A 126775-nucleotide genomic window follows, 5' to 3' on the forward strand; every position below is an offset into this window, starting at 1 on the left:
AAAGATGTATTAAAAGAGAAGAAAGAGCTTCTGCGTTAAGGACTACTAAATCTAAGAAAGATTACATTAAAGTAGTTGGCATAACCAGTAGTGAAATAAATCAAATGTGTTCAAAATATCTAAGCTTCATATTCTTCTGTATTTACAATTTTGAACTTAATAATGCAGCCAATCCTGGAATGTCTTTGCAGGACTGGCCAATGGCAATTTGTTTAGTCTGGGGAAGAATCTGGAAATTCAATCAAGCATAGTTTTCACACTAATAAAAAGCACCTGACCTCTTCCCTAGACTACAACTTATTATTTACAGTATATTCCCAGCATGCTAGGATGCATTTCTTGGACCTTGAATGCTTCATACATGACAATTTACAGCATTTAGAAGACCCAGATTGCTTCCCTTGAACACATTGGGTTATTATGAATTGATTAAATAAAAAGAATTGTCCTGATATAAAGAAAGCCAGCCCTCCATTAGAGTCAACTGAGTAACACAGTTTTGCATGAAATAAACAAACAAATAAATAAACAAACAAATATTAAAAAGTAAATATAAAAGCCCTTTGCAAACTTAACCTAGTGACCAGGTAACTGAAATGCTGTATGAAATTCATTCAAAAAAAATTACATGAAAAAATATATTTTATACAGTAGTGGAGTCTGAACCAGCTATTATGACTCAGAAAAAAGATTCTAATGTTAGAACAGATACCTCCATGAAAATAAAACTCTGCTCAGCTGTCAGAAGCAGTTCAGGAAAAAAATACATCAAACCACCACCACCACCAACAAAACCAACCAAACAAAACCAAAAACACCAAACCAAATAACGTAGAAAATAGTAGTACATGTTTTACTTTAACTCCTTCTTAGAACATAAAAAAGCCAACCTTATAATATTGCATATCTGTGATATACTTTTATCTTGAATTTAGCAGATAATTCCATCATCAGTGGAAAAAAGAACAAGAAAATAGAAACTAGAATTAAGAATGTTCAAAAGTATCCATATGAGCTGTGAGTCAGAGAGAAGGAGAGAACAAAGGACAGAGAGACACATTTGCTCACTGGATGTACCTTGTGGAACTCTTTGATAGAGACAGTTTTAGGTGCTGAAAGTTTACATGAAGTCACAGATGTTTAGACAAATTTGTGAAAGACCATGTAAACACACACTTTTAAATACAAAGGCATTGATTCTGGTTCAGGGAATACCTGAGCTGCAAGGAGCTATGTGCTGGGCAAGTATCACTTTGATGCTTGTCTTGGTCCTATCTACTGCTCTTTACATCTGGCATTGGCCATTAGATGGAACATTGAGACTGACAGACACTCTCGTCTGACCTTACCACTGTTCATAGGGAAAACAATAATAACAATTATTCATACTATGTAAATGTTTCTCTTCATAACTCAGATTGTTCTCAAGTACCACATGCTCCAGATGATGTCGTGGTGTTAGGTTTTTTCTGGGAATGAATTCTTCTACTGCAATATACAGACTCAGTTTCCACCTACATAGTGTTTTCAGCATTTTGACTCATTCCTTCCATGCAGATCTATACTTTTGTGCTTGTTGTAAATTGATTTGGTTTCAGCACTGCTGGAAGAAAATGATATTAAAGAACTACTCTAGCTCTTCTTCAGTATTTCTTTATCATCTGCTGTTCTGACAGCAGAACTCTTTCTGGGAAAAAAAAAAATTCCCAGTTAAAATAATTGGACTTTACACTTCCCCTTCTTTACAGCATACATGCTGCCAACAAGGTTACTGAGGTACTGCTTGTTTTGATTCTTCTTTTCAAGGTTGCAGAACTCATACTGCAGGTGCCTGGTAAGAGGCAGCACCCTCCTCAATGCACTGTCCTTCAGTTCACGCAAGTCTCAGGCAGTGTGCTAAAGTGGAACGCTTTTGTTTCACACTATTCCTTGAGGGATTTATATTTTTCAAATACTGTCTGGTGTGACAAGCATTTCAAGAATCTCTGGTTCCTTAAAATTCCACCTATTCTTCTGGAAAGGCATGCTATCCAAATGCCATGTCCTTTTACTGGCATTTACCCTGAAGGCTAGGAAAGCATTTCTGTGAAAGGTGGAGTTCTGAAAATACAGAATTACAGTGGATATGCTGCAAAGCCCTACTTATGCTAGTTGTTATTTTTGCACCCTATCAGAGCTGACTGGATTTGCCCATCCATGTGAAACCAGCATGTTTTCCCTCTTTTGAATTCGCAGCATTGTCAAGCATTTCGCAGATTTGGCCACTAAGTTTGTGTCTCTAATAGCAGTGCCTCTTTGTTGCTCTGTCTTGGGTTTTGTTGTATTTTAAATAGCATGCTTATTTGTCCCCTGCTTTTCTTTTCAAACTTTGATAACTGTATTAAATTATCTTCATTTAATTTTTCTCTTCAATTTATCAGCAAGTTATTCAGTTCCAGGAAACTGGAAAGCAGCAAGGTGGGTTCTTGAGAGCAGGAGCCTACACTTAATGTGAGATTACATAAATCTATTAAAATAGAAGGAAAGAATACAGGCCAAAGAAGAAAATAGGTCTCTCAGCAAATATAATATATGGAGAAAAAAAAAAAAAGTTGTTTTCCAAATATTTCTCTCCCCCATCTACATGGCTAGGAACTAAACTTTGTTTTTCTGTGGCAGCTTTGACCTAGCAAGCAGGAACGTAACTCTTAAACTAACATCTCTAAAAGTGAAAGCCTGGGGTTTTATTATTATGATGATGATTGTAACAAAAAGAATGTTTTAAGAATTTGTTAGGAGATATTGCAGACCATGTTTTAAGATTTTGTTAAGATGCATCATAGGTGGCTAGAGTTCCCAGTGAAGCTGAAGCACTCAGTAATGGCTCTGCAGTATGTGTCCTATCATGTCTTCATGCCTTCTGGCAAAATCTGTCTTCTCACTGGATACAATCAGATATTAACTCAGATTTGAAATATAACGCTCTCACATTAATTTTTACTAATATACTAATGTTTCAAATTAAAAAAGTATTTATTGGAATGCAATTAAAACCAAACCAACCCTAAAAGAAAAAAAAAATCAATGTGCTATATATTAAAGGGATTTAGGAAATTTTAAGTGTGAACTAGAGACAAAAATCTAGAGGTGAATGTGAGCACATAACTACTGTTTTATCTGTGAGTGGATGTGTCAGTACAGGGCAGACTAGACAGAAAGTCTTTAGTTGTTTTGTGTTGTCAGCAATGGATAACAAAAAACTATGTTACTCTAAAATTATAGCTTGATCAGCATTCCCTATCAAATAAAGTCATGCTCCTCATACAGTTTGCAAAGCATGAGAACAACACCACTATTTATGCCAGTGATCAGCTTTGTTTGACTGTTTAGCTGGCTGGCAAATAAGATACAGAATGCTTAGGGATACAAAAACCTGTACCACAAGAGGCCTCAGGTGCCACAGTTCAGAGTCAGTGGGAAGTGGCGTGTAATTCCACTGAGTGTTTATTAAATAATAATAATATAAAAGCTCATCTGCCTTGTAAGGACAAACAGCCAATGAGATTTGCATCAGACCAATTGCTGATCCTGCTTCCCAGCTATATAACTGAGGGCTAGCAACTAGATAACCGAGGGCTAAATGCTGGCAAAGCAGTTTGGTCTCAAACTGCCATTGCCTCTCCTCCCCACACACACACCCTGGCTGCTAACTGAGGACCCTCAGTGCTCTGCTCATACTCAGGCACTTCCTAGCCTTGCTTCTTCACCAGTCCCAGCCATGTCTCTTTGCACAGAAACACGCCAGTGTCAGTGCTGCAGGTTAAGGTAGCCATGCTGGGTGAGCCATTTGCCATGTCTCAGGGGGCAAGGCAATGCTTTCTTCAGGAGCAGCAGGAGATGCCTCTTGGTTAAAGCTGGGGCAGCTGCTCAGAATCCAGGATTGCCCCTCATGAGAGTAAACACTAAACAACAGAAGCACCTGTGGCATAGCCTTCAGCAGGAAAGTTCATCTCTCCCCAGTGGGACATGGGATACTGGTTATCAAGGAGTTCAGGCTATAGTTTCTCAAAATGTGGGGGTAATTAGGAAGATTTGATTTCCCCAAGAACCTGAATGTGGCTTGTGAAGGGAAGATAGGAGGCTATGTGTGCAGAAGTATTGGTGACTGATAGATAACTTCGGGAAAGAATCAACTTCATGGAGAGCATAGTTTGGGCAAATACGCATGGGCAAGGTGCTGGGGATTGACCATAACATATTAACTCCATCCTGTCATTCTCGGTGCTTTGGATAACTGTCTAATTCTGCCTAAGGAGAAGGGAAACAGAAACATTAGACAGTTGTGATTCAATTAGATGAGTATTGCCATATATATATATATATCCAACAAATTTGTAAGAGATTAATTTTCTGCTAAACTGTGTATATCTACTTTTTGGTAGTATGAAAACATAAATGTTACACCTCATAAGTCAGCAGCAAAATACATTAATTTTAGTAACATTACACAGTTATGAATTTTATATAGAAAATCAGAACACCAGCCAATTTCCTACTCTTTCTTTTTTTTTTTTTAGCTATGTAAAGGAAAACCTGAACAAAAAAAAAAAAAAGAAGTTCAAATAAACTCAAGGATCAAAAATATCTATCTTTTGATTATTTTTCCTCTACTATCAGATCTCTTCTGCTGATTTGAATAGGTTACCTAGGAGAAACAATGTGTAGAAGTCTGTCTTCAGATCTCTGATAGGAAATCCCCACTGCAGCAATAAATATTGTATCTATGGCAGGCAATTGGCAAGCTATCTTGATCATGATAGTCCCTGGCTGACAATCACACAAAAGTGAGACCAGAAAGTATATCTTAAATGTTTCAGCACTTGGATTTTCCTAACTACTCCTTTCAAGTTCTTTATGAACAACTTGTATATAGATCAAAACATGCTAATTTCATCATTGCTGGCCAGCATCATAAAAGAATCATGTGAAAACATATGGACACCAACTTTTAAAGCAACCAAACCTTCCATAGAACTATTGAAGTTTCTTCATGAGATAAAACAGCTTTGCTGTTTTGAAACAATAACACCTCTTTTTTTTTTTTTTTTTCACTGTGAAAACACGTGAGTGTGCTCTGTGTTATTCATCACCTGTCTGCTTTTCATTTAAAACACTGTCATGGTGCTGCCTAAAAATGTGAAGGTAGCAAGGGCCAGTACACCGCATAGCCAATATAGGTTTGGGTTTTGACCCAGAGCACATTGCCAAATTCCCCAGAGCAATAAAAAGGAAATATCAAAAAAACATATGCAATATCTGGTTATGAGATGTACCTTATTTTCACTTTCTTGGAACAGTCTTTGAAGGAGCACTGATGAGCTGTAGGTGATCTGTTCTGGGATGTTCAAGGATAGGAAATGCATCCTAAAGAGTGACCTAAAGAAGGCAAGAGGAGGTAAGAGCATTAAGGAAATACAGACTTACCACAGGCAAAATTGTCACTAGAGCAGCTGGAATGGCTTAAAGCAAACTCTGCTAAGAACCTAGAATTAGATCAGTTGAGATTTTCAAGGTGTATATGGCACAAAGAAAATTTACAGAAACATCTACATATTCCTTATTGTACTTGTTTGCCTAGCACCATCATCAGAATAGAGAACACTTTACATAGCTAAGATTAGCAGACACATTCCTAGATAAAACAATTTACCTCCTCATTACAGTAAACTTCAGGAGTTATCTGAGGTTACAAGCCACAATACCACAACCACTACACAAATGCAAGTACCTTGGACCCAATTTGGTGTTTGCAGTGGTTCTTGATTACAGCCATGAGATATTTCTAGCTGCATGAGACGATATTATACTGCACCTTACACTGTCTAGCAATCACAAAGCACAAATCTCACCACAGGAGACTTTATGATTTTGGAATAAATACCCATGGCACCATGACCTAAAAGAGAAAGCATGAGTGACTAGGTATTATGTCACACAGAGCTTAGGTTTTAGTGCCAGGCAGTTTCTAAGTTATCCATAAATATAACAGCATAGAATTAAGTGCATTTTCTGGCATTTGGTGACTGCTAAGTACTGGATTCTAGTTCATTAATGGAAGCTTGGACAAAGCAGTCTCCTCACAGCAAAAATCTACCGTCTGTTTATTCAAAGAGGAATAACACTGTAGTAAGAGTAGGAATTCTTTTTGGTTATCTGGAAAAAAAGATCAGTGAGAAAAAAATCAGGTATCCAGATTCCTACACCAAATCACAGAGGGTAGCTAAAGTGGTTTTAATACAAAAAAGAAAAAAAAAAGAAAAAGGAAAAAAAAAAGAAAGAGAGAAACTTCTGATCTATCTGTTAAGAACTACAGTTCTGAAAGTTTAACTGGAGGGCCAGCAACAATATATAACTTTATAGAATCATGACAAAGAGTCTTCTGGACAGCAAAATCTATCATCTGATATTTTGAAAATCAAAACCTTCTCCAAATGATATCTGTAATAGAGCAGATTGCAAGCATGCATCCATAACTCCATGTTAACCCTTACCAAAGGTACAGACCATTTTAATAGGTCCATTCTACACCAGGTCAAATTTCTGGACAAATTTACAGTTATAAGGCTTTTCTGCATTTGTTTAGCTTAATGATGAATTGGAAATATATCCCCTAATAGGTGGTGAAATTGAGATATAAGGAATTTCATGGATAGGCACAGTGCTGAATACATAGAGGAAAAAGCCGAACAAAAAGCAGAATGCAGTTCTGATGTCTCATATTGTTATTGGATTATGCTGGGTTTTGGAAAGAGTAGATGGCCAAAGTGGTGCTAAATCTGAAAGATGAAGAGATAGTCTTTGTCTGGCTGAAAAGAATTTGTTTCTGGCTCGAGTGCAAAAACTCTCGATAACCCACTTGATCAGCAGGCTGCCTAGTAAGTAAGATGTACTGTGAAAATCATCCCAGAGGATGCAAAAAGTCTGGAGAATATTCCCCTTATCATTTCAACTCCATCATGTTCATGCCAAGCTCCAGCCAACTGGCTTCCATCCATACCTCTACTAGAAAAGGAAATTACATTTTCTGGCTCCAGCAAAACAGGAGACATAGCAGTATCAGGATACTGATGGCTTGGTAGCTAATGTTTCCTCATGTTCCTATCCAGGAACTTCAGCACAATAGGGGTCAACTGTTAAAAACTTTTAGGTGTAAGCATAGTTACCTATCAACACCTTTGGATATCTCAGCCACGCACAGGTGAAAACATCCTAAGGCAAATCTACCCACCTTGAGACCCCTGCTTGGCACCTTATAGCTACAGGAATTAGAGGCAGAGGGAAGATCTTGCTTGAATAATAGAGACAAACATGTACCCTGAAAACAGTCAACAGTGAGACTGTGATTGCCAGGAACAAAGGAGACACAAAGCACCTTTCATAAATATAATAAACATATGCTAGTGTAGATATCTATATTCATATGTAAAAGATGACACTTGGGAGAAAAATGTGACCTAACTTGGGCTCTGTTCATTAATCTAGTAACACTCATATCTTCCAGATAGTCATGAAAGTGATATTATCTGGTTTGTGATACTTTAAGTGTGAACAAAGCATGATTCAATTTTCCTGTACACAAAGTATCTAAATCAGGGCTTTACCACAGAAAGTTGTGCTTTTCTAGCACCCTCACTCCTTCCCCTATGAACCGTGTTTACTAGAGATGTGCTATAACAAAAGAACAATGCTAACAGCATTTTGGATATGTCTGAAATACAGAGAGCTACTGTCACCACTGCTTCAGTTCAGTGTTTTCTCTTTTTCCTGAACCTCCAGAATGGTTCTAGTGTCTGATCATGTTGCAGATGAAATAGTTATTCTGGCAAGCTGCCAACCAATTTCTGTTTGAAATTTAATCTCTCTCCAACTGGCAATAGAAGTAACTGTTTGACCTCGTCCCTGTTTGCTTTGCTGGTTTGTTTTTTTTTTTTTCTTCCTATTTGCTCACAACTTATTCATAAAGATGTCATGGGTATGTATGTTTCACCTGAGAAGCTTTTACACCTTTCTGGTTTTCTGGCTGTGAATTTCTGACTGTTACGAGCTATACAGCATTGTCAAAAATGCTGCAAAACTTTGTATCAAAAACTTAGCTAAAATTAATGCCATAAAGCAAACTTTCATGATTAACATTTTGATGGCATATAAGACCTTCAGAATGTTCTTTCCTTTCTCTAGCAATGTATTTATTGCCTTGTACTGAGACAAGTATGTGTACATCCAGATGTACACTGACACGAAGTAGACTAACAGCAATGAATTCAGCGCAGCAGCTGAATCTACTACTGCAAAGGAAATTGTTGTAAGAGAAATGTCTACTAAAGTGCATGTTGATGTAGACACACAGGAAGTGTGAAATTTCACCATCATGTTCTTCAACATTGTGAAACGTTTACTTCATTTTTACATTTTACAATAAAGGAAATTAGATAGAAGAGAAATTACTTCAGGTCCTAATTCTAGTCAACATTCTACAATGAATGCCCAGAATGAATATGGGAACAGGTTGCCCAGGCATGTGGCCATCAGACTTGATGTGGCCATCAGACTTGATGTGGCCCTGAGCAGCGTGATGTAGTTGTAGGTGTCCCTGTCCGCTGCAAGGGGTTGGACAAGATGGCCTTGAGGATCCCTTCCAACCCAGTGCAACCTGTGAATCTGTAAATCTGTGATTATACACCTCTCTTCTTACTTTCTTTTCCATGAGTGGAGATGCAGTACTGTCTGATCTTATGCAGCTGGTGTTATATAACTTGTGTCTTCAAATGATTCCAATACTTAAAAACCCTACCAAATAATTGCAGAGAATGTAACAAAAATTAAGCCAATAGTTTTTTCTCACATAAAAAGCAAAAGAAGCAAATGCAAAGGAGATTTCCAAAAGGTCTCACTACCAATAGCATCCCCCTGTAGTATGGAGCAAAGATGAGCAAAGCCTAAGCATCTTATCAGAGTGTTCTCAGTATTTATGACACAGGCTTGGTTGAGTACATTAAGGCAATAATCAATATGCATTTATGGTGTATAAAACTGCCTTACCTCTGTTTAATTCTTTGCTGTCCAGAAAAAGGAGTAAAGTGTAAGGAGTAAGGTGTAACTAGGGCCATGGCACAGTGGTAGTAGTATGATCACAAAAACTGAAAATAAATAAATAAAACACACCCTGTCATGGTTTAACCATAGCCAACAACTAAGCACCACACAGCTGCTGGTTCACTCCTCCCTCCCTCCTCCCAGTGGGATGAGAAGAATTGGAAAAAGAAAAGTAAAACTCATGGGTTGAGATAAGAAGAGTTTAATGAATAAAACACTATAATAGTAGCAGTGAAAAAGAATGTCACCAAAAGTGAGCAAAATAAAACCCAAGAAAAGTGATCCACACATGCAATTGCTCACCATCCACTGACCAAAGCCCCAGCAGCCATCCACTCCTCCCAGCCAACTCCCTCCCAGTTTATACACTGGGTGTGATATTCTATGCATTAACAGAGTTAACAAAGAACATCAAGAAATGAAAATAGCTGAAAATGAAAGCTCTTATGAAAATGTACTTGTTAAATGACTCTTACATGTCAGAAAGTATAAATTCTGTACAAGCCTGGAGAGCTACCAGGGTGCATGACCATACAGATTCACAGAAACATTCAGGTTGGAAAAGACCTTCAGGATCACCAAGTCCAAGCGATAACCCTACTCTACAAAGTTCACCCCCTAATACCACTGATTTGAACTTCCAGGCAGAAGCAGTGAAGCTGGCTCTCACAGCTGAGCACAAAAAACAACATCAATAAGCTCACAACAGAAATCACACAGATATTGACAGGACCAGACTGCTCCATGTAAGCACAAATGGCTCAGATCAGTTGAAGGACTCTGCCTTTTAGACTAGCTGTCCACGTTTTCCTGATTATATCAGCTCTTCTAATAAAAAATATCCATTTGCAAAGGTACTTGAGTTCTCCCAAATCCTGTAAATAGTACAGCTGGAAGATTTGAGAATTCTGCCTACCACATTATCATAGAATGGTTTAAACTGGAAGGGACCTTAGACATCACCTACTCCAACCTCCCCACCATGGGCAGGGATGCCTCTCAACCAGACTCTTCCAACCCAAAGCATTCTGTGTGAATCTGTGAGGACAGCTGGGGACCACAGCAGGATCTGGCCTGCCCCAGGATAACTGGGAGAGCAAATCTATGGATGCTCCAAGGAGATGCATCCCTGGAGAACTCAGCCATCATGTCTGTGAGGTGACCAAACACAAGTCACATGCTGAGAACATGTAAAGGGAAGAGTGAAGGGTTAGTCCTGGAGACGTTAAAAGGTTCCTCTGCTCCTGTCATGTACCTGTGCTCTGGCTTCTGTGTGTACCTGTTGGAATCAATTAATCATGATGGCTATTATTTTGTGGTGTGATAAACACTTTGGGCAGGCCTTGTTCAACCTGGCCTTGAACACCCCCAGGGAGAAGGCATCCACAGCTCCCTGGGCAGCCTATTCCAGAGTCTCACCACCCTCGTACTGAAGAACTTCTTCCTACATTCCAAAAGAACGAAAATTAATATAAGTAACAACTTCACTTCAAATATACCCAGAAGTGAAGTTTACTCCTGGATTTTAGAAAATCTCCTGTATGGCTAGTATATTATTACTAACATAACTTGGAAAAGAGAGCATCAGAAAATAAAATATGTAAAGAAATACAGAACTGGCATGGAGCACTCAGTTTCCAGCAATCTGAGACCAAAGGGTCAAATTTTACAGCTACTAGGAGAATCAGTGGGAAGCAAAAAGTGGAGCTGCCTCTGCCATACAAGCTACATAACCACCTTGAATGGTTCTCTTTCCCTGGAAAAATAAAGGCAGAAATAGGGCAGTCAGACATGTAGGGATTTACTTCAAAATGTGACATTTTCTCTTCCTTCAGGGATTTCCTTTGAACCTTGAACAGTGTCACTTCCTTCAGATTACCCTCTTTATGGTATTAATGCAACTCACAGCTTTTGGATTTAATGAGCAGTAAATGAAATGATTCGTTCTACTGGTTAAACAGAACCAACTTCTCTTTCTCTACCCAGCTGGTCTTTCCGAGTAAAAAGACCACACACAAAAAAAAGCCCCTCAACCAATGACAACTAAAGCTGTTAGTCTTCGTATAATGTCACATGAAAATAGCTACGTTGAGGGATTGCTTTTGCCTCTTTCAAACTGCATCTGAAGGTCATAAGGGACAGAATGTAACACAGAGTAAATGAATTCTGCAAGCATAAAGAAATCGGAAGACACAATGTCTCTTTCTTCAATGTCAATATACCAGAATTAAGAACAGAAGGATGCTGCAGCTTTTCAATGCTGTAGAGGTTTTGTAAAGTCATTCATTACCACCCTACCTGCTCCATTACATTTCGTTCAAGGATTCTTGGTATATAACTAAAATGGGAACAGGGCAAGAAAATGACAAGGGTATAACACTCTTCTTCATCATCTGTATGCTGGCTAGGGTCTTTGGAAGTTTCAGGTGATTTCATTTCTTAAAACTATCCTCAGTTACTGCTCTGGACTATGCTGTATCTATGAAAGAAAGATTCATACTAATAAGGATGATTACAGCTCTTGTCTTTTTCAAAGTACTTTTGAGGTAGAGAGATAACTCATTTATTGGCATGATTTAAACATGAGTGTGCTTACCAGAAACACAGGGGAAATAAGCCCTGAATAGCAGCCACCCTTTTGTTTTTTGTTTCGTTTTGGGTTTTTACCACAAAACTTATATGGAATAAAACATTTGTTAACATGCAGAGGAAGCTTTTTCTATTTAAAGCACGTACTTTTGTCTTCAGTTATTGATCTATCACTAAACAGGATACAGTGTCACCCATAGAATTATTACTTTATAGAAAGTTGAAGTCTGTTACAATACTATTTTTACAAAACTTGATTCACTGTACTGCAGATCTTCTACTGCCTGTTTTTCAACAGAATTTAACAAAACCTTTAACCATAGTAATATACATATTGCTAGCCACAAAATGCCAAAACAGCTTTTTCTGTATCTGCATTCAATTTCTATCTGGCAGAAAGCAAAATGATTTTGCCCACAGTCCATCAGTAATTTATGCACATCCACTTCTCACTATAGATTGGAAGAAGTTCAGGTACAGTGATGGTTCTAGAAAGTGTGCTAAAATATTGGGAAATGCTGTTGGACAATATTTAGACTTTGTATAAGTGCAGTACTTTAACCCTAGATGCTTCCAGAAGACTGAATTCAAATGAGTTATCTTGAGCTGCAGCCCGCTGGGAGTGTTGACACCTGAAACATGAGACCACCTCTGGTGCAGTATAAATATTGCTGCCCTCTCCTGGACTGCCTTCCTCAGTCCCTTTCATGGACCCACCCTTCACCTGGAGGTGGCAATCATCTCATAGCAAGCTTCAGCAGGTTTAGGTCTAAATCATGTGGGGACTGTCATTAACCCTTAGTGTTCCAACAGAGAACGGAGACTTCCTCATTAGTCAGTAGGCAGATGAGTTTGTGCTTTATAATCAATAGTCTTGAACTAAATTAGTGCAAATTAGTGTGAGCTATCTGTTGAATAACTGCAACCAGCACAGAGACATAGGTCATCTTTGTCCTGACAGTCTTCACACAAAAACTTATGCTGAGATTATTCCCTAAAGGAGGAATTCAGATAAGAAAACAGTCTCCTTAGGGCTCCTCCATGCTCAGTGGAGAAACAACCTTCACTTGCAGAAGCTTTTCATTCACTGATATCAGAAACTTTATACTCTGTTACTGTTCCCCATTAAACATATTGATAGGCAATATAATTAAAATATCTCACATAGTGATGAGAACACTACATGAAATTTAAAAGTAATACAGAGAATAGTAATTTTTGTGTTAGTTAACATAGTATGAACCATTTGGAAAAAAACCACCCACCCAGCCAAATAAAACCTATCAAGCACGTTGCAATTTGAATTCATATTTCAAGAGCTTACACTACTTTTTCTTTCAGGGTAACTGCAATACACTCTTCACAATTGTTGCAGGTTTGAACTATTACATGTAGCGTGCTAGGAGCCTCTCAATCTAAAAATGACAGGAAACCAAATAAAGTCAAATATTTTTTAATTCCCTTTTAAAATGTGCATTGGAATTCAATACAGATCTATAAGGCACTCTCGTAGGTAAAAAAACAACCAAACAATAATGTTCTTTCCAAATAAGGGCAGTCACAAAGAAATGGTATGTGTATAAAATATAACCTTGTCTGTAACTGATAAACAATGAAACAGGAGGGTTTGGGCTTGAATGCATTGCAGTGTAATGTCATTTCTGTATCACAGCACTACTCAGAGTAAATAATGGCACTGTAAATGATTTCTCATTGGGGTTAGGGGCTTGTATTCTCTTCATATCCCAGTAAAAAATAAACTCTTTAATAAATAAATATATAAAATAAATATATGCTATCTGGAGATGTATAAATAAGTCCATCCTGAAGGAAAGTTCCAGCTCTGGCTATGATGCATCGACATCTAATGTCCATCACTAGAGTCGAGCTGCTAAAAGTTCATAAACAGTTCTCAGGATTTACTGCCAGTTCTCAGTCCAGTTCGTTCTGTTTCTTCCAGCTGTTGCCTCATCCACATGATGTAGATAGGTCTTTGCTAATTTATGGACCATAGGTAATCCAGACAAAATTGCCAAGAGTTTGTCAGTTTTGAAAAAGTCACACTCCAACTTTCTTCTGGTTACTGGCTACCAAGCAGTTCAGCAAGTCTGAAGGAGGCTGCTCCACTCTTACCTTTAAGGCTTTGTCTCCTAAATCCGAAAGTTAGAAAACAGGTTTGCCTATCACAAAGTAGCTTCTTCCAATCCAGCATCCTAGACCTCGGCAGGTTCCTCATGCTGGTACTGCCATGAAAGCAGGGGCAATGGCTCCAGTATGGGTTTTTCCCACAGTTACCTCCTTCCTCAGCTGTATCCTAAGACATCTTTGTACAGCTCTGGAACTCTTTCAGGATCCACAGGCCGGGGCAAGAAATGTGTAAATTTCTGATGTCTTTTGGACCTTGCCCCATCTCTGGGAGTACCATCTTTGTTAAGTGCTACAAAATACCGCCGCCCCGAATCTCCGTGTTTGTAGACATTGGATGAGTAAGTGTTATACCAGTTTTCCTCAAACTGTTCCCTGAAGATGCATTCAGCAGTTAGTTTCTCCTGCAGAAGGAAACAGTGAAGAAAAATAAGTCAAACTATCACTAGATATCCAAACACACATGAAAAATACACAATAAAAATGAACAAAGTGTTTTAGGCTTTGCATAGTCCTACTGTTAACTGTCAACAAACCAAACCCAAGCAGAGTATGTGGACTGGACACTGAGTTTGGAAGTCTATTTTAATCTTTCTTCTTTTGAAAATAACTGTGACTCCTTAACTGTGACATAGGGCATTATGCTCTTTTTCCCAGAATTTGAAAGATAGCTTCATGTTAAAAAGCTAGTACCTGGAAGTACCACCTGCTGATTGGTAAAGAAGCATTAGGCTGTACATTAAGTATTTCATGGTACTATATTGATTGTTGTTTGCTTGTTCCATAACTATCCTTTTAATTTTTTTCCAGTTGCATTCAATGTTTTTGATCATAAAGTATGCACCACGCTACACTTGCAGTATTGATAAAAAGAAAATCGAATAGCAGGCAACTTAAATGTTGCTTGAACAGCTGGTTTAATTTAGTTGGTTTTGTCATAATTTGGGAGGACTATTTAATTTTTTTTTTTTTAGTTCTCCCCATCTAGGCCAGGGAAACTTTTTCATCCAAAGCTACACTGTACACAACAAATACATTAAACTGCCTGAGGGATTTGTATACTGCTAAGTAAATCAAAACCTTATGTATGAGCTGACATGAAAGTGGTACTTACAGAGCCATAGAGCTCTCCCTTCTCATTCATTCCGAGGTAAAGGCCACTGTCCACGCCTCTAATACTGACCAGTCCCACTGCCACACTGATAAATTCAAGGATACCTGAAAAAAAAAGATACTACTTTAATTCAATTTGTAAGCATACAATACATAGCATCCAAAACACAGTTGATACATGGAAAACGTGTATATTATAACAAATGTGTCTTTGTTTCTCTGAAATTTCAAATGATCTGTAGAAATGCATACAACATTTACAGGAAAGCAGTCTGAGAAGTCTCATCTGCAAGCAAAAACCCTACACCATTTCAGAAACTTTAAAAAATATTGAATATGAAAGGATTTTATTCAGTGCTGAGGCTAAAGCCTTCAGTACCATGCAGTTGGTATCTATAATGATTATGCACTATTTGCTAAGCTGCCTACTCAAACATTGGAAGATAGGTTTGAATTACCTGAAAATATACTTTACTTTCTCTATATCATTATCTTAAAAAAACACATTCATTATTAGATCATTTGAATGGAAATCAAAGTACAGATGGGAATTTTATATAACAGAATCTACCCAGAGGAAAGAAAGGATAAAAAAGCATTTAGCTAGCATATGGGTCCACACCTCTTGAAACAACTTGCTGTCTTCAGTGCAGGCTTTTTATGTGCATGAAATATGCTGCTGATTTGCTAGTGCTTGGATTATAGCATTATTTATATTAATTTAACAAAAATATGTAATGCATATTAATAATATAAAGTATTTGAGAGATGAAGCACTATTTGAAGTCTGAACCTGGCAAGGGTATGCCAACATACTTAAGCAACTGATATACACAGATTACACTACATATAAAGCATGAAAAAAAGGGAACGTGTGAACTGGCTTTTTGGAAGTTGTTAACAATGTAAACAAAGCCTCAAAAAGAAGTTGTTCAAGGATTATACCTAAGATTTTGCTGTGCAGCAGCAAAACAAGATAGTTAAATAACATCTGAATCTAAGATAAGTGATTTTTAAATTGTGCATCTGATTTTGATTACTTTTTGTCAATTTGCTGTATGTATGATTAGCCTTTGTTGTTGTTGTTGTTTGCAAGTCCATTTTTCACTTTCAGACAGATGGATTGTCTGGACTACACAATAATATAAAATGTTTTTAATTTTAATTGAGCTTTGGCAGCTTTCTTATTTATGCTACTAAGCAGCAGAGAAAATAAATCCTTTACAAAGAGTAAGCATTAAAACTCTATTGCATGTAAATCATCCTAGTTTCCCCGTTCCTAAAGCATAAAGTCCCATAAAAGAGGTGGAGGTATTTTGTCTTTCTAGTATCATTTTCAAAGCCATCCTTTTTCAAAACTATAATAAGCAGGTGATTCAACCCACAAAGCAACCACATCAGACAAACCTGCCGAGCATAGTGGAGGAATAAAGGAAGAACATTTCTAAAAAGCCCAGGAAATGTTTGATCTGGAACTAACTTTCTTTCCCCTTTAAAGTGAAGATTTATTTCATGTTTACATGCTGTAGGAAATCTTTCTTCTGAGAAGAACTATCTGTTTGACTATTGCTCTTTTACTTCTGAAAACATCCATGTGTTATAAAAGCAATTAAGAGCCATTCCAGCAGATTGTTTTGACTGTGGGGAGGATGATAGGAAGCTCTTTAATCACCTTTTTACAACTGCTAAATCAATACACACAAAAACTCCCAGGTAGTTGACAATGGCAGGTTTGTTCAGATGTCCAGTCCTTTAACTACTCTTTAGGATCTACTCTTAGATCACAGGAAACTTTTACGTTTTGAGGTTCTCTTCACCTCCTTTTAGTTTATTGACAGAAAAAGTTGACTGGGAAGCATTTTACGTATTTGAGCAAAGGGGCATTTTAGGCCCCTCTGCTTCAACTTTCTGCCATGCAAAACACAGCAGTCTAATGCATGCCGAAGTCTATGATCTAGAGTATTCCGTAAGGACTCAAGAAGTTCCAAAAGAAGTAATGAATACAAAAAGAATCAGTCTAACTTTTGACCTTTCCCACTAAACCTGCAGGCGTATGCATGTGTTTATACACACCCAGCACAGGCTCAGCCAGGCATACATACATGCCTATCTCCTGCCTTGCATAGCATGCACAGCCCTCCCTCAATAGCTTGACTTGGTGCAGCCCCTATGGGTTCACGCCGAAGGACGAAGCCAATACTGAGAGCTCATCCACCTGCCCCAGTACCACTGCCATCACATATCCCTCCCAAGAGTACTGCAGCTCACGCCCAAGTACACATGCATGCATTTACATAGACAGACACACCCGAACACACGCATTGTTGATGCACACACGTGAGAGCACACGCATCTGAAAGCACACACAGGAGAGCACACGCGTGTGCGCTGTCCGGGGCCGTGCCGCAGGCGCCTACCGAAGAGGCTGTGGTCCTGGCGAGTGCCGCGCACGCTGCCGTCGGGCAGGATCTGCAGGTGGAAGCCGGTGCGGCAGTACAGCTGCCGCCGCCGCAGGATGCCCTGCAAGTGCGCCAGGTCCGCCGCCGCCGCCGCCGCCGCTGCCGCACCGCCGCGGGCCGCCCGCTCCGCCGGAGCCCGTCGGTCCCCGAGCAGCGCCGGGCGCTCCCCGGCGGGCGGCAGCAGGAAGTGAGTGCCCACGGGCTGCCCCAGGCCGTCCAGGCCGCCCAGGAAGCCCCCCACCTCGGAGAGCGGAGCCATGGGGGCACGGGGCGAGCGGGCTAGGGCGCGGGAGAGCGGCTGCCGGCCTTTCCCGGCGGGCATGTGGGGGTGCACGGTGGGACCCCAAGCATGGGTAGCCGGCAGGGCAGAGCCGGGCAGAGCCGAGCCGTGCTGAGCCTAGCCGAGCCGTACCGATGCGAGCCAGGCGGCGGGGTGGTGTTCATACGCCCCGCATGTGTATATATATATACGGCGGTCCCCGTGACATATGCTAATGAAGCCCTCTGCGGGGAGGCTGCGTTTGAAATTGTAAACCGGTTCCCCCTCTCCGCACCCTCCTCTGATCCGCGGTGACGGCGGGGAGGGAGCTCCCGCCGCGCCTCCCGCGCCCCCCCGCCCGCGCAGCCGGTCACCCGCGGGCGCGCACAGGCGCGGAGGGGGCAGCGGCGGCGGCGGGGGGGCAGCCCCTGTGCGGAGCAGAGCGGGCAGCGGGGGGCGGGCAGCGGGGCCCAGGCGGGAGCTGCCGAAACATTACGTGGACAGGTGCAAGGAGAGGCAGGAGGGAAGAAGGAGCAAGGGCGTTACCTGAGGGTTAAACCTGCCCAGACACACATGAAAGAAAAAACCCAAAGATCTGACAGTTTTACTCCCTGTTTCTAAAGCGCTCATAAAACCTACGTGCATTACCCTTCCCTTTTATCACTTCAGCTACACGGAGGGGAATTTCTAAAGAAATTGGCATAGTCAGGGAGGTGTTTTCCCCTCTGCAAATTCTCCCTCGCATTTCATTTATCATTAATGTTACATGAAACAGATCTATAGCGTTTGGTTATTGACACAAGGTCTTAAAAACATAAATGGGCAGGCCCCTGGTTTGGGATAAATATTTGCAAAAGTTGTAGAGAAAAAGGAATGGAAAATTGATAGATTACTCATATGACTCATCTAATTGATCTTAGGGGTTTTGCAATGGACCTGTAACCAAAGTCTGAGTGTTGCAACTTAGTGTTGATATCACCTACTGAAACATCTGTGTTGTCTCTTTAATGTCTAGCATCAGTTTAGGACTTTGGTGTCCTGGTCCAGATGAGCATATGCATTTTTATTTTTTTCCTTCATCCCCAAAGTAGAATGGTTCATGTGTGAAAATGTCTTGGTGGAACACGTTCATTATTAGCAATGGTAAAACAATGGTATATTAAAACTAAAAGCCTGGGGTTTGCCTTCTTTCCTGCTTCTTCTGTAATGTCTAATGAATTTTAGTGCTCAAACTACAGCTTTGTGTTCACGGTATAAAATGCAAAGATCTTTCATAGTTAATTCTTTCAAAAGTTTGAGAGAATTGCTTGGCAGTTTAAGGTTTCATTTAAACAAAAACGTTGTAGAGAATCATGAAAGATTAGTTCTCCTGTCTTGCTTCATGGTCTTTTCAGGTAGAGTCTAAATCTGAGAGATCAAATGGATTTGCCTGCTTACCTTTATTTGCTGTGGAGAGTATAGGGCTAATTAATTGGCAGGTGCTTTAAAGCAGGTAATGCTACACCTTTTCATCACTGCAGTCCTAAGTACTGCCCCTGTGTGCACCTGAATTATAAAAAGGCTGCTTTAAAGCAAGTGATTTACTGTGGAGGGATTTAAAACTGAAAAAACTAACGCTAAATACAATGATCAGATAAATCACCTCAGAAGAGAGCACAGGCAGACCTGCTCTGAAGGCAGTTGCAGATAGATGTTATATTATTTTACCTTTCAGATAACAGCAGCCTGTCATGTGGTGGGACCCAAAAATCCACCATAATCAGGATTTCAAAGCACATCTGTGTAAACATTATCACATCAGTGTAAAACATCAACCAATGAGCTTTCTCTTTGAACCAAATCTACTTAATTGCAATGCTAAATCAAAGAAATAGATCAAAGTTGAATAATCTATGTGGCACCTATTTCTCAAGTAGCCTGCACACTGATTACTCAAATATGCTTTAAGCATTTGAAACACGAATCAAGTACTTTTATTGACATGATTGGCGGGTCAAAATCAGACTTCATCACAGCTGCTAAGTTGCAGGACATGCACTAGGATGATACAGCTAAATGAAGAGGTATATTCTTCTAAGCCTAAAGATGCTCCAGTACATATAACGTTGCTGGGTCCAAACAGTATTCTCCAAGTCATACAAACAGCAGAGAATTCTTTTGGTTGGATGGCACCACTGTCCCCAGCAGAGAAAACAAACCAACAAACCTCAGCCATCACAGACTGGAAGACCCTTATGACTAAATCTTTCCTGTTATATAATGGACACATTTAAAGTAGAGTGGAATATATAACATGGATCTTTTCCGAGTGGAGGCTTTAATGTCTGGGTGCTAAACCGGTTATGCTGTTTTATAAAGTACCAGAAATGAAACAAAAAGATAAGAGTATTTTTGGTGTTTGCACTAGTCATGTGACAGGAAAAGATAACACTAAAGATTTTTTTTTTTTTTGCACCTTCTGAGACTATACCATGGGAAGTTAAATAATTTTGAAGAGAGTACATAATTCAACTTAAAGTATACAGTACAATCTAATCAACTCAACATATACTTCCTAGAGACCGCACTTTCAGCGTCGTTGAACAAATACATATGTGGTCAAGTCTTTATTTCCAGAGCAATTAGTTAGGGCTTCTATAGACAATATAATTACTGTGTATTTCTTCAGAATAGCTTGTTGGCGTAGGCAAAACTTGCTGGCTACCAAGGCAATGGAGAAAGCAATGGACAGAAGTCTTTGAAAGATATATATATATATATATATATATATATATATACACACACACCCCCCACATATATATCTATATAAAAATATAGATATTTATCATGTTGGTTAAAATAAACCTGTTAGCTGTAAAATTTTATGTCCTGCAATTTATTGCACCTTTATTCATTTTAGAACTCTTTTAACAGTGTCATGCCAGCCATAAAGTTTTAATGATCTACTAAAATATTGGCTAGGAGAATGAAGGAGAGGCTCATGAATATATGTAGAAAGCAAACATAGGGTGAAACAAGAGCATCTGAGTAGAAAATAAAGGAGTATGTCCAGCTGGAGATACCTATGTGTCACGGTCTGTTACTGTTTTTTCCTAGATTTGGACAAAAAACCATGGTTGGCTGTTTTCAACAAGATGGGCAGAACCTGCAGAGGTTACAGTGAGAGCCCTTCAGAGCCCTCAGCAAGTCTGAGTAAAGTAAGATGTATTTTCTTGCAGGATTTACTAGGAAGAAGAGAGTAAAATAATTTTCAAGGCTCCATGTACAAATATGTTGTAAGCTGATGAACTAAAGCCTTTTAAATGGAACATCTGCAGGCTTTAAAAGCATTTGTAACTTTTTCTTCTGAATCAATACAGTTACAGGTATACATATATGCATGTATACAGATATGTATATAGAAATATACCTATTTACAAAAAAAACTCAGATGAGAGAAGAGCAATGCTGAAAAAAGTATTTTCCTATGGCAAGGAAGTTCTACATTTCTTCCACCTTTTTTTTGTTGTTTGTTTGTTTGATTTCTTTAAATGAACACAGAAATTCATAGGGTTTTTTAAGACTCATGATTTTGTTATCCATGTTTTTGCAGATACACATGAATAACTCTTACATAAGTAGAATGGGTACAGAGAAGCTAGGTAGTCAGAGCACATTTACAGCCAGTTACATCAACTGAGAATGAATCTTTTCCACATATATCGACATTCAAATGCCTCATTTGGGAGCTTTTTATTAGTTCTGTAAGTGGATCATTGGATAAAACCACTTTGATCTATTTAATTTACATGGTTTCTCAGTCTTCATACATAAGATGTGCAGACAGCTCATGGTTTTTTACTTGCTGCACAAATAAATTGCACTCTCGTTCCTAAGCAAACACCTCACCAGGGAAGTTCTGACTAACAGACCCAGGTGTAAGTAGTTACAGATGTGTATTGGACTTTTTGAAGTGAAAAGAGATTAGCCTAAAGGTGTTATTGAAAAGCCATTAAAATGTGGCTAACCAGTTTCAGTGAAACAATGTGAGCAGGGAGATAACTCATGGTTCATGTCTACAGTTTAAGTGACTGATGAGTCATCCAGCAAAACAGTTTGCTTTGGGACACTACATTGACCAGAATTGGTGTATTTTCCAATCAAATGGAAAAACTAGACTATTTTAAAAAGGCAGTTGTATTGGCAAATGATGTCTCCTAATGAAGCAGCTAGAACTGAAAAGATCCAAGAGTGACATCCAACAGAATTTTCCAGATTGGATGTAAGCTTAGCCATGTAACTGCAGGATAAATACTTGAGTTTCACTTCTGCCAAGTGTTTGTAACTATTATTGCCTTGACACCTACGTATCAGTCTTTTATTACTTTGTGTACAGAGATGTAGCTCAGATTTGGTGACAGGACTTTCAACTGGGAAACATACATACAACATAAATAAGCAGTAGGCATATTATCTCCAAAACTACACCCCTCCCCAAATGTTAGTTTTTAACAGCTGGGAACAATGAAGTCAAGGAAATTAAATAAGGGGTGAAATGGCTTATGGTATCTAATACTATTGAAAGAAATGCAGTAACTCACACCAGAGACCTGCCCTTCCAGACATAGCCCTGAGGTAATTCTACCTTGGCCATGTGTACAGTTGTATGAAATGTCAGACAGTTGATTGACGAACATGGCCACAGTAATATATAATATATAATATATAATATATAATATATAATATATAATATATAATATACAATGTATAATATATAATCAATATATAATATATATTCACTGATTATCATATAATCATATATTCAGTGACATAATATAATCACTGAAATGTTTCTTAGAAACTGAAAATGTATCTTAAGCTTATTTAAGTGAATTATAATGAATAATTATTTGTGTATTTTCTGAAATCATAATAATACACAAAGCTATCAAAGATTCACAGGTGAAAAGAAGTAAAACCAGTTGAAACTTGGGAAGAACATGCTTATATAAAGAAGTAAAGGACTTGAAGCTGTGCTTGACTACTGCAAAAAATGCTATAAGGTGTTCTGAGACTTTGTGAAGTTTCAAGGTAAGGTAGATTGCAATGCAGGTGGTACCATGGACAATGCCCTAGCTCAAACAAGGCCTGAGAAGGTCTAAGGGCCATCAGCACCACACAGGGAAAACAGAACCCACTCTTCTTTAACAACTGGTCTTTAACTAGTGTTTGGTTATGCTAAGAAGGCTGCCTGCAGCCAGTAACATTTCTCACAAGAGAGGCTGCCGACTGGCAAGTGTCTGTGTTTCCCTGATGAGAAAGCCTCCTAACACCGAGAGTATAAAAATGCAGGAGATACTGTGAACAATTTTGGTGCTGCGGCCACCTCCAGCCTTCAGGGTTACAAGGCAAATGAAACAGGGTTTGAACCTTTTCCTTCTCCAAAGCTAGCGCTTCTACGTTTCTTCAAAGATGTACTGATGGGTCCTGCAGGAGCACTCCCCTTGGGAGCAAAGCCACGAAAACCCGGGGTTTGGCTCTGGAGCACGTTATTGAACACACATGGCACACGACGGATCTGTGAACCAAACTGCAGAGGGGCCCACGCAGGGGCTCCTTCCCTCCTCACGGCAGTTTCCATGCATCCTCCTTTCCTGGCACTTCGGCTTAAAACGCAGGTCCGTGCCTGTTCGCCACATCTGGTCTAACCGCCTCCTATCTCCACTGACTTGCCTGAGGCCCGTGGCAGGCAGAAAACGTCTCGTTGCCTACTGCTGCCTTTTCCGAGAGTCGGACGTGCCCATCGGGCACCCCCGCGGAAGCACCGCCTGCCACAACGATGGCGGGAGCCGGTGCCTTCAGCCTCGCCGGTGGCTGTAGAAGGCTGGAGAGCACTGCGGGGCGGCCTGCGCAAACCCGGACGCGGGCAGGCCAGCGGCGACGGCGCGGCAGGGCAGGTGGCGCGGGGCGGGGACTGGAGGGGGCCTCTCGCTTCCCCACCCCTTCCCCGCTTCTCGCGAGGCTTCTGCCGGCACCTCGGGGGCTTCGTCGGCCAGTCGCTAGGGCGGAGCGGCGGCGATGGCCGCCTTGCGCTCCCTGCTGCGGTGGCGCCGCCGTTTGGATCCCGCAACCGGAGCACAGCCGGCACGGCGGCTGTGGGCCGGCGGCGGGGCCGGGGCGGCGGGGCTGAGGCGGTGGCGGCGAGAGCTGGGCTGGGCGGTGGGGGTCGCCCTCGCCGGGTACGTGGGGTACCGGCTGTCCGAGCGACGGCGGGAGCCCTCCCTGGAGTCGGCAGCCGTCGGGCCGGGCGGGGCCCGGGCACTGCTCCCCATCCCTGTGGCGGCCGCTGCCAAGGAGACGGTAGGTGTGTGTGCGCCGCGCCCCTCCCGCCTAACGGCCCGCCAGCCTCTCGCCCACTCACCTTGGCCTCGCTCCTTGCCGCGCTCAGCGTCTTAACTCGGCGAGCCAGAAGCCCACCGGGCGCCGCTGGCTGCGAGGGAAGTGTCCAGATCCGACGGGGATGGGGGGGGTCCCTGCCCAACCGTTGTGGAAACGTCTGCGGCGGTGGCGAGCGGCTCCCCGGGCTGTCGCGCAGAGGTGACCCTGCGTGAAACTGGCCCCTGGGCTGGGAGGCGAGGCAGCCTGCGAGGGCAGAGGCAAAAGCTTGTCACCCGTCCTCCATCAGGAGAGAAGAGCTGTCACTGAGGTGGCGTGGTGGGCTGCGGGCCTTGGCACGCCTTGGCTGCACCTCGGAACGCAAACCGTGTGCATCCTACTCTGCTTTTCGTCTCTGGAGCTGTCCTAAACAAACTTCTTTTCCGTAAAAGAAAATATTAGTTTGTAAATGGAACTTCTGCTGATAGTGTGTTCATCAAAACCTGCGTTCTTTATGACAGTTATCTTTTTAATACACCATCTTCTGTACGTTGAAAGTTTTCTGCAGAGCTCGGTTAAAAGTGACACTGTAGCACTTGGTGCAATTAAGTAGCGCTTCAGTTCAAGTAATTCAGCCAAAAAACATTGGTTGGCTAACCATGGGTAAGAAAAAAGTTGAGGTGAACCTGGAAAACAAAGATTCTCCTATGACAGGGAGAAAGTCTTGCACCACGTTGTAGGTAACATGGTAATGATGTTGGGGTTTGTGGTGGGGTTTTTTGTTGTGTATTTTTTGTTTGTTTGTTTTATTTTGGGTTTTTTTCCATGAAAAAATGAGATATTTTTAAAAAATGCCAATAGCCCCAATGAGACAGTTTGTAGTATGTTATTGGCTAAGTCTGGAAATCAGGGGTGCAAATGGCCTGCTTTCCATAGATCACATTTGTCTTATCTTTGGGAAGAGGATCTACATTTTTGCAGTGGAGGCCTTGAGTGTTGGTATGAATGTTGTTAGCCCTTTTGCCTTGAGTTGTTAGTTGAAAGGCAGATTCTGTTGGCAACATCCTGTCTGAAGAGAAGTTGAGTGAGGCAGTTTTGATTATTCATGTACAGAGCGCCTTCCGTTCTGTATTGATTTGACAGAACTTTACATTGTTTAACTTAGACCATCTTAAATCAAGGGAAATGTGGCTGCTGCACCTTGGACAAGTCAATAAATTTAGTGTGATGTGTAAGTATGGATTTTCACACACATCACTATGAAAGCATTGAGGTTGCAAAGTCAAAATTACCGTTATATTTGAATAAATGTACAATAAGAAGATGTATGAAATTTATCTTCTATGTAAGCACAGACTATTTTTTGAAGACAAGTGCCATGCTCCTATGTGGAAAAGTTCTTTAATTAATTCAGTTTTCTGTTTGCATAGCAGAATATTTGGAAGATTAACTTGAAATATGTTGTTTCAGATTGTGTGTCCAGACTAAACGCAGACTCACATCTTAGAACACTAGCTTTGGGGTTTAATTTTTTTTGTTTTTGAACAAGTGACCTCACTGATTTCAAATTGCACTGAGAACTTGGCATTCCTGATAAAATGTCCTTTCAACTGAAGCCTCCTAAAAGTGAGGATCAATTAGCTGTGGAATTTTTGATCTGAGGTAGTGGGGTTTTGTGCTTTTCAAATTATTGACTATTGTGATGCAGAAAGGTTTGTATGACAATGGGGAAAGCCCATAGCTTGGTATTGGATCTAGCTGGGGAGCTACAAAGAGTAGTTTAACCATGAGCTCCATCTGCGATCTGTACTCCATTTATGACTGCCCTCTACACCTGTGATGATCATCAACTCTTTCATTACAGGTTTCTAAAACACCTCTAGAGGTGCCTTCCAGGGGAAAAAAAAAAAGGCATGCAAATACTGTTAAAATTGCGTTGCTTGGTACCATGGTATGCTGCAATGGCATTGTGTTGTAATGTCCTTTATTAGAAGGCTGATTTAATGAAGTCTGAGTGACAATAACTTTTTAATTCCTAATTTTAAGTGCTCATGTTACAATCTGAATAGTATTTACCAGTTAAGAAAAGTATCATAACATTTGAAATATAAACATCTGTGTTATTAGGATTAAGGCTCTTGGATCTATAGCAGAGCATGTTTAGAGTAATGGCTGGAGTAAATGTGAAGTATTGAGATATTCAGGGTGTTCAAGAGTATTCAAGATAACTATGGCTGTCTCATTCATAGTATTGGAGTTTAACCCAGGCCAGCAGCTGCCACACAACCCCACACAACCCCTGTAGTGGAATAGGGGAAGGAATTGGAACGGTAAAAGTGAGAAAACTTGTCGACTGACATAAAGACTGTTCACCAGGTAAAGCAAAAGCTGCTTGACCAAGGAAAGCACATTAAAGAATTAGTTCAGTACTTCCCATCAGCAGGCAGATGTTCAACCATCTCCAGAAAAGTAGGGCTCTATCACATGTAACAGTTACTTTGTGAGATGGACACCTTAACTCTGAATGTGTGTCTCCTCGCTTCCCCCTCCTTTCCCCAGGCGTTTATTACTGAGCATGATATCATATGTTATGAGATACCCCTCTGGTCAGCTGCAGTCATCCTAGCTGCGTCCCCTCCTAACTTCTTGTGCACCCCCAGCCTACTTGCTAGGGACAATATGAGAAGCAGAACAGACAAACCTTGTGGTCAGTACAAAAAAATACTTGCATGGCCAAGCATATTATTGGAGGTGTTCTGATAGAGAGTAAGATTTTTAAAGAAGCAGCATGGAGCTCATCTCCCTATGGAATTCCCTTTTCCCAGACTATTCCTAAGAATAATTCAAGTGAGAATAATTCCAGTTCTGAGGAGTAAGAGTTTACATGTGATTGCCTGGAGCAAAATCTTGGACACTGTAATAAAGCAACAGTGTTAATTCCAGGGTTTCTGCCATATAACATTTCAAAACCAAAGTAAAATTGTGCATGCAAGAGCTACCATTTTTGTGTCTGAATGTTTTGGTGAAGATTGGAAGAGCTTTATTAGCAGACAGCTCCTTTGAAGTCTGGGAGGTGCTTACGCAGAGCAGGAAACTCTGTAAGAGCTGTTTTTGATACAGATTCTCTGTACTGACAACTGAGAACACTATTGACCCAAGAAAAGCTCTGATCCAATGTCCTGCTTACGAAGTATTTCCCTTGTTGGAGCAGATGTGTATCGTACATGTTTTTTTTCAGAGAAATACAACAATTTTAGAAAAGCATAATCCAGTGTCAGAATTCTTCAGAGTAATTAATATTTGCCTTCTGGTTCCTTGCTTCCATGTTCCTTACTTCAAAAATACCAGTGTCATTTGCAGAGGTTATTAAAATGGTCTTGGAAACAGAAATGATGCCTCTGCACTCCAGAGAAATCTATCCTGTAGTCATGTTGTCATTGTGTAAAGGAAGTGAACTCCAGGTCTCTTATTTATTTTTACAGAATATTCTCTGAGAATTAATTCCTTCAGATATTATTTAGGAATTAAAAGAGGGCAGGGAGAGACAGATGCAGAAGAAGGACTTCATCACATTACTTGAAGGCCCACTGAGTTCCAGGAGGAGGAAGATGCATACTAGGGGTGATTTTTTTTCATAGTACCTTAGCAGTACTGTCAAACTCTCTGTGAAAATACTCAAAAGGTCAAGTTTATTTGTAGCAGTACATTTCTAAGTGGATTACATCATGTATTTCTGTCTCTCTGAAATGAAGAACAAGACTTTAACTCCAAAAAGTAAGGCAAACTTTGCATGGGAGAAGACTATCCTGCCTGCTCAAAGAGGATACTCTTCCAAGAGATGCATAAAGCATCATTTTTACCAGAACCACTAATTAACCTTTATTTTTTTTATAAGCATTGTACATTTTATGTCATAGGTCAATTGCCCAGTATAGGAAGATGGTTTTACTCTTTGGCTGATGACATCTTAAGCTCCTTGCTGTCACTCTGAGAAGGATACTGGTTGCTAGCCAGCTGTAGTGAAAGCCATGCTGAAGGAAAAGGAAGATTTACCTCTCAGCATTAGTTCTGTGTTCCTCAAGATGTTAAAAAAGGACATATTTGGGACAGACCAATCCATCTACTAGTATGATTTAGTCTTGCATGCAGTGAAGCCTATGGACGTGTATAGCAGGGTATACACACTGACCAAAGCTTCTTGAAGATATGATAGAGGTTAAGTAACTTACACGTGAAACTAATATAAGAAAGGCTGTTGAAGAATATTTTGCTGTAATTCTTATTTTTGAGGATTTCTGGAATAGCTGTGCTTACAGATAAACATTGTTACCCTAAGGATTTCCTGTAACGGTTGTATTTGAACAAGGTCCTTTTTACAACATTTTAAACAGATTCCAGCTTCCTATGCTTGTAAATATTTTAATATAATAATGTCCTTATCTCACTGAAGCGGGATCAACTAACAAAATTGTTGGCTGTACTACTTCTAAGTAGTCTGCTAGAAATATAACTTCAGAAAGCATCAAAACAGTTTTGTCTACTTTGGGATTTTCCCACACTGGGAACGTGACGTTTAACCTTTTGGCCACCCAGCATGAAAACAAAATCGTGCTACTTTTATCTGCATGGGAGCATATTAAATAAGCCTGAAGTCAAATATAAACGAAGGAAGTAAGGAACAGCATCTCTTTGAAAACCTTTTTATTTTAATAGTTTGCGCAGATTCTCACTGATGGAAGACAGATTACTTTGCAAGCAAAAATTCAAAGAAACTCACTCACTTGAAATAAATGAAAGATTAAACTACTGTAACAGAACATAATTTGGACTACAAGCAAAAGATACTTTTAGTAGTAAATGTTGGCTTGTTTAGCTAAAATATTCTCCCCTTTATCTCATCTGAAAGAAGCAAGAACACACTGATTTGACTTGGAACACAGCAGAGCTGTGTTTTTTTGTGTGGTACTTTTGGAGCCTTTTGGCCTGTGTGCATGCACATACAGCATGTATATTTTTACCTATTTGTAGATATTCTCAGAATCTCGGAGTTGGAGTAGTATTCTGGGTTTTAATAATGGATTCTTCCAAATTCTGTAGAGCTTTATGTGCTGGGACGCATCAATTTTTCTAATTTTCAAGTGAAAAATCCTGTATCTGCCATTTAAATTTGTCTCTGTGGGGAAACTAGATCTTTTGCCACTAAATAAAACTTCTGCATTACTGACTTACTGTAATAGGAGACAAACACTTGGCAAAGAACATTTCTTTGGTATTTTTTAAGAGAAAGGATAATGAGGCCATGTTTTATCTTGTACACTTTATTCCCACTGAACGTGAGCCATATCACTATAATTTATTGATATTTCACATAATTTGGGGTCACAACTACTGCAAAATCATAATTATTTTAATGTCACTCATGTCCTGTGCTAGGCCATCTTATGGCAGTGTAGAGTTATCGCATGGATTTCACTGAAAGGCCAGACAGGTTGGTTGATTCATGTAATGTCAAATTAAGACAGACAACATCTCTGAGGTAAGAGAGTCAGACAAACATGGAAGCAGAAGTGGAGATTAGTCCATGTTTCAAAGAAGTCCCAACCCCATGCTACAAGCAGGGGGAAGAATGGCTAGAGAGGGGTGTGGCAGAAAGGGCCCTGGGGGTACTGATTGACAGAAGGGTGAATATGAGGCAACAGTGTGCCCAGGTGCCAAGAGGGCCAACAGCATCCAGGCCTCTATTAGAAATAGTGTGGCCAGCAGGACCAGGGAGGTGACTGTCCCTCTGTACTTGGCATTGGTGAGGCTGCACCTTGAGTACTGTGTTCAGTTCCGGGTACCGCAGTACAGGAAGGACATTGAGGCACTGGAGTGGGTACAGAGAAGGGTGGCTAAGCTGGTGAAGGGCCTGGAGAACCAAGTCCTGTGAGGAGTGACTGAGGGAACTGGGGCTGTTTAGTTTACAAAAAAAGGAGACTGAGGGGGGAGACCTTATTGCTCTCTGCAGCTACCTGAAAAGAGGTTGTAGAGGTAGGCACTGGTCTCTTCTAACAATTAATGATACAACAAGAGAAAATGGCCTCACATTGCACCAGGGGAGGTTTAGACTGGACGTTAGGAAAGGTTTTTTCATGGAAAGGGTTGTCAGGTACTGGAACAGGCTGTCCAGGGAGGTGGTTGAGTCACCATCACTGGACATGTTTAAAAGCCATCTACATCTGGTGCTTGGGAACATGGTGTAGTGACAGACTTGGTGGAATGGGCGAAATGGCTGGACTTGATCTCAGAGATTCTTTCTGGCCTGGATGATTGTGATTCCGTAATACATGAAAACCTTTGGTGGGAGCACCAGACTTTCAGGGCAGTTTGAACTTGTGTCCATTGACAATCCATTTAATACATTTTAGAAAGTGCTTTGCAATGTCTCCTGTGTGTAAGAATTAGGTATGCATTTCTGTGTTAGGGAATGTCAAGATAATGGGCCAAGATCATTTTTTTCTGTTCACCTGATTTAAACTCAGCTTATAAGAGCCACACAGTCTCTGTTCCTGGTTTTGCAGAAGGCACATGGAACCCAAGACCATGCACAGCAGCACCCTGAAAAAGTGCTGTGTTGCCTCTGCAGTCGTTCTGCAAGAATATGGTACAGGAGATGGGAGGTGAAATACGGAGCAACAAGGTAGCAGAGTCTGAAAATGGAAGGTCATAAGGATGATAACCATGAGCTGTTTGATTACTAGATTTTTTTGAGAGTAGGGAAAAGATAATATATCGTTCATAAGTGCTGATGAGCTTCAGTCTTCTTTTTATTTACCTTGTGAGTTGTGAAGTTGGAAGATGAAAATTCTGGCTGACAGATAGATTCTTGGTTTCGTCAGTGGGGCTTCCTTTCCCCCCCTAAAAGTTCTAATAAGAAAGTAGGTTGGTGTCCATGTACAGGTAAACCAGATCTAACTTGCTGTAACTAGAATTAGGAGGTTTGTGATATTCTGCTTGAAGGAAATGTCTGTGTCTTAATTTTAAAAGGCAGAGAACCATAACATGATACCAGATCATAGTAATTAGTAGGCAAGATTGCCAAGAGGGTTAGTAAACAGAAGCATACAAAAATCTCCCCTCTTCTGTTTGTCAAGGAGATGGGCTTTCATGAGAGTTTTTGAAGATTGTTGATAATTACAGGGAGATTTTTGTCTGGATAAGCTCTTGAAACTTCAAATAGAAATTGGAATCTTACTGAATTTTGTTGACTCCTTCACCAACAGTACCTTTCCTGAGGTGTACCACATCAACCCTCTGTGTCTTGTTTCTGTGTCCATTGGATACTAGGGTTGGGCATAAATATGGAATAAATCAATTGAGACAATTGGTGTCACTAAGATCCTAGTACTTGCTTCAGTGCAGTATGATCTGCTAATGTTGGGGTAAACAGGAAACATTTCATTGTTATGTGTTGACATTAATTTCTTAAGTGAATGCTTGAAGAGATGTGAAATGAGGTCATTGAGGTTAGAACGGTTTGGCTTTTAATTAGCATATTGATTAGTTCCTAATAATTATGGAGACTTGATGCTGCTGTATATTAATTGCTGTACATAAATTGATCAACAGTAATAGAAGAAGGAAAGCTCTGAACAAGAAATGTGGACAAAAAGTAAAAATATTCCCAAAGTTTATTTGTCAGTTTGCTAAGGTATGTGTCTGGAGTCTTCTGCAGCCAAACCTTGCTTTTATTTGGACATTTAGTGTATGGACCAGTGCTCTAATACATATTAAGCCCTGTATATGCTTGTTTCAATTCATGTTGTATCAACAGCAGAAACAGCTTGTTTTGAGTCTTGTAGATAAAAGCACTACGTTTAAAATAAAGTGATATTTCTATTCCTTGGAATAAAATCATGCTTAAGCTTGCAGTTTTCTCCTCATTAACTTGAATTAGGTGGAGCTTGCTGCTGGAGCAGGTGATAGTGTATTTTCTATAACCTACAGGTTCCTGTAGCCTAGGTTTTGAAACAAATAATTGATCTTTTGGGATAGTTTTAAGCATTTATCTGACTTAAAAATAACACCACCAAAAGAAAAATTTTCGCTCAGACCAGTTCCCTTATCCATTTTGACATTTGGAAAAATGAACATAAGGAGCAAGGGTGTGCAGGGTATTGAGCCTTTAAGGAGGCACTGCTCTTTCTAGTGTCAGGCTGTATTCATACTGCGTTACAATGACTTTGAACCAGAGTGTGAAATACTGGCATTGTTGTATAGTCAGCAGGACACTGTAAATTGGCAAAAGTGAGGCAGAAATTAAGGTTTTACAGATCTGGATACTCAGTTAGGTGTAAGCATGTCTTGAAAATTCCATGCCTGCAGTATGTTATTTTATATTTATAGTAGCATAGAGTACTTTAGATAATGTTGAAATATGTGTCTGAGAATTTAGTAAATGCTTTTCTGTCTCAAGCAAAGTATTAGGCAGTAGTACCTGAGATAGTGTGAATTTCTTGAGAGCAAAGAATGTCAACATGCTCACCAAGTACTAACAGTGATCAAAACTAAGATGATAGTTCTTGAGGGATACTTTATCTATGGATCCTCTTGATTACAGGTGATTGGTTAGGGTTGATTACAACTGATTCTGCATACTGCATGTGGAATATTGCCTTGAAGCAGTTTCTTCGCTGAAAATTGATCTTGCAGAATTATTGCTTTATTACTCATGCTTACAAACTGCATATATTCAAAGGCATGTTTGTAATAGTGATAAAATAACATTTGTATAAAAAATAAGATAGATTGTTAAGTTTCAAATACAGAGATAATCGGTTATGTCACTTCAGGCTCTACCAAAACAACTGAGTCCTGTAAATCCCACATGAAGGCATAGCTTGGATGCCACTGGACTGCTGAAGGATCAGTAAGACCATAATCAAACAGTGAGATAGGACAGAAATATTTTGGCTTGCATCTGAGTATGCCAGAAGAGAATTCAGCTTTTTTTCCCTGACATTCTAAGGTGAATTTCTGGGCTTTACTGTTAGATTTTTTTTTTTCCTCCCCATATTTAATTTAGTAATAATTTGAAAATTATAAAAAACACAAAAACTAGATTTAAAACTGTTTCTCAGGCAGAAGTGCAGAATATTTCTGTGCAGGGGAGTCTACTGACAATTAAATTATTGTATAAGCATTTCTATTACTCTCACTTTCTATGGAATTCTTTTCCTATTGAACCAAAGCATTTTCAGACACACATACACAACAGAAGCAGTAACTTGAAAAAGATTAGAGGCAGCCCAGCAAGAGAACTATGAAGTCAGTTAAAATGCCTTAGATAATGTACTGAAGCATATATAAAACCAAAACATTGGGAGTTTTCTGTTACGTTGTGACTTTTCATGTGATCTGTTTTGGGTTTTGTTGTTTTCCAAATAGGAAATGTTTGACATATTCATTTTTTATATGTCTGTCTTACAAACATAATTTAATCTAGTTAGAACTGAAGCCATAAAATTTTGTTTCACTCCAGTAGCCTCACTGATGTGTTATTTTTTAAGGAGGTTGTTTGAAAAGCAGAAGGAAAATAAGGCCAGATGCTTGACTACCCAATATAAATGTGCCTTTGCTTCTAAACACTGAAATCTGAAACCTATTCTTAGAAAGATTTTGGAAAACCAGTTTCCATTTGTAGTTCTACTTGTTGCCTTTCTTTAATTTGACACTTGAAGAATTTGAGGGATACTGTATGAAATGACAAGAGTAGTGGAGACACGGTCAGCTTGTGGTATTCCACCGATGAAATGCTGCATTCTTTTTTTAACATACTGGGAGAAGTTACCAAGATCATTGCTTTAGCCTTTAAGAAACAGTTTAGGTTTGGGTTTTTTCGTCAATGAAAAAAAATTCAAGGTACTTACATTTTCTTGGAGATACTGATTCCACAGAGGAGCTTGCCTTATTATGAACTAAAAAAGGTTTCAGGTGGCAGTTTGACAGTCTGAACCAGAAATTTAATAATTTAGAACTAAGTTTATGTGTAAATCAACTGGATGGTAAATATACCAGGAACTTCTGAGGTCTACAAACTCTCATAAGATATGAACTTAATGCCATACAGTACTTTTGTAACTCTGGAGGAATAATTATGCTCTCCTCTTCTTCTGTTCCTCCTCCAAGTATGGTAGCTTTAATTGCATTGGATGCTTGAAGTAGCAGTATCCCAAGAAGATCTACACTGGAGTATAGATACCTATTATGGAGGTTTCTTGATACTTTTCACAATAGCTGCAATCTAAGAAGCAATATACAGTCTTATTCCACTGTAGTTCTACTTGTTGCCTTTCCTTAGTTTGGCACTTGAAGAATTTTATGAATACTGTATGAGATGACAAGAATAGAGACTTTACTGGAAATATCAGACAGTTCAAATAACTGGACTTCCTTGACTTAAAATTGTCCCTTTTCCTGGGATTCAAGATCCTAAATCACCTTTTTCTCCTTAATTATATATATATTCTTTTTTTTTTTTTCCTGACCTGGAGTAATGTAAAAAATTTCAATGCATAAAGATTTATTAATAAAATTGCAGAAGACAAAAAATTACAGCAGTGAAATCCTGATTGTAGTTTCAGCTCTTAAACACAATAAAAATATTTGGATGCATTTGACTTTGAGTTAGAATCAACCAGGTTGGAAGAGACCTGTGTCCCCTTGTCCTGCTGCTGGTTGCCTGGGAGAAGAGACCAACCCCCACCTGGCTACAACCTCCCTTCAGGTAGTTGTAGACAGCAATGAGGTCTCCCCTGAGCCTCCTCTTCTCCAGGCTAAAAAACCCCAGCTCCCTCAGCCTCTCCTCATAGGGCTTGTGTTCCAGACCCCTCCCCAGCTTCGTTGCCCTTCTCTGGACATGTTCCAGTACCTCAACATCTCTCTTGAATTGAGGGGCCCAGAACTGGACACAGTACTCAAGGTGTGGCCTGACCAGTGCTGAGTACAGGGGAAGAATAACCTCCCTTGTCCTGCTGGCTACACTATTCCTGATGCAGGCCAGGATGCCATTGGCTCTCCTGGCTGCCTGGGCACACTGCTGGCTCATGTTCAGCTACTATCAACCAGCACCCCCAGGTCCCTTTCTGTCTGGCTGCCCTTCAGCCACTCTGTCCCCAGCCTGTAATGCTGCATGGGGTTGATGTCGCCAAAGTGTAGAACCCCACAGTTAGCCTTGTTAAATCTCATCCCATTGGCCTCTGCCCACCTATCCAGCCTGTCCAGGTCCCTCTGCAGGGCCCTCCTACCCTCCAACAGATCAACACCTGCTCCTAACTTGGTATTATCTCCAAACTTACTGATGATGGACTCAATCCCCTCATCCAGCTCATCAATAAAGATATTGAACAGGATGGGGCCAGCACTGATCCCCAGGGGACACCACTAGTGACTGGCTGCCAACTGAATATGGCACCATTTGCCACCACTCTCTGGGCCCAGCCCTTCAGCCAGTTCTTGACCCATTTCAGAGTGAATCTGTCCAAGCCATGAGCTGCCAGCTTTGCCAGGAGCTTCTTGTGGCAGATGGTTACATTTACAGGTTTTTTATGGATGAATGGCAGTGACAATGTAACCCAGAACTTGTTTTCATATGTTAAAATTGTTTCCTTCTGTCTTTGAAGGTTGCAGAAAACAGATCAGACCTTGAAGATTTACATCTTTATGCAACTCCTCGGGAGCAACGGTTTCGTAGATTTGCCAGTTTAGAATTTGAAGGACAGCTATATATGACTCCATACGACTTCATTCAGGCTGTCACAAGTGATGAACCCAAACGTAAGCAGGAGGGTTTTCTGTTGGTAAAATTGCTAAGGGAAATGCCAGGGGTGTATGTTATTTTTCCATTTGCTTTTGATGACTACTACTTCTGTTTCTGACTATGGTAGAAAGGTACTGCGTCTTCCAGAATTCTATTTGGTTCTTATTAGGTTGTAGACATCTGTGTGCTAGTCATAGTTAGAACATTCATGCCATAGAGGTCACAGACAGCTCAACAGCTAAAGACAAGAAGCTCATTTGTATCATTGTCATTGACACCGTTACAGTTAAGGTTTCTTTCTGATCAGGCCCATGCTGCTGTAAAACTTTGTCTTTGACTCTGTATAGTCCCTGTGTAAAATAGGCAGGCAAGAGGTCTAGGAGGGTTATCTGCCCCCTCTACTCTGCAGGGGTGAGACCACACGTGGAATAATGTGTCCAGTTTTGGGCTCACCAATTCAAGAGAGATAGGGATCTACTGCAGGGAGTCCAGTGGAGAGCTATGAGGATGATTGCAGGACCTCAATATCTCTTCTGCAAAGAGAGACTGAGAGACCTAGGGATGTTTAGTCTTGAGACAAGAAGGCTGAGAGCGGATCTCGTCAACATCTATAAATATCTGAGGGGTGGGTGTCAAGATGAAGGTGCCAGTCCCTTTTCAGTGGTGCCCAGTGACAGGACAAGGAATAACAGGTACATGCTAGAATACAGGAGGTTCCACCTCAACATGAAGAGACGCTTTCTTATGAGGAGGGTGACAGAGCACTGGAACAGGCTGCCCAGAGAGGTGGACTCTCCTTCTCTGGAGACTTTCAAAACCCACCTGGATGTGTTCCTGTGTGGCCTGCCCTAGGTGATCCTGCTTTGGCAAGGGGGTTGGACTTCATGATCTCTGGAGGTCTCTTCCAGCCCCTAACATTCTGTGATTCTGGGAACAATTTAGGATAGCATTGTTTTGCAATTTTTGCCATCTTAAATTGTCACTTACTATCATGTTGGGATTTTTTTGCCCTGCAGAGGTTTTACATCCATATCATGGCTTTTGAATAACATACTTTGAGGAAGAGTTTCAGTCCCCCAGGGGATCAACTTTCTACACTTAAAAGTTGCCAGAGTTAGCTCTGTGTGTTAGTTAAATTAATGAAAAACAAACTATCAGCTTTAGTTCACTTACTGCAGTTTTTTTTCTTTAAATATCAAAGACTGACTAAATAGTAAGGTGATCCATTTCTGATCTAGTTTGATTTCCTGGCCCTCAGGCTTGCAGTGCATTGGTAGCAGCACACAACTTCTGGGGAAAGTGAATATCTTTTCTCAGGTGTGACATGTATAATAACTCACCTTAAGACTTTCTTCCTCAAGTCAACACCACAAAGCTGGTATCAAGAACAATCAAAAGCAGCTAAAACAGTCAGAGGAAGCTTAAAGCTCTGTGCAGATGTTAGATTTTTCCCCTTTGTTCTCTTAACAGTAAAGAAACAAGAGAAAACAATTCAGCTATGGCACATCAGTGATAAAACTTTTGTAATTTTTGAATACAGATATAATCTCATTGTAACAGTAAACACTGAAGATAGACCTTAGATGGTGAAAACTTGCAAAACTTTGAAACTCTTGGCAGAAAGGAAATTAATTATCTAGGGTTTTTTAAATTGCTCTGCAGCTAAAGGAGAGGAAGCAGATTCTTTACCACACAAGTAAATACGAATACACATCAGCACTTTATATCTACTACCTCTGTCCAGATCTCCAGGTCTTCCTTTTTTTTTTTATTACTGTGGAATTTGGTTTCACTATGTATGGTCATGAAGCATTTGTGCTATATGGCACAATTGTTTAACCTGACATCAGTTAAATATTCAGTTTTAACTCCATTTTATGACAGCTTGACTGGTTTGGCTACACTGTATATATGGTTTGCTATTAAGATTTTTCTGTGTTAATGAAAATTTTGTTTCCTCCTCTCTCACAACAAGCATTCAGACTTTAAAACCAAAACCAAACTAAAAAGTATTAAGCTCTTTCATGCCAAAGGAGAAGAGATCCAGAGCTGAACAGTCAGACACCTGAATCCAGTGTAGCGAGCCTTATTTGTATCAAAATCCTTCCTGTGCATCCAGTGCATGAAAGCAAAACTAACCTGAATGTCCTTTAGTTTTATAGACTAGTATCAGAGATTACATGACTGAGATAATTATTTTAAGGGACAGTGTAAGAGACTTACTAAGTGGATGACTTAGTTGTAGTGGAAGTCATGTTGTCTGGGATATTTGGACAGAAGGCTGACAAGTAGGAAGCAATAGATGACCTGAAAGAGATGACCTGTAGATTACCACTTCCAGCTTCTGATCTCTATGTTAATTTTAACCTTTGTACTGCAGCTTTGACAAAGTACTGCTTTGTCTGTTAGGGCAAGTCTTAGTTTTCTGTCTTGCTCTATTGAAGGTGGTAAGTTTAAGGAAAGTATTTTTCAGAATAAAAGAACACATTCTAAAAATCTAATTTTGTATTTTTGGATAATTTTCTATATAAGCTGCAGGTTGTAAATAACTTGATCCATTCAGGCTGACATAGTAAAGCATCTACATTTTGCAGAAACCCCCCTCCAACATACACCTGTTTTTTTTAAGGGATGAAGACTAGAAAAGTCTGGTTTTGTCAAACAGCAAAAATGCCCTTTGAAGAGTAGTAATAGTAGCTCTTTATGTCTGCTGTATAGAAAAGCTAATAATACTAGACTTGAATGAGATTTGTGATGGAGTGAATGCATCTATTGTGATTGATTTACTTTGGAAATCTTGTAAACCCTACAAAAGTCAAGAGGGTGTTCACTTCCTTTTTTTGATTAAACACTAACTACTATGGTAAGAGTATGTTTTCTTTTAGAAAATGTAACTTTTTTACTCCAAACAGTTATTATAAAAATATAAAACAAATGCCTGTAATGAACTTGTTGCTACCTTTATGGTGCAGGTTTTCATTTGGGAAAATACAATATTTTTAACAGGCATACATGATACCTTTTTATAATTTCAATATATGTTTGTATATTTAGAAAGCCAATTAAAGGAAGAAGAAGTATATTTTGTTCCCTTTGTCTCTATCTATAGTAACTTTAGCCTAATACTGAAGTGTAAGGTGTATGTACACATATCTTTACTTGCCTGCCTAAAAAGAAAATCTATATATAATGTATGAGACTGGGAAATTGATTGGGAAATAGATATATTTATTCGTCAAGTTTTTTATGGTAGGATTAAATGTACATTAATTTGTGTGGGAAATTGTGTTTTGTGTTTTATTTATTATTTTGAGACAAGACTTTAATTAACATTAGTGAATTAAACTGAAAAGTATAACACAATTCTGCATGCTCATGTTAGGATGTGGCTTCATACTGCTCAGCATAGTTAGAGTGGGTTTTGTGGACAGTCTTGGTGATAGCCTTTACCAAGATGTCAAACTAAAATCTCAGTGAATTTCTAACCATGACCTAACATGTGTAGCTTCTGTTTCATGTTAATTATTTAATGAAGCTTGAAGTTCATCATGAGGAAGGGATTTCTAATACCACAGAATATTTTGCTCTATGGAAATTAGCCTTTGCCAACCAAAATGTTATGAATTTGACCATATACTGTGCTACCTCTTATATCTTTGTGAATTCTGATACTCACAGTGCTTTATTTGAATACTGAATCTGTGCAGGTGTTTGTCTTGAGAGGGAGGCAGTGAACCTTGAGTTTTGAATTCTTGGATGCTTGTGGATAACCGTTGTAAAATGTCTTTCTCTGTTCCTGGAGTCTGTCATATGAGGTGTTAGGAAGAAAGCATCTGCTCAGTCTTACTCATCAGTTTTCATTGTTAACAAGCAGTTCCAGTTCTGAACAGGAGGCCCTCTTCACATCCTCTGTTAAAACTACTCACAAAGAAATAAGCCTGACAGAAGCTGTAAAAGGGAGGACAAATCTGAGTTACTAGGAATGGCTGAAGGGAGTCTCAGCACCTGATGTGTTTTCAAGGAGGTTTGGTTTTTTTTTTTGTTTAGCCTTACGGGGTAGGAAAAATATCTCTTCTTTGACTAGAAAGCACAGTAGAGATGCAGTCTAACTTTTACAACACCCGATCGGCATGACTGAATTCTGTGCACTCATAACTTTGTCTTTTATTGCAGGTGCTAAAAAATGGCGATCTCTTTCAAAGCAGGTAGGCAATAATTCCTGTGCTGTCTTATAACCATAGATTTTTATACAATTGCTTTCTTTTCATTATGTCAACCTAGAGTCATAGAGCAAATAAGGGAGTTTCTAAATCTTTGTCACTTCAGACTCAGCTTAATCCAGAATCTCAGATACTTGAACAGCTGCATCTGTTATGTTGGATTTACTGACCTGCTCAAGCCTGTGTCAGTTCTTTCCTTAGCCTATATCTGACTGAGTTTCTTTAGTGTGTAACAGGTTTATCCAAAGCTACCTGAAGTATGGATTTTAAGTAAAGTATATTCATATTCATGGGTGAGGTTTGCTTTATTTCAGGTTGAGTTTTTAAAAAGAACAGTTGCTTGGGCATTGTGTTGAAAACTTTACTGAAATCCAGAGGGATTCCTCATTGGCTTTACTGAATGTGAACAGTTGTTAGTAATTTCAGCAACAGATATGTTACATGTTCCTCTCCAACTGTGTAAACACTTAGAATTCATGCAGATGAGCAATTCTTGGAATAATCATATGTGCAGAAGTTTTATATGTACTTGAATGCCTCCGAAATCATTGTGGTAAACTGAAATTAAATCAACTGGTAGATTTGCATGCAGTTCCTTGTCTTTTCTGTTGGTTTTCTATAATTTACTCATACTTTGTTAACTACTTAATTAAGTATTTAAATATATACTTCTATCTTCTTTTAATCTTATTTTTTAGGAACTGAATCAGATCCTTATGGAGACGCCACCAGTTTGGAAAGGATCATCTAAACTTTTTCGTAATCTTAATGAGAAAGGTGAAGAATAAGAAGTTATTTTCCTGAACTAGGTTATCACTTGTATTAATTTATTGTGACTAGATTGATGTTGGATTTTAATCTGAATCACTTCTTCAGAAGGGTGAAAAGTGTTTGTTGCTTTCTCCATTTTACAGCATGGGAAAGTTCCCTTCAGTGTCTACAGTGTTTTAGTCGTGTCGTCTTACAGCTAGCAAGTGAATTGGTGCCTTGGAGTTTGTTGAATTGACATTTGAATGTTTCAAGTTCAGTTTGTGTTCTAATGAATAATGATTTATAGCCCACAGATAGAATATTCTAAAACACAAAATAAGAGGACTGGAAGACCTGTCATGTGAAGGAAGGCTGAGAGAACTGGGTTTGTTCAGCCTTGAGAAGAGAAGGCTTAGGGGAGGCCTCATAGCCATGTACAAATACAGAAAGGGTGACTATCATGAGGAGGGAGACTTCCTTTTTGTGAAGAGTCACATGGTAAAGACAGTGGGTAAAAGTTGCTACTGCGGAGATTCAGACTCAATGCCAGAAAAATTTCTTTCACCATTTGAACTATTACACATTGGAACAAACTTCCAAGGGAGGTGGTGGATTCCCTTACATTAGGCAGTTTCAAGGCCCATCTTGACAGGGTGCTGGGCCATCTCATTTAAACTATATTCTTACTTTGAAAGGTTGGATTAGATGATTCTTGAGGTCCCTTCCAACCTGGTATTCTATGAATCTATGAATATTTTTACCTTTTTCAGTAGATTCAGTGATGTGATTATTTTTAAAGACAGTAATGGTGTCCTCTATCACTGAATAAGCATTTTTCTTCACAACTCAGATAGTTTCAGAAATACTGTATATCCCTTTAAATTCTGCAGATGAGGGCTTTGATTGCTTTTAAAAGTCAGCGTTGGTAAAAGGAAGAGCCAAGAGCCACTCGTGGTCTCCCTCTTTTATTTTCTTTCTTAATAAGCTCTATCACTTCAACAGGAAAAAAAAAACAGCTATGGTGGCTTGTATACAGATATTTAAAAGCTATTTATGATAAATCACATTCTCTTTTGCTTATATTCAGAATGGCAAATGGAGCATTTTAAATATATTTAAAAGCAGCCAGAAGTACTTGCTATAAAAGAAAGACACTTTATGAATGTTTAAAATAAGCATGACAGTGACAAAATTCCACTTAAACATGTGCATGTAATTAATTAATTCAACAGTGGCTGAAATTTATCAAAGGAGTAAGGATGTACCTACTCTCAGAGGAGGTCCCAGCTCAAACCACTAGTCTGTGGAGGCACTCCCATTTTCCCCTAAGTCTGCAACCAGAATTCCAGAGGCAGAAACTGGCACATCTTTTCATCATATTTCAGAGAATTGTAGAACTGTGGAATGGTTTGGGTTGGAAGGGACCTCCAAAGGTCATCTAGTCCATCTTCCCTGCAGTAAGCAGGGACATCCTCCATCAGATCAAGTTGCCCAGAGCTCTGTCGAGCCTTGCCTTGAATATCTTCAAGAATGGGGCCTCAACTACCTCCCTGGGCAACGTCTTCCAGTGTTCTACTACCCTCATGGTAAAGAACTTCCTCCTAACTTCTTTTCTTTCTTTGTATTTCCTTGCTCTGTATAGTCAGAGTGGCTGACTTTTGAAATATTAATTACATAAAAATTCAGCTTAAAAATCTGTTAAATCAGTACATTACCAGAACGAAACATCTGGATGTTGCTTATTAAGTCTGTAATAAAATGTCTGCAACATGTCCAGTGTTGGTTTCAACAAAGTCTTACTCCAGTTTTCTGCCAGTGAAATTCTACAGAAGTTGATGGAATTAAGAGGACTCAAAACTAACATAATAAGCTGATAAAATTAGTAATAAAATCTAGCACTTACATAGATTTTCAGTATGCATCATGAAACAAAAAGTAGGTCTTATGACTAGTGAAAAGTATGGGAATAGAATTTCAGGTCCCTTAATTCTAATTTGGTGCTTATTTAGTACATGACGTGAAAACTCCAAGATTAATTTACTTGTTTTCTTTAAAACCATTTAAGTCAAATTTTAAGCTATTTAAACATCTAAAGAAGTGGCTGTTTGTAGAAAAACTTTTGCACCTGACTTGGACTGAAATCAAGGAGACAGGCAGCAGCTTTTGAAAATTTCAGCTGATAGACATCTTTACTCTCAGGCATTGAAATACTTTTTTTTTTTTTCCTCTTTGAAATTGTCTAATATTGTGGACTGACAACACTTGGTTTTGGAGGACAGACAGAATCAATTGATTAGAAATCAGGAACCAGTTTTGCTAGTTCAGCCTCAAAGATAATTAGAGCTAGGGCTTTTGGGAGAGCTGCAAGTCATTGTTTTCAGTTCTTATTGAACTATAAGGTGCTTCTCTTCATTGTTACTACAGACACCAGCAAGGTTACCTCTTTGCCCCAGAGCTACAGCTTATGGTACTAGGCACGCTATTTGGATGTGATTTCATCTCTAATTTAAGTTGTACCTTCTGAAGACAAAATAAGGTGCCAGTGAACACTGTGACCGCCTTTAGACATTTAATGAAAGATGAGAATCTTAGAATGTATTCCTTATGGATCTTCTGAATGTAGAGGAGAGTACAAATGTCTCTTAACAGGCTTTAAAAATATTTCACAGAATGTTGACATTCATTTATTCAGAGTTTTAATATAAATTTCAGGTGATTATTATGAAAATGTGCACATAAATAGAACTCTAAAGCCCAAATCTGTGCTTAAGTTACATGAGGCCAAATTTTCAGTTAATATAGGACATGCGCTTATAAAACACACATTAAAGTCAAAAACTGTATTCAAACAGCACGTTTGAATCACTATTAATATTCTCAGGGTAAATGTTCTCATACTGTTGTCATGAATTATTGGTGGGTTTTTTAGAAAGGAAAAGGAAAGGAAGGAAAAGAAAGGGAAAGGGAAAAGAAAGGAAAAGGGAAGGGAAAGGAAAGGGAAAAAGGAAAGGAAAAAGGAAAAGAAAGGAAAAGGGAAGGGAAAGGAAAGGGAAAAAGGAAAGGAAAAAGGAAAAGCAAGGAAAAGAAGGGAAAGGAAAAGAAAGGAAATGAAAGGAAAAGAAGAAATTATATTAACTTCTAAGAATCCAGTTTAATGACCCATTTTCCACTGACTCTAGTTGTTTATTTACCATATTTAATATATTCCTCCCCTAAAATACTCAAATCCAAACCAAATAAAAAAAAAAAAAAACAAAACCCAAACACCCCATAGAGCAATATTTTTAGACAAATAACTCACTGACTAGATTGAATACAGCTACATGCACACAAATATGAATAATTCCCCTAATACACAGATTTAATATTTTTAAGATGTGAATACAAGGTGAAACTAAGATGGCATAACTTCGTATCTTTTTGTTGTTGTTGTTATCTCCAGGTGTGATTTCTTACACAGAATATTTATTCCTCTTATGTATTTTAACAAGTAAGTATTTTTGGAAAGCCTGAACCCTTTTTTACAAATTTCTTACAAAGATCAAATTGTACTGATGTACATTACATTGTTTTGGTTTGGGGGTTTTTTGTTTGTTTTGTTTTGTTCTTCTCCTACCCATAATCCCAAAACAGAAGAACTTGTAGTTAAACTAAGCCTGATACAGACTTTGATAATTTAAAAGGTGTTTTCTGTGTAGAAGTGAAGTGTTTTGCTTGTCTTTCATTTGTATGTAATTAAAACATAACCCTCTTATCCAGGGTCATTTTTCAGACATGATCTAGATTCTCAGTTTGAGTTAGAGCAGGAGCTTGACCCTGAACAATTACAATCCCTAAGTGCTGGGTTGATGCATGTTATTCCATAATGTCTTTGTTACCTGGATCAACACTTGGCCATAATTCATCCATATTGCATCCATGTGTATTATTGAAATGTTGCCTAAAGACTTCACTTACTAGTACCCTCAAAGTCCCCATGTGTTGGAAATAAGTTAAAATTCTGCTCTGGTTTCAAATTTCCATGATTCTTAAGCCTGGAAACAAGCAAATGCTGTGATTTTTTTCAACACGTGATTTATTTTGACCAGAAATTGCATCCTGTACCTGTTTTTAAAGTGTCCTTTTAAATACTGCTTTCATTGCAAATTTGTTTTCTACAAATTTGTGTTTTGAAACATAAAATGGACTCCAGTTATGAACTAACACTCTTAACTATCCAACCAGTCAGTATTGTGAGGTACTTCTCTTGTATATTTCATATTGTATTTCTGCTGGCTCTTTCCTCTGATCCATGAATTTGTGAGCAAGCCTTCTGTTTTCATAACATGGATAAGATTGTTTTACAGATGCTATGATTTGCATTTACCGTGTACACAAATGTACTAATTTAAATTAGATGAGGATATGTTTTCTTATAAACAGATAGCAAATAATTGTTCTGAGTTTTATGTTTGCTTTCTTTCCAAGCAAATAAATAATTGAATGGGTTGGGGTTTGGTTTGCAGAGCCACATGCAGGTTTTAGAATCGCATTCAACATGTTTGATACTGATGGCAATGAGATGGTGGACAAAAAGGAATTCTTGGTGGTATGTATTTATACATTTTGATGTAATCTTGAAAACTCTTTGTCTGGACGGTGACTCATGATGATATCAATGATCATGAGAACACCAGCTGTTCTTCACTGAATGTAGTTGTTTATTTCTTTTATTTACTGTAAATAGTTAACTTAGTGTAAATTGTAAATAGTAGCTCCTTATTACAGTGGAGTGTTGTGTATAATGATTTTTGAAGTTAAACTCCAGGTTTTATTCTGGATCTTTTTAATTGCTACTGCATTCACAGATAATTAGGCTATTAAAAAATATTGCTGTATCAATGGTCAGCACAATTCTTTAATTAACATAATGATGGAGGGACCTACAAAAGAATCTTTTCCTGGGAGAACATTTCATTTTGTTGTTCATTTTGCTTAGTCCCTGATGAACCTGGATTGACTGACATAATGCAGCACTATCATCTGCTTTGGACAAGATTTGTAATGGAATAAAATGTACAGATAATCTAGTTCAGCCCACGAAATCCATATGCTGCAGAAATTTGCTAAGATAGGGTTCAGCAGCTTCTTTACAAGGAGAATATTCCACAACAAAATTTACTTTGAAATGAGTAATTTTCCTGTGCTTTGGAACAGTTGGCAGAACATCTAGAACTTGGCAGTAGTTTTGCTGCACTCAAGGTTTTGTTAGATTACAAATCTGAGTTACAGTTTTTTCAAACTAGAGCTTGACTCAGTTTATTACTTGGAAAAAGCAGTTCTCTAAATTCTCCTTACTAATTATTTAAGCAAGAAGTTTTGTTGTTTTTTTTGTTTGTTGGGTTTTGGTTTTGTTTTGTTTTTCTGATTAGAAATTTAAACAGTTCTAAAAGGCCTGGACTTTGAAAAAAAAAAAAAAAAGATCTTACATTACATCATTGAGATTTGTGCATTAAGAACAAAAAAAAATCTTCAAAAAATCTTAAATAATCCACAGTGTTTTGATTTTGATCATGATAGATCTCATAATTGTGTCTTAAAATTTGAGTACTTTGTAATTTTCCAAGTTACAGGATCCCCTAAATATAGGAGAATACACTGACAAGTATGAAATGAAAACACCTTGGAACAAGAGGACTACTTCAGATTTATGTTAATTTCATGTATTTTCTGATCTCAGAAGACATGAGAGGAATAATTAAATGAATGTCAGTGATGAAGTAAAAAATTATAATTAAAAGTTGTGAAATGCAGAAAACCTTCAAGGTCATTAACTCCAACCATTATCTAACTCTACCAGGGGCCACTACTACACCATGTCCTTGAGCACCATATCTAGACTGCTTTAAAATACATCCAGGGATGGGGATTCAACCACTTCCATGGGCATCCTATTCCAGTCTTTGAGAACCCTTTCAGTATAGTTTCTCTTAATGTCTAACCTAAACCTCCCCTAGTGTAACTTGATGCCATTTCTTCTTGACCTATTGGTTTTATTATGTGATTCAGTATATAAAAATGCAGTGGAATAGATTGGCAAGCTTTTTTTTCATAAATGAAATGCTGCCACTACAACAGCTAAGCATGAGGAAATTGAAGTATGAGGCTTTGTCTTTCAGAAACTGATGCTGAAAATGACATCAAGTATATATAAGGCAGGAAGCAAGGACAACATTTAACTACAGATCTTGCATCTAGTTGTCTTTACATCCTGGTTTTATTTTTTGTCTGCCATGGTCCCTGATAAGAGTTACCAGACTTGATGGATAGCAGAAAGAAAGGAGAATTTTCAAACATTAGATAGACAGTTCTCCACCTAGTACTGTATTTAACTAATTTGTATAGATTAAACTTGACCCTAATGCTGCTTGATTAATGTGTCAGTGACCCTTCAAAAGTCACAATTAATTTTTCTGGTAACAACTTTAGTGTTTTTGTAAACTAATTCCACAGCATTTGTGCTTTCCTCTTTGCTTATGTCATAGAGGTGAGGTCAGGGAACACAGGGATTGTATTGCCTTGTTACAGGAGATCTTGGTTTTCTGCTTTCAGCAGTCAGTCTCATTATCCTGTTTCAAACAATGTTCCTATGAAAGTACTCCTAGATCCATTTTGCATTCACTTTTCTACATGCTGGTATCCTATAGCACTTCTTCTGAACAAAAGATCCATTTCCAGAAGCCTAGCAAGTGCTTTAATGATGGATGCAACAGAATCCTACTCCCTTTGCCTCTGTGGCAGGGGAAATGCATCCAAGGATGCATTGGCATATACCAATCTTTTTTGGTTTTTCAATTACTGCCACTCTTCTCTCCTACTTGATGGCTTGTCACTTCCCTTTTCACAAGGTATTTTCTTTCTGCTTCTCTCTCTTCATTTACCTTTCTTCATTCCACAGTTCTGGGTTGCAAAAGGCCATCCAGCTAGATGTTCTATCCTTATCAGCCTATGTTACACTAATTGTACCCGTAAGCTTGCAAAAAACTAGAAAAAATGCCAAGGTCTGTGAATTGATCCTATACTCAAAACCAGATGCAGTAGCACACACAATATTTAGGTCTGTATTTGCCTTATAGGCAGTTGCAGAACACAGCAGTCTATTTTGGAAATTTATAAATTTCAGATCTGTTTGCTATTTAATCACTAAACATGGATTTCATTTATTTCAGTGTTGGGTGTCATTTGTCTCAGCAGTGTCATGCCCTTGCAATGGAGCTTGCTGATGCTTTTGTCTTAGTTGTCAGCCTTCTCTGAAATATGGTGTTCTGAAATTAAATTTGGAAAATTTGATTGCAAAATTCATCACACACTTTATCTTCCCCATACCAATCCCTGGGGAGCTCTGTGTGCAAGCCAGTACAGTATCATGTTTTTATCAGACTTCTGGTAGGTAAAATCAGGTCTTTGAAAAGTCTGATAAAATTGTGTCTGTTTGCCATGATGTTTGGTTCTAGGCAGGACAGATTTGTCAGCAGCAGTGTTTATTGTTTTTTCCAGCCCACTCTGAGATGAGCAAATGCTACAAGTGGCAGTACAATATTTTCACGTGCAATTTTTGAGAAGCTGAAGTTTACTGGTAGAGATACAGATGGTATCATAGTCAATATTGCTCTCTCTTGCTGTGAAGAGTCAACACTGACACTTTTTTTTTAATGGTTTAAGAATATTAGGAAGTATTACTATAAATAAAAAACATGTAAATAAAACAGATACAAAGGAAGGTAAGTACAGACCAGTCCTTGCTCTGAAGACTTATAATTAAAAAAAAAAAAAGTGCAAGAATCTCTATGTTTTAAGTCTTGTATTTGAGGTTTCCTCAGAAGTCATGTTTAAAGCTCTTAATGCAGAGAAAGTTGTGAAAGGGGTATTTTACAAGTCCTGAAGGTATTCTTTGAACAGACTTGAAAAAAAAGGGTACTTGATAAATTACTCTTCAATAGTAGTAGTTTGTTGCTGCTGAAGGGGAATGTTTCACCCCCACCAGATGTTTCCACCCCTCCTTTGTGCCAGCAGGAGTAAGAACTGCTCTGGTCGGAAACTGGTGATATGAAAAAAAGATTGAATCAGCAGACTACATAGTCACACAGATAGTAATTACTACCCAACAAGAAAGGATATGCCTAGAGGTGATGAAAAAGGCTGGAACTTCCCCTTCTCATGTAGGCTGGACTGGTCAAAATATAAAGCTAAATAGGATGTGCTTAGTATTGTGCTCCCAAATAGAATTATTAACCTAACTTTGTGGGAAAAATGTTTCCTTTTTTCCTTTCTGTGTGATGGGTAAGGTCACAGAAGGAAATTAAGGCATGAATATCAACAATAAAACATCATGGAAACACTGATATTTTAGTAAAGAACTACATTTTTATAGTTTGAGGTGTTCCCCACAATCAGTAATTGTTATGCATGTGAAATAGCTTGAAAACTAAATGAGAGCAAAATGGTTTGCTTTTTTTTAGCTACAAGAGATTTTCAGGAAAAAAAATGAGAAGAGAGAGAGAAAAGGAGATGAAGAGAAACGTGCAATGCTGGTAAGTAAAGTTATAGTTGGAGCTGGTGGTTTGTTTTCTTCAATGTAAGGACAGCACTTTGTGTAGATATTTCACTAATTAATATTTTTAAACAATAAATTCTTATCATTAAAAGAATATGCATAACTTTTCTATAATTAAGAATGCAGTATTTAGCCTAAACTGTAGTTATTGGGGAGGGAAATGCGGGGTGGGGGGGAACTGTAGTTAGTGAGGGGAAAAAATTGTGTTTAAAAAATGTGTTACATATTATGATGGTGGCGTTGATTCCATTCAGAGTCTGTTGATCTAGGAAAAAGTGAATAGTAATGTCCTGCTGTTACTGTCTGTAAGAGTGAGAGATCTCAGTGACAAGACCAAACTATACTCCTATACTCCTAACTAACTGAAGCTGTTCATGTAGTCATACTGATGCTGATATTTGTTACTAACATAGTAGTTTAAAAATAGCTGAAGAAATATTGCAAGTGAGCTTAGATGTTTTTTTAAACTTAATTTTTTAGTTAAATACTGCTTATGACCAATGCAAAATGATTCTCGTTGTTTATATTATCTTAAGAGATTTTTGTGGAATGTTGGATGCTCATTCTTATAGAATGTCAAATTTGCATTTCTTATGTGTATAAGAAAGGTAAGTCAGAAGCAGCCAAGTCTGTGGTCATTTGTCTGGAGGATGGCAGCAGGAACTTAATTTCCTGTTGGACAAGTAAAAGTCAGGGACCAGTGTCTGTGAAGCACACAGCAGAAAAAGTCATGTTCATTTGCAATTTGAATATTTGTGGCAAGAATTCCTTATCATAAGAAACATTTTGACATGTATGCACTCTTAGTGCCTATTATGTTTTGGGGACCATAGGTGCTTCATCTCATGTCTTTGTCCCTGAAACTATAGGAAGTTTGAATTTCAAGAATTAAAAGTTTCTAAATATTCCCTGAGCATAAAAGGGAGCTTTTCTTCCATCCCAGAGAGACCTCTCCTTCTCAGCCATTCAAAACAATGTCAGTTGTTGAATCTCTTACACACTCTTTGAACAAGAAAACTTACACCCAAAAGAAGAGCTTTCAGAAAAAGACACAAAATGGAACATTTCTCTTGAGAGTAATCTCTGGAATCCTGTTCTTCTCTTCTGAAAATCTGAAGAAAGAGTTTGAGGATAAACCATTTTTTCTTCACTGTCTCTTGAAACACAAAAATATCTAATATGTAAAGATTTGCTTGTTTTAACCTATTCTATTGTCTTTTTTTTTTCTCCTTCCTTTGGCTTCATTCTGACATGTGATACTTGGCTTGGCCCGTTTTTACTCTATGTCAGCGTCTTCAACTTTATGGATATCACACTCCTACTAACAGTGTATGTACTCTAATTATCTTCACTTTATGCCTTCTTCAGCAGTGAGGACAAATAATGTGCTATAAGAAAATTTTCTATGTTTATCTTTTTCATCAAGTGAATTACTTCTGCTAATCAGTAGAAATGTGATGGATCTTTAATTGCATTGTGCATGCTTGTTGCATGCTTTCTGGAACAAGCAAGCCTAACAGGAGGAAAGGTTGCTGTCTCTACATAAAATGAAGGGAAAAGATATTTTTAAGGGAAAGGACAAAAGTTATCTCAAGAAATTATAGACTTGTTTTTAATTAAGGCATATGAATTAAGTCATCCTGTGTGAGTCATTTGATCCATGTCTGTGTGATCTGCTTCTGTATAATGTGAAGTAATAATTAGTCAGATCAGTTCTTCACCTCTTTGTGAAGAGGAGGCAGCTGAAGATGCTCAAGACCAAGGAGATGCAGTCTAAAATGTCTAGGATGGTAAAAAGTGCTGTCTTGAGCCCTTCTCCCTAATTCATCCATCTTGGGCAGTGTCAAGGTCTATAAGCCATAAAGTGCAGACACCAGTATTTTAAGTGGGTTAAATATGTTTTGTATGTAGTGTACATTAATTCTTTCAAATCATGTTCTGGGGCATACTGCAGTTGTGTGTCAAGGCTACTACAGTATGTGTTGCATGAGTGTTCTTACTAGCCAAATGCCAAACAGAACATGATAATTATGAGATGCATGTCAGGAAAATAAAACATGCATGCCCAGAAGCACTAATTCCACTGGCTGAAGTGAATCTACAGTCAGAAAACAAATTTAGTGAATACTTAGAATAGATAATTACCCAACTGTGTGCATAAAAGAATAAGGTGTTGTTCATTCACATGACCCAGTGAACCTCAAAGGGATAAATAAGCATAAGAAAGAAGTTGCTGAGGACCAAATCTTGTACCCACTGAAGTAAACAAATTTATCTGAGTTTAGCAAATTAGGACTGAATGGGCTTATACATGAGAATACTGTGGCCACAACATAGGAACTGTTACTCCATAGTAAGAGAAACATAGCACCAGAAATTTTCGAAAAGGATTCAAAAGTAAAAGATCCATGAAGCATGGGTATAATTCCTGTACATTGTGGTGTTTCTTTGATGGCAATTTACATAAAGGGCTGAGTTGAGTTGGTTAGTGGGGGAAGTAACAGAACTTGTAGAAGCAGTACATATAAAACGTTTTGATGTAATGTAGAATACACGGAGGTGATAAACCTACAGTATTCTTTATGATAACAATGTGGATTCATACGTCTCAAAGCAGCATACATCTTCTAAGAGAACAGTATGTGCTGAGTCAGAAAAAAAAATACAAATTTCTATTTGGAAGATTAAACTCATTCTATCTTTGTCTTACCTGCCCAGAAGGGTATGAGTTGGAAGCCATGAAAGTAGGAGATCTACTTTAGATTAACTTGTGAAGAGAAAGGGGAAAATGCATTCTGTTGCAACAACCCTAACCGAGTTCAAATAGCCTTCAGCTGTCTTTAAGCTCACCTCCCTTCGATTTTTTGGCCAAAAAAACGAGATAAATGTATTGCAAAGCTCTTCCAGAAGTAACTGTAAGATAAAGAAGGCCTGTTTTAATAAGGGAGGATTTTTCAGACTTCAAAAATGAAATGTTTCAGAGCAAAAAGGTAAGCATATTTTCCTTGCAGGGATTAAACGCTTTCTGTTTGACAAGGTAAGTTTGATCAGCAGATATGCATAGTGATATGCATCTCTTGATAAAGTATGGTACAGTTGAAGGTGGAACTAACTACACTTGTTTTTTGCATTTCTTTATTGGTGCAAGGGTGTCATCCTGATGATTGGATGAAATTAATTTTATATAACTAGTTGTATGGTGATAGCTATATTTTGACTAATGAGAAAGCAATTTTCACAAATAGTAAATAAATTTTGGGGTAAAATAATTGCTAGAAAAAACAACAGCAAAATCCTGAGTTAAGATGTGTATTTTCACATGTGCTTTTAATAAATATTTTCACTTCTTGCTTTCTCAAATTTATTTTGTTTGGGAAAGTGGAGGCTGTTGATACTTTTGGAACAGCCAAGTTATAAGTAATAAGCAAATGACTATAACTGACCAGCGTCCTTTCAATTAAAGAAGTGTCATGGAACTGCATAGAAAATTCTGTGTAGAAGCAAAAGAATCAAGCCTTGCTTTTGAAGATCAGATGGAAAAGATTTTAAAGTCTGTAAGCAATTGTTTTATTGTTCTTTGGTTCTCAAACAATTGTGCTTCTTGAAACTTCTGCAGGTTCTTAAAACAGAAGGAGAGGACCTTGTCCCCAGAAGCTATTGGGATACTTTGAGACGTAGCACAAGCCAAGCACTCTTTTCGGACCTTGCAGAGGTACATGACAACCTCTGCAACCTCTGTGTCTGGTCCATGTTCCTATTCTGATTGTTTTCCTATGCACTTTGGTTCTTCTATTTCTTTTAATTACCTTTCTTTCTTTCTTTTCTTTTCTTTTTCTTTTTTTTTTTTTTTTAAACCTGGAAGTCTTCAGATGAAACAGATTTGTTTCTCTGCAGTGTGGTAATTGAAAGTTGCCATTTCCCTGAAAAAGCCCAGTTAACCTTTTGAAAGAGTTGAAAGATCAAGTCCTCTTAAGTGGTTACAATAGGAAGCATTTGCTAACACTAACAGTGACAATATTTCACAGTTAGAGAAGTAATTCAGGGAACCTTTGCCATTTAGGCTCAATCCAGCAATAGGAACATTTCAGCCCTTTAAGGTTTTCATCTTTAGGTCCTTAATGTACTTTTCATGTATGTTATCAGAGCATATCTTCACAAAAACAGCACCATGCAAAGATCATTTAAATTGCTTGCTCAGACCAGGAATGTTTTAAGGTAACCAAAACATTAGTCAATCTTTTTTAATATTACATGATCATGATTGAGGACTAGCAATATCACTGAGCTGTCAAATTAATTTCCATAATGCTTTAAATTCTAATAAGATTCCTGTTTCATGGTCTGCTTTCAGGTAATTAAGATAAGTTATTTGTATTGATCATTTAGGAAGGTCAGAAAACTAGATCATTTAGGCTTCTTTATGTTCCGTACAGTGAGGGTGATTGCTTTGCTGGTTATGGGCATTAAGGGACATACAGCAACTCCCCACTGACTCTGGTCTCAAGTTTCATGCTTCATAAGCAGGATCATAATGAGAGAAGAACAAGGAACTGAAACAAACCTCCAGGGTAAAACAATCTTTTGCTTTGCTTCATAAGCAATGTGTGCTCCATATTAAAAGTAATTAGTGTTTTGTCCCTGCTGGCCCTCTGCAGAAGCTATTGAATAACCTGAGGATTTGGATGGACTTTTTCTAATTTCCACCTTGAATTTACTCATAGTCTCCTCATACCAGTCTGTTGTCCCCTCATTTTCATAGAGCTGTTTATTCTTTCATGTTGCTCTTCTTACTTATGGTTGTGTTTATAGATGTAGTCATAACCCTCAGTTTTGGGTATCATAGACTACACACAACAAGGTCTGATTTTTCTCTTCCCAGATCTCAAATAGGCCTTCTCTGTGCCTCTCTCAGCTTGAAGTCATTGGCTTTGAACAAAACAAAATGTAGTGTTACAGAGTGGAGTTTTGTACCAGTATTTATAGCAATATTCATAGTAACAATACATCCATAATAATCTTGCAACAAAACAGTATACCCAGCCTTTTTTTTTAATTTGTTTTTAAATGGATGAGCTCCTAAACTGTTAGTCCAGTGATTAGTCCTCACTTACTCCACCAGATTTTAAAACTCACAATAACAGTGTTCTTGTCTAGTCTGCTAAGGGGAGACATAGAGGGGAGAGAGGGCTGCTGTTTTCATTGACTGGTGAAGGAGCTTGAGACATTGAATTAACTGTCATTTTAATCTACAGTTAGATAGCATGAATTCAGTCCCAAGTACAGATGGCCTTAAGTTTGCTGATCTCTCCCCACTTCTTAATTGAAGAGGTTTATTACATCTGATGCCTCAGACTATCTGTAACTACAATGTAATTGATCTTAACAAGTAGCTATACTAAACACTGATTTAAATTGTAAGATGCATTGTCTTCTCACTTGTAAATCATTTTATGAAGAGAAATCATGCCCAACATTTGCTCCACTGACAGTTTGCCACTTCTCATCATAATCATCTTTGTCTTGCTTGAATTAAGTTTGAGCTGCCTGGCTTTCATCCGTATCTTCCCCAGATACTCTGATACTCTTGTATCTGTATTATATTATAGCCATCTGTACTGAGAAGGTGGCATAAAGGTAGCTGACACTGGAGTGTGTGTTGTTTTGTAGCCTTTTGAGAAGTTGAACAGGGGAGTAAAATAGGTTAATTATTGTGAGAATCAATTTACAAGGTCTCTTCGGGTGTAGAAGTTATTCATCACATCCAGTTTCTTTCTAGGAAAGTTTACAGTACCGTTTCTGCTATCCCTAATATGTCAACTGCACCATTCTATTGAAATATGCCAATTACCACTGAATTCAGTTTGTGGGTTTATTCTCGAATTACTAAATGAAACTGGAAATGGACAGATTTCTCAGCACTATTGAGAATCAAGGACTTGCACTAAGAAACTTCTTACTAATTCAAGGCATAATACGCATACTTTATTCTCTGAATATGTTCCTGCAAGTGGACTGTTGCTCATGAGTGCAACTTTCAGTCAAAAGCTAGAAATGATTTAATGCTATCAGTGCAGAAGGAGCACAGGAGTAGTTTACAGTTGTCTGCATTTCTGCAGAGAAGCATACTGGCTTGAGTTTCTGAGGTGAGGTTCTTGTTTGGGGTTTTTTCATTTAGTGAGGCTGACCAAATGGGAATTGTGAAAAGACTTACAGAGTGTATTTTTGTTTTTTAATGGTTCTTTAGGTATGGGTGAATGCAGCCCAAGTCTAAGGTTTTGAAATGTTTTTGCAAGATGAAAGGCTGTAATTTAACATTTGATATCTTTTCAGCGTACTTGAGGGAAATTGTTTGAATGTGCCTAGGGATTTAGTTGCTTAAAAGACTTAAGAAATCAGGGTATCTGCATTTCAGTATACTGTGTCCTATAGTGGAGGAAAACAATATTAAAAGACAAATAGTGATTACTTCTCAGAGTTAGCTTGCTCACTCGAGGAGCAGAGCTGTCTTAATTGAAGGACATTAAATATCTTTCTACCTATGTATACACTATGTCATCTTATTTCTCCCTGGAGAAGAATATGAGAATAAAGAGGAAGCTGGAGTACATGAAATACAATCTTGAGAATCCTAAATTGGTTACACTAAGGTACTGAAAAGTCTCTCTCATTTCTTTAATTCTTGGTTGTTGAAAGGAAAGGATTTGTGTTTTTATTGTCTCATGTTTTCCCTTGTTGTTGATACATAAATACTCTTAACTGATACATAAATACTCTTAATTGCATTTTGCATTATTTACAAATCAGTATGTATATTTGAAAATAATATGGTGTATTCTTAGACAATATAGATATTGAATTGTTTTTTCGTGATACATGATGGTAAACTGCATACTGGTCAACATTTCTTCCTAATTTCTTCATTTAGAGTTTCTCCATCTGTGTAAATTTATAGCCTCTTCAGCTACAAAATAAAGTCAGACTTAAAGGACTTTTGTGCAGCTCTGCCTGTGCAAGTCTCTACAGATCTGTATAAACAGTTTTCTGTTCTTAAGAGTAAATCCTATGGATTTATCATCTATCATTATGGTGGTAAATTGGTACTGTTACATCTCCCAAACACTTACTAGATTTCTGTACCATGTATTCTGGTTTGTACTTTAACGGTGGAGTCCACAGGCATACTTCCACAAAAATACGGTGTCGCAGATAAGTGGTAGGTTGGCTGGGAAGAGCAGAGACTACTGCCTCCCACTCTGCTTTTCTTAAGAACTTGTCTTTGTAAGAAAAGTGAGATGTCAGACAGAAGATTCTCCCTGGGCAGGTGAAAGCAAGGAGACTAACTGTATTACTTTTTGAATTTCAAATGTTGGCAGACACACGTTGATGCCAGAAGGACACTGCCATGGTGGAATACTATGGCTATTTAAGAGCCTTATATTACTGAATTATTTTTCTAGCTCATCGGTATACCAAGAGTTTCTTTGTAAAAGAGGAAAAAATCAGTGCACATACACAAGAGCTGAAGGTAATTGATATGTAGTAAACATGTGGAATGTTGCACGTTCACTTTACCCAGGTGATGGTTACTTCTGATGGTACAATGATGATAGTTACTGCTGTTTATTTGTGTGTCTTCCTATTTACAACTCTTGCTCTTGTAAATGGTCAAAATTAGTTGGTTCTACTGTTCTAATTCTGTGCCTTCAAAGCTGATATTTATTAACATTAAAGTATTAGTAGAGGTTCAAAGATTGCTGTCTGATGAAGGGACCACATAGTCAAGAGATGAGGAATATTCTTTTAAAAAAAATAATTATTTCAGTATTTCAAAATCTCTTAAAATTCTGCTGTTTAAATTCTATCTGAGCAATAAAATTTAAATTGTAGTCATCTGCCACTTATAGCAAAGAATATAAAGTACACCTGACTGATGTGAATGGGTTTGAAATACAGTTTCATGCTTAGTAATTTTTAAATATAAGACTGTGTGAAGTAATTCCATTTAATTTGTTTGTAGTTGCTTAGAAGAAGGGAAAGGAGATTGTGTGCTAAGGGAGTTATTTTTATGGTTTACTTCAACTGACTAGAGTGTTGTTTTCTTTCTCAAGAGTTTCTGGTTTTATTTTTCATGCTTTCCCCCCCCTTTCATTGCAGCTTCCATTGTATTATATCATGTTGTTGTTTTAAATGTTCTACTAAATGCAATTAACAGTCTAATGCTATTTTGTGTGAAAATTGCATGACTAAATTAATTTAATGGGGTTTAATACTAAACTCTTTTTTTTTAAGACTATGAACATAAACCATGAACTCTTTTAATAGATAGGTCTGTTGTGATGGTAGGCATTCTGTAATTCTCAGATTATGCCTCTGCAACTGATCCAATCATGGCCTTTAATTTTTTGTATTTTAATATTTAAGCGTGCTGATGATATTGCAAGTTCACTGTCAGATACAACACTGCTTGTACACTTTTTTGGCAAGAAAGGAAAAGCTGAACTGAACTTTGAAGACTTTTATAGGTGAGTCTCAACTTTATTAATTCCTTGTAGAAAAAAACCCACTTGCATGTTTGTTCTAATTAATGCAGGTTGTATCACTATATGCAGACGTATAAAAAGTTAACATTTCCTTTGTATGTATTCTGTGTACAAAGAGCAAAATAAAACAGTGAGTGGGCAAGCAATAAAAAGTCCTGTACTAACACTGCTACATTTGCAAATTTTATTAGCATTTGTTGCATAGTTGGTTTGGGGTAGAGAGGTTATACCCCAGTTGTGCCCTTATTGTTATGTAGAAACTTTTTTCTTGATTTTGAATTATTATTTTTTTCTGCTCTGTCAGTGCTTTAAAAAGAAACTTTTTTTTGCCTCTCTGCTTTTAGGGACATTCTATTTGGTTTTATTTATATTCTATTAATCTTTTAAGGACATGGATAGTAGAAATATGAACTATTTACTATGTCTTTGTGTTTATGTTTGTGCTTTAGATTTATGGATAACCTACAAACCGAGGTTCTAGAGATAGAATTCCTTTCCTACTCTAATGGGATGAACACCATCAGTGAGGAAGACTTTGCCCATATTCTTTTGAGGTATACAAACGTGGAAAACACATCAAGTTACCTGGAAAACATGCGCTGTAGCATTCCTGAAGAAAAGGTAATTGTTTAGCTAGGGCAGCAAAGTGCCACAGCATCCATTCCCAGTGTCATCATGATGAAAATGTAGCCTTTTTGGGTTGAATGAGATTCTGTCAGTGAATTAATTAGCACCAGGATTTTATTCTGATCTTAAACTGTCTCATATTTTTCAAAATTCTAAAAATAAAAAGAGCAAATAGCAGAGGATTATGTTCTGTAGGATTTAGCTAGTAATATTTTGAAGTTTAGCTAACAAAGTTTTATATGACATGAAAATTCAGTTTAAACTGCAAAAACTACGAGACTTGAAATTTTTTTTCAATGAGGCATTTTAATTCTTAACTTAATTCTTTATTTCTTTTAACTCTTTAATTCTTAATTATCTTTTTGCACTGCCACTGGGAGAGCAGTTATTCAGAAATTACATTCACACCCTTTATCTGGTTCTACAATCTTAATAATGGATCCCTTGTATGTAATTATTGCATGCGCTTCTCATTAATGGCTGAAGAGATAGATAACAAAACCAATAAAGATCATGAGGTTGATAGTCCCTCAGTTGTTTAACAACAGATGGGTCATCAGAAGTGTATCAGAGAGAAATGCAGTGGCAGCTATGCATCAATGGTAATCTACAGGATTAAAAGTCATCTTTCATTTAAGGGATGTTTTGCATATAGTCCTTCTCTTTGTATTTATAGAAGGATATCAGATTAATCTGTCCTAGAAATCTAACTCTTTCAATAGCATTGTCAGTAGAGCTTGTGAAGAAAAGTGATAAATCAATTTGGACAGTTTTCATAGAATCACAGAATTGTTCTGGTGGGAAAAGACCACTAAGGTTGTTGAGTCCAACCACCAACCTATCACCACCATGGCCATTTTAAACCACGTCCCAAAGTGCCATGTCCACATGTTTTTTGAACAGCTCTGGGGATGGTGACTCCACCACCTCCCTGGGCAGCCTGTGCCAATGCCTGACCACTCTTTCAGGAAGCAAATTTTTCTTCATATCCAATCTAAATCTCCCCTGACACAATTTCAGGCCATTTCCTCTCATCATCACCTGACATTAGAGAAAAGAGACTCACCCCCACCTCACTACCACCTCCTTTCAATAAGGTCTCCCCTCATCCTCTTCTGCTCCAGAAAGGGGTTGTGGTTTTCTTTTATTTGAGAAGTTACATTGTAATTTCAGTACAGACTAAGTAAAATCAGTCAGCTGATCTCATAGAAACACACTAAAAATCAAAATTTTTTTGTTCATGTATCTGGATTCTCTGGTTCTTCCTGTAGTTTTACAGCCATTAGAAATAAATATAGCTGGGGAGTGAGAAGGGAGACCAGGACTGACTCTGTTGTACCAGGTTAGATTAAGATGAAGTGGTATGATTTGGATCAGAGTTCCTAGCCTAGATACTGAGTCAATTTGTTCTAACTACTGTAAAATGCCTGTGCAGCTTTCAGTATGCAAAACCCATCATAGTGCAACAGAAGTGTTTGCATATTTCCCAAATATTTTTTGGTTTGTGTCCATGTATAGTTCCATATATATGGAAATCTGGGGGGGGGAAAAATTACTTTGGACCTCGTGTAACAGCAATGACTTAAGTATCAATCAAGGAACTGAAAAATAATAACTAGGTGTAGTAGAGAAATATTTCTTTGAATGGCAAACATGAAGTTGATTGAGTAACTATAAACACAGATGCATTCTTTTAAACACAAGGAAGTATTCTTTGAAGTTCATCTCTAAGTCTTGCAATGCCACTGTTCTGATAGCAAGTCTTCCACAGTAGTTTCCTCTTCTTCCTCTACGGTGGGACCATCAGCTATGGAAAACTTCCACACTTCCTGTGTCACTCAGTTACAGGTTTGCTTATGTAGCACTTTGGGAACATCCAGGCACGTGAGCAGTGCTATGTATCTGCATGTCATACGCCCTACCCCCATGAAGTGAAACAAGACATTGCCATTTTTCATAGCTCCTTATCACTGCCTTGGTACATGTGCTGTCAGTACAGTGGATAAAGAAAATCCCTGTAACATGCACTGTGCTGGCCACGGGATTTTGAGATCTGGACTTTGCCTCTTCTTGCTGTGGAGGTGTTGTTCATATGCTTGCCCTTTTTTACACTTGTAATAACGTTACAATTCCAAAATTATAAAAGGTGCTCTCAATTCTGTTACAGTGATATGCTACAATACTAATACAAACTGGAGCATTCCACTTAGAGGAAAGATGAGTCAAGCTTGTAAATCAATAGGCAGCTACATTCACAGTTGGCAATGTTAATCTTTCATGGCACTCTGTGTGGAAGCCTCTGAAGCAACGTGATGATCAGTTGGTGTACTGCAGTCACGTTCAAATGTTGAGCTGGCATGCTGCCTGCTCACAGGATGTTTTCCTCCTTTTGCTAACTAGATGCCAAGCAGTAATTCATTTAAGCTGTCATCTTGAATCACTACAGATGTCAGCTCCTAAAGAAAGTCTAGGCATTTTTAACAGCATTGGTGCATTAATATAACAGTTTTCTTGGCTGTACTAAAGTGTAGCTTGTCCTTTTACACAGAGTATCTTTCATTAAAGTCTTTGGTTTTAACAATATTATGTTGCTCTCCACATCTACCACAGTACTTTCTGTCTCATACAGGCTTATGCCCAGCTTCTGCCATTTTCTTCTATGCCACAAAGCTTCTTACATATTTTTCCTGTTTTTGAGGAGATGTAGGTCAAGGTTTTAGTTTGAACAGAAGGGTGTCACAGGTCTCTTGGTTGTCTTATGGTTTATTTTCAAAGAGGAGTTAAATAGGATAAAAGAATAAAAGCAGACAGAAAAATAGAAAGGAATGATAGGTAAAGGAATCTAGGGAGATCAAGGTTTGACAAGGAATCCCATCCAATATTCAGAATGACCATGGAGAACAAGATATAAGCAATGATTCTTGCTTAATTCAAAGGCTCTGTTTAAGGTTTTTTCAGAGTCAATTGAGAGAGAGTTTATTGGGGCTTTAGATTTGTAGCTAAGGATACTTTGAAGTTTCAGGTGGACAAAGTGCTGAGCCATCTTGTCCAGACCATGTTTTTGCTGAGAAAGTCTGGACCAGATGATCCTTGAGATCCCTTTCAACCTGGTATTCTATCATTATACAGTAAAAAAAGCAGAAGAAATATAATGAGGAAAGAATTAATGTCTTTTAACAATAGAACACTTCCAGATAAACTTCCACAGAAGATATTCTGAAGTCTGGTCAAAATGCAGAAGATTTATTGAGTATCTGGACAAACTCTGCAATACTTGATACTTGGAGTATTAGCTGAAGAGGTATCTAAATTAGGGTATGCAATAACTTCGCCTTGAAGTACAGAACTGAAGTTAGACCATAACATGTATCTATGAATGTATTTCATTTATTTATGTGTGCCTACACACTCATTTCATAGTGGTTTGTGGGGTTTCAGTAGTAAACATACTCCAATATTCATACAAACCTTGAGTCTTATTCTCAGAATTAACTGCCAGGTCATAATAATCCTGGAATTCTTAAAGAATGTTTTAAGTAATGGAACAATATTTTTGACTGCTTTTTGGGTGACAGTTACTTAGTGTTGCAGTGACAAAGAGAAAAGACGTCTTGCATTCCTCAGGAGACTCAAATTCTTTATTGACTTTCAGTACAAATCAATGAGTGTAGTTTCTATTCTTCAGTGAAGTAGACAAATGTACCTGCAAGTTTATTTATTCAGTTGTCATCACTGCTGATAATTCTTATGGTGCATATTGTCCTTTTATTTTTCAGGGTATCACATTTGATGAGTTTAGATCATTTTTCCAATTTTTGAACAACCTTGAGGACTTTGCAATTGCAATGCAAATGTATAATTTTGCAAGTCGTTCCATAGGTCAAGGTAAGTATTTATATTTTTATAAAAATCTGTTGACAAAGATACAGAACCACTGACAAAATGACAAAATGTTCTGTAATTCCTACTTTGTAGTTTTAATGTTTCAGATTCAAGGCAAAAGAGGCTAAGACTGCTTAGCCTTTGAGGGGAGGAGGCTCAGTCGTATCATAAGAGATATGATAAAGCTTTACACAGTCATAAAAGTGGTGGATAAGCTGAAGGAAGAATAGTTGGTCACCAAATCCTACAATAGAACAGAAGTTAAAAGACACTTGATCCATTTAAGGCAAACAGTAGCATTTATTTATGCAGTGGCTGTCTGGAATCTGTCCTTCTACAAAGTTTGTGGAAGGAAATGGTGTCAGAAGGTCTGAAGAGGGATTAGGCAGATTTTGGAACAAATCAGTAAGTGGGTGCTGAAAGAACTAGGCAGGTATGTACTGATTAAAATCCTTACTACAACAGTTGAGATGCTTGACAAAGTGCAAGGTGAGGAATATGTGATCAGACTTGCATGTCCTCCTCATGGTGCACCTTCATGGGACTGACAGTAACACCAGCATAGTCCTACCTGATATGGCCTTACCAAAGGAGGATATTGTTTTCTTTGTGTTTCTTAGGTCATTGGTTTAATTGTAAAATGGTTTTCTGATTTTGTTATTGCACACAGTATAGTATATGGACTATTATCTGTTGTGTAAAATAATGAATACCAATTAAGCAGAATCATTTTATATCAGTTGAGAGCTACTTGGTTTAGAACTGTGAAAATCAATCCTAAGTTTTCACCATTTTGTTTCTTTTTTCAGTGTTTAAGTGTGAAAAGTTAAAAGTTAGCTTGTATTAATGTATTTTTTCCTTCTGATGTTCTCCTTATGCAGATGAATTCAAACGTGCTGTGTATGTAGCCACAGGTGTGAAGCTTTCACCACATTTGGTGAACACAGTGTTCAAGATTTTTGATGTTGACAGGGATGACCAGCTGAGTTATAAAGAATTTATTGGCATTATGAAAGACAGACTCAACCGAGGGTTTAGGGTAAGGATTCTAATTTTCATAATTATCTTAGCTGACTTTACTACTTACCACTAATTACTTTAGCACCTGTAGCACCAGCAGGTTACAAACTGACAGTGTTTATATTTAAAGACATAAATTTATAGAACTCCTGAAGCAGTCTGAAAGATAAATTCCTTCTTAAATTCTTGATCCCTTTTTTAATTGGAAAGCAATACATAGAGGACCTAATATACCTTTGCAGGACACAAAACAAATTGGGGATGCAAAATCCCTGCGTACTGTCATTTCTTCAGGACTGTGTGATTGCTTGATTGGCATGAAGAATTTTAATAAGGGTAGCAATTGTTTGGGTTGTTTGCAGGGAAAAGAAAGTTTGTCTGTCTCAGACACAGGGAATTTAATAAAAGGTCAAATACTGGCTCTTCTAAAACATTATATAAAATACCAGGTGTTGATAGTGACTGTTGGAAAGAGTTGCAGCAGAAGATAGCTTTAATTTTCAAATAAAGACTTAAGGAAGAGGCACTGCACTGAACAGTGTTACATTCTAGTTCAAAGCTGCTTTTGATAATTTAACCCTGTATCTAATATATTAAATAACAAGAAGCTAGAGGGCAGGAAATTACTTGCAGAAAGTCTTCACAGGGAACAAGCTTGTAAATCATGCTTTGCCTTTTAAGTGAACATGTATGCCTGCTGCCCTCTTCAGGTTCTGTGTAGTACAGGGGAGTTTTATAGTAGCAGAAATCTTTTTTAATTAGAGTATGATCAATAAAAGTGACATTTTTTTCTTCACATGCCATTTTTACATTTTTAACATTTACATTTTTAACTAAAATGTAAAATGATGTTCTTACTGACAACCTAATCCCTTAGACATAAACTTTAAACTGTATTATGGTTCTGCTAAATTCACATTTCAGTATGTTAATTCTGTGATGTAATTTTAGTCACTGCTAGCTTCCTAAATATAACTTTAGAATTTTCTGTGAAGTGGTGTTGAGTCTAATAGTTTCCTCCGTTCTTTTTGTAATACGACGATTGAATGTAAAATGTGGATAACAACCACTGCATTTGTAACAAACTTACTTCTTTGTTGTCCTCAATTCCTTCGATTATGGTGTGGGAATGATGATTGTTTCATAACTGTTTCAAGACGTTCAGCTGTATGTTTTAATTGTTTACTAATCGTAAGTGTGCAGTGTATGTTAATTTAACAAGAAAACAGTCTGCTTACTAAGGAATTCTTGTAAATGTATTACATGTTTCAGTTTCACAAAATGCATGACAGAAATCACATTTAATCCTTAAGAAGCTATGTCACCCAGCATCATTCAGTCTTATGCATGTATCTTTCTTTTGCTTAGGCCACTATAAAATATTCCAGTGGATTGTGAAAGAACTGTAAAAATAGCCAAGGATGTTCAGAAGCATAGCACCATCTTTCATAAATGATTAGATACATCTCCCTGACTGCATAGGAGATCATCATGATTTGGTTCTATAATTCGTTTATATTCAGACATGCCTACATGCAGACTTGTGAGATTATCCAGAAAAATGCATTCTTTTCACTAATCAGTTGTTTTCCAGGACAATTACAGTACCAAGCATAGGAATTACAATTTCCACTAAGTTTTTGTGTCACAGAAACCTGATTTTTCCAAGAGTAGGTAGTAGTAAAAATGCTGCAAAGATTTTGCTTTCTCAGTTTCATAAACACTCCCCATCCACCCCAATCTTGTTTTACAACGAAAAGAAGAAAACATGTAAGAATCTCTTGCCCAGAAAAAATTGGTGGAAAATGTCAGTAACTGCTTCCTGTTATTTGTACATTAGTACTTACACAGTTATTTAGTGTGGCCAGAGCAAGTAAAAGTTTACCCATTTGCTCCTACAATATGGAGAGCTCAAATGTTGTGTCACACTAAATCAAAACTAACAAATCACTAACTTTTTTCTTTGTTAATAACTGTGTTTTGAATCCATATTGATATTTGGTCAGTTCCGCTATTCAGATAAAAGAACATTATAGCTTCTGCTTATGCAGTATTTTGTAGCAACATAGAAAGTTATGCCCTGAGCAATTTGAACATGTATATAAAGTGTAGCTACCTGATTTTAATATTAAGCATCATACAATTAGTTCTTCAGCTCAAATCAGTGTAGTCTCTGATTATCACTGTTGAAAACATCTAAAAACCCAGTTTAAAATAGACTATTGATTTGAAGTGTGATTTTACAATTTACAGCTTATACTTTGCGATATTTTAGAAGGTGTTTTGCTAAAATGTTTGCACAGAAGAATCTTGAGGGTGTCACAGAGCATGGTACTTTGGCTGTGTTTTTCAGAAAAGGTCATTTTGTAGTTGTATGGTCTGACTAAAACATGTTTAAGAGCAAAGATTTACACAAGTCCAGTGAAACTGGAGTTCTGAAAGGTTGGTCAGTACCTACCAGCTTTGTCCTGTTTAAAAGCTCAAACCTTAAAGTCGTACACTTGAAAAAGGTCAGGTACTGCTCCTTATAGGAAATATTCATCTTAATATATATGTTAGATACCTTTTTGAAAAGTGAATGTCTTAAAGAGTTTATCAAATTCAATTTCTCTCTTTCTGGAATGGACAGCATTGGTTTGAGTAGTTTGAAACAAACTAGTATATTAAGCTGCCATCAAGTGATCAGTCAGAGTATTGCCATAAAATGTACAGCCATGAAAAGCTTTGATTTTGCTTGCAGTTTGGTTTAAAATTGTTAATTCCTTTCTTCTTTTTAATTTTAAAATATATCAGAAGATTCCCCTTCCTTCATAAATTCCATTTTTAAACGAAAGCCTTTGGAACTTAATGACTAAGTGATAAACATTTGACCTAGCATGTATGTACCGTATCTTCTAGCTATTTGTCACTTAAAGCCATTTTTTTGTATTTTCATGATACTGTTGTCTTATGCTTACTTCTGGCTGCCTTCACATGTTGTCTGCATCTGCGCACTTCTCCATCTTCTGCTCCACAGGGCTACAAACCTATACAGAGGTATACTACTTTCAAATCCTGCGTGAGGAAGGAACTCTATAGCAGATAAGTGACGGTATGTGTTAGCCGCCCAGTCTGACTGTGCTGGCATGCTTGCAGGAATGGCTGAATGTTTAAATGTCACTGCTGTGTTTCCTCTTCCAAAAGTCAGAAATAGGTTATCTGACTGTAAGCAATATAGTAGCTCAAGGCATCACGTTGTGTTTCTGACTGAAGCAGGAAAACTTTATTCTGCGTTTGGCAATGACTGACTCACCCTGTCACCGTTCTGTAAGCCAGCTGTGATTTTGTACGATGTTTGGAACAGGGAAAAGTAATCCTTTGTAGTTTCTGTTGCTGTTTCCTGTCTGTCCTGTGACCACTTCAGTAATTTCTCAGATATCTATAGCTAATAAGTAATTATAAATGAAAGCTGTAAAGGCAGAGTTTTCTTTCTGGGAGACCGTGAGTAACTTGATTCTACTTTGATTTATAGTTATGCTTTTGAAAACAGTAATGTATTCTTGGCACTATTAATGCTATAGCAGCAATTTTCAAAAGCAAGCACCATGCCTGTACATGATCACCATGCCTGTTTCTGCATATCCACCACATGAATATTCATTCTTACAATTAGATGGCACTGTGGGTTTCAGAGCAAAAACTGTGGAGTGAGTATTGTGGAGCCATATTGTGAAACTGTGTGTCACACAGTGGACACAGCAGAAATACGTCAGCAGACATTTCTCTTTGCTCCTTTGCAGTTTAAGGTTTTGGTGCCAGTGCTTTTTTCCTACTTACAGACTTTGCTGAAGCTGGTAAGAAGACTGTTAATGTCTGCTGTAGGTCCCATATATTTTATTTTGCAGTGGGAAGCAACAAAGAGATGTACACCATGACAAACAAGGCCTCATAGCCAGTGGTCTGCTGTGAGTGGACCCCATGTAATAGCTAGCATATCTCACATGCTTCTGACCCGGGAGAGTTTGACTGTCATTCTCCCACTGCTTTTAATTCTAAGGCATGATATTAAGCTGAGATTTCTTGTTAAATAACCATATTCATATGCCTCCATGCATCAACATGTTGGCATCTGACCTTCTAAATCATCCCTCTTTAGGCACTTGTATGCCACTGAGCGTTCTGGGTCTCTAGTTCCCTTATGAAAGGGCATAACAGGAAGGGGAGGAATGTAGATTCACTAACCAGAAGTTTCTTGGATCTTGCTTATCTGGAGCTTCCAGCACAGTGGAAAAGCCAAGTCTGTAAGAATGAGAGGTAAAGTCCATTTGCCCAGACTGGCTTACCCCTCCTATTCACATCTTCTTTGTGTAGACCCCTGTGTGAGAGAGGTATGGGACAGGGAGTAATGTATCTACAATAGTCAGCTGCTGCTCTTCAGAAAAACTGCTCCTTGTCCACTGTGATGAGTAACAGTAGCATATCCAGCTGTTAGCTATTCCAAGTTCCTTTTTGTGCAAAGTATTACTTGACTTGCAGTATTTCCTCAATTTTGTTTTGGTAAATATTTAAGTTTGTTGCAAGTGTCAGTTAATGGAAATGGAAACTTTAGGTGAAATGTGTGAAGTGACTCAGAGTTAGCTACTGTGGAGGAGAAAGAAATGAATTCTGTCTTTGCCATAGAGCATGGAGTGAAAGTGAATTTACGTAAATAGAAAATTAAATAATTTCTATTTAGTTTATAAATTGAAAAGACAATAGAGACAGAATCATTGCAGGTTTGAAATTGAACAATTTCAATTGGGTAATTTAATTTCAGTCTGAGGTACAAAACCTCCACATAAATGTATGTGAAATACAAAAATCTACTGCAATTACATCTCAAAATTAGGTACAATACCTCTTACATTTACTTTGTTCCAAATATAAATGTACAGATCATTGTCTGCTTTGAAGCACTTTTTGTGGTAAACAGAGAAGTCTGATAGAAGAGATTAAGGTACTTGGCATACCTACCATAGATGATATCATACTTTGAATCTGCACCCTGAAAAGGGATAAACAGGACATTGTGCTGTGCATTGCATATCTCTGAATTCCACTTAATGCAATTTACTTAACACCACAAAGAATGTTGTAGCCTTATAATAAATAATAAAAATCTCTCTTTGGGGAACAACTGTGCAGGTTCTGTGTGGTCCAAAGAGCTGGCAGTGTTCTTGGAGAGCTTGTCTTGCTGCATTGCTGTCCTTGCAGGGCACACAGCCTGACTCGGCATGGGCAGATACTCCTTTGACTACACTGCAGGGAGAACAGGAAAAAACATGTTAGTAGGGAACTGCCAAACAGAGCTGAAGAGGAGAGCTCTACTATGAGTGCTTTGTGAGAGGGTTATCCAGGAAATTTCTAACAAAACCCTTTCAGAGTTAATTTCTGAAGAAGAGAGACCAACTTCAGGAGAGATTCAAGTCCATCTGAAAATACGGTTTGCTAAACTATTTATAATAGTTTAAGTAAGTTAAATATGTTTAATTTCAATTTTGTTCACTTCTGAAGTATGAAGTGAATACTATATGTCACAATTGTAAATCTAGAAATTAAGTTGTGTGTCCCAGAAATTTCTTGAAAATCTTAAGATTTTTCATTAAAAGAACTGTTTTCTAGGTGTTCTGAATTTTGTGCAGTTTCTAAATTTCTGATTGAAAGTTTTTAGGAGTAGCTAATAGCTAAAGCCACCTTCTTGGAACTGACTGAAGAAGGAAATTTTATTTTGAGTAAGACATGAAAGGCTGAAGCATGGATTCAGAACCTCATTTCCAGTCATGTTTCAACAGTAAATTGCTGTCTTCTCTAGGTACTTCATTCAGTCAAGTGAGATTAAGAGTTGCCATGTAGTTAATATTTTGAAAGCTTTTCATTTCCCTATTTTCCTAATAGACAGCAGTTTACAGCATAGCTTTTTAATAAACAAAACCTGAAGAGACTGTTGCTTACTAGCTGAGACTTGCTTACCTCTTCTCCAAAGCAGAAAAAGTCAGAAGTGTGTGATAGGCACACCTCACTTATTTATCTTACAAAAGTAACTGGAAGTTACAGAGCCCAAACTTTTGATCCTAAACCTGACAAGAACCTTAATGGGTAGTGGGATGAAAATGCTACAGAGAAAAAAGCCTTGTGGAGTACGTGGACAAAATGTTTCTTCTAAGGACTGGGTACACTGAGAGTAGATAAAACAAGAGTGTATGCATTAGAAATAGGTAGATGAACAGTTAATATACTTCAGTGTTTCTTTCACTGATTTTCATGAATATTTTCCTGAACCTATTTCATAAAACCAAACATAAATGCACTCAAAGCACTGGACAATCAACTGAATGTGCCTTTGTTTAATAATGCTGCAGGGTTTGCAAGTAATAGATTTTAAATCTCAACTAAATTATGCATTCGTGTAAGTATTATACCTAGTGTTTAATTAAAATCTGGATTGTATACTGCTGTGGATTAGATTGTTTTCTGAGTATTTATACCACTTGCATAATGTTCTGTGCTTTTTTAATTATACAAGATGAGTGAAAAAATTAATGGAAAGTAGCCTTTACTCTCTAATGGTTGAGTTTAATATACTGCAATGTCACAATATTTTTAACTTCTTCACTCAGTTCAGTGAAAACAAGCTACCACACAATCTCTCTCAAGGTCTTTTACCTTGACACTTGTAACCATTTACCTCCAGATACTGCACTTAATTTCTAAGAGTGATCACAATTTAAAATTACTTGTAAATGTTTCTGACTTACCTACAATTACAATTCCTGTTACTTACTCAGCTTCCTTCGCCAGCTGATGTAATATTTATCCCCTCTCACTCTTTCTGTTCTTCCTGTGAAATTAGACTTGTGAAGTGAGGAACAGCAGAAGAAATAAAGAGATCCAGTGGTACCTACAGACAGCACAGAATCTAGTGACTCTCCTAGGCTAGCCTTGGGTCAATATTCCTCTCCATTGAGAGGGCACTTAATGAACTCCAATGCAGTTTAGGACTAAGATAACCTAATATCAAGAAGCTTTCATATCATCTGCCTATTTTGTATTTGGCTGTTGCTAATGTCTGAGTTTCCTGAACATCGATGATTTTCTACGCTTTTCATTTGATTTTAGAAGTGAATTTTTAGTACAGTGTCAACACAAAGAAGCAAGAAACAAAACTAGAGAGAGAACAGGGCATACCTGAATAATGAGGAAATCCTTTCTTACAGCTTTTAATAAGCATAGGCTATTTGTGGAATGCTAACTGTGTGCTGTGAGGTGAGGATGCATTCTGAATACTTAACCTCGCTCATTTTATACAAGTACTCCTGAGCCGTAGAAATATTTGATCTTCCATGATTTTAATAGTAAAACTTACATCTACTTTATATTTGTCAAATGTAATGTAATATTAAGGAATCTAGTGAACAATATCTTTTTGTAATTGCATGCTCTTCACTTTTCACAGGAGACTCCAAGGTATGGTTGGCAAGAATATTACTCTTGTGTGATGACTGTAACCAGTGAACATCTCAGAGATCTATGGAAGCAATTTCGGAGACGAGATATGCTGAGATAAAGGAAGGAAGAAAGAATATCTGCACTGGTCAGAACTATTTATTCCTATGAATTCTTAATGAAGAACAAACTAACACAAGTGAATTGTGAATCTTCCAGCTGAAGTAAAAAGCATAGGACTTCTTTTCCATTTAATGTAGTGATCATCAACTCTTACAACTGCTCTTCAGGATGTATTTTATTTAAATGACAAACTGCCACCTGACTGGCAGAAGTCTTTTTCTTAAGAACACATTTTGTGTAATAATTTTTATTATTTTGAGATGTGTTTGTCATTTCAAAGAAAACCAAGTAAGTTTGACACCTGGGTAGGCAAACATTTTGACAATGAAGAGAATCAGCTTAGACTGTGAATTCACTTTCGGAAGAGCAAACATTTGTGCTAAACTGAAAATGATAATACACTAAGTAATGTAGCAATTATATATGAGTTGAATGTAAAAATGAAATTCTTGCAAGCTAACAAAGCTGTTACTTTAAAAAGAGTAAAGCTGTTACAGCTATAATGTGAATGGTAGGTATTTACCTAAGAAGGGTACTGTATGGACTAATGTTCAGATTCTCCCAAGTCTTACTGTTATGTTTATTAATTTATCCTTTTAAAAAATAGTAGATTTTTAAGATGTCTTACGAGCAGTCTGTTGAAGAAAAACTAAAATGTTCAAATTCATGTTAAGTAAGACACACTTTGTAGTATTTATTTTAAATTTTATTGCCATAGATACAAATTCCCTGGTGTATTTCTGGTAGAGTAAAACTTCATGTGTTTCTTGTGAATAGTGGACTTTTATATGAAATAAGCTGTGACACTAAATAGAAATTATAGTTGTCTAATTTGCTACTCTGGAATGCAGTATCTGAAAACAGATAAAACCCCTTGTGTTTGTGTCAAACAAAAAAGCAAAACAAACCAAGAATGCATGCAGCAGCACAGAGCAACACTCACTACATCATATTATTTGAACATTATACATCAAATATTAGATATAAATTAGGCCTTACAAAGTTTATGGAGGGGTCTGGCAGTCAGTAGCCACTGTGAGCTTTCATGCCCTGCAGGTTTAGATGTGTCTGAAATGGTGGCAAGGACACTGCTACATTTAGTGTTTTCATATCCTCTAAAGATTATCTTTTGCCTTTTTTTGTTTTGTTTTGTTTTGTTTTTTTTCCACTGCCTTTTCTAGATGATTCTCAGGTGGTGTGGATTAAACCCCAAAAACAGGAACATGCACTTCTTTTAATCTTCTTGAAAAGATTGGGTATTAACTAAGTCTGTAAAGTCTGTATCTATTTAGGAACAATCTGTGCCTTGAAATATTTATAGCTGAATACACACACACTAATTGAAATAAATTGGTTTTGGGAAGACAAATATTTGGTGGCATTTGACCATTAAAATAGAGCCAAAATAATGGTTTAAAATATTTTATTACTTCAAACACTTGCAAGAAAACTTTTCAAAATTGTATTTAGTGCACATCCAATACCGTCTTACACCACATGTGAATACAAAAGATGTATAGCATCTGTGTAGGTACCTAAGTTTAGAGATGTTTCATTTATAATAAGATTAATCTCTACTAAAAAATGAAAACAAAATTAAAAGGAAGGTGTTTTTAGGAAATTCCACTCTGGGAATGTTAGAAAAAATATACTGGGTGTGGCTTTTATCTGAAAAAAAAAAGCCAGTTCAGAAAGCCTTTGAAGGATGCTACTTTAGTTAATATTTAGTTAATATTTCATGATAAATACTTCCACCTTGCTGTCCTTAAAGTACTGACAACAAGAAAAATCAAATAAATTGGGATAAAGGCACCAAGAATGTGGATAAGCTTCAGGCCCTGTGTGATCGTTTAGGGAATGAATTGTATTCAATGTATCATCTTGGTACGCGGAACTGTCTCACTGCTTCTTCTCAGCATATGCAAAACCCCATTTCAGTACTTCAGTGATGAAGCACAAAAAAAGGAAGAAAGGATAGGGAATTATTGAAGGGATTTTCCTCCTTCATCTTCATTCACCACTGCCCACTCACAGTGATCCTCCCCAGGGAGGAAGCAGCCTCACCATCACCAATTTGCTCCTCCACTGCCCTAGGCAATCGTGCACTTTGCTTTTAAGGCTAGCTTGAGACAATTTTATTGTTTTTCTATGTATTTCCTAACTATAGTCACTTAATATAAAATAGAATGTGAAAGTGTCAGATTAGTTTCTGAGAGTATTTTTTCCTCATGTTTAATAATAAGTTATTTAATATAACTATGAATATATGCATATATTATACTTATGTACTTCAAAATAAATGCACTCAAAACTAATTTCCTTTCCAGAAAAGACTCTTTTCTTGCATAACATGAATATACGAGTACTTTGAACTAGAGCATCTCACCATCACCAAAAAATATTTTTTTTTCTTTCTCTCATTTGTTTCTTTAGATAGCTTTGCTTTTCTGCCTCAGAATGCTCTCTAAAAGAGCTGGAATTACAAGGACAGACAGGTGAAAACAAAGCAGGATAATGGGATGTGCCATCTGCTAGAGAGGCACCCCTTGGACAGGCAGCAGTCAGTGTGCTCAGTAAAAGCTTGTTCCAAATCCCCCAAATCCCTGGCAGCAGAGAAAGAATGTACACTGCAACTAAATTATGTGATAGTTGCATAAATGAAGGCTTTTTGTAAAACCAGCTCTTGTTCACTTCTGTAACTTAGAAAAAAAATAGATTAATATAAAATTATACTCAGTGGATGCTTAGGAACTACCCCACTGCTAGCCAGACCAGCTGTAAATTGTGATAAAATGGTAATTATTAAACCTGCAGCTTTGTGTGGCTTTGTGATAACAACTTTTGTCTCAGCTCTGATGAATTCCTACCTGGTAATGTTCTGATGTTTAAAATCAGGCTGGCAGTTTCCCTCCTTGAAATGTTTTGACAGTAAATCGATACAAATTACTTGCACTGCAGGTGCATGTTTTGTATGCCACAGAAGGTGGTTAGCAACCTGAAGAAAAACACAGACAGCTATTTCATGGTAACTTGCAGCATATTGCTGGTTGTTCTGCCTGGTTTTCTGTAGTTATTTGCTCTCCTCTTTTCCATCTAAATATCTGCATAAGGAAGCTTTAACAAATGAGACAAAACAAAATGAGGGGAAAAAAAGGTAGAGGAATTTTTCACTTTGATTCAACATTGCATAATATTCTGTTCATATGATGTGTTTTGCTGTCTGGTCCCACTGAGGACAATTTTAAGACAGTTTCCAACAAAATAACTCCAGAGTAATAACTTGCAAAAGGAAAAGAATCAGACCAAAAGCTCACTATCAAAAAATTTCATCTCAAACAAAACTCATTTGTAGCAATACCAAGTCAACTTAAAATCAGCCCAAACTAAGACGAATATTTTCTAATATATGTGAGGTCTGGATGTGTTTTTCCCTGTATCTGAAAATCCATGAAAGCATTTGGCACCCTGAACCTGTCAGCAGATGGTGCCCTTGGATATTTTGTGTTCTTTTTCTTACACACACAATTTCTTACACACACATGGGGGTGTGCTTTAATCTTGAATGGGTGATGTTAATTTTTACCATGAGTTTGACTTAGAATTCCTCCCACAGAGGAACATTATAATTAGCTTGAAGTGTTCCATAAAAATCTTAGCACCCACTTGAATATCTTCAAATTCAGTACCTAATTTTATATATCTGAACATGTACAGAAAGAGCAACATACAAAGTAAGTTTTAGTAATATGTTTCTGTTTACTAAAAATAAGCAGATAAATTATTACTCCATGCTGCTGCTGCTTCTTGTTTTGGGTTTTTGGGTTTGTTTGTTGGCTTGGTTTATTTTTTTCAAGTACAAATTGGTGAGTTAGTACCTGTTAAATGAAATTAATACTGCACAGGAACTTTTCCAGTCCTGCTTCATAGCTACTCATTGCAAGTAACTTTTCATTTACAGTTTTCTTTCGATAATAAATGTTAATCCTCCTCCTTTTTAAAGCAGCCATACCCATAAGCCATGCCTTTTTAATACGTGGTTTTACAGCTAAGTGAGTTTAGGTGACTTGCCTGAGGTTGTAATTTCTGGTTTGAAACAGGGAAGTCTTAACTCACTCTAATCCTGACTCAAAGGCTACAGCCTAGGTTCAAAGAGTGTAGTGCTGTAAAAATAAACTTTCAGGTATTGCAACCTCTGCAGTGAAAAACTGAGCCTTAAGTTAGTCACTTAGGCTCTCTAACAAATGCATGCAGAGAACTACACAAGATCCATAAATCTGTTTAAAGTCATCAAGTTAGCTAAACTAGTTTAACTAGGCAGTACTGGGTGTAGGGACATCATAAGGTTTTGCTCCTGGAAGCTGGGCATTCTCAAGGGCTTTTTTTCATGCCCAGTAGTACCTCTGTGGTGTGGGGGTGAGGTGGCTCAGCTAGAAATAAATACAGCCAGAAAGGTCAGACATGTATGTATAGATGTGATTCAATGGAAACAGCTCCCCGTTGCAAAAACGCTGGGGACAGCGTATGAGAGAAGGGCTGGTAGACATACAGTGCCTGAAGCAGAGAGGAAGAGCAGGATAAGGGCAGTCTGGATTCAGAGAGACTTGAACTGCTGTGGAAGTTGCCATCAAATTATGCTTCTTGACAGAGATAACATATCTGATACAGAGAATATGTCCCTGCACTTGAAAGCTGCTTGACAAAACCCAGTACAAGGAGCAGGGACCAGAATCCAGAAGTCCTTCTCTTGGGCAGATGCCCTGAGAGGCTGCTGAAGCATTTCCTTTCTCTGGTCTGGTGAATCCTACATCCTTTTCTATATCATTTTATAAAGCCAGCAGACAAATTGCCAAAACTGGCCTACACACTGACAGTTAAAACACTTCTACTGGAAGTGGAAATAAAGACATTGTGGCTGTCACTGCATTTTGTACAGAGACATACGCAGTGACACATAGTACAGAGACACATTCCCAGCCACAGAAAGCATGAACATGGCGTCTCATCCCTGGACATCATCAAACTTGGATGTATGACTAAGGTACTGAGTTGCTCAGCTCCGCCAAAGCATTTCAGGGCATTAGCTGTGTAAAACTGGGTTTAAATTGCCTGATCTGACTAACAGTTTTACATTTAGATGTCCGTGTTTGCAGTCAACTGTTAAACCACATAACTTCTGCTCCCAAAGGGCAGAAACCACTGGATAAGTGTACACAGGTCTTCAGGAGCTTTCCACTCTGGGGATCATGATTTTTACCTAAATAGAGATACATATAGTAGAACTGGTTTACATTTTCCCCACTTTAAGTGGCAAAAGGAGGAGCAGCATCTTAATCAAGATGATTAAGCCTGGGAAGAAAACAATGCAATAAAAAAAATTACTGCTGAAAGTGATGGAAGACTAGGTGGATAATAAGCCCAAATATGACTTTAAACAAATTCTCTGAAGGCAGACTCTGACAAATATTGTATAATATCTATCCAGGGGTAGCAATCAATAAATTCCAGGAAAGAATTCATAACTTGAAAAGGAGCTAAATGAGTCTCTCCTGTGGGGAACCAGGCAGATTTCCACATTATGGAAGAATTTAAAAATAATTTAAAGAATAATCTTAAAACATCAGTTAGGTTTGAATGTCCAAACAGTTGAAAATAATTAAGTGTCTAGCTAGTATGAAGGGAGAGCAAGAGGCATCTGGGGCAGCCCTTTAATTAAAATACATCTGAAATCTGGACTAAGACTGCAGAGGCTACTAAGCTGCTTGGTTTTGTGTAGCTAGGAGCCATGAACTATACACAAATGGTACTTGACTCCAGCTGGGATGCAACATACATTTTCTATGTGGTATCTTATGGCAGAGATGTTGCAGAGAGATTTCTTTTTCTACCTGTGGCAAGTGTGGTCCAACACTCAGATGTTTTGAATAGAATAGAATAGAATAGAATAGAATAGAATAGAATAGAATAGAATAGAATAGAATAGAATAGAATAGAATAGAATAGAATAGAATAGAATAGAATAAAGAAGGTTGGAAGAGACCTCAAGGATCATCGAGTCCAACCTGTCACCCTACACCTCATGCCTATCTAAACCATGGCACCAAGTGCCACGTCCAATCCCCTCTTGAACACCTCCAGGGATGGCGACTCCACCACCTCCCTGGGCAGCACATTCCAATGACCAACCACTCTCTCTGTGAAGAACTTTCTCCTCACCTCCAGCCTAAACCTCCCCTGGCGCAGCTTGAGACTGTGTCCTCTTGTTCTGGTGCTGGTTGCCTGGGAGAAGAGAGCAAACCCCTCCTGGCTACAACCTCCCTTCAGGTAGTTGTAGACAGCAATGAGATCTTGGTGAGAATGAGGTTTTGGTGAGAAGCAAGCAGCACAGCTGCTGTTGTGAAGGTGGGAGAGCATCCCAGTAGAGCCACTGGTTTGCCTGGTCAGTACTGTGTGCCTGCATGTCTGTGTCTGTGCACTCCTGTGCCTAGCTGCTGGTCTCTCTACGACACTTGCATGAAGGCAAATCTTAACATCTATGGCCAGCCCTGGATATTAAATATGCAAGAGCCTATATGAATGCTAAAGTAATTCCTTGACAAATCCTCTCTTACTGCAGTACTGTGGTATTCAAGCACACTATTAATTTACATAATCACTTTTGTTTCTCTTGTGGCTTATTTAGCTTTTTTATTAATATTGTTTCAAAATTTTGTGATCTTTCAAAATGATACAAAACTGAAGAGACTCTGTACTAAACTAATTTTTCTCTGCCATATATAAAACATTCTCCCTTGCTTAAGATTTCCTTCTCTGACATTATGAAATTGCTGACATTACTTTATGAGATTGATTGTCTTACTAAAACATGTTCAAGCTCTCTGTATAACTTAATTAGATGTGTACAAATCTACTACTGTTTGTTCTAGATGGATGCCTTATTAAGATCCTAGTACAGTTTTTTTCTCCTTAAATACAAACAAATGCTCTTAACAGCTCTCCATATGCAGAGAGCATTGTAGACATGCAGCATGACTGGACTAGTAAGTGCCAAAGAGCTTTACAATTAGAACCACAAAGTAATCCTTTCTAAAGCTGGTTCAACAAAGCAGAGCCCTCTAGACTTACACGGGAGTAGTTTTCAATTGGGACTGCACACTAAGGTACCAAGATGGCTTCCTTTGGAAAGGAGCACAATTTGTACTCTCCAGTTCTGTATATGAACCTGACTGGAATCTACATGTCCATGCATGTGGAAGGAGAGAGTGCCTGCTTCATTTAACATCATCAGACCAGGGACCTTGTCAAGAGAGATAACAATGAGAAGGGGGAAAGCCAAACATAGAGAGGCACAAACCTGATGGAACAACACTCATGGAGACAACAGCAGGGAACAACCCTGGTAAGCCAGACTGATTGCTAGTTTCAGCAAGATGAGAAAGGAGGAGGGCCTCAAAAATGCAGTGAGCACCAAGCTGGACCAGCTGGTGAGTTAGGGCCCATGGAGCAGGAAGGAGGGCCTCGAATCTAGGCAGAGGTGTCCGACAGCCAGGGAGGCTGTGCCTGTACTGATGGATCTGAAGCAGTGCATGTATTGGGGAGCATAGAGAAGGCAACACAGCTGTAGGTGTTGTTATGTAGGTGCTGTTAAATTTTCCACTGGAAAGCAGCAGCCATCTCCACTGGCCTGGGACAGAGACATGAGGTCCCTGCAGCAGGCTCCAGCCACTGGCCAGGAGGATGCCCAGACCCAGAGCTGTGGGTGGCGACGCTTGTAACATCCCTCCATGCTACCTGGACTGCACAAGCAGATACAAAGAATAGTCAGATGTGGTAACGTGTCATGGTTTAACCTCAGCCAGCAACTAAGCACCATGTAGCATCTCACTCCTCCCACCTCCCAGAGGGATGAGGAGGAGATTGGGAGACAAAAAGGTAAAACTCATGGGTTGAGGTAAGAATGCTTTAATAACTAAAAATAAATAATAATAACATTAGTAATAAAATTTATAATAATGGTAACGAAAAGGAATATAACACAAAGAGAAATAAAACCCAAGAAAAGACAAGTGATGCACTTGCTTACCACCCACTGGCTGATGCCTCAGCAGCAATCCGCACCTCCCAGCCTCTTGCGCACCTGCTTGCTAGCAGAGCAAGGGAAACTGAAAAGTCCTTGACCTAGGATAGGTGCTACTTAGCAACAACTGAAACATCAGTGCGTTAGCAACAGTTTTCTCATACTAAATCCAAAATACAACACTGTACCAGCTACTAGGAAGAAAATTAACTCTCTCAGCTGAAGCCAAGGCATAGTTTTGGTGGGTTGAAATTACCCCCCAACATTTTCTAGGCACAGCCTAAAACTACCACAATAGTATTAGCAATGTATTCCAGAAGAGTTACTGCTTTAAAAAAACACCCAGCAATACCTTACATATCCCTCCTGAAGGAAAAAAGTGGTGTCACTTACAAGAACATTTTGTTTAGACTTGACAAACACTCAGGCCTCCTCCTCATACCCCAGCTACCTTCAACACAGCTCCTGACAAGAAGAAAAGCCTGTAAAGTACCTTTGTTTCCTCTTGTGAACATTTCATATAAGCATCAATAAACTGTGCCCCAAGTAACAACTCTTGTTACAGAAAGAGGCTGCCCAAGTACAGTCATTTGTCAAATCTGTCCGTGAATGGTTTAGATTATGCTGGAATTTGTTTCTGTCACAATGCAATGCCTCTTGGAATATGCTCGCTCTTAAGTTCTGCTGTTAAACTAAAATTTCTGCAGGTCATATCACAGGGGGAAGAGGAGGAAGAAAGGTGACCCTTCTGGAGAGCAATGAGAGTCATGGAAGGAAGAGAAAGGAATGGTGGACATGAACAAGAGCTAGAGAGCCCACATCCATGGGGAAAAGCCGTAAATGCAAGGACAGGAGAGGGAGATTCTTTACAGCTTTCTGACCAAAGGATGATCCAAGGTAATTGGGAGTATCAGTCAAAGCAGGATTTTTTTGTCCCAACTAAATTAAAGTGAGTTTTGGCTGTTTATTTCACTAAATGAGCTCAATTTGAAGCAGAATGAGCATGATTTTGCAGCTCTAGTAAAGAGTATGATATAATAATTATTATTAATGCAATTTTAGCACAGTAAATAAGAAAAAATTATTATTGTGAAATCTGAGCAGTGAGAAGGGGGTGGTGGCAACCAAGGAAGTTAGGAAGCTGAAATACACAAGCCCATTTCCCTGAAGGGGTAATAAAAAGCCTCTGATCAGAAATTGTATGATATAATTTGAGGTCTTTGTAACACATCAGCTTTTTATTTCCACATCTCTGGCAAACTGTCATGTCTCTATACACATCACTTTGTATAATAACTATTTCAAAGAATTAATTACTGTGTTAAAAAGTTTTCCTTAATGCTTTACTATGTTTGTGCCAGGGAAACATAGCATTTTTAAATGGTTTATAGAAAAAGCTTTACATAGCCTCCATGTACAATGCAAAAGCTCCTTCATCCTTAAACATTCAGCATCCAGCTGCTAATTTCCATCTGTCCCTGGAAACACACATGTGTTATCCTTTGAACCCGAAAGAGGGCACAGTCTGGTATTTCCAAATAAGTGAAAAAATAAAAGCCATCAAGTTGATTAAATTGCCTTAGTTTCTTTTAATTTTGCCAGTAAAGCATGGGATATGCCTTCAGATAATGGTAATCCTATTCCTGTTTCGAATAACCATGGATCTTTTCATTAAAACATACTAAAGTAAAATCTTTTAAATGTTCTATTAAAATGTTGACCTCAGTGATGACTTGCATAATTAATTAAGGTAAAATAAAGTGGGTTTATTGTCTATGTCATATTTGGTTTGGGCCCTTTGCTCTTGTTTTGACAGTATGCAGGAATATCAAATCTAGTTTTTCAGCATCATTTGCTGTATCTCCACATTTTAATATAATCATACAGAATTCCCTGTTATGCAGAATCCTTTTTATTTCAGTCTTTCAGTGGCATCCTATATATCATTAATTTCTCTTCCATAATAGCTATACATTGTTCAGATGGTTTCACTGAGCCATCCACAATGATACACGGCTCTTTCTTGCACAGGCAAGGAAATTTACTGCCATGGCATATGTAACATTCCTCTCGATACATCATTCTGTATCGCTCACCTGGGTCACCGTGTCTGACTGAAATTCCTCAAGAGGGGCACCTGATTTTGCATTACATAAACCACTGCAGCTATATGGACAAATTCTTTTTCTGTCACTTCAATAAACTTGCTAACAACTCTGCTTCATACTCTGGGATCCAGCAGCACACCTACCATTTTTTGTCTGATCGTCTCTACTTTTTTCCTCTCTCACAGCCTGTTTCTAATCAATGGCAGCCGTATGCCTTCCAGGTTGTGATTATTTACCCTCATGGTTAGTCTCCTGTGTGTGACATTATACAAGCCTTGTTTCCAAGTCTGAACACAGTTTAATCAAGCAGCTCTTTCCTACTTCTCATAACACCAATGCTCGGAGAGACTCCAGCAGATTGCAGACATGCTACCCGCCATGCCTGGTGTTTCTAATTCTGGCACAGTAAGTCAGCAAACATTTGGGTGCACACACTGCAACGCACTCTAGGTTTACTATGACATTTCACAAGCATGGCCATAATGTAAAGCCTTTCTGGGAAACAGTGAGTCAGCAGAACCCTACACCACCTCTCCTTGGCCAAACACCTGCCCAACACAGAGGTGGCCACCATGACCTGCCACAACTTCTTGCCTGCCATGAAATGGGGGCTGCACCTCTTCTTCATTACTCTGTGGCCCCCAAGAAGTAGCAATTATAATGTTGCGGCTCTAGGGTACAGGACAGGACAGGATGAAGGGGAGACCATACAGATCAAATGATGCTATGGCACTTCTGGACATGGTTTAGTGGGCATGGTGGTGGGGAGTTGATGGTTGGACTTTATGATCTTAGAGGTCTTTTCCAGCCTTAATGATTCGTGATTTGCAAATGAGGCGATGCTCTTCTTAGCCAAGTGTTGAGAGTGTTTGCCAGGACGGGCGGGTACCTCCGTCCGTGTTCCGCAGGCAGGGCGGCCGGAGGAGCGGCACTGGTCCCGGGCGCTAGGCGGGGCAGGCGGCACCGGCGCCCTGCAGCCACGTCACGCCGGGCACTCCCGCACGTGCCGGCTGCCTGAGCTCGCAACCCGTTTGGGCACGGGCCGGGCCCACAACTTTAGGGGAGCGCTTTCCACTACTGCCTACGGGAGGCGGCCGGAACGAACCCTCCCTGCCAGGCCCGGGACTGCCACGGCCAGCCCGACCCGGAGGGGACGCTGTGCCCGGGCCGCCCTTTCCCCCCGCCCCGTCCACGGGAAGCGGCGGGCGGGCAGTAGGAGGAGCGGTCCCGCCGGAGAGTCCTGTCAGTGCGGGAGGGAGGGGCCAGGGTGGGCTCCGGTGGGGTGCGCAGCCGGGGCCCGGGGCCCTGGAGCGAGAGGCTGGGATGCGGTGCGGGAAGATGGCGGCACCGCCGCCGCCAGCCGGGACCACGGGCGCTTGGGGCGGCGTGCGGCGGCGCTGCCAGCGGGTGCTCTACTGGGTGCCGGTGCTCTTCATCTCCAGCATCCTCTGCTGGTCCTACTACGCCTATGTCACCCAGCTCTGCCTGCGTGAGTGCCACCGCTGCGGCGGGCGCGACGGGCTCCCGCGGGACGGGGTTGGGTTCCGCCGCCCCCGTCCCTGTCCCTGTCCCTGCTGGGAGAGCGCAGCCGCTTGCGTCTGCCGGGACGGGACCAGCGCGGAGAGGGGCGTTGGCGCTGCCTCTTGTTTGTCGGCGCGGGGCCATCACTGGCCACCGCTGCCACGCCCGCGGACTGGGGCTGGGCCGCCGACTGCGGCCGGCGACGGACTGGGCTGGGAGGGCTGAGGCTGGCGGAGCGACCCCTAGCCGGCAGCCAACTGGCCCCCAGACGGGCGGGGTTCTGCTGGCCTCCGCGCTTCCCCGTCCCGTCCTGTGTGTTCACCTCTCCCCCGCGACCGGGCCGCGCGTGTTTTCCATTTCCACGGGCGGAGGGAGGTGAAGGCAGGGGGCTTTTCGCGGCCTCAGTTCTGATCCGTGGCGTGCGTACCGTGTGATACTCCAGCTCTGAGCATGGGACATCGAGACTCCCTGTGCAGACGCTGTGGGCAAAGTTTGGGGTCCTTTTGTTTTCCCCCCACTGCATGACAGCACGTATATGCGTATACGTATGTATATGCGTATACGTATGTATATACCTATATCTATATCTAAACCCAGTGTCTTCTGTCAGCTAACGTGTAAGCAGGAGCAGGTAACAGAAGATCCCCGATCCCCCCGTGTGTCACTGGTCATCTAGAAAATGCCCGGCTGTCACAACTTCTTGTTGCGCCTTTGGCATCGGCACCCTTCAATCCATTCCCAAGTCATCCTGACCGTGCATCTTGGCTCGTCCTTAGCGTTACTCGCATCCTGGAGTTTGGGTGTGATCTGAGTATTTGCGTAAATTTGAGTAGTCGTGCCAGAATGATGGATTAAATGACCACCAGCTCATGAGGCTCCCATGAATGAATTTCAGTTTTTGTAGCAGTGTATTGAGTAGAAAACAGTTTAATCTTTGAATTTTAGAGGCTAACGTACAGTGCCCTGATGTTTCATGAGCAGTATTATTGCACTGGCACAAAGGGAAATAAGAATTAAGTTGTTGTCTTCCCTTTCCCCTGTACTATAGATGAGATTCATAGTGGCTGTTGGTCATTTAGCATCTGTTTAAGAGCAGTGGTGAGGGGAAAATACCCAACTCAAGCTGACTGCATGTAAATGCCTGTAAAATTTTCCCAGGCATCAACTGTTCAATTGAAAATCTCAGCACTGTGGTATCTTTTATTTGTTTGTTTGTTTTAAACAGAAGATCTGTAAAATTTTTGCCCTAGATGCTTGACTGAGCAAGCAGTTGAGACATGAAGCAAAGAATGATTGTCAGGCCTGGCGTCTCTGTTTAGGGGGGAGGTATCAAGACTTGGTGTGGCTCCTATATTGGAGCTGATCTTTTTAGATCTTTTTTTCACTGACAGCATTCAAACCTGATTTAAAATGCTGCTCGTTAACTAGAAATTGGGACTTGAGTTGCTGTGCTGTCACGAGAGGAGGGCTGAAATGTCTGTCTCCAGCACAAAGATGCAAATTGTCTGGAAGGTTGTGTGCAAAGCTGACTGAGTGAACCTGGAAAGGGAGCTGTAAGCTGACACGAGGACGATAAGGGTATTTCGGGGGAAAGGAAACCTCTACTTAACATCTGTCCTAATGCACACAGTGATGCTTACACAGCAATGTAGGTTGGTTCGGGCCACCACTGTTTGGGTGGTCTACTGTGTTTTTGCTTCTTTGTAATTCTCTGTAACAGAGGAAAATTGTGTGTCAGCTTACCTGACAGCAGATGCCTCTTAGGGCTATGGCATGCCTGAAACTTTTCAGACTATAAACTGTGGTAGTATAATTACTTGAGAACTACTCAAAGCAAGGGGCCAGTGATGGGAGGGGAGAAAGGGAATCCTGACGCTCTGCTAAAACATCTTTTACTGAATTCATTTCTATGGACAAAGGTGATTTTGTTGTTGTTGTTTCCCTCTCTTGACCACCATCCCTCCCCCATTTTACCTGGCTCACCAGTTTTCAAATTCACCATAATTGTCAGTGACTTCCACTAAATTCCTTCTTTTTTCTATATCTGGATGTTTTCCCTCGCTTTTGGTGTATTAAGGTAAAATAATCTTATGTCTTGGCTTACTAATGAATGTTTAGTGTAAACAACAGAAGGAATAGCTAACAACTCTGAGAACGAAAGCCAACAGCAAGAATATAGTGTAAGCATTTTGGTGGTTGGAGGCCAGCCTGTCTACTCTGTTCATCTTTTATTCCTGCAGCACTGACTGCTAAAGAGGATGTATAGAGCTGCTTGTTTTACTGCACCTTACTGACAGTGATGCTGACAGTGGTGTACAGGGCTCAGTGTTAACCATTGTGCAGCAGGACTTGGCAAGGACTTTGCCCAGTTTTTAAGTGGTTTCTTTGAGCTTTTAGTAATAAGGAAGTGTTTTAAATATAGCATTTTGAATGTGGTTTCATTTGCAATTTCAACTGAGTGTTGTAGGAGGGACTCTAGGGTTGTGTCCTTCCTGCTGGTTATAGAATAGTGTAATGAATTGTGTGGATGAACTGGCTTTAAAACACCTGATTAAAAATTTCTTCTCTAATCCACTCTCTCAAGAGTCCATTCTCTTGATTTTGCTAATATTGTCATCTTGCAGTGCCTGTCTGGCAGTAGTAGGTGTCTTTTTCTCTCAAATAACTTCCTTTGTATTTAAAATGTGTAGGCCTTCAAGGGCTCGTTTCCTCGAAAACATGTGAGTGTGTTTATGAAAACAAGAGGGTTACAGATTTATTGTTCTTCCTCTAAAAAAGATGAGGAAATATAGGCAATGTACAATGAGTACACTGAATTTTGACAGGTGAAGCTGCAGAAATTTCAACCTTTACAGAACAACAGTAACATGAAGTGCAAATGGAATTCTTTCCCCCAACTCTTGCATCCACGTATCTGTACTCAGAAAATGAATACTGCATTTAGTAAACTGTATGCAAAGACAATAATTATGTCTTCCTTCTGAGGTGTGTCTCTAATGTGAGTTAATAGATCTGTAAGGAACTCACTTATCCACTCCATACTTTGAGTGGGGCAGAAGCAGTAGTTAATTGCAGTTTCTGACAGTTGTTTGACAGAAATGTTCTTGAGAAACTCACATCATAGAATGGCTTAGGTTGAAAGGGATCTTTGAGATCTTTACCAACCTCCCTGCCATGGGCGGGGACACCTTTCAACTTTTCAAGGTCTCGTCCAGCCTTGAACATCCTCCAGGGAGGAGGCATCTATAACCTCCCTGGGCCGCCTATTCCAGAGTCTCACTACCCTCATACTGAAGAACTACTTCCTAAGATCCAGTCTAAACCTACTTTCCCTTAGCTTAAAGCCATTCCCCCTCATCCTGTCACTAGAAACCATTATAGAAAGTTCCTCTCCAGCCTTCCTGTAGGATCCTGCAGGTATTGGAAGGCAACTCTAAAGTCCCTCTGGAGTCTTCTCTAGGCTGAACAACCCCAGCTCCCTCAGCCTGTCCTCATAGCAGAGGTGTTCCAGCCCTTGGATCGTCTTTGTGGCTCTTGTCTGGACTCACTGCAACAGCTCTGTGTCCTTCTTATGATGGGGACACCAGACCTGGATGCAGTATTCAAGGTGAGGTCTGACAAGAGCAGAATAAAGGGGAAGAATCATCCTCTTGATGCAGCAGTTCTGTTTTGGTTTGGTTTCCTGCGAGCTTGATATTTGGACTTGCCTATGAGAAGAAAGAAAATGTGAAAATTTGATAGTGCTGTGGCAATTTTTTTTTTTAGTGAAAATACCAATTGTGATGCTGAAAGGTTACCCAATAACTAGAAGTCAGTTGCATATATTTAGTTTTGATCAATTATTTTTGTGTCCAAGGATAATGCTCTTTCTCAGGGAATCCTGTGCAAAATGCAGCTTGAATTTGTAATTTTTGAAGAAGGAAAACGTATTTGCTACGGAACACAGAACAAGCAATAAGTATTTCCTGACCACTTCAGTGAAGGAAAAGGGAGGAAATACTGTTATGTGTTGAGTGACTTGCCTGATGTGGAAAAAAAATTCAGTGACTTCAGCATGGTTGAAGAGGGGGACACCAAGATGTTCAGAGTACCTTCAGGAGAGCTGATAAGCTGTGTCTTTGTGTATTGGAGTAGAATATGTGACTGGAATTTGTCCACAGCTGTCTTCAATATGGAACAGAAAAACATGGAATGACATGTAGTTTCTGAAGATGTTAATGATCGTGAAAGATTTTTGCTGGAGGATCAGATTGATTAGTGCTGAATTGAGGTTTTTGACTGTATAATATTGGCGGAATGGAATTATAGCAGGATAAAAAGCTACTTAATTCATCACAGTTTAAAGACAGAATTAATGTGTGCCCTGTAGGCACAGTGACATCAGGGGATTAGAAGCAGGAGAAAATACAGATATAGAAGCTGATAAAAGGGGGGGGGAAGGGAATAATAATAGTAAAAAAAGGATGAGGACCAAGATTTAGTCATCTGGATTTGAGCTCTTTGCTCAGTATGTTCTCCAAATGGATCAAAGGATTTATAATACTTGCTACTCATGTGTTGTAATCATCTGCAGCTTACGTTTGGCTATAGAACTACAAGTACATTGTAACATTGCAGTTGGCTGTTTTTAAATACCAGTTAAATACCTTGTCTGTACATTGGCTTCTAAGGTAGCAAAGGACTTTGGTCAAAGCAGATTTTTACTTTTATACTGTATTTTGCAAACACCACAGAATGTCAGGGGTTGGAATGGACCTCTGGAGATCGAGTCCAACACCCCTGCCAAACACATCCAGGCTGGTTTTTAAAGTCTTCAGAGAAGGCGACTCCACAGCCTCTCTGGGCAGCTTGTTCCAGTGCTCCATCACCTTCACTGTAAAGCAGTGTCTCCTCGTGCTGAGGTGGAACCTCCTGTGTCCTAGCTTGTACCCATTGTTCCTGGGTACCACCAAAAAGAGGCTGGTACCTTCATCTTGGCACCCACCCCTCAGATATTTATGGACATTTTACCTCTTTCTTCCCTTTTCTGAGATCACTTGTTACTTTCGAAGAAGTTTAAAGCTGGCAGCCGAAGCACAATTGGCTTCTGAAGTTTAGCCAGCAGTACCTCTGTGTGTTTCTCAAATTTAACTTGATTTCCTTCTAGACTTTCAGAGGCAGCTGTTGTTCTCCACTTCTGAAATTGAAGTTTGTGTTAAGCATAACTGGTTATCTCTCCATTTAGTGCCTGTTTTACTACCTGTAGGGTTTGCGCCTTGAAATTTAAACCCTGGGTTTAAATTGAAAAAGTAAGATCTAAAATGAAGATATAATTGTGAGGTAAGATTGTGTTCTCAGTTAAAGATTTCACACTGCTTGATACATAACAACGTGGAGTAGATGTTCTTGTCAGAGTGTACTCTTTGTTTGCTGGAAAGGATCTGATCATACAGAAGTAGTCTTCACTCTTCACTTAGTACCTGTGACTTGGAAAATAAATGGGAAGTTTCTAAAAGAAGAAAAATTGGATCAATTCTTAGTCAGGCTCTGTTCAAAAGCAGTGGTTTTGTGACCCCATATAAAAAGGTACAAATAGCAGCTTGCTACTGGGGTGATGGATATTGATGTACTTTGATGGGCACAGGGGTAAAATGAATTTACCACAAGATTCACAAATACTGTCAGATCAAAACATCTGGGTTATTGATGATGGTTTATGCCAACCTTAAATTTCCCAGAAATATTTCTGTGATTTTCATCCTGAGGCAAAGCACTGGTGGCAAAGTCTCCACCTTGTCACTCTGAATCAATGCAAATCACTGCTCTGTCTAGCACAGAGGTAATTTTTATTGCAAGCACTCATTTTAAAAAGGACTATTGCAGGCAAGGATAGAACACATGCCACAACTATAAAACACTTTTCTGTGTACAGAGAGGTGAGTTAAACTGCACCTATAGATCAATGTTTTACAGCTTCAAATCTGCTGTAGAGATAAAATATGTACTTACTGATGTGAATCAGATCCAAGATATTAAACTGTGTAAAAGTTTAAGGGAAAACAGCTATTTATAGATGTGGCTCCAGAGTCTGAATCAAATGTATCTTGCTTCCCATTTCAGAGTTTTAAATATTTTAAAAATATAGATAACATACAGAAGCAAGATTTTGTATATTCACTTCCAGCAATGATTTTAAAATTTAATTGCCCTTTTTTGTTTTTTTTTTAATTCTGGGTGGTTAGGTTTTGTTTGGTTGGTTGTTTTTGGTTGTTTTTGTTCTGTTAATCTTCCCATGGCATTTTCTGTTCAGGAACTTTAATTTTGAATGTAGAAGTCAAGGAAAAGTAATGTTAAAAAAACAATGTAAATTTTTTATGTTAATTTTGTCTTTGGGGTTTTGTAATATGTCTTGCCATGTCTCTGCCCTCGTGGAGATGGATGCTACTTAGTTTTTCCATGTCTGAGTGAAAATAAAGATTTGGAGAGAAAGTGAGCCATGGTTTAAGAAATAGGAAATCCATTCCTATCACTGAATTCAGGGCTGACCCAATGAAAGGTGCCCAGCAATGTGGCTTCTCCTCTTAGCCAACTAATTTTGATGATGGAGTTACAGCAGGCTGTTTTGGGATACTCTGGTGCCTCTTTGCCTGCCAAGGCAGCTTCCTAATGCTGCATGGCTTTCTCCCAGGGAGGAAGACCTTCCAGCAAGTGTGGGCTGAATTCTCCAGGTTTCTCTTGGTGTCCTTTCCATCCACACAGTTGTCTGTCCTCAGTCACTGTTGGTTTTTGTAAGCACAGGCTATTTAGCAGCTTTGACTACTGAATGTGCTGTTTCTGCCTGCCTGTGGCTCAGGGCAAGCAGGGAATGATGTTTCTGGCTCAGGAAATTGGCATCTGCACTGGCTGAGTGTCCCAGCCTGATCTCTAATTCTGATGAGCACCGTCTGCAGGCTGTGTAATGAAACAGAAAGGCTCTAATTATGTGATACTCTGCTAGTACTGAACTGTAAATGGCGATGGAAGGCTGATTCTTAATGAAATTGGCCCCTGCAGTATCTCAAGTGAACAGAGCTGTAACTTTTTAATGACTTCCTGAAGACAGGTCGTAGTTTTGTAATTATCTCCATCTCTGAGTATTCAGGAGTATCACTCCATTCTTCTCTCAGAGGGTTTTACCTTGGTTTCTCCCAAGTCTGTAGAAACTGCCTAACAGTTGGGATTGGTGTGTCTTTGGTGTTTATTTTAGTCATTGTAGAAATAAATGCTTTCAAACTTTTACTATTTGTATGCTATTTGACTACCAATAAGTGAATTTGCAGCATTTAAGCTGGTATTTATTAATGACAGGATGCACAATCTGACCTACTTTTCTCTGTGCTCTCAAGCAGTGAATCTGACCCCTTGGAATCTGAAATAAGAAAACTGCCAGAAAGACTGGTGTAAACAATTCACAGAAGACTGTATGCTCAAATACACTATTGGATACTTATAGCAAAACTGCATCACTGAGTCGACTGAAAATAATAAAATTTGGTTTAAAGAAATATATCATGTGTGCTGTTCAGAAGATGGGGAAAATGGCAAACATTTCTGTGGTCAAACCTAGAATTAGAGGTGGTGGGTTTTTTTATCATGTTAGAAAAATATTTTCTATCATGTTAGAAAAATATTTTCTATACACTTAAATAGCTTGACTTTAGAACTATAATTGTTCTGACACATTTGTGAAAAACAAACAAACCAAACCTTTCATTTCTCACTGTCCCTGTGGTATTGTGCTGTTCCAGCCCAGCAGTCCCCAGGCTGTAAAGTCGTAGGAATTTTTTCTTTACAGGTGAAGGAGTTTGTCCTTGCAAAATCCCATAAGGGTCCTCTCGGCCCATTCCTGCATCCTGTCTTGGTCCATCTGAGTGACAGTCCTGCACATGAGCATACCAGTTGGTGTCTCCAGGGTGGTGTCATCTGTAAACCTGATGAATGTTCACTACTCCAGAGCACTTGTTGAGGTGTTGAGCAGCACTGGTCCCTTGCATTGTGCAAGATACATTTAAATACTGACTTTCACTCTATCAACAGCCCAAATTTAATACATAAAAGTAGGATGGAATGGCTGTTTGGCCTTGCAGTAAGAGCTGCCTTGTGTCTGCTGTTTTGAAGCTCAGCTTTGAGCAGCCATTTTTTTAGGAAGACAAGAGCAGATGAGAGACCCATACAGCTACTGACCTCCCACATGCAATTGTAGGTGCCAGTATATTGTGGTTTGTAGCCTGCTTAATCAAGATGAATAAATGTGTGATGGAGTGGTTGGGGTGGAAAGGGGAGAGCACCTTGAGGTTGTGGTCACCTGGGAGCCTCTGCTCTCTCTGAGATACCTGTTGTGGGATGTATGGTGTGGTTTGGTTTTTTTTGTTGGTTTGGGTTTTTTTGGGTTTTTTGTGTATGGGGGAGTGTTGTTTGGTTTTTTTTGAGGGCGGTTGTTGGGGTTGTTTGTGGTTTGTTTTTTTTTTAATAATGTAACTGAGAGGGAATATAGCTTTAAGAAAAAGATTGATTCTCTTTTGTAAATGTGGTGACTGATGCGTGATACCACTGTACTCCAATCCATGCCTGACCTACTTGTGCCTTTCCCGCTCACTTGCTATCCCCAAATCCTGTAATCTGTGGGCAGTTTCTTAGAGGAAATGCAGCTTTTGCCTACTTACTATTTTTATGCCTTGGAGATGTAAGGTATCATTGAGCATTGCTGGGAAAACCAGTTCTGGAGTCAGCCACCTTCACCTCAAGAACAAAACATAAATAAACAGTAAGACCTGTGCAACCACAGTTAAAGAAATAACTGTTCTTCAGAGGTGGCTTTTCTTGGGCTAACCTTTAGCAACTTCAGACAGATTGAGGTGCCAGTTCTCAGGAACTGAGCCTGGGAATGGGAGCCAAAAATTTTACAAGCAATTGATACCGTCTGTGTATTCTTGTGATGAATATGCACAGCTTGAGAGCTTGTAGTGTGTGGCCTTAAGTTTGCATTGTTTGATGATTACTCTTCCCTCTTTGTAAGACAAAAGTTTAAGATATTCAGTTACATCATTTGCTATTTAACTTCATTTTTACTCTTTTTTTTTTATTTTTCAGTGACAATGACAAATATTGGAGAAAAAGGTAAGATTTTTATTAGCTGCTTATGAATAGAATTCAACTATCAGGGTAATATAGTTGTTTACTAGGGGAATTGAGATACAGCTATAGCCTGTTTTAAATAAGTGGGGCTTTTGTGTTCCTCAGCTCCTTTTATTTATACTGTTCCTGAATATTGCTTTAGCCATTCCAAATAGAGATGAGAAAAATTAGACCTTTTTATCTTCTCACTGGCTTTCAAAAGTGTCAATAAAATTAATTCTTGTATTGCTTATTGATTTTTTTATTCATAACAAAGCAAGCTTTTGTAAAGCCAAGCCTTGTAAAAGTGAGCAAGGCATTTGTGCAGAGTGCAGTGTGTAAATAGGACACAAATTTTTTCTGCAGTTTCTTTTTAGCAAGTGTCTTTAAAGAAACAAAATCCTTCAGATAGGTAACCTTTTCAGAAAATAACAAAACTGCCTGATTAGCTGTCATTAGAGTTCCTACCTTGAGGCTGCAGCATGTTTAGATTGCTTTTCCAGATGCTGTAGCACAACATGGAACTGTAAAGTGTCAGGCTGCGAAGGAAGGGGCTGGGGGTTAGCATTCAAGCTGTGCTTTTTATGTTTGTGTAATTCAATAGGTTTTGGTGACTGCCTCCCTTAGAAAAAGTGTTTGCCAATTAAGAAACATATGCTTGAAAAAACTTTTTTTTTTTTTCAGTTTAGTGATCTCTTCCCCCTGTTTGAGTGTCTAAGTGTATGTCTTGGTTCCAGCTGGGTTAGAGTTAATTTTCTTCCTACTAGGAATTAACTCTATCCCTGCTGAAACTAGGACAGCATATGCACAAACATCAGCACCTGCAAACTTTGATATAATCTCAGTTTCTTGCTGCTCCATAATGTGTGTGTGGGAGATGAGTGTATTGTTAGACATTGTTCATAAAGCACAGAAGAATTATCAGCAGAATATATTAGGCAACATGAAATTCCTTATTTTTAGCTGCTCAAAGCTTTGGTCAGCTTCAGCCAGTCAGGAGAAATTTACTCTGGCTGTTTTTCTGCCCTGAGTATTTTCAGGGATGGAAACTGGTCAAATTGTATCCAGCCCTACTACAGGTTGCTGGAAATTCCCCCACAAATCTAGCCGTGTTAGCTATCTGTGAATGGGTTGCCTTCCTAAAAGGGATAGGCTTAGGCTATTTGTAGGGGTTGGGTTTTTCTCAGAAAAAGTGTGAAATAGAAGGATTTCTGCCCAGGGAGCTGCACACAGCTGGTTTTTCTGTCTCAAGGGAATTGAGATTCATATATGGGACTCTGAACACCCACAGATGAGCAGAGCAGCTGGGTAGCCCAGACTCTCCATTGTGGTGCAGAGAAGTGGCTGGTCAGGACCTGGGCCAGGTTGGAAAAGCAAGGTGCAAAAGCCAACAAGCAGAGCTTAAGTCTTACACAAACTTTAAAGGGGAAACATGGGATAATGTCTTTAGGCTCGATTTTTGTCTTCTTCCAGTAGACTTTTTTTTTTTTTAATTTGTATGAAGAAGGAACTTTCTTGTCAGTCATACCATTATTCTCACAACAATAAAATATAGATGCAGATTAGTAAATGCATAGTGTACAGAATGAATCTGACTTGCCCTACTTTGCACTCACTTTATGCCATGAATATACTGTTGTTTACAAAAACACTGATTTGGGGTTGGTTTTTGTTGGTGTTTTTTTTTTTTTTCTTTGAGTAAATGAGGAGTTTTTAGAGTTGAAATGTTCTCAGAAAAATGTGGTCTGTTCTTGCCAGATGTTTGTGCAACAACAAGATGGTCATTTAGTGCATTGTACTTGATGTGGAGTCCAGTTCTACACCTACTTACCTTGATGAGGTCATTTTCACTTTGTAGACATGGTATATGGCCCTTTTCCTCTGTCATGCCCCAAGCTTTATACAATATTGCTCCTCAGGTTTTGTCAGCTTTTGTTTATTGTTTTTAAACTGCCCACTGAATAAGAATAAATACTTACTGTATTGTTGCTTTTATGAGTAAATGTATTTCAACACCAGAAACATTTATTCAGTATTATTTTGAGGCAAATGTACAGAATACTACTGTTCCTGCATTTATACGAACCATCATGCATGTGTCATGGAAAATTCTCCCAGCACTGAATAGCATTACATATAGAAAAACATGGGCTAACCATGAGGCCAGTGTTTCAGATTGTATAGTAAAAGTACACAGGTTTCCCTTCATGATGATTTTTGGCAGTCTTATAAATTTATAGAAGTTACATGAAGGCTATTTGACCATGTTGGTTCCATATAACCTTCATCTCTCTATGATCTGAGTTCATCTGTACAGCAGGGGAGGAATATTTTTCATTGTTCCTGTAGGCTGTCCTTTATTTGATGCTTCTCTGCCTGAGGAAGAAAAATCCAGGGAAATACTCTTTCCCATGCATTAAAGCAAGTTAATCAGGGGATACAACTTTTGGATTTACCATTTACTGTGGTGAATTGCTTAGTACAGTGAGAGCTTTTAAATGGAAACACCTATCCTGCCATGGCAGGCTCTTTGGAAAAATTAATGTTATCTTCTGTATAAAACAACTTGGTGTAAAACTTCTGTGTAAAACAACTTGGCATGGTAAACATTGAATGGCATCTATTAAAAGTTCTGTGGATAAATCATTGACTGTAAAGAATATAAAGCAGTGAACAAACATTTGAATTTAAAGAACCTGCTGCTTTTTAAAAAAAAAGACTCTTTTCCCTCCTAAAAATCTGGCAAAACAAATTCACTGATTGTGGTTACTGCTGAGGTGTCATACACACAGCCACTGAAAGACTCCCTTCACTCTAGTCCTTGTTTAGGTAGCTGTACTTTCTTTTTTGGGGGGGTGAATGGGTGATATTTAGGCTTTTTGTTTGGGCTTTTGATTTTGTTGGGGTTTTTTTTTTTGTTTTGCTTTTTATGGTCTTTTTTTTTTTTTATTCTGTTTTATAATGTAGAGCTAAAATGGTTTGTAAAGCTAAAAAGCAGAGATGCATCAGTTAAACAGAATTTGACAAATGTGCAAAGGGAGAGTACTTGCTAAATCATTATGGGGCTCTAATAGTCTACTAACTGTTCCCTCAATCTTCTGTAATATGTGTGGCCTGTATCATGACTTCCCCCACACAGTCTGTATCTGTCTCATGTAAAGCTGCAGTGCAGTATTTTCGTTGCAAAGCTTTTGCAGAGCCTCTGTATTTACATCTGTTAGAGGAACTACCTGTGATACGTGCAGCATCCGTTTGTAAGCACTGGAGTACCACTGGCCTGTTTGTATTAATTCTGTTCCTTTTTGATTTTAGTTGTGTGCCTGGTTGCTTACCACATATTTTTCATGCTGTTCGTCTGGTCATATTGGAAAACAATCTTTACGCTACCAATGAACCCTTCAAAAGAAGTAAGATAAACTTAACTTTTGTTTCCAAAACAGCTTAGTCAAATGCCTGATTTTGTAGTATTTCAAAATAACTTAGAGTCTGATCTCATGTAGTTTTACTGTGTAGGATAATACAGTTGGTAGTTACAGCTTCTTAACAGGACTAAGTCAGACTGCAAACGGTGTAAAGACAAAGACAAAACCAAAATTACACCTTCTCTAATTATTAAAGTTTTTTTAAAGATATTTTTAAAATAGATCATATATAAGATGTTAATAATAATAATAATAATAATTTTAAAAATCTCCACTTGAAAATATGAGTTGTTTGAACTAGCAGCTTAGGTCTTTGCATATGAATATAATACTTCTTTGTGGGCATAAAGTTTATTGTCCTGTGCTTAAGACTGATATTGCCTGTCAGCATCTGTCTCTTGTCCTCTGAATTAGGGCTTCTTCCCCATCTCTTTTGATATAAAGGAACTCAGGGGTTTTGGTGTAATCTGATGCTGGGAAGCCACAGCTGGTTAAGCAGGAAGGGAGCTAGTATAGACCACCTGCATGGAAAAGAGGTCTGAGTAAAGAGATACCCCAAGTCTAAGTCAAGCTAGTATAGAAGTGTTAAAGAAGAAGGACCCAGTTGTCCTGGAATAATATTAAGATATAAAACTATGTTCAATGCAATATAGCCTCAAAATAATTGCTTTAGGTTTTTACATTGTTTTAATTTCACTTTCTTTCCAAATTAAAAAACAAAAAAAGAGAGAGAGCAAGAAAGCCCTCAGTAATCATGGTGAAAATCTTCCCCGTGCAGCATGGTACAACCAGTGCAAAATTTTGGCCTCTTCCATAATTGCCTTTGTACAGAACCCCACAGTCCTCAGTAGGTACTGTGTCACACAACCCTGGAGGTCAAAAGGAATCAGGCCAACGCTGCTCTGGAGTTGGAAATACCCACAAAGCCAATACTTACTTTGGCATGGACTCATAGCTGCAGCTCCTATAACTACCATGCCAACACAAAATAAATAGCTGATGATTTCTGCTGTCTGTTGTGTGGAGGTTCTTCTCTGAATAGTTTTAATTCACTAATAAGATACGCAATTTTAGAAACAAGTAGATAATCCAAAGTAATTGGCAGCTTGGGGCAGAGGGTAACAAAGTGCATTAAGAACCTATTTTGTTTGGTAATTGTATAGCAGAATATACAGTGACTGTAGTGACAGTTAGAAGGGTTTTCAAATCATTGCCAATAAAAGACTTCCAAAACATTGTGACAAATCCTTAGTAATTATAGTAGGATTCCAAAGCCATCATACAGTGTTGCTGGATACTAAAACTATTGAGGCTGGATATAGGAAGCAGTGCATGGTGTTTCCGTGTTCTTTGAATTTAGACAGTGTTGCTGGCAGTAAGTGACATCTTTGTTGTTCCATGTCTTCTTCCTAATCTACTAGAGTAGTATTTTAAAAAATTAATTAAGGTATTTTGTAATGCTAACTGACTGTTTGACTTCCACTTTCTGAAGTCTGTGAAGGTAAAAGGGATGTGTTTGCAACATAACTGAGCTTGACTTACCAACTCTAGCGAATATGTGTTTGAAGACTGAAAAACAGATAAAGCTTTTGTCTTCTGTCTTCATGAATACTGCAGCTGGTGCAAACCACACAGCCTGTATATTTTTCTTGTAAAGCAGATTTCAACTTACTACGTGTATGAAAAGCACTCAAGTTCCAGCTCCAGTTTCTCTTTAAGAGACTTTGAGGGACTTCACTTTTGTGTGTGCCATTCTGTACCCATGTATGTCCCAACTATGTACACAGACTGCTTGAAGGTGAGGGAGAAGATGGTGTCTGAGGCTGGCAGGTTTTGTAGAGTTAGGACTAATTTGAGAAGCAATACAAAATGGTGGAGCAATAGCTCTGTGTATATAAAACAAGAAGCATTAAAAAATAAAACATATGTGTTCTGATCCAAGTTTCTTCAGTGAGAAATCCTACATCTCCCAATATAAATCAATTCAAGTGTTGGCAAGAGTGTATTTTTGCTAGGGAAAAAATGAAAGTTGACCTGAGAAACTCACCCTAAACAGCTTCTGCTGGAAGATTGTGAGCTTTTTCAGAAAAATAGAGAGGTACCTTCTCAATGGAGGTGAGAATAGGCTCTTAAATGTGTTTTCCATCTGCCTTCTCAGTTTCAAGTGCATTGTTTTCGTTTAGGAAAAAGATTTGTATTATTGTGATGACAAGCCTGTCTGTAGACCTGAATGTTATGCAGAGGGTTTCTAGTACAGGCTAGAGGTGTCCACTCTTCTTGCCAAATACAGATTTCTGTTCAGAGATGGTTTTGTATCTATCTCTTGATAGATACCTAAGACTTCTGCACCTCCCCATTTCTGGAAGCTGCAGTGGTATAACTGCGTTACTGTGTTGCAGAGGACTTTAGTCTGAACTTGTTATACTCTACCTCATATATACCATGCATCTCTTTCAGTAGTTTTTACCCTCTCAGCTCTTACTGGAGCAATGTTTGCTACTGCTGTTTTGGGCAGTGGTAGAAGCTGCCCTTTTATGCAGGAAGATGTTAAGATGTCGTTATTCTGTCAATTATATCAGCCAATCTCTGAAGTAAAACCACATCTGAACACCTAAAAGAAGAGAATGGCAACTCTTTAGTGGCAAAGAGTACAAGGGAAAATGCCAGCCACCAGAAGAGAAACAAAGCTCTCTTTTCTGCTTTTACTAGTAGCATATTTTCTTTCAATTGAAGACTGGCATCTCTGGCTTATATTCACTAGCTAATATTTAGTATTCTGTAAGTAAAGTAACTGCCCTTTCAAGGGAATGGTAAGCTCTTCATTGTCCTCTTATAACTTATGGAAGCAGTCAGCATTGCATCAATACTAAATCAGAAATAATTTAAATTTCATCTTCAGTTGCATTGACTAAATTAGTGGTCTTAGGAACAGTGGGTTATTTGCTGTAATACCTTGTATGTGCTGCTAATCCATCCTCGTACAGTGAGTATTTATTTCTCGATACATCTCTATAGATACTTAACTAAAGTTGCTAACATCTTTGATTTTAAAAATTATTCCAGTTTCATCTATCATATTCAGACAAGGAATCCCTAGAAAGGGAGCCTAGAGGTGAATCCCAGCAAGAAGTCTTAAGACGAGCAGCCAAGGATCTTCCTATCTATACACGGACAATGTCTGGAGGTAAATAGGTGTTCAGGAGACCACCGAAGGCAGGTTTCTTGATGTACTACCTAAACTACATTACAAAAAAAAAATCTAAAGGGTTTGAATTACAGGGAAGAACTGGTTTTCCTACCTCATAAAATAACAAAGTGACACAAGAACTTAACTTTAATGTACCTTTATGCAGCTGCATTTATTCAGTGGAAGGATTGTTGGGAAGTAAATTGCTGCATGGAACTTGAGATTTTAAATTGCATTGACAACACCTTGCTCTGTGTTTGCAAACTGACATTAACAATTCACTTGTAATACTAACAGACTGCAGAAGAGGCTGTAGTAGTTTTTAACTGAATAGATTTCTTCTTTCATAGGTTAAAAACAAATTAAAAATATTTAATCCCTTTTAGCTTGCCATGTGTAGCTAGATAGACCACAGTAAGAAACTGTTGCCATTTTACTTGCTGGTTGTTCAGTTGCAAGAACAGAAGTTCTAAACTAAACGTTAACCTACTGATGATGTAAGTTTGTGAATGCTGGCTGGCTAAGCAGGTCTAAGCAATAATCTCATACAGTAAATTAAAGCTGTTAGAATAATAGCTTAAAATAGCTGTATTGTTGAACAGTCTCTAAAGGTTTTCCAGTCTAGTGAGGACTTTGTGGGTTTGGTTGGTTCATTGGTTGTTCTGCAAAGCTGAGGGATTTGGAAGAAAAAACTCTGATTAGCATGATTAGCAGAGATTGCAAAAACTGAGCTTTTTGGGTTCGCTCTGCTAGATTCAGCATTGCAAGTACTTAAGGAATGCTTCAGTATTTGCAACTGCTTCTTGTCATGCTGATACGCTTTCCTGAGGGTTCTGCTGGGCTGAACTACTGGTATTCCTTTTTGCACAGACATCAGGAATCAAAATGCGTAACTGTACATTTAGATCTAATTTTGGAACTTTCTTCTTTAGCAATCAGATACTGTGACAGATGCCATCTTGTAAAACCAGATCGTTGCCATCACTGTTCTGTATGCGACAAGTAAGACAATATTTTAAATAAGTGATTTTTCTGAATTAATGGACTTTTTTTGTCTTGACACGGAAGCTTGTCTCAGTTTAAGGAACAAGACAAGATTTGTAACTCTTATGAAAGTAGTTAAAGAAAAACTCCACACAGGATTATATAGAAATACAGAACGTTATTGGAAGTTTAAATGGAAGTGCTATTCATAAACTACACGCTACAGTGCAAAGCATATAAAATACAAGGAAATCCATAGGTCACTGTTATCCAAGAACCTCCTTAGGCCAAAGTTTCCTCTACTACATGAGGCCAAAATCCAGGCCTCAAATGCCACACACACCCTCCCCCGCCATGCCTTTTACCCCCATACCAAACCCAAGTGATGCAGCAGCTGAAATTCAGCTCACCAGCTTCACACCCCTGCCAAGGCTGCTCAAGGTCTCACTCCCTCACATTGCAAAGATAAGGGAACGTCATCGGGAACGAGAGAGAGAGAGAGAAGGAAAGGCCAAAAAGGGGAGTAACATCTTGTGCTATCCCCTTGTAAATGGGAGATGCAGGCATTCTGGGAGTGCAATAACAAAGATTGCACTTTCTGGTCCACCTCCTGGACCTATCTAGCCTCTGGAAGCCTGTACTCTGATTTCTTGAAGGCACCCAGTCTCAAACCGTGACAAAGCTTTTATTTTTTCTGCATAGATTTTTGTGGTGTAATATTATGGCAGATAAGCTTTTTTATTGTTCCCCTTAGCTTTTATGATGTAGCTAGTTTTTATTTACTTGTTTCTAGAGAAAATTCTAAGGAAAATTACTCCAATTCATTTGATGGCTTTCTTGATGCCAATATGGATTATGTGGTCTTATAAATTCTTTACATAATGGTTAAACGCTTTTAAGATTAATAAAGAACTTTCCTTAAGAATGTAGCCAAAAAATAGCTGATAAACAAAAATTTGCTTCTTTTGTTAGGATCTGAATAAAGATCACTCCCCCTCTCAAATCTAATCATGATGTCACTTACATCTTATCTGAGGTAATAAACGTAATATCCTGTTTTTCGTTGGATAACTTGCAGGTTATTTTTGTTTAAAGAAACAGCCAAGCATCCCCCCATTTCTATCGGAAGCCATAAAGTAAAGGTTTTGTTTATCTAACACAAAATGTTCACATTCCCTAGAAGTCTTGATTGCTTTCTAATTTAATCTTTATTTTGGCTGTTCTCTCTGACCTTTCTCCAGTTAGCTTGGATGTCTATTTCTCCACTCTTGCCCCCCGTGATTTACATTTCTAATTTTAAGAGAAGAGGTATCCTCAAAAGTTGATTTATTCTTACCTTTAAGGCTATTCTAGATACTGTTCATCTGATAATGCATCCAACCTTCTAACATGATTGTGAGGCAGAGCAGATTTTCCATTTTTGTCCAGTAAAACAATAGAGGCACTGAAAGAGTGACTAATCTGAGGCAGCAAGAAGGTTATAGTTGTGTTGTATGGTAATGTGGTTGCAATGCCAGATAGGTCAGATAGGATGTAGCTGAGCAGAGTGGAGAAAAAGGGTGCAGAATGCCTTAATTTTATCCTTATCTTGTCAAAATTCATTTGCCTCAATTATATCTGTTTTTCTTGTCCATATTTTATTAATGGAGAATGATTAATTGCAGAATGTTTGAGATTTTTCATACAAGGTAAGTACTTGAAAACCTTGTGTGCATCTGCATATATCTCTATAATAGCAAATCAAAGACATGGAAACATATTTAATTGCATCATTAAGCATGTAATAATTGAAATATCCCAGTTTCTAAGGCTCTGCCAGGAAATCAACAATAGTTGAAAAACCTATTCAGAATGAGGATCAAATCCTTAAGCTATAGATTGCATTTTCTTAAATCACTAAGCTCTTGGCAGAAAAGTGTCTTGATTTTGGGTTACCTGTAGTTTAATTGTAGGTAAACTGTATTATGTGAATGTAAATAGCCATCTTTGTTAAATAGATTAGGTAAACAACAGTACATATGGATGATTCCTAATGTGTATGTGAATAATTGAAACCTAACACATAACTGCTTCTGACATTGTGGTTTTTTTCCTATTGCCTTTTGCAATGTTTGGAATTCTGCTGGGTGTTTTTTAAGATGCATTTTGAAAATGGATCATCATTGCCCCTGGTGAGTGTACTGCTGGCTTTCTCTTCTTACTTTCTGGTTTGTTAAATTCTTGATGGGCCTGTTACAAAGATGGTGCTGCTTCACTATTTCTAGATTTAGATGATTATGTGAAGGTAGTGGTCTTGCAGGACCATTAGTATTATTTGCTGCATGTCCTCTTTTCCTAGTTGGGAAACATAGAGATTCCTCTAACACTTTTGTTAGACCTTTGGAAGGTAATTCCATGTTACTATGGAGGGAACTCCATGTTTTTCTAGTTAGGATGAGGTAGACTTCTGGTTAGTAAGAAAACAGCTTTTAAGAACTGCATCTTTTCTACATGGACTTTTGAGTATTACTGTGTCTTAGTTGTGTTGAATGATGCTTAGATTAAAAACCATAGGAAAGGGCTGTGCCTTGTTCTCCTTACTGAAGCCTCCACAGCAGCTGGAAAGAGCAAGTTACCTTGTTTAGTTATATGGGTTCTTAGTTTTCTTTCCTCTCCCTCTCTCCTACTCTCCCTCCTTCTGCTGCTGAGTTGGCCTGCACAGTGGTTTTGTTTTCTGTCTTTCCTCAGAAGCCCTTGGAACCATTGGGGAGATGGGACATATAATTAATTTTATGTCAGTTTGGCAGGTATCTCACAGAAATAATTAAAGATAATTGTTTAGCAAGGTCCAAGTTAGGAGGATTGAGTGGTAGATAGCAGTTCTTTGCCACATGATGAAACTAATCTAAACATCTCTTGTGTTGGACAAACTGAACAGTAGGTAGCTCTAAGCAGCTGGTTTGACCTTCTCAAATTAAATTCCTGGGCAGAGGAAACTGTCCTAAGGAAGGATGGGGTGCTGGGCTCCTCCTGATTGCCTTGGTCCTGTCCACAGGTCTGGCATAATGCAATATGACTTAAGAATCTGCCTTTATTTTGCCACTGCATTGGTAAATAGAACTGAAAGAAGTATTTACCAGTACAGGGTAGAATTACCAGCTACATTTTTTTTTTTTTGCTGTAGTGCTATCAGCATGTAAAACTTGATGATGCTCTCTATTATTAGTGTACTTCTTAATTAAAAAAAAAAAACAAACAACAAACAAACAATACCAAATCATGGAAAACCACTGAATGCAGAACAAATTTTATATAAGAAAAAAGGTTGTGTCCTTTTTTTTTTAGCCTTCTTATAGCTGTCATGAAGAAAACTCTAAGAAAAAATACCTGTCAGGCTATTGCTGACAAAACATCCGTGAGAAGTCTCAAAATTACTGTTATTGTTCAGCTTTATACATAGTTCTCATAAGCTTTATGGTCTGTTTGGGATTGTTTGAGTTGTCCTGCCTTAGGAAAGTACATTAAAATGTCCTTCCTGAAAACTTCAATTCCAGAATAAAAATCCATTGAATAACAAATCATAAACTGAGCACTAAAGTGTTGTATAAAGGGGCAGTGAAATGGCATTTCACTAAGACTTCTAGGAAAACAAACTCCTTGTTCCTGTCAGTAGCATTTAGTTACCTGACCTGTTTGCAGACTATTCATATCCAAACACACCTGGTTTGAGGCCGTGCTTACATTGCTCATTGTTTCTAATCTAATAAGCAATGGGTGCGGTGCAAAAAGAAAAGACAGAAATGGAGAAGGTGCTTAAGAAATTCTCTTAATGGAGAATAGTTCCTTTTGTCGTTCAAGTAACAGAAATGCACTAGAAAAAGAGGTAATGTCTTGCTTTGTTTTCCCTAATTTGAGTGGATGTCCACAGTTCCTTACTCAACCTGAAAAAAATAACTGTGGAACAGAGTGACAAGAGTGTTTTGGAGTATTGCACAGATGCCAATTAAACTTCATCGTTTCCTTTAAAGACCTGAGTTCGAGGGTTCTTTGGGAAATGATCATATGGCTGTTTTGCCAGCTACAGCAAGGATGCAAATCAGTGTCATAGGTGGGCTTTAGCCATCACTAGGTGCTGCTTTTCTTTTTTGAGTTGGGATTTTTTAGAAAGGACCCAGTAATCTTTTGGGAGAGCATTCAGAGTTTATTACTATTTTAATGTTCTGCTAGGTGAAGGATTTCTGGAGAGAAAATAAGATGAAGGATTTGGAAAGCAGAAGTTGTAAGATGATAGTCATGTCCTAGCCCTAGGTCATCTGTCTTCTGCTTTTTGGAAGGTTTTATTTGGGCTGTTGCTTCTGAGCTAATGGAAGTGCTGTGATAAACTGAAATACTTAACTGCCCTCTAAGTATTCTAAAAGGTTCAAGTGAGGCAGAAATAAAAGCATTAGTGATTTCTATGCTATTGCTGCTGTTACTCATGCTATATATAGGTGGAGCTGCAGGCAGGAGTGCAGTGGCTTGAGGCATTACAATAACTATAACTTGTATGTAACAACTAAGAAGATGCACCTGGTGTGGAATCATTTGAAACACCTCAGGAATCATTTGAAACATCTCTCCTTTCTCTTCTGAATCATCTGAAAATAATATAGCATCTCCTTCATTTTATAATGATTTTTGTTAACTGGGTTGTATCACCTTCAGTACCTTTCAAGTCATTTCTTTGCCTAGAACTTTCCATAAACTAACTTCTGAGACAGAAAGGATATCTCTTCTTCTTCCACTTCAAAATCAAGTGGTTTACATGTTACCTATAATCCAAATTATTGATCTGGACTGTTCTTGTGGATGAAAGTATTACTGCAGTAGCACACCATTATTTAGCCAGTTGTAAGGACATTCCTCAAAAACGTTATACTTAAAATCTAACCATTCTTGGGTTTTATGATTTCACACTACATGCTCAAATAGTACAACTGCAAAACCTTGGCCCTTTTCTGTCTTCTGATGAACTATTCTCTTCCAGTAAGAACTCCTCAGTCTGGGGCTTTGTCAAAATTGAAGGGAGTGGAATAACTTTTGAAAGTTTATTTTAACATGTGTACCATATGCAACAGTGCAAAAGATCAACAGGAAGAAATCTGTCTTTCACTCAAGAAATTTCTTTTTTGGGCAATAGCATTTATTTCACTTGATACTTCTTTTCTTGCACTAAACAGTGTCATAAAGTCAAAACTGTCCCAAAATAAATACTGTGAAAGGAAAATAAGGTTATCATAGAAACCTTGAGTCTGAATTGCTTGCAGTTAATCATTGAATTGCCTACTTTGACATATTTAATGAAAAACATTACACTGCACTGTGGAGAATTGTAAATTTGCTTTCCAGTAGGATTCATGAGCTTAGCAACAGATTTTCTGGGGTTTTTTAATTAGAACAATCTGCTGCTAGTCCTTCTTGGCTGTAGTTAATACTGATGCTCAGCTATCGCTGCATGTTTAAATGGCAATGCCAAATTTAATGTTTAGCCAAGGTGGCATGTTTAATAAAAACAAACCCAGCAACAAAACAAACAAACGCCCTACCCACCCTAAGGATGGATAACAGCAGTCTACAGTGAAGGTTTATTTGGTGCTTTCAAGATTACCTCTCCTGGTTACCATGTGTCCTGCCGTTACTGTCTCGTACTTCTAGAAACTAAAGCTGAGACTCTTCATGTGTTCTTATTTTTTGAGAATGATTTCTCAACATGCAGGTGCTTTCATGAGTCTTGTCTTAATTAGCTAGGCTTTCTGACAGCAATATTGATTAATTATAGAAGGAATATGGGTTTGTTTGTTTGTTTGTTTTTTAATTCTCCTGTGGAGAGTTAAGTCAAAGTTAGCAGTGCAGTGATACAGGCTGAGAGTGTTGGGGCTGTTCATCCTGGAGAAAAGAAGACTCTTGGGATACCTTGGAGCAGCCTCCTGGTACTTGAAGGGGGCCTACAGGAAAGCCAGAAGGGACCTTTTAGAAGGGCTTGTAGTGATAGGATGAGAGGGAATGAATTGAAGCTTGAGGAGGGCAGATTTAGACTGCATGGGGACATGCTGACAGAGTTGGGGCTGTTCAGCCTGGAGAAGGCTCCAGGCAGACCTTAGAGCTGCCTTCAGTACCTGAAGGGGCTCCAGGAGAGCTGGGGAGGGACTTTTGACAAGGGCTGGGAGTGACAGGATGAGAGACAGTGGCTTTGAGCTGGGAGAGAGGAGATTGAGACTGGAGAGGAAGAAGAAATTCTTTACAGTGGGGGTGGTGAGACATTGGAACAGGTTGCCCTGTTGGTCATGAATGCCACCTCCCTGGAGGTGTTCAAGGGCAGGTTGGATGAGGCCTTGAGCAACCTGGTCTAGTGAAAGGTGTCCCTGCCCATGGCAGGGGAGGTTAGAGTGAGATGATCTTTAAGGTCCCTTCCAACCTAAACCGTTCTATGAATCTGTGAGCTTTGGTTAGCTTCCTAGTGGAACCAAATAGGAAGGGGAAACTGTTCATCAGTAGACTTTGCATGGGCTGCACCCCAGTATCTTTCATTTGGTGGGTGTAATATCATTCCATGTTTAAAAAAGCTCAAAACTTCTTAATACTTAATATACTGCCTCTAATGGGAAGTTGCTGTGATACTAAATGTACCCTCATCATGTCTCTCTGATGACAGTTGCTCATTATCACATATGAATTCTTTAAAAATGGGAAACAGGTGGACTTGAAGCCAATAAGTAAAAATGATAAAATGAGATTTATTTGAACATTCAGATGTGTATTTGCATGTTCCTAATCTCTTTTATTTGCTGTCATGTTGGCACTGATGTGGAATGTTTTCTGTTTATTAAACAGTATTTAATAATTTTATATAAATGTGAACATTTTTAGGATTCTTCTATGAATATTCTTAAGTTTGAGAATCTTGCTAGCAAGCTTTACACTAATCTGTATTATGATTAATGAAGAAGGATGTGGATTAAGTGAGGCTGCTTTTATTTTTACAAAATCCAGCTGAGATTCAAATTCTTGGCTTGTAATTGTGTCCCAGTTGCTATGTACAGTGTGTCTACTGGTAAAACACAGACACTTAAACTAAAATTGTAACTGTAAATGCAGTCACATTTACATTAGCTGTGCTGGGAACAAATTTTGTACCATAAGTCAAAACTGAATTTCAGTAAACTGTTGAAAATGGTATTACCTAGTAAATTCTTTGGGGTTGTGGTCATTGTTTTGGTTAAAATTTCTACACTGATTTGGGAGTTGAAGCTAAATACACTTCAGTATCTTGAGGCATAACAGAAAGGAAGCAAAACTTGGTTTATATACTGTTGCTGACTTTTTTAGAGTAAGCTAGTTTAAGTCTAAATTACATGAAAACAAAGAATGTAACTTTCTTTACATTCTGCTTTTATTTTTACTTTTTTTTTATCAGGGTGAACAACTGTGTGGGATTCTCAAATTACAAGTTTTTTCTTCTGTTCTTGGCTTACTCTCTGCTGTACTGCCTTTTCATTGCTGCAACAGACTTACAGTATTTTATCAAGTTTTGGACAGTAAGTAATAGATAATACTGACTTTACGTGTATGAAGTTACCACTGCATAAGAATCCTAAGACTTGAGGCTTTTCTTTCTATTTCTTGTAGGAATAAGTGAAATTTCATAAGCTACATTTTTTTGAAGCTGCATGGAAGAAGTATGGAATTATGTAGAAAACATTTTGCAAGGGAATTTACATTGTAAATGGGTTTAGTTAACTTGTTACAATGCTATGGAAAGGCTTCAGGGACATTTTCTAGTATTGTAATTATGATTATCTGTGTTTGCAATTTAGGATATTACCCTCTTAGATTTGCAATATTTATGCTATCCCTATTCTGAAAAGGCTAATTAAACAAGACCATCTTTGTAAAGATAAGTTATTTTTCCCTCAAGGGTACTTCAAAGGTCAAATGCAATTGCAGGTTCTTCTTGTCAGTACTTATACTCCGTTCTTGTCAGTATTTAAATTTTGTCAAGAAAGGGCCCAATTCTTTATTTTGAGTGCTGTCAGCAGCCTAACTGCATGGCCATCAGTACGGAGAAGTTGTATGATTCATTTGCTCAGATTCTTGTTGTGTGGTACGTTTGTGTTCTGCGCTGAATTTGATTTGGCTGAATAGAGTATTATTAATAATCAGATTAAACAGCTATTTCCCCAGTTCTAACAGTGCCATTATTTTATTTTTATCTTTAGAATGGCCTTCCTGATACTCAAGCCAAGTTCCACATCATGTTTTTGTTCTTTGCAGCAGCTATGTTTTCTGTCAGTTTGTCTTCCCTCTTTGGGTATCATTGTTGGCTTGTCAGCAAAAATAAGTCTACGTTAGGTAAGTTGATTTAATGTTTCTATGTTTAACGGCAAAAAGTAAACAATAGATGTATGTTATATGTATGGAAGTAATGGCAACCTCCTACAGAGGTTCCTTGGATCCTGACTGTAAGTGCCCAGAATCTGCCAATGTGTTCAGTACTGACTCTCCCCAGTTCTGCTGCTCATTTCCTTTTGACCCAAGGGGTCAAGCAATATATTAGTAAAATTACCCTCTTCCTGTCACTTCTTCCCATCTACAGCCTGCTAACAGAAATTGAATAAACTTAAAAAAAAAAAAGTGTTGAGAGTTGAGATCACTTTGTAATAAATGTTATGTACACCAATGCATGCTGGTATGAGTGACTCTTGATTGGCATTTCCAGCCCCCAGGTCAGAGTCCTCTGGTGTGGTATCTGAGTCAGTGCAGTGGCTACAGTACTTCATACCCTTGTCCCTTGCAGAACCAAAGTTCCTCACTTCAGTTCTGCTACAGTTGTTTTTAAAAGCTCTGAAAGACATAGCTACTAATTCTCAAACTTTGCCTGTACCGGAGTCAAGAAGAGGAAAAAAAAAATCTGGAAGGCAGACTGTTTGTGGCCCTAGTGTGAGTTTTGGTCAGCATGAGTGAGCACAAAAGAGCAAGTGTCAGAGAATGGTCTGATACAGATGAAGAGACTATAAGGCATTGCTGCTATATTTAGTAGTAAATGGACACAGATCTGAAAGGCAGTTTCACAGTTGTGAGTCCTGCCTACCACATCAGCATGGATACAGAGACAGGACTCTGTTATGAGCTAATTCGAAAAACCTCAGAGAAGGGGGCCTGTGCCTCTGCTGTGGGGCAGTGTGTATAACTGCAGTGAATATCCACGTTAAACCAGCATTTCCCACCACTGTCTGGTTACAAATCTAATAAAGAAATAATTGGAGGTGCAGAAGATTTGAGTGTCTGCTCTATGCTATATCCTGGACTGTAGTAATACTAAATTGCAATATGTTTGTTAAAGCTTTTAAGTCTCTAAATGCTTTTCTGCTGACAAGAGGTGAATTAGAATAAGCCAGTTAGGGTTGTTGTCTTTGTTGTTTTTTTTTTTTTATTAGGTAGATGATTAATAGAAAACTTTGTGTATATATAATTGGAAGAAATCTTTGCTTCAGTATTTATCTAATGTTTGTGGGTTTCTTCAGTATTCTGAAAAATCATCTACTTAGAAACTGGCATCAGAAAAAAAATTGGCCAATCTGGTTGTAAGTGGAGAAAAGTTTTATAAAAGACACTTAAATAAAATAAATACTCTGTTTATAAACTATGCTTACCATTTTAGTGCAAAATGCCTTTTTTTTTCCAAAGGTAACCATAACACAGTACACTTCTAATTCAACATTTCATGGTTTAAAAACACATATAGAGTTCCATGCAGGTAATATACCATGTTTTCTGTACACTTAAGTTACTCAAGCCTGAAGCCTGTATCCTGGGCTGCATCAACAAGTGTGTGGCCAGCAGGTCAAGAGAGGGAATTCTTCCATTTACTCTGCTCTTGTGTGATCCCACCTCAAATACTGTGTCCAGTTCTGGTGTCCCCATTGTAAAAAGAACATAGAACTGTTGGAGTGAGTCCAGAGCAGGGCCACAAGGACAATCCAAGGGGCTGGAGCACCTCTTCTGTGATGATAGGCTGGGGGAGCTGGGGTTGTTCAGCCTAGAGAAGTCTCAGGGGGAACTTGTACCTGCCTTCCAGAACCTGAAGGGATCCTACAGGAAAGGAGAATGCCTTTTCATAAGGGTGTCTAGCAATAGGACAAGGGTGAATGGTTTCAAGCTCAGGGAGAGTAGGTTTAGGCTAGATTTTAGGAAGAAGTTCTTCAGTAGAGGGGTTGTGAGGCTCTGGAATAGGCTGCCCAGAGTGGCTGTAGATACCCCCTCCATGGAGGTGCTGAAGGCCAGGTTGGATGAGGCCTTGAGCAAACAAGTCTAGTTGAGAGGTGTCCCTGTCCATTGCAGGGAGGTTGGAATAGATGATCTCTAAGGTCCCTTCCAACCTAAGCCATTCTCTGATTCCTCAATATGTGCAACTTTGAACATATAATAATTCAGTAATGAAGCCATGACAACTTTAAGTGTGACTGTGCTTAAATGATCTGGGAGGTGTTTTCCTAGCCTACCATGGGTATATAAAAAGGCATCTCTGTTTTTCCCTCCCTCTTCATTAAAACACCTTGTAACTAACACATACTGCAGGTTGAGGGTCGCTTCCAGCAGTTCATAGCTAAGGATCTACTGCAGGACAATCTCTGCACGGTTCAAACATGGTTTATGTGAGTTGTTCTATCAGGACATCAGGATTTGCCTACTAGATGTAGCCAGTTAAGGGAATCAAATGGCTACCAGTCTCTTGATGGATGCTGCTTCATCCACTTTGCAACACGTGAAGCTATATGTAGCTCTCTTCTCCAGAAATTTAGGTTGGACGTCCGTAGGGAATAATCTGGATCTACAAGTAAAGTGTTTTCTTTATGCAGCTGTAAAAACACACACAATATTTTCATACCCCAGGGTATGTAAAGCTACTACTGAAGTAGGTCAAGCTTTTCTTCTTTTCCATTACTCTCTGTAGTAAACTCTTCATTTAGGTTTTTCTTTCTGGAATGCTCTCTGTGGTATAGTCACATGCTGAAAACTTCATACGACATATGCCTTCTTAAAAAGTAAGTTCCTCATTTTTCCTTGCCTTGATTAGGGAGGAGAGTGGAGGAGATTTACACCTTTCTTCAGCCACAGAGTTCCTCTGCATGCCCAGTGACCTCATAGCACTGAGTTTGGCTTTCAGGAGTGGACTGTCTCAGTCATTTGGGCAGTACAGCTTTTCCTCTTGGATGATGGCATCATTGGTGCAATTGCCTAAATACCAGTGTGAAACTTAAACATGCTGTCTTATGAAGAGATCTAATTAACTTTTCTTCTTTTAAGAGGTATTCAGAGCTCCCATATTTCGTCACAGAACAGACAAGAATGGCTTTAGCTTAGGCTTCAGCAAAAACCTAAGGCAGGTGTTTGGTGATGAGAAGAAATACTGGTTGCTGCCTGTATTTTCAAGGTATACTCAGTTTTTAATGCTTAATTTGTTGAAACTGTTGAATAACCAGGATTCACAGGGTTTGGGGGGTGGTTAGTTTTTTCAGATAAGGTGAAGTGATATTCACTTCAAAAAAAAAATCAATTCTTTGAAATTGAGGTGGGTTTTTTTGGTATGTATGAGACTAATTCTGATTTTTTTCAGTCTAGGGGATGGTTGCTCCTTCCCAACTTGCCTTGTTAATCAGGATCCCGAGCAAGCTTCCACACCTGGTGGTCTTAATTCAACATCCAAAAAGTAAGCTGCTTTTTGTTACTTCTTTCAAATAGTTGATACTCTATTTTCTCCTGTACACATATAAATAGAACCACGTATAAGATACTTAAAAGGGGTAAGCAGATGATGATTAATCTACTAATAAATGCAAGTCAGATTTTAAACAGCTAAACTGTAATTCACATAATCCACAGACTTCTATTAAAATTTACAAAAATAAAGTGGGCTTTGCCTTCTCCCCTGTACCCCCCAGTCTGCTTTGTCTCAGTTCAGTGGCTTTTGCAGGACCTGGATTTTGCTGATGTTAGGCAGGTGTGGAACATTCTGTTCTGCATACACGTAAGATGGTTAGTTGGTCTGCCTGTGACATGGATGCATTGCCTTGCAAGGCTTTTGGGGGAGGCCTGCTTCTTCCTATCTGGTGAAAGATGCTTTAGATAAGGAAATCCCCAGCCTCAGCACAGGAAGCTGCATGTTGAATGCATGTGTTTGGTTTCTGCTGCTAATAGGACTTATTTTCTTAATTCTTGTGATTTATGGATGTGACATCTTCACACCAGCTGTGAAAAATATGCAGGTGCTTCTTTAAATAAATACTAATTATTTATAAATAAATAATAAAAAGTAGCTTAATGTTTCATATTGTAACTCTTCTGCAATGTTTATGTAATGAAGAGTGTAATAAGTATAGTAGACTTGAATATGTGACTAAGAAATTATAATGGAATCACATTGACAATATTTTATTCATAAAAAAACATTGTTTCAGCTAGCTCTTTACTGATGTTTTAAATCTTACCCCAGTGACCCATAGCTTATATTAGGCAAGAGATGTTGCCTGTGTTCTCTCCACTATTTATCGTGTCAGGTTTATTGTGGTAGGAGAGAATATGGACAGAGTGCATTTGGAACTGTATTGTATTAATATATAATAGCTATATATTATGTATTTGTATATATTTTATATATTAATACATAATAATCAGAATGCTTCCCTGCTCTCTGCTAGGGAGTAGCTTTTTAGAATGTGCTTGCATTTATGACAGCCACAGTGTAATGTATGGAATGAGAAACAGCAGTGATTCATCAGGAAAGAAGCAAGGTCAGGTAGAGAAGATGCTTCATGCAACAAACTGTTTGTAATGTGTGGGAAGATCATGAAAAATTGCTGCAGTGTACTAATGTCCTTTTTATTGGCATCCCAGTGAGAACCACCTGTTTCCTGCAAAGCCGTTGCGTGATTCCCAGAGCCACCTTCTCACGGATACGCCGTCTTGGTCAGAACCTAGTGCAAAGGCTGAAAAGGACAAAGTGGGTAAGGGATTGATTTAAGCTCCAGTGATTCATTTGGTAATCAACTGGGTTTCCCCTTCTACTCTGCCCTGGTGAGGCCGCGTCTGGAATATTGTGTCCAGTTCTGCACTCCCCAGTTCAAGAAGGACCTCAGAGAGCTGCTTGAAAGAGTCCAGTGCAAAGCCATAAAAATTATTAAGGGAGTGGAACATCTCCCTTATGAGGGCAGGCTGAGGGAGCTGGGGCTCTTGAGTTTGGAGAGCAGGAGACTGAGAGGTGACCTCATTCGTGTTTATAAAGATGTAAAGGGTGAGTGCCAAGAGGATGGAGCCAGGCTCTGCTGGGTGATGCCCAATGACAGGACAAGGGGCAATGGGTGGAAGTTGAGGCATAGGAAGTTCCATGTGAAATTTTTTTTCACTGTGAGGGTGACAGAACACTGGAACAGGCTGCCCAGGGGGGTTGTGGAGTCTCCCTCTCTGGAGATATTCAAGACCCATCTGGATGCATTCTTGTGTAATCTGGTACAGTGATCCTGCTCTGACAGGAGGGTTGGACTAGATGATCCTTCAAGGTCCCTTCTGGCCTCTAATAGTCTGTGATTCTGTGAGTTTTGGAAGGCAGAGTGTAAAAATTACCAACGTCACTTTGTTTGTATTCATAAACCAAAATTCATGAAGCTTATTTTAAATGCGTGCTTGTAGGAAGTTCTGCATATCAAGCTGCTCTGCCCTTCCCAGTTAGACCTGACCAAGAGATACTGAGAACACTAACACCATTGGGTGCTAAGTATCTTCTAAGCTAAGCCTGGTAATTCTTGTAGTGACACATTGCTTATACCAGAATACGATGATGCTTCGTTGCAGCAAGTGAAAAGTGGTGTAGTGGACACAGGACATCAATAGACTTGGTAATAGTGGCATGATTTTAAGATGAGTTGTTAATTGAAGTTTGTATTATTTGCTGAAACAGACATCACACCTTTCCCTGTGGAATTTTGTCTTAAAAGGTATGAGCAATCCTGCATTAACCATGGAAAATGAAACCTAATTTCTCTTGAAACAAAGATCTGAATATGTAAGGAAAGGTATGTTAATATTTTGTGCGCTTAATATGTTATTCCATGATTCCATACCACTTAAAGAATACACAAATGAAAATTATTAAACCAATTCCTGTCTGTTTTCTTCAATTTGTTTTTGTTTTTTTTTTTCCATGACTAGTGGCACATGAATTCATAATGGTAAACAAAACTTATTTCTTCATGTGTCATGTTTTCAAAATAGTTTAACCTTTATATCCATTGAATTTAGGTAATATTCCAAAATAGTACTATTCCCTTTCTGTAGAAAAAGAATGAACTCATGTCTATTCAAGCTGTCCAGGAAGTATTTGTAAAGCTAAGCTTGAAAATTGAGTTAGTTCTTAACCCTGAACACAAAGATCATAGCTTGGTTTGATAAAGGACATAAAAGTCTATCAGATGATGAAGGAAGAAAGATTTATTCTAATGCATAAGCTATTATCAGCTTGTTCTTCAATGTCAGGTACTGAGCTGCATCCTATTTTCATAATAAAGAAGTGCTGTGCCTGCTGAAGACAAGAGGTCTCCATGTGACTTCCTGAGTATTTGTCACCTATTGTCAAAAAGAGATGAGATGGTTTTGATTTCTTGCATTGATATCTGGACACATAGGCTTCTCAGAAGGCAGGTTTGACTCCAAACCTATGAATTTCAGCATACCAAATAATTTACAATTCTCCAGCAACACTGGAGAAGTTCCAACAAGGGTATTTCCTTCTCAGCTCTTGGCAGCACCCTTTCAGTCATCCTGAAAAGACGTCTCAAGTGGATGTCCTTCATTTGTGTGTGACATGAGTCCTGGACATACTGTCGTGGCTGCCAGGTTGCTCTTGGTCACTCGTGGAGAAAGTGGGGGACATAGAAAGCCTTCAGAGAACTGCAGTGATTGTTACAAGACCTGTGGAGTTGTGCTGCCAAGACAGGTTATGAAAACAGTAGGTGCACAGATACCAAAGAGGTCCCAGAAGTTCAGTTGGATTCATGAGAGAAATCAAAAAATTCTCGACTCTCACATTCTGGTTTTGTGTTAAGTGGTGAATGAAGTCACAGATGGGTCCAAATATAGGTACATCTACAAACTTGGTGATGGTGTGAAGTGTTAAAGTGTTGAAAATGTGGATGTCAAATGAATAGAGTTAGAGAAGACAAAATTAAACTCAGCTGGTGTCTGCAGTTTTGACTGCTCTCTAGGGTTTATTTAATAGAGTCTAAAAATCTCATTTCTAACTAGTTGTTAAAAATGTAAAATGCCATGCTTCTGCCCTGTTTAATCCATCAGTTGTTTCAACAAAGCAGCAGCTTCTGGAAAACTAAATTACTTAGCTTCAGTTAGTTTAATGTCTTACATGTCATCACTACTCAAGAGCAAAGCGTTAGAGACAGGCTTTAAAGAAACAGATTTTGGGGTTATGTTACAGAAATCCTAATTGAAACTAGTTTTGTCAGGTTGGAGTTCTACTTTCTGAAGTCCTAACACTTTATTTGCTGAAGTACTAATTTTTAAACTTTAGTGTTTCTTTTAAGAGTGCACACATATTATTGGAATTTTGTCATGTAGATTATTCTGAATATCAAATATTGTCTGTGCTTGTTCTCAAGATGCTGAAAGTGGGGTGTTTTTTTTTGTTGTTTCAAGTTGTTTAGCTTCATAAACATGTTCTTTTCTGGTTGTTTGTTGGTAGTTTTTTTTCTTTTAGTCCAGTCTGAGACAGTAACATTTAGATTTGTCTTATCACCCTGCCCCTGGGTATTGAGGGGTTTGGTTTAGGGGTTTTTTGGTTTTGTCTTTTTGTGAGCATCCATTCTGAAATGCAGCTTCTTAAAGAGACCACTTTCAGGAGGAGATTACATTCCAAAGAGTAAGTGTAAAGCCATATAAGTTAGTTTAGCCTCAGACTGATGCATGCACAGCTCGAAAGGGCAGCAGCTAAGGCCTGATAATTTCTCTGGGATGAGCCTAAGTGCCAGTTTGGTTGTAATGCACCCTTAACTCTGTCTGAGATATTTCTGTGTGGCAGTTAAAAGCCTTTGTGAAAATGAAACAGAAAAGCCAGATTACTGTGTCTATAGCTATAAAACTGACATATAGGAGCCCTTACATGAAAACATGTTTACTTTTTAACTTCTTTCTGGTTAATTTCATTACTTTGTCAATATTTGAGTTGTATTTGTTCCTAGGGAGCAAATACAATACTTACAAAAGATGCTGAAGTCTTAACAACAAAACCAACTAATTTCATCTTTGACATGAAAAATACAGCCTGTATGTTAGCAATTTGAATGTCTGTCCCAGCTTAGGATATGTTTAATATACTGTAGTTCTTTCTAGTTAAATCAGAGGACTAATGAGTCATAGATCCAGATATGGCTTACAGTAATGTAATAGAAAATTGTTTTTTTAATGATGTTGGTACCTGGAAATACTGTAAAAATAGTTCATTTTACAAACTGGTGGCCTACTTGCTACATAGTCAGTTTTTAATCACTGTCATACTGAAGTGGGTTCATGACTTAGCTGCAAAGAGTCTTACTGCGTTCCTCTTCAGGGTGCGATTTTCATTTAGCTGTTGTTCACTTTCCCCTTTGAATTGATGATACTTGTTGCGATAACATATTTGAAAAGTATTTCTCATTTCTAATAATGTATTTTGTGATTAATGTTCTGTTCCAGTTCAAGAAGAAGCTGTCCTTGGTAGGAAGATGCATTTCTTCCAAATACCAGCGCTGCTGGCCAGCTGCTCCTGTCTGCTCCTCTGTGGATGTGCTCAGAAAACAAACTGACAGATGATTTAACTGTCTCCATGTCACTGCTTGAAACATGAAATTAAATATACAGCTTCTGAACCATATAAAGAATGTTTAACTTAAAATTACTGGGTGTGGAAAGAATGATTCTGAGTATTAGGGAAAAAAAAAAAGTCTGAGTTTACAATTGTAAAAATTCAATGGCTGGTTTTACTTTGATACTCAGCACAAGAAAAATGTGACCTCCTTATGCATCAGTCCATGATCTTGCCTTGGTTTTAAAAATTCACCTGTTAAATTGCTGTAAGTAGTTGACTTTAAAATCAAAGTTTTGCACTACTGGCTTTAAGAACTAGGAGAAGAGCCAGTGTTGATTATGAATAATTTAGTGGCTTGGTGGACTGTATTTTCTTTTGAGTGCTTGATAAGCAATTTTTGAAGATAAGGAAACCCCAGTGAAGTGTCAGACTATTTTTGGAAAACATTATTGCAGAAGCTCTGTTTTCCCTCAGATCTGCATTAGCAGTAACCTGGAAAGCTGTGGAGGGGTAAAAGAGCTCCTTTGTTAAATTAATGCTACAGTGGATCACTGGTAAGTGGAGTGATAAAAAGCCTGAGTTCAGACGGGTAATACATATAAATGAAGCTGGCCAGCTGGGGATTTTGATGGGAGCTGCACATGACAGTGCTGTGAAATGAGGATTTTGTTGTCCTATTTGGAGCTGTCAACCTCTTTGGGAAATTAGTGTTGGCACTTAGCTTTGATCAAAAAGCCTTTTTATCAACCTGAGTTCCTGAGGGCCACTGACTTTCAAAATCCTAGTTTCTTATTAATCAGCAGTTGTCTTGGGTTTGTTTTTTCACTTGCTGTTTAAGACACTGCCTTTCTTACTGTGTAATTAACAAATACCATGTACTCTCAAGGAGACACACTGTTCCGACTTGTGATACTTGCATTTACAGGACAACAGAGATTCGTTTGCCATACCAAAAAGCAAGGCTGCTGCAGATAGGAAACCCCTTCAATTAAGTTAGGAGCTGGCAGTTTTCTTAGGATCTGAGTTTATCAGCCAGATAATTAAAAAAATGCATTATCAGTTTTCAAAGTCAACAAAATTTCAGCAACACAAATCCGAATTGTCTCGTGCCTTTTGTATACACTACATTTATGGTGTCAGGGTTTACATTTAAATGCAAACTGCTATTCTGAAAACAACTTTAGGAGAAATCAATTACGCTTTCTACGTGGCTAGATAAAAAAGACTAATCCAAAAAAAAAAGTGAAAACCTCTTAAACTAAGCTCAGTTCTGTTATGAAACCTAAACCACTTAGCAAGTTGGTTCACACTGTAAGGGTGTCAGTTGTTTGTTAAGAAAGCTGGCAGCAGGACTGAGTGAGATTTCTGAAATAGAAATCTTACTATTAACTCTTCTACAGACAGGTAACTTTGCTTTTCCGGGGTGGGTTTACAACTTAAGTGATACCTGTTGGAGCACAAATGAGGCTTTTTTTTTTTTTACTAGGGAGGGGAAATATTTTTATTTTACCAGCCTGAAAACATGCTTCTTGCCAGAAGTGCCAGAGTTGTGGGTCCCTTGATGTAGAACATCTTTTTTTTAAACTAGCATGACGGTAGCATACAGTTTACATGATGCCTGCAGATCTCTAGCAACCAAAAGTTTTTTGCAGCTATTTATTCAGTGTTGTTCAGTCAGCTTACCTCGTATTAGTGTTTGTTTCAAGGCTAACTTGTCAAGGGATAAGTGGGAGAGGGGAAAAAAAAAAAAGTATATTTTTTGACACTTCAAGTTCTCTACCTATCTGTATAGTCTTGGGTTTTATGCAGTTAGTCACAGGGTAGCTTGTCATGGAGCATGCATTTGAAAATACTGAGTTGAAAATTCAGCTTCAGTGTAACTTGCTCCTTATTTTTACATAAATACAAAGTACATTTCTTCTTCAGCAAAACACATCATGGAAATTGATCTCTCTAATACAGGTGTCAGCCTCCCTTACTATGTCCAGGGCTCTGAAAACTTTCAGTAAGGCTGGGGATCAATGTAGAGAAAGGACAGGGAAAAGGAATCAAGAAATGCCGGGCTTCTGCATGTCTCAGAAGTCACACTTGGAAAGCACAATAGCCCTAAATAATCTACAGTTTTGAGGCAGCCAGAGGATGTCCCTCTAGCTGAAAACTGATGGAGGTGTAAGAAGCATATGATAATGAAGGAAGGGAGGAGAAGGGGAAAGGGAAATTTTTGTTGCTCAGCAGATTTGAGCCAGAGGGCTGTACCTACACCTGCTCTCGGCACAGCTCACAAAAGTGAGCTAATCATGCTCCAGAGTATAATTACTGGTATGACTATATTCTCATATAGCAAAGTGAAAGTGGTCTTTTTGACATGTCGTCACTGAGCACTGATGTGGTTACAATGCACACAGGAGAATTCGTGGGGAGGTAAGGGGGGGAAGCGAGGCTGTAACGTTTGTCTGCTTACACCAGTTCTCCTGTTCTTTATATTCTTGTAAGGCACTTTAATACAGCCTTTTGTGTAACTTCTGTATTTTTTTTAAAGACCTCTTTTTACCTACTGTACAGTTACTAATCTACTTTTTTGCTAAAAAGAAAAGAATATCCCTGATATTTGTTTAGCAGTGTGACTGCAGTTGAAGCTTTGGTAGAAGTTGGATGAGTTCTACAGACTACCCAGATGGGCCTGAGTCCCAATGACAACAGAGTTAAATTTATTTTGTATATATGTAAACAGTTACATGAATCATAGCCCCCACCTAAGTAAGAAGCTTCCTTAATTTGTAGATTTGAACCAATCTTAATACGTCTGCACCAGAAGTGGTTCACACATTCTATGGCAGTTGATGTACTGGTGATGGAGTGCTCAAAATCTTCACAGAGAACTATTTTTATTACAAAAATGGAACACTAGATGTTGATGAGCTCCTCCCACTGAGCAATTAGACACAGCTGCTGCCATGCACTTTAATTTTTTTACCTTGAGAGAAAACACTGCCCAGTTTTAAGTTGCAGATTGCAAGTTCTTCAGGAGCCTACAACTGTGGGCAGGTAACTAGTGAAACTGCTAATTAATTTTTAACTGTTTAAGTACTTAAAATCAAGGTCTTCAAGCAAGGCTTCAGAAAAGCTGCAGAAAGCAAGTTTGCTTTAGAGCATGGTATGCTGTTGTTAATCATTATTTGGACTGAGAGTTCTTGCCCTGATTCAGTTGACTGGTGTGTTGGCGTGTGGGGGAGGAATATATTTTTAGTGTATAACTTTGCCACTTGTTAATGTATTGCTCACATAAATAAATGCTTCATGTTCAGCAAGTCATGTGCAGAGTAGTCTTTGAGCATTACCTTCATCTTTACTGACAATGTACCTGAACAGAAGAACATCAGCTCTACTATGGCTTCATTAACAACATAGGTGCTATAAATGTCCCCACTTACCTCTTCTCTGAGTTTTGTAGGCAAGTTTTCCCTCCCCAGTTTAATTGCTCGATCCTGAACACCTCACAAAGCAGCATACTATGACATGGGTTGAGGGAACCAGATCATTTTTGCTCTTTTCATGGGTGAAACATTCACTCCATGTCTTCATGCAGGCAGAGCAAACAACTGCATTCCTTTGGATACTGTTGAAGGTCAAAAAGGGGTAATTTTGTCCCTGAAAAAGAGGGAGTTCTTAAAACCCTACTTTACTTTGTAGAACTGTGGAGGTACATGGATGGGATGTATGTTACTTACCAGGCTTGTTAACTACAGCAGCTTTGCATCGTGAGGGCTCTCCAGTCCTTCCCATGCCAGATTCTGGCAGTCTGCTTGAATTCCACTCTTTGCTAACAGTCTCCCCTAGGAAAGCACTGAATCCACCTCTGGTGCAGAGGAATGAGACCATCTGCTCAGGGGCCTCTCAAAATGCAGGAACAGTTATGTAGAGATGAAAGCAGCTTTTACCTGTTCAGTTCAGACATAAACTGCACACCATATGCTCTGAGCACCTCCCAGGTTTTGTTTATAACCCTTGGAGAAATATTTATATTGAATCATATACAAACATTATCCACAGGAAGGAGATTTAAAAAACAAACAAATAAAATGAACATACGGCTATGCTAGATGGGTGGTAGAGTGTCTTTGTTGCCACTTCACTTGGAGCTATGCCTCATTCATCTGTGACCTGATAAGAAGGCAGGAAAAGCAGCAGCCTTCCCGGCATCTGACATAAGCTAAGGAAAGCCTTACCTGCTTCCCTTTGCAGTTCTTCAGTTGTTCCCTTTTTACATACTTCTGTCATCATCTCTCTCTCTTCACTTCGGTAAAAGTCCAGACTGAAAAGTCTCTAACTTGAAATGCACAATCCAATAATAGCTTCATCCTCTCTATTCCTCTCCCTCCCTGTAAGAAGAAAAATTAAAGACAGTCTTAAAACCATCGCACTCCCAAGTATATTCTAGATGGAGAATTCCTTAATTTCTCCCAAGTTTTCCTGGTGCACCCATCACTGAAATACAGTAACCCAGTCATCCTGAAACCTGGCTGTGTCGTTTCCAGTATTTGGGGCAATGGTTCCATGCTTCATCTTAGATCACTCTAATCTTGTCAAGCAGATGGGCCCAAGTTTGCAGCAGTTGGAAGAGCATGCTGTGAGCCATGTCCCCTTTCCCACCTCCTGCATGCCCACATGATTGGCATAACTGGCACAGACCCAGCACTTCCTGACACTCATTCGATGAAGTCATTTTCCTTTTTTTTTTTCCCCCCTTCTGAAAATAGACTAATTCTCAGTTCACCTAAGAAGGAGCCCTGGTTATAAATCCAAAACACACAGTGTATGCAAACTGTGAGTTACAGCCTGAACAAGAATCTATTTCCAGTTATCATATCATAAATTAAACTGCTCAGTAGTTCAAACAGATAAAATAGAGAAGATCAGTAGCTCTGTGATGATAGAAGCACACTAGCAATTAACCCTTCACAGAAAAGACTACTGTAGACACTACAGGTACACTCCAGAGCATGCACAGGGACTAGAACGAAGGACAACAGGGAGTTTGCAAATTGCAGCTACTACATGATGAAAGGTAAATAAAAGACACTGCCAACTGCAACCGTAGCTCTGATTTGCTACCCTATAGAAGATGAAGCATGTTCTCTGTGATACAGTTCAAAAAGTTCAGCTGCTGCCAATTTATACCTGATGCACAGAGAAGGGAAGGCTTCCCCCTCCTTTCTCCATCTCCTTCCCTCACATTATACAGCACAGTGTCTCAACTAACACAGGAAAGAGCACACTGGCAAGACAATCCTCCCACTTCAGCAGAGGCAGGAAAAAATTCATCTGTGCTGGCGGAAAAAGGATGAGACAAGCCTCTGCAGAAGTCAGAGCTTTACAGTTGGCATCAATGAGCACATTTCACTTCCAACCTAAATCTGCTAAAATAGTGCAAGGAGAATCCTCCTTGTTTCTCTACCATACTTAGAAGGGGAGTGAAGAAAACATCAAACCAATCTCTTATAAACCAACCAAAGTACACTGAAGTTCAGATATACCAGAAAAAGAACTTCATGGTAGGAATAGGGAAGAATGTAGAGACAACCAATATATTAAAAAAAAAAAAAATCAGGTTTTATTTTGTGAGATTGTATTCAAATTCGTGGTAGCCAAATACCAACAGTTCTGCTGGAGACTTTTGGCTCAGACACGCTGCTCTCTCTGATTGTTTAGACTCCCACATTTCAAACACTAATAGTGGAATTATCTTTGGTATGGTAATTTTTAACTAAATAAAACCAGATGAACAATAACCGATTCCTCATGGCACACTGTCTCCTTTTGCTTCAAGAGCTCAATGTGGCCTGCTGCCACAGAGCAGAACCAATCACAACTCTGTTCTTTCATCAAAATACAACATTGCAAGAGCAAAAGCCTACATGAAGAGGCAAAACATGGGCATTAAATAAAGCACACTCTCTGTACAAGTCAGGTCATCAAGTCCATGTTACACAACATGAAGTAACCACTCAGTCTTTACTGTGTGGGCTGTCCTCTTTGTGGCCAATGTGGCTTTACCTTGTGGATGCAGAACACCCATACTCATGCTTCATCTGTTTCAGACCCTAGGGTCTAAGTGCAGTCTACAATAAGCATGCTCTAGTATCACACAATAGTTAGCACTGAAAGGGACCTGTGGAGATCACCTAGTCAATATACCTGCTCAAAGGAGGGTAAAACACAGGCAGCTCGTCAGAAACTATTGCCTTTCGTAAATCTAACTACTTCAAATCACCTTCTTATCCATTCTATGGCTGAGAATGGTTTCTAAGATTATCTAAGCCATCACTTTTACCAGGGACTGAGGTTGACCAGCCTGCAGTTCTCTGCATCCTCCTTGCCCTTCTTGAAGATAGGAGTGACATCTGTTCTCCTCCACTCCTCAGGAAACCACCCTTACTTAGGTCAGAAGAATGGAGTTAACTTTTAAGCTGAATAAGCTTATAATGAACTGATCTGAAGTTAGGATTACAAGAATGGAAGGCCCCTAGAAACAAACCACAGTAGTTAAGAACAGTATCTAAAGACAGTAATATTCTGTCAACTACTGTAGATAATGCCTGGGTATGGCTTCTTTACATAAACCAGAGAGAACTGGACAAAGATCAAAACATTGAGATGTGTCCCCGACATGACCTGTGATGATTTTAAGACTAAAATACACCTCTAGGAGAATTTATATGTAAATGTAGGGTCAACTTAGTACAAGGAAGCTGGTAACAGTATAATGAATTAGACAATTGATGGAGCATGCATAAAAATATTTATGTGCTGTAAAATCATACGACCAATCATGTATAATTTGTTGTTCCTACTGTCAGCTCCCTCAGCACTTTTGGGTGCATCCTATCAAGTCCTCTGAACTTCTTTATACTCATTTCATTTATATGTTACCAATCTGATCCTCCACCACCAAGATAAGTTTTTCTTATTCCAGGCTTTCCCTGGCATCTCAGGGACATGGGATTCCTGAAGGCAAGCCTTAAAAACCAAGCAAAGGCAAGACTGTGTATCCTGGTCTTTTCCATGTCCTTTGCTACTAGGTTTCCTGCCTCTATTCAGCCTATTTTCTTGTCTTTGCTCCCAACATCCCTGTTCTGCCTTTCAAGAGATTCAACTCCAGATAGACTATGGCTTTCTTAACCCAACTCCTACACACTTAAGAGAGTGTCACCTGGCCTTGCTACCACCTTTCATACACTTATATGTTTGAGTTTAGTCAGAGGCTTCTTGTCCTTTGATGCAGGCTTCCAGCTACTTCTATTTCATTTCCTGTGTGAGAGAATGAACTATTCCAGAGATTGCAGTAAGCACTCAGATATGATTAGAGAAAGTGCCTGCATGCCAGAGGGGAATTCATAGGGAAAAAAAGCCTCAAATACTATGAATTTGCTCTAGACCTATTTTCTTGTCTCAAAGATCCTCCCTGCCTAGTTTTAATGAGCAAAGTGATTACACGCTTACCAAAAAAGAAAAAAAAAAAGTGAGAGAACATAATGTTCCTGTAACATTCATCTGACTCCAGAAGCCTAAAATACAAGTGAACATAATTTTTTAAAAAAAAGTATCAAAGATAACAGGTTTTGATACTGCATTTCTTCTGACAAACCCACTCAGACAACAATGCATTTTAAATGGATTGGGAAGAGCAGAGGGCTGGAAAGAGAATTCCTGCCTCTGCACAAAAAGGTGCCTGTCTAGACAGCTGGAACTGTGCCTGCACTTTTATTTTTGCAAAAGCAATTAAAGCTGTCCACTTTGGAAACAGATTCAGATTTCGGGCTCTGCACTTTACAAGTAACAGTCCAACACACATAATCTCTACAATTTTCATAATCTCTACAATTCACCATTTAACTCACTCCTTAATGGAAACTGAATCTAATTTTGCCACAGAAAGGGAGTGATGCACAGATGTCTCCCCAGCTGTAATCAACTTTGACCAGACAGAGCACATTGAGCAGACCAAGAGTTCTCACACAGAATAAATCGTAATCTTAGTTTCATGCTGACTGAGATCTTAAGAAAAGGTTTTCTTGCAGGAAGAAAACCAAAGAGCAAAACTGAAATCAAGTACCCCATGACAATTTTAGGTTATGGTTTAAAAGCAAACTCAGCCTGGTCCTGCAGAAGGTGTGCTCATCAGCAGCTGGGACACCAGATGCACACCTGTCATGCATCTTCAGATGTAGCTTCTTCCAAACCGAGTCCAAGGTCTGACAGGATCACGATGAAGCACAGTGAAGCACATGTGGGATCTCAGCAGTCACTTCAGAAGTGCATCCCAGTCTGAACTAAAACTTCTACCCTAGGCCTACATTTGGAAGCCTCTGAAAGTTCTTTTCATCCACAAAGCCAAGCCACACTCCATCATCTCTCAGCAGTCTCAGTTACCAAGGAAGGTGCCAGGCAGTTGGAGGCCTGCCAATGTGACACCCATCTACAGAAAAGGTCGAAAGGATGATCCAGGGAACTCCAGGCCTGCACAGTTTATCTTGAGTGGGCTCACATGGCAAGTGCAGGGTAAGGGTGGGATCAGGCCCAGCCAGCATGGGCTCCTGAAAGGCAGCTCCTGCTTCTGCCAACCTCATCTCCTCCTATGACCGGGTGACCTGCCTAGTGGATGAGGGAAAGGCTGTGGACACTGCCTGGGCTTTAGTAAAGCCCTTGACTCCATCTCCCACAGCATTCTCCTCGAGAGCCTTGTGGTCCATGGCATAGCCAGGCAGACTCTTTGCTGAACACCCGGGCCCAAAGAGTTGTGACAAAGAGAGCTAAATCCAGCTGGTGGCCTGGCACTAGCAGTGTCCCCCAGGGCTCAGTATTGGAGCCAGTTTGGTTTCATATCTTTATCAATTATTTGGATAAGGGGATTGAGGACACCATCAGCGAGTTTGCAGATGACACTAAACCGAGTGGGAGTGTTGATCTGCTCCAGGGAGAGATCTGGACAGGTTAAATCCATGGGCTGAGGTTAACAGAATGAGATTTAACAAGACCAAGTGCTGGGTCCTACACTTTGGTCACAATAACCCCAAGCAACACTACAGGCTTGTGGAAGAGCATCTGGAAAGCTGGCTGGTGGAAAAGGGTCTAGAAGTGCAGGTGGATGGCCAGCTGAACATGAGCCAGCAGTGTGCTCAGATGGCCAAGGACGCTACTAGCATCCTGGCCTGTATTTAGGACAGTGTGTCCAGCAGTAGGGAAGTGATTGTGCTCCTGTACTCAGCCCTGGTGAGGCCACAGCTTGAGTGCTGTGTTCAGTTCTGGCTGCTACAGTATAGGAAAGACACTGAGGTCCTGAAGTGTGTCCAGAGAAGAGCGATGACCCTGGTGAAGGGTTTGGAGGGCATCACATACAAGGAGTGGCTGAGGGAGCTGGGGTACTGTATTAGTTTGGGTTAAATTAATGAGGCGGGAATTATAAAATATAGTTATTTTTATTTTCCCAAAAACCCCACCCCAAAACTATGTACAAAACTGATGAAATTATTTACAGGTTCTATTGGGTTGTGAATTCTTCCAGGATGCTTATGGCAATTTTGATCCAATTTAGAGAGTTCAGAGACTGGAAAAAGCTATGACACAAATAGCTTCACCCACTTATAAACCAAAGGCCAACCAATAACCCTTAGAAAGATATGAGCAGGCTGGGTTTACTCACGAGGATTAGAGTAGGAATTTGGAGATGGTCCCTAGCTTGCTCTCTTTCCTGACAGGCTCCAGAAACTGTCAGTTTGCAATCCAATTCAAGGCTCAGGCTTTATCCTAGGGCTCTGGACAAGACACTCGAAGCAAGGCAGGACACTTGAGAGGACAAGGCTTGAAGTGAGACCAGGCTTCAGCAGATGTGAGCGAGGCTTGAGCACAGCTTCAGCAAGCAACAGCAAGGCAGCTCTGAGCGAGGTGGATCTGAGCAAGGCCCCCAGGCTCCCTAGCCACTTCTATATATACAAAATGCCAGAGGTCACTGGGTCCAATGGGGCACTGCAGCTAACATGTAGCCACCCAATGGAAAAGCCTTCTGCCAGGCTATGACCATAAAGGGCAGAGGCCAGGACCTCGTGTCTGGGGAGCTTTCGTGCTCTGACCCCAGCTGGCATCTTGTTTACAAGACAGGCAAGGTCCTGTCCCCCTTGTTCCTTTTTCTGCCTTGGCCTGTTACCATGGCAGGAAGGAGGGGAGAGAAAGGACCTGTCTAGGCATCTTGAGGCCTGTCTGGATTTGTACTGGGCCATGTGTCATGGCCTTACCACCACAGATTGCTTAGTCTGCAGAAGGCTAAAGGAAGATCTTGCCACTCTTTACACCTACCTGAAAGTAGTTGTGGTGAGGCTGGTGTTGGTCTCGTCTCCCAAGTAGCTGGGGATAGATGAAATGGGT

At 38.9% G+C, this 126775-nt stretch overlaps 3 protein-coding genes across 3 annotated transcripts; 2 read left to right on the forward strand and 1 right to left on the reverse strand.

Annotated features, from left to right (window-relative positions):
• Window positions 1–14024: 14024 nt before the first annotated feature.
• FGF20 (fibroblast growth factor 20) lies at window positions 14025–19454 on the reverse strand. Its single transcript, XM_054383308.1, is given in 6 exon segments — window positions 14025–14270; window positions 14981–15084; window positions 17397–17728; window positions 17730–17848; window positions 17851–18178; window positions 19405–19454. Coding segments are annotated over 6 exon segments (1179 nt in total).
• A 4300-nt stretch (window positions 19455–23754) lies between these two features.
• On the forward strand, window positions 23755–71066 carry MICU3 (mitochondrial calcium uptake family member 3). Its single transcript, XM_054383037.1, has 14 exons — window positions 23755–24036; window positions 35712–35865; window positions 40022–40053; window positions 40767–40845; window positions 44261–44308; window positions 45324–45406; window positions 49317–49388; window positions 50702–50740; window positions 53028–53123; window positions 57833–57933; window positions 58401–58572; window positions 62355–62463; window positions 63342–63499; window positions 70952–71066. The coding sequence occupies exons 1-14, from the start codon at window positions 23755–23757 to the stop codon at window positions 71060–71062; spliced, it is 1536 nt and encodes a 511-aa protein (XP_054239012.1). The 3' UTR covers window positions 71063–71066.
• A 20809-nt stretch (window positions 71067–91875) lies between these two features.
• ZDHHC2 (zinc finger DHHC-type palmitoyltransferase 2) lies at window positions 91876–113539 on the forward strand. The gene is made up of 11 exons (XM_054382910.1): window positions 91876–91902; window positions 95212–95306; window positions 98385–98505; window positions 99441–99510; window positions 101631–101663; window positions 106925–107045; window positions 107727–107859; window positions 110815–110941; window positions 111125–111217; window positions 112402–112511; window positions 113499–113539. The coding sequence occupies exons 1-11, from the start codon at window positions 91881–91883 to the stop codon at window positions 113537–113539; spliced, it is 966 nt and encodes a 321-aa protein (XP_054238885.1). The 5' UTR covers window positions 91876–91880.
• Window positions 113540–126775: the final 13236 nt, after the last annotated feature.

The sequence above is a fragment of the Indicator indicator genome, chromosome 8 (genome assembly GCF_027791375.1).
Source record: "Indicator indicator isolate 239-I01 chromosome 8, UM_Iind_1.1, whole genome shotgun sequence".
NCBI lineage: Eukaryota > Metazoa > Chordata > Aves > Piciformes > Indicatoridae > Indicator > Indicator indicator.

What these genes read in the sequence shown, in the direction of transcription:
- MICU3 (XM_054383037.1), top strand. Translation starts at nt 23,755, where the DNA reads ATGGCCGCCTTGCGCTCCCTGCTGCGGTGGCGCCGCCGTTTGGATCCC. An exon ending in ATCACACTCCTACTAACAGT is followed by an intron (nt 50,741 to 53,027) that starts GTATGTACTCTA and finishes AAACTTCTGCAG; the next exon opens with GTTCTTAAAACAGAAGGAGA. An exon ending in AAGTCGTTCCATAGGTCAAG is followed by an intron (nt 62,464 to 63,341) that starts GTAAGTATTTAT and finishes CTCCTTATGCAG; the next exon opens with ATGAATTCAAACGTGCTGTG.
- ZDHHC2 (XM_054382910.1), top strand. Translation starts at nt 91,881, where the DNA reads ATGACAAATATTGGAGAAAAAG. An exon ending in ATTTTATCAAGTTTTGGACA is followed by an intron (nt 107,046 to 107,726) that starts GTAAGTAATAGA and finishes TTTTATCTTTAG; the next exon opens with AATGGCCTTCCTGATACTCA. An exon ending in TTGCTGCCTGTATTTTCAAG is followed by an intron (nt 110,942 to 111,124) that starts GTATACTCAGTT and finishes GATTTTTTTCAG; the next exon opens with TCTAGGGGATGGTTGCTCCT.